At 43.8% G+C, this 144,179-nt stretch overlaps 1 protein-coding gene across 5 annotated transcripts; it reads right to left on the bottom strand.

Annotated features, from left to right (window-relative positions):
* Window positions 1–30,772: 30,772 nt before the first annotated feature.
* On the bottom strand, window positions 30,773–114,044 carry LOC139366404 (protocadherin 19). Of its 5 annotated transcripts, none has more exons than XM_071103852.1 (5): window positions 111,450–114,044; window positions 106,252–106,603; window positions 64,740–64,795; window positions 62,098–62,282; window positions 30,773–32,110 (listed from the first exon to the last, which is right to left on the bottom strand). In XM_071103852.1, the coding sequence occupies exons 1-5, from the start codon at window positions 113,594–113,596 to the stop codon at window positions 31,521–31,523; spliced, it is 3,330 nt and encodes a 1,109-aa protein (XP_070959953.1). In that variant the 5' UTR covers window positions 113,597–114,044; the 3' UTR covers window positions 30,773–31,520. The 5 variants fall into 5 exon arrangements, with proteins under 5 accessions (XP_070959953.1, XP_070959954.1, XP_070959955.1 ...); XM_071103853.1 differs by having other exon boundaries at window positions 62,110–62,282; XM_071103854.1 differs by having other exon boundaries at window positions 106,252–106,585.
* Between the last annotated feature and the right edge of the window lie 30,135 nt (window positions 114,045–144,179).

Genomic DNA, 144,179 nt, shown 5'->3' with positions numbered 1-144,179 from the left:
GCTTGCTGTCCGGTACCTTTCTGACACTACCCTGGATTACTGACCTCTGCCTGCCCTGACCCTGCATACCATTCTGTATCCTATTTACTCTGCCTTGGATTACTGACCTCTGGGTCTTATCCTGAGTCGTCATAACTAAAGGACACCAATAAGAAGAAGAGACCTGCTTGAGGCAAGGAACACGAGCAATGGACATTAGACCGGTGGAAATCTGTTTTTTGGTCTGATGAGCACAAATGTACGATTTTTGGTTCCAACCGCTGTGTCTTTGTGAGACGCAGAGTAGGTGAACGGATGATCTCAGCATGTGTGGTTCCCACCTTGAAGCATGGAGGAGGTGTGATGGTGTGGGGGTGCTTTACAGGTGACACTGTCTGTAAATTATTTAGAATTCAAGGCACACTTAACCAGCATGGCTACCAGAGCATTCTGCAGCGATACGCCATCCCATCTGGTTTGCGCTTAGTGGGACTATAATTTGTTTTTCAACAGGACAGTGACCCAACCCACCTCCAGGCTGTGTAAGGGCTATTTGACCAAAAAGGAGAGTTATGGAGTGCTGTATCAGATGACCTGCCCTCAACAATCACTCGACCTCAACCCAATTGAGATGGTTTGGGATGAGTTGGACCGCAGAGTGAAGCAAAAGCAGCCAACAAATGCTCAGCAGATGTGGGAACTCCTTCAAGACTGTTGGAAAAGCATTCCAGATGAAGCTGGTTGAGAGAATGCCAAGAGTGTGCAAAGCTGTTATCAAGGCAAAGGGTGGTTACTTTGAAGAATCTAAAATATATTTTTATTTGTTTAACACTTTTTTGGTTACTACATGATTCCATATGTGTTATTTCATAGTTTTGATGTCTTCACTATTATTCTACAATGTAGAAAATCGTAAAAAAATAAAGTAAAACCCTTGATTGAGTAGGTGTGTTCAAACCTTTGACTGGTGCTGTAGGTTAACCGTCAGAGCCCGGGTCTTACAAAACCTGTGCAGATGATCTAGATGCTGCTGTAATCCAGCCATGTGTCATGTTCACATTAATCATCACTTCAGCATTCACATCCACAAAAATCTTACAGAATTAGCAATAGAGATAACTTTCACCTGTAGTCCCTTATGAAGCTAGATGTGCATGGACATCCATCTACTTTGTTTAACTCTTCTGAAGGAGGGTCAAAACAATGCCCATGGTTCCAAATTGACCCCTCTACACAACAATGACTCTCTGTGACTGTGAGTAAGCTCATTAATGTCTATCTGGCAGATGTAGCAGCAACATCCCCTCTCCACTCCCCATCCACATCTGCAGCCCCTTTGTCAGCCTTTCAATTGATTGGAAATCCCTAATTACTTGCTTGCTTGAGGGAGAAAACAAAATGGTGTGTGATTGGGATTTGACTAGTGATTGGATCACTCAGATTGGCTTGAATAGGGTGACCGAATGGAAATTGCCAGGTGTGTCGTCGTTTTTAATGGTGTTCTGTTGTGTTTTATGGTACAACTGCACAATGCATGCACATGTAACCAGTCTTAGAGTAACTATGCTATAGCTGGAGTGGTGTGTAGTCAATCATATTTGTTCCATAGAGGTGCAAGCTTGCTTGTTATGAGATGAGACCTTGTATTCACTCATCATCTCCAGTTATGAGACCAGACCTTGTATTCACTCATTATATTTAGTTATGAGAACAGACCTTGTATTCACTCATCATCTCTAGTTGTTAAGAAACCAGAACTTGTATTTACTCATCATCTCTGGTTATGAGACCAGACCTTGTATTCACTGATCATCTCTAGTTATGAGATCAGACCTTGTGTTCACTGATCATCTCTAGTTATGAGATCAGACCTTGCATTCACTCATCATCTCTAGTTGTTATAAAACACCTGCCTTGAAGATTAACAACTGCAAATTACACACGATAATCACTTTGTCATATTTTGCCCTGAATCATAGCACAATGTACCTAGGTTTCATGATAGTAAAGCATTATGTAATATCTCGCGAGCCCTCTCATTTATAGTTAAAACACAACACACTCCTCTGTTCGCACCTTGGTATTGTGACTCAGTCACCTACCTGCACATCTTCAGGGAGGGAATTTAACATAGACCACTGTCATCTTCAGGGAGAGAACTTAGCATAGATCACTGTCATCGTTTCAAGTTCCTTGGCATTAGCCGTGTTTGTTAGCGAGGCAAAAGGAGAACGTCTCTACACCAAAGAGAACTGATTTTCATGAATAAAAAAACAAACATTGCTTTGGACAACACACAAAAGGCATATCCTAGATTAAAAAGCAGAGCTGTCATCACGGTGATGGCAGGATTAAACAGGTCGAAACAGAGGAGTTTTATTCCTCTAGCCATGTGTCATCTTCCCACTGGTTTAACGCTTTCTCTGTGTAAAATATGTATCGTTATAGCTTCCTACGCCTCATACAAATTGATTTTCTTTTTTTGAGATGCCTTTACTTTATCGGAACTGGTTTGGAAATGGGAAAACGGGCGGTTGCAATGTTTAGGGAACCACTGCACTGCACTTATCGATAAGACTTCAAAGTGGCACTAGGGTTGGGGAAGGAAAGTAACCCGCGCTCGCCTTAGGGGTGAACAAGTTAATGGAAGGAGAAAGCTGTAAATGTGTGTATTGTTTATATAAGGGTCTTTCTATAAATAATTGGACTAATGTGTGACTTTGATCAACATTACAAAATCGTTTGAAACAAAATAAGCAACAACAAAAATGATGCAGTTTCACATGTGTACATAGAGGAATTAAAGTGAATACATGCAAATGGCCCATAACTCAACCTATGCAACAACAAATGCCTAGAACTATACATCCTTTAAGCAGGATTCATACAGCCATTGGCAAGTCAAATTCTAGTACTTCTGAGGACTTTTTCAAGCATTAAATTGTCATTTTCAAGGACCGGGTTAGGGAGGGCTTGGTCGGTAGGGGTGTCCTTGTCTCATCGCGCACCAGCGACTCCTGTGGCGGGCTGGGCGCAGTGTACGCTAGCCAAGGTGGCCAGGTGCACGGTGTTTCCTCCGGCGCATTGGTGCGACTGGCTTCCGGGTTGGATGTGCGCTGTGTTAAAGAAGCAGCGGCTTGGTTGGTTGTGTATCGGAGGACGCATGACTTTCAACCTTCGTCTCTCCCGAGCCCGTACGGGAGTTGTAGCGATGAGACAAGATAGTAGCTACTACAACAATTGGATACCACGAAATTGGGGAAAAAAAGGGGTAAAATTAAAAAAAAAAAATTAAAAAAAATAAAAAAAAATAAAAAAAAATATTTAGCTGATTGTTATCAATGACATATCAACAGCTGTTTCAAGTTGTCCAGTGTAAGAAATCCTCAATGGTACCCTAGTTTATAGAAAGACCCACGTAGTTATTTCTAATACAATCACTCTGTTTTTAGATTGATTTTTAAGGCAGCAAAATGTGAAGGCTTTGCAAGGGGTGTGTAGACTTTAACTAGGCACTGTACATACAGCAAAAACATTCACACATTAACAACAGTAAGTACAGAAACAAAGTTTGTCGTAGGCCCAGATCCAGACGTTTTTGGAAGGTAGTAGCGGCTTTCACGCCGACACCCTTGGGTTCGATTTATATTCCAACTGATCACAGAGTAAGACTACTTTTCCTACACACCTCCACGCCTACGTCTCCACCTCCTCGCTCAGAAATAAAGTATGACAGCTGTTATTCAACATAAGTGCTACTCTGCCTTTGTTCGCATGTGTCCAGCTCTCACTAAAGTGCTCATGCATCTGGGCAAAACCATTGTCCACTTATCAACTCTCTCTCTCAACGCTTGGGTGACCTTCGCTGCTTTCCTACACACGAGAACAATACCTTCAGCTCGACCTCACCTAGAGCATGTTGGTTCTAGGCCCTTGGCCCCCTGGTGAAGATTATGATAATTAATAAGGGCTCTAATTTATCAGGTTGACGGGTTGACGGCATGGGGGCTCTTCTCCAGACAGAGGATCCTCAGAGATCCCTGTTTCCAGGTCAGCATTATCAGGACATCTTCAATGGTTATGATATCATCTGTCTAGCATCAATGCCATTTACAGGGGGGTGGAGGGCATTTGGTCTCTGGTTCTTGTCTCATTGGGGCTGCAGCAACGCACCATGAATGCAAAGCATTGTTTGTCCCCTTCATTTCAGCAGGGCGATCAAAGTTCCATTGGGCTCTAATTTATCAGAGTAAATTATGTTTGCACTGTTGCATGCATTATGTACTGTGATAAAGCACACAGCTTAATATAAAGATGGAGCTCCCTCCTAAAATGCATGAATGGAGGACAGTGCTATCTATAACACCATGTTATGGATAGCACTCCATATGGATAGCACTCCATGTCCTCATTACATAAGTCATGTGAGTCACTCTGTTTTGAGAAATAGCCCCAATATAGGTATTCACACCAGAACAGATTATCACAATTAATTGCCTGTCGGGCCAATGTCTTTCACTCTTTTTCGATTATATGTATATAGCTAAGAGTTGATTGACAGTGATAACTGTGACTCTAACCTGAGTGAGTCACAAGATTAAAATCAAATGTCTTGTATCACCGCTGGAATAAAGAGAGTGAAATGAAAGGATATTCCAGGAAGAAAGTTGTGGAAGATATTGCATATTTCATAAAATTCTATTCCCTTGTCTCGGAGCATACCTCAGTTACCATGGGAACTGACATTTAAAGTGATATGCTCCTGTGATTTTAGCTATCCACAGAACATTTTTGGTATTTGGACTGTGGTCCAGCTGAATTACTATAGCTCCGGAACAATTGATCTGATCGTTTTAAGTCCATAGTAAATTCCACTAAAAGGCTTTGCACCATTTTACATTTTAGTAATTTCTCAGACACACTTATCCAGAGCAATTAGGGTTAGGCTTTGCTTTGCTTTGCTCAAGGGCACATCAACAGACTTTTCACCTAGTCGGCTCTGGGATTCGAATCAGCCACCTTTCGGTTACTGGTCCAGCGCACTTAATCACTAGGCTACCTGCCACCCCACCAGAGAGGAAGACAGAGACACATTTGAGTTAGATTCAAAGACAGATTAAAAAAGTGGATCTCATAAAGTAGTCCTTTGTTGAAGGAAATACTTTTGATTGTATCATACTTCAACTCCTACCACAGTTTGACAGACAACCTAACAGATTGGCAACCTTCCTTACAACGCCGGGCAAACTTTGGCCTTCTCTTGTCACTCTTCTTAAACCTCTATTAGGATCAGAGAGGTCAGGTAGCTTACCTCTGCAAGGGTAAAATAAATCACTTGCGGGCAGGGAGTTTAGGTCAACTAATCAGCCCTGCCATAATGCACGTCCATGGAGAGGCCCGGGGAGATTCACTGCCCTGCTAGCGCTGACAATAATGGAGGCTTTAAAAGGCCAGACTCTTTAATTACTAGTCCCGGCTATCAGCGCTTTTATCCTCCAGAGAGAGGAGGGGAGGTCAACGGCGTCTGTTCCCCAGCCACAGAGCCTCGTTTTGGGCTTTGAGAGCTGAGAGAGGTGCCCATGGGTCAGTGTCTGATTGCTGCTGGAGATGGCAGGTTGACGGCATGGGGGCTCTTCTCCAGACAGAGGATCCTCAGAGAGCCCTGTTTCCAGGTCAGCATTATCAGGACATCTCCAATGGTTATGATATCTGTCTAGCATCAATGCCATTTACAGGGGGGTGGAGGGCATTTGGTCTCTGGTTCTTGTCTCATTGGGGCTGCAGCAACGCACCATGAATGCAAAGCATTGTTTGTCCCCTTCATTTCAGCAGGGCGATCAAAGTTCCATTGGGCGCAACACTAAAGGAAGTTGCCGGGTCTACTGGACATGTGATGGTGGAGGGAGATGGAGAGGGGAATGAGTGTTCTCACAATTTAACTGATAGTAATGACCAGCAATGACCAGTGATAGCAATGACCAGTGACCACATCAGTCACTGGCTTCAATAAAAAGTGTATTGATGATGTCGTCTCCACAGTGACTGTAGGTACATACCCCAACCAGAAGCCATGGATTACAGGCAACATTCGCACTGAGCTAAAGGGTAGAGCTGCCGCTTCCAAGGAGTGTGACTCTAACACAGAAGTGTATAAGAAATACTGCTATGCCCTCTGATGAACCATCAAACAGGCAAAGCATCAATACAAGATTAAGATCGAATCGTACTACACCGGCTCCGACGCTCGTCGGATGTGGCAGGGCTTGCAAACTATTACAGACTACAAAGGGAAGCACAGGCGAGAGCTGCCAAGTGACACAAGCCTACCAGGAAAGCTAAATAACTTCTATGCTGGCTTCAAGGCAAGTAACACTGAAACATGCATGATAGCATCAGCTCTTCTGGACAGCAGTGTGATCACGCTCTCCTCAGCCGATGTGAATAAGACCTTTATACAGGTCAACATTCACGGCCGCAGGGCCAGATTGATTACCAGGATGTGTACTCCGAGCATGCGCTGACCAACTGTTAAATGTCTTCACTGACATTTTCAACCTCTCCCTGTCTGAGTCTGTAATACCAACATGTTTCAAGCAGACCACAATAGTCCCTTTGCCCAAGAACACAAAGGCAACCTGCCTAAATGACTACCGACCCGTAGCACTCACGTCTGTAGCCATGAAATGCTTTGAACGGTTGGTAATGGCTCACATCAACACCATTATCCCATAATCCCTAGACACACTCCAATTTGCATACCGCTCAAACAGATCCACAGATGATGCAATCTCAGTTGCACTCCACACTGCCCTTTCCCACCTGGACAAAAATAACACTTATGTGAGAATAATATTCATTGACAACAGCTCAGCGTTCAACACCATAGTACCCTCAAAGCTCATCACTAAGCTAAGGATCCTGGGACTAAACACCTCCCTCTGCAAATGGATCCTGGACTTCCTGATGGGCCGCTCCCAGGTGGTGAGGGTAGGTAGGAACACATCTGCCACGCTGATCCTCAACACTGGAGCTCCCCAGGGGTGCGTGTTCAGTCCCCTCCTGTACTCCATGTTCACCCACGACTGCATGGCCAGGCACGACTCCAACACCATCATTAAGTTTGCAGAAGACACAACAGTGGTAGGCCTGATCACCGACAACGACGAGACAGCCTATAGGGAGGAGGTCAGAGACCTGACAGGGTGGTGCCAGAATAACAACCTATCCCTCAATGTAACCAAGACTAATGAGATGATTGTGGACTACAGAAAAAGGAGGTCCGAGCACTTCCCCATTCTCATCGATGGGGCTGTAGTGGAGCAGGTTGAGAGCTACAAGTTCCAACAAACTAGAATGGTCCAAATACACCAAGACAGTCGTGAAGAGGGCACAACAAAGCCTATTCCCCCTCAGGAAACTAAAAAGATTTGGCATGAGTCCTCAGATCCTCAAAAGGTTTACAGCTGCACCATCTGCATCACTGCCTGGTATGGCAACTGCTCGGCCTCCGACTGCAAGGCACTACAGAGAGTAGTGTGTACTAGAGGTCGACCGATTAATCGGAATGGCCGATTAATTAGGGCCGATTTCAAGTTTTTATAACAATCGGAAATCAGTATTTTTGGGCGCCGATTTCCGTTTTTTTTTTTTAACTAGGCAAGTCAGTTAAGAACACATTCTTATTTTCAATTACGGCCTAGGAACGGTGGGTTAACTGCCTTGTTCAGGGGCAGAACGACAGATTTTCACTTTGTCAGCTCAGGGGATCCAATCTTGCAACCGTACAGTTAACTAGTACAACGCTCTAACCATTGCACTAAACAAGGAGCCTGCCTGTTACGCGAATGCAGTAGAAGCCAAGGTAAATTGCTAGCTAGCATTAAACTTATCTTATAAAAAACAATCAATCATAATCACATAATCACTACTAATCCAGTTTAGCAGGCAATATTAACCAGGTGAAATTGTGTAATTTCTCTTGCGTTCATTGCACGCAGAGTCAGGGTATATGCAACAGTTTGGGCTGCCTGGCTCATTGCGAACTAATTTGCCAGAATTTTACGTAATTATGACATAACATTGAAGGTTGTGCAATGTAACAAGAATATTTAGATTTAGGGATGCCACCCGTTAGATAAAATACCAAACGGTTCCGTATTTCACTGAAATAATAATGATAGTTTCCGGATTTTGACCATATTAATGACCAAAGGCTTGTATTTCTGTGTGTTATTATGTTATAATTAAGTCTGATTTGATAGAGCAGTCTGACTGAGCAGCAGCAGGCCCGTAATCATTCAAACAGCACTTTCGTGCGTTTTGCCAGCAGCTCTTCACAAGCACAGCGCTGTTTATGACATCAAGCCTAATGGCTGGTGTAACCAATGTGAAATGGCTAGCTAGTTAGCTGGGTGTGCGCTAATACCGTTTAAAACGTCACTCGCTTTTAGATTTGGAGTAGTTATTCCCCTTGCGTTGCAAGGGCCGCAGTTTTTGTGGGTCGATGAGTAACGCTGCTTTGAGTGTGGCTGTTGTCGATGTGTTCCTGGTTCGAGCCCAGGTAGGGAGGGGCAAGGAGAGGGATGGAAGCAATACTATAGTGGCAATTTTTTTTAAAATATTTTTTTATTTCACCTTTATTTAACCAGGTAGGCTAGTTGAGAACAAGTTCTCATTTACAACTGCGACCTGGCCAAGATAAAGCATAGCAGTGTGAACAGACAACAACACAGAGTGCCTGTACTACATAGTGCGTATAAGAACATCCAATAGTCAAAAGTATATGAAATACAAATGGTATAGAGAGAAATAGTCCTATAAATACTATATTAACTACAACCTAAAACCTCTTACCTTGGAATATTGAAGTCTCATGTTAAAAGGAACCACCAACTTTCAATGTTCTCATGTTCTGAGCAAGGAACTTAAACTTTAGCTTTTTTACATGGCACATATTTTACATGGCACACATTTTTACATGACACATATTACATTCTTCTCCAACACTTTGTTTTTGCATTATTTAAACCAAATTGAACATGTTTCATTATTTATTTGAGGCTAAATATATTTTATTGATGTATTATATTAAGTTAAAATAAGTGTTCATTCAGTATTGTTGTAATTGTCATTATTACAAATAAATAAATAAAAAATTGGCCGATTAATCGGTATCGGCTTTCTGGTCCTCCAATAATCGGTATCGGTATCGGTGTTGAAAAATCATAATCGTTCGACCTCTAGTGTGTACGGCCCAGTACATCACCGGGGCCAAACTTCCTGCTCTCCAGGATCTCTTCCAGGCAGTGTCAGAGGAAGGGCCTAAAAATTGTCGAAGACTCTAGGTCCAAGAGGCTTCTAAGCAGCTTCTACTCCCAAGTCATAAGCTCCTGAACATCTAATCAAATGGCTACCCAGATTATTTGCATTGCCCTCCCCCTTTTACGCCGCTGCTACTCTCTGTTATTATCTATGCATCGTCACTTTAATAACTATACCTCAATTACCTAGACACCAGTGGCCCCGCACAATGACTCAGTACCGGTACATCCTGTATATAGCCTCACTATTGTTATTTTACTGCTGCTCTTTAATTATTTATTATTTATATCTCTTGCTTTTTTAATGTATTTTCTTAACTGAATTGTTGGTTAAGAGCTTGTAATTAAGCATTTTACTGTTGTATTCGGCACATGTGACAACTAACGTTTGATTTGATTTTGACCTCTTTGCTGCATGACAAGCAAAATGCACACCCCTTTTCTTTGACATTGCTAATCTCCAAAATTATGGGTTCAAATCTTAACGTTTTAGTGTCAGAAAAGCATAGTATCCTCATGAGAAAAAAGTGTCTCAAAGGCTCTGACTGATTCCCAGTCTTATTCTTGAGTGAAATCAGTGTCTCTTGTCAGATAATGTGGTATTCTTGGGGCTCATCACCTCCAAATGACTGTAACCTTATAACACGTTGTGGGAGATGCTTTATCCACTACTCCTGTGTGCTGCTTCCCAGCTCCACAGTCCTCATCCAAGCCCCATCCAGGGACTACTCTGAGCCCCATGCAGATGGGCTGTGTGTGGGCTGCATGCAGGGCGGCAGGGCCCCGGCGCTGGGTCGATCCGATTACTCTCCTGCCGTGAGGATAATGGTTTCTCCTAAAGGTGTGGATCTTCAGACCAAGACCATTATCTGCCTGACACCACCCACCTCTTCCTCCCTGGACCTTTCCAACCTCAATCTAAGGTCCTTAGGTCCTGACCTCCCACCTCTTCCTCCTGACACCCTCCTCCCTTCCTCCTGTACCCCCAACAATCCTCCTGACACACCCCCACACACCTTCCTCCTGACCCCCCACCCCTTCCTCCTGATCCTTCCACCCCTTCCTCAGAGCCAACTTGGATCAGCGCATAGGTTTTATTGATTGCTACACTAAGGGATAGACTAAGTATGCATACCCCTTGATCCATATTTTGTTGTGTTACAGCCTAAATTTGGCCACCCATCTACACACAATACTCCATAATGACAAAGTACTTAAAAAATGTTTGTAATGTATTGAAAATTAAATACAAAAATATCTGATCTACATAAGCATTCACACACCTCGGTCAATACTTTGTGGATTACAGCTGTGTCTTTCTGGGTAAGTCTGTAAGAGCTTTCCACACCTGGATTGTGCAACATTTGCCCATTATTATTTTCAAAATTCTTCAAGCTCTGTCAAATTTGTTGTTGATCATTGCTGGAAATCATTTTCAGGTCTTGCCATAGACTTTCAAGTAGATTTAAGTTAAAGCTATAACTTGGCCACTCAGGAACATTCACTGTCTTCTTGGTAAGCAAACTCCAGTGTAGATTTGGCCTTTTGTTTTAGGTTATTCTCCAGCTGAAAGGTGAATTCCACCCAGGGTCTGGTGGAAAGCCGACTGAACCAGGTTTTCTTCTAGGATTTTGCCTGTGTTTAGCTCCATTCCGTTTCATTTTCAACTTGAAAAACTCCCTAATGATCCATAATGATTACAAGCATACCCATAACATAATGCAGCCACCACGATGTGTGAAAATATGGAGCGCAGTACTCAGTAATGTGTTATATTGGATTTGCCCCAAATACAACACTTTTTATTTAGGACAAAAAGTGAATTGCTTTGCCACACAAGTATTACTTTAGTGCCTTGTTGTGAACAGGATGCATGTTTTGGAATGTTTTTATTCTGTACAGGCGTCCTTCTTTTCACTCTGTCAATGAGATTAGTTTTGTGGATTAACTACAATAATGTTGAGCCATCCTCAGGTTTCTCCTATCACAGCCATTAAACTTAAAGTTACCATTGGCCTCATAGTGAAATCCCTGAGCAGTTTCCTTCCTCTCTGACAACTGAGTTAAGAAGGACACCTGTATCTTTGTAGTGACTGCGTGTATTGATACACCATCCAAAGTGCAATTAATAACTTCACCACACTCAAAGGGATATTCAATGTATGCTTTTTTAAATGTATTATTATATACCAATAGCTGAATATCTTTGTGAGGCATTGGAAAACCTCCATGGTCTTTGTGATGGAATCTGTGTTTGAAATTCACTGCTCAACTGATGGACCTTACATATAATTGTATGTGTGGGGTTACAGAGATGAGGTAGTCATTCAAAAATCATACAGAGATGAGGTAGTCATTCAAAAATCATGTTCAAAACTGTTATTCCACACAGAGTGAGTCCATGGAAGTTATTTTTATCTTGAATTTATTTAGGCTTGCCAAAACAAAGGGGTTGAATACTTATTGATTCAAGACATTTCAGCTTTTAATTTTGTATTAATTTGTAAAACATATAAAAAAAATAATTGTACTTTGACATTATGGACATTTGTGTAGGCCAGTGACAAAACAAATCTAAATGTATTCCATTTTAAATTTAGGCTGTAACACAACAACATTTGGAAAAAGTCAAGCGGTGTGAATACGTTCTGAAGGCACTGTAACATGGCTAGTGTTAGCTAGATAGCTGGCTCTATATTTTTATTTTACCTTTATTTAACTAGGCAAGTCAGTTAAGAAGAAATTATTATTTTCAATGACGGCCTAGGAACAGTGGGTTAACTGCCGTGTTCAGGGGCAGAACAACAGATGTTTACCTTGTCAGCTCAGGGATTTGATCTTGCAACCATTTACGGTTGCAAGCCCAACGCTCTAACCACTAGGCTACCCGCCACCCCAATGCTGGTTGTTAGCGTTGCATAACTGATATGTGTATAATTGTAAGGGACACATGTTTTATGGATCATATTTACATTTAAAGAGTGGGTGAGCTCCATTCCTGACAGGCTAATCAGATTCAATTTCAGCTTCAGAGTTTGATCAGAAGATTCTACTTATCCTAGGCTGTTGCAAAGGTAAAGCTCCTTGCAGGCAGATTAGCAGTCAGTGTATTATATAATAATCAAGACTGGGTGGGCTCTATTCCTTGCAGGCTGATCACGTTCAATAGCCACCTCAGGATGCTGCCTAGTAGCAGTAGTGTAAATTACTTAAGTAAAAATACTTTAAAGTACTACTTTAGTCGTTTTGCGGAGTATCTGTACTTTACTTTACTATTTATATTTTTGACAACTTTAACATTTTCTTCATGCAAAATAAAATAACATACTTTTTACTACACACATTTTCCCTGACACCTGAAAGTACTTGTTACATTTTGAATTCTTAGCAGGACAGGACAATTGTCAAATTCACATCAAGAGAACATCCTTGGTCATCCCTACTGCCTCTAATCTGGTGAACTCACTAATCACAAATGCTTCATTTGTAAACATGTCTGGCTTTCCGTAAATTAAAAAAACAAGTGGTGCCATCTGGTTTGTTTAATATAAGGAATTTTAAATGATACTTAAGTATATTTTTGAAATTACATTTACTTTTGATACATAAGTATTTTTAAAAACAAACACTTTTAGACTTTTACTCAAGTAGTGAATGAATGAATGAATAAATGAAAAAAAAGTTTCCGTCAAATCGTCAATTGGCAACCCATCCCTTATGGGATTAATTGACATGTAACAATATTTCACCTTGGTAATTAAATAATTATTATTCTTCCGGTGTTCTCTGCATTGCGCATCACATAAAGAGTGAAAAAATAAAAAGTAAATCAATACATAATAGTAAATAAGGTTATCCAAACAATAATTACATCCCTAGAGCAGTAAAATAATATACAGTATATACACATACATACAGTGGCTTGCGAAAGTATTCACCTCCTTGGCATTTTTCCTATTTTGTTGCCTTACAACCTGGAATTAAAATAGATTTTTGGGGGGGTTGTATCATTTAATTTACACAACATGAAGATGCTAAATATTTTTTTTTGTGAAACAAACAAGAAATAAGACAGAAAATCAGAAAACTTGAACGTGCCTAACTATTCACCCCCCCAAAGTCAATACTTTGTAGAGCCACCTTTTGCAGAAATTACAGCTGCAAATCTCTTGGGGTATGTCTCTACAAGCTCGGCACATCTAGCCACTGGGATTTTTGCCCATTCTTCAAGGTAAAACGTCTCCATCTCCTTCAAGTTGGATGGGTTCTGCTGGTGTAGAGCAATCTTTAATTAAGTCATACCACAGATTCTCAACTGGATTGAGTTCTGGGCTTTGACTAGGCCATTCCAAGACATCTAAATGTTTCCCCTTAAACCACTCGAGTGTTACTCGGCCTCGACCGCAAGGCACTACAGAGGGTAGTGCGTACAGCCCAGTACATCACTGGGGCTAAGCTGCCTGCCATCCAGGACCTCTACACCAGACGGTGTCGGAGGAAGGCTCTAAAAATTGTCAAAGACCCCAGCCACCCCAGTCATAGTCATAGATTGTTTTGTCCTAGAGTGCCAAGTCTAGGACAAAAAGGCTTCTCAACAGTTTTATCCAGCTTTTAGCCATAAGACTCCTGAACTGGTAATCAAATGGCTACCCAGACTATTTGCATTGTGTGCCCCCCCCAAAATCCCCCAACCCCTCTTTTTATGCTGCTGCTACTCTCTGTTTTTCATATATGCACAGTCACTTTAACTATACATTCACATACATACTACCTCAATTGGGCCGACCAACCAGTGCTCCCGGCACATTGGCTAACCAGGCTATCCGCATTGTGTCCTGCCACCCACCACTCGCCAACCCCTCTTTTACGCTATTGCTACTCTCTGTTCATCTTATATGCATAGTCACTTTAACCATATCTACATTTACATACTACCTCAAACAGCCTGACTTACCGGTGTCTGTATGCAGCCTCGCTACTTTTATAGCCTCGCTACTATATATAGCCTGTCTTTTTACTGTTGTTTTATTTCTTTACTTACCTATTGTTCACCTAATACCTTTTTTGCACTATTGGTTAGAGCCTGTAAGTAAGCATTTCACTGTAAGGTCTACTGTCACGACTTCTTCTGAAGTCGATGCCTCTCCTTGTTCGGGCGGTGTTCAGCGGTCGACGTCGCTGGTCTTCTAGCCATCGTCGATCCATTTTTCATTTTCCATTTGTTTTGTCTCGTTTTCCCACACACCTGGTTCTAATTTCCCTCATTATGTGTTGTGTATATAACCCTCTGTTCCCCCCATCTACACCTGTTGTATTCGGCGCACGTGACAAATAAACTTTGATTTGATCTCTAGGAGACAGAAAGCGTCTCCTTCCTGAGCGGTATGACGGCTGCGTGGTCCCATGGTGTTTATACTTGCGTACTATTGTTTGTACAGATGAACGTGGTACCTTCAGGCATTTGGAAATTGCACCCAAGTATGATCAGACCAATTTTTTTCTGAGGGCTTGGCTGATTTCTTTTGATTTTCCCATGATGTCAAGCAAAGAGACACTGAGTTTGAAGTTAGGCCTTGAAATACATCCACAGGTACACTTCCAATTGACTCAAATTATGTCAATCAGAGGCTTCTAAAGCCATGACATAATGTTCTGGAATTTTCCAAGCTGTTTAAAGGCACAGTCAACTTCCGGCAGCAGGAAGAATTAAGTCCTCCACAATAGTATGGGGCTTGCCTGTCCTAGCCACTCGTTAGCTCACCATATAAGACGCTTCTAGACCCTTCTTATTAATGGTATCTGTTGTTTTTATACGTCTTACTACTCGAAAGTCGTCTTATTTCTCACTCCAAAAACTCCAGTGGCTTATTTTTTAAATTGGCATGTTTTGTTTCTAAATGTCTGCGCAAGATTGAAGGTTTCATTGAGTTGTGAGATAGTACTTTTTGCACATATAACACACTGTGGCTGAGGAAAGGCACTACTCCCAATACGAGTGAACCCCATCATATTTGTGCCTCTTCGATGGTCCAACGTTCCTGTCTGTTGTTCGGTGCTTTCCCGGGTAAGGGGGCAGTAGCTCTTTGGCTGCATCAGATTCACAACTGTCAGTGTCCATGCTAGCTGGACACTGACATTAACAATAAATGTAGAATTACTGATGCTAGCATTGGATGTGCTCGTGGAAGCAGAACAACTTGTGTCATCGACAGGTGCAGGTGTAGTACTACTGGTAGCAGGTGTAGTACTGCTGGTAGTAGCAGTACTACCAGTAGAGCTGGTATGTGTCTCTACGGATGCGGGCCTTACTTTTTTTAACCATTTATCAATTTTCGAGCAAACAGAATGGGCAGCAGCTACGTTTAGCTACATATGAACCGTTAGTGGAATTCCCGCGAGAGACTAATGGTTAATGTGATTGGATGTTAATTATTTGACTAGGTTACCTGTATTTAACATTGTGTTGTTATTTTGTTGAACACTAGATGGTTTAATTTTATTTTTGGCAGTAAAACGAGGCTACTCAGGTGAGAAAATATAAAATATAAATTAAATATAAATGAACTGTTCGAATGATAATTAAATGTTTTTTTAGTTTAAAAATAATGTGAATTATATTTTTATTTGGAGTACCCCCAACGGCATTGCATACCCCAGTTTGGGAATACCTGCCCTAGACTGAATGCATTTGGCAATTAAGTCGAGAAGAAAGCACATTAGGCCTTGGATATTTATGGCCCAGACACCAGACAGACCTCCCTAAAACAATTAATGGTGCCATTGTTGACTGGCCACAGCTTCGGCCTTCAAGCCAGCTTGAATAGCTGATGCATTTCAATGGACTAAATGCCCCCATTGTCCAGAGTTTAAAACAAACATGAGGTCTACATCCATTCTTTCCTTACAAAAGTCTATATACTGTATTCATGATCCCTAATTCTGTAGGAACTCCAAATTATAGTTGTTCTCTTTCCCCTGACTTCTCTGAAGGTGTTCGATGTGTCTGAACTGAGATTTGATGTTGCCTTAGTGGTAACTCAAGCCTTTGCTATTTGATGGTGCTGGACTCTGTAGGCAGACAGTTTGTTAGCTGCCAATATAATCCCCCTGTGAAAGTGTTGTGGGGCTCCCGAACTGGTCCCATGGTCCCAGAGGTTACAGTGAATAGGAATTGTGGGCCACAATGAGGCCTGTCCCTCTGCAGGAGAAGCAGCTGCAGTGCCTTTTGAAAGAATGAGGTTGGTGTAGGAATGGAGATCGATGGCTGTGATTGCAGGAGGAGGGGAAGAGGAAGAACAGGCAACAAACTGTTTTGTATTGGAGGAATGTTCGGCCGTTGATGGTGGTGGACCCCCTCTTCAATGGATGTCTGTGTCAGAAATACATCATTTTAATTGTTCTCTGATTCCCCCTCTCACCATTTCGGAAAATGCTAATTGAAACATTAATAAGACGTTAATAGGACATGTGTTCCGGTAACCTTTTATATAAATCTCTGCGCTGTAGTGGGGGAGATTTCACCCTGACCAATGGGAATCAGAAATAATTAAATATGAGGAGAGTGCCATTTGGGGATGGCTTGAATTATAAATATGGGTAACGATTTGCAAGTACAGCTAATAAACTCGGGGGACTCTGTTGATAGTGAAGGCCACAGTATTCACACAAGGCTGTGAGTATTACAGGATCGGAAGCTTTTGACGCTAGTTTTTATTTTATTTTGAAATGTTTTTATTTTATTTTGAAATGCCTTCTTGAACATGTGAATTTTCATGTACCTTAATTACAAACTTGTATGGGATCTGGAAATATAACTCAAATGTAAAATGATGAGCCTAGTTTAGCCAAGGAGAAAGCACGGAGCTATGCAGGGAGAAGACAGGATCCTTCCTGGCTAGCCATGATTGGCTGAGATAATGGTGTGGTTGGCCATGCCAATAGATGAGTCCTGATTGGTCTGTCATGTAACAGGCGTCTGTCTATAATGGAATGGAGCTTCCCTGGTCAGTATATAGATAATATTTTATACCGCAGACTTTTGGAAAGATACAGACTATTGTAGCTATGGACAACTGCAAAACATTTGCTATGGCTCTCAAAAACATTGCTGCCCTGAATTTTGCTGTTGATATTGACTAAGCTCACTGGGAGAAAGTTTAAGTAGAGCGAGTACTTTCTGGAGGACAATTCTATGCTGACTCACATACGTTTACATGTGTGGGTGTGGTGAGGCTAAGGCTTAAGAGTGTGTGAACGATGATGAATGGGCGTAAACAAAGACCTTGAAGACAGTAGCTGCTAGCTCCAGGTTAAATGAACACAAGGTTTTGCTACTGTATTGCAGTATTTTGCTGGTTTTTAATGGTATAGTTTATGATATAGGCCTCTTTGAAGTGCAGGTTTTGACCTTAAAGAGTAAAGCTGGCTAGCTCCAGGTTAAAGGGACTGTTATGGGAAGAACCCATGGGTCTAAACTATAATAGAATGGCATGAGTCATCCATATGAATGGGGACAGGGCTAGCATGCTACTGCCTGGGAGGAAGGTGAGGAAGCGTTAGCTGGAGGAGTCCAGATCCTCCTAATAGATTAATGGGACTGTTAGCGAGAATTGGTTTTACAGCAACTTTCATGTTGGCTCGACCAGAGGGTAGAGAGGCAATGGCAAATGAATTAACAAATATAGAAAGGACAGCTACTGTGGGGTCTTCTTCTTCTTATGTAGCTCTAGTTCTGGAATGTCTCCTAGTCAATTAGCATTTTGTTATTTGGAGCATAAATCCATTGTAACTCACTCAAGGCAGTAATCTGCACCTATGGGGGCAACCTGGACTCAAGGGCAGATATTATATAGTAATGTAAATCCAGTACACTCCAGTTAATATGATATGTTACATTTCATATGGTATGGATACATTTGTGGATCTCTGTCATCCATTCCGTATGATATGTTGTGAATTACAATTCATATGATATGTGACTAATTGCAATTCGTACAATATGTTATGAATTTGCAAAATGTATGATATGTTGCGAATTCCAATTTGTTGTTGCTAACATTAGCTAGGTGACTAATGTTAGCTAGGCTAGGGGTTAAGAGTTAGGTTAAAGGGTTAATGTTAGTGTTAAGGGAAGGGTTAGCTAACATGCTAAGTAGGTGCAAAGTAGCTCAAAGTAGTAAGTAGTTGCAAAGTTGCTAATTCGCTAAATTAGTAGTCCATGATGTCAATGGTGTATTGGAGGCGAAGTCAGGTGCAGGAGAGCAGAGTATAATGAACAGGCACACTTTTCTTATAGTTCCAAAAACGAGAGCACTACATAAAACAAACGTGCTCAAAAAACAGAACATAAAAGTAAACTAACACCACGTAACATGAAACATTTACTCACAAAACATGATGGGAAACAGAGGGTTAAATACAAGTAGATTGATTGGGGAAATGAAAACCAGGTGTGTATGGAAACAAGACAAGACAAATGGATAATTTAAAAATGGAGCGGTGATGGCTAGAACGCCGGTGACATCAATCGCCGCACGAACAAGGAGAGGAGCCGACTTCGGCGGAAGTCGTGACACATGATGAGAAACACAAATTTTTGTAGATTGATAAAGTTTTTGTGAGTTACTTTTTCCACATCTGGGCAAGACGATTGGTCCAGTGTATGTCAAATTGTTGTTCCAGTTATGTTTCGACGAGATACTGAGGTTGGGTCACGATGGTAGTATGGTAGGCCATATTGGGGTCAACAAGACTTATGACCGGATCTTGCATAACTTCTTCTTGACTGTTCTGAAACAGGATGTTGTGGCTTACTGTAAATCCTCTGCCGTTTGCCAGCAGACGAATAAACTGAACCAAGCTGTACCGGTTGCACCTTTTCAGCCTATTCCTGCTTTTGATTAACCTTGCAGCAGGGTTCTGGTGGACTGTGTTGGTACTTTGCCCAAAGCCAAGAGTGGTAACCAGTTTATCTTAACCATCATGTGTGCTGGCACTTGTTTCCCTGAGGCCATTCCAGGAAAATCACAGCTCCCAGTATTGTTAAGGCCCGAATTGCATGTCAAAGGTCTTCTTACAAGTGCTACAACGGTTGGGTGTAACCCATTTCCCCTCTAGTGCCAACCACCCAGAGTTTCAAGGTGCTCTTGAGAGATTTCATCAGACTTTGAAGTCTATGTTGAGAGCTTACTGCTTTGAGTTGACTAGGATGAAGAGGTCCCTCTTGTGCTGTTTTCTGTGCCGAAGGTTGTTCAGGAATCTCGTTTTAGGTACGAATTAACTTGTGTTTGGGCATCATGTCAGAGGTCCTTTGAGTTTGCTGAGAGAGAGGTTGTTGCAGGGCGGGACCTTAAAAAACAAACAAATCTGTTGGAGCACGTTAACGCTTTTCAATACAGATTGCACCACATCTTTGAGTTTGCCAGTGAGAATCTGGAGAGGGTGCAAACGAAAATGAAAGTTTGGTATAATCGGAAGGCGCAAACCCGGACTTTCAATGTGGGTGACCAAGTCCTGCCCGTTGAGGGGTCAAGCTCGCTTTTCAAGCTCGCTTTTCAGGCCCTTACCCCATGGTGAAAAACAATTGTTATCTGGATTACATCATCGCAGGAGAAAAACCATGTCAACATGTTGAATCCATACTTCACCCGCTACTATCGGCCACGAAGTCAGTGGAAACCGGTAGTGATGTTCTGCCTGTGTCCACTGCTGTCACCATTGACTATAGTCTTCCTCAAGAGTACGAGGAAAGCTCAATACGCCCTGTGCTGGTTGTAATTTTGTAATTTTGTCCCTTTTATTAGGATCCCCATTAGCTAATGCCGTAATGCTAGATAATCTTCCTGGGATCCAACACCAATTAAGAAGACATTACCAACAACCAATTAAGAAGACATTACCAACAACCACAATCAAGACTTCACAAACATACAACAAGTAGACAAGACAGATAATTAAAATACCTGACAGGAAACACATTTAACATTCAGTTAATACTTTCTATTTGATGTCCAGTCATATGGTCTTTCACATTAGAATTGTTTTTCTTTTTTTCTTGAAGGTGTATTTAAGTTTTGCCTGAGAAATATGGATTGGTAAAGAGTTCCATTCAGCTATGGCTCTATATAAAACTGTAGATTTAAGGCGATTTGTCCTTGGCTTTAGTTGTTTTAGCTGCCCTGAATTTGCCTGTCTGGTTTGGTGGTTATGCGTGTTGCCAGTATGTACTAACTGGACTGAAAAATACTGTGTTTTTTTGAAGAATATAACATTCCTAAAGAAAATCAGAAGACTGGATTGTAATTTGTTTTTAACATGAGGCCTTGAGAGATTCTGATGCATTTGGATAATATTCATACGGTTAGAGCAATGAAGAGCTAATCTGGCAGCACTGTTTAGAACAATGAAGAGCTAATCTGGCAGCACTGTTTAGAGCAATTAAGAGCTAATCTGGCAGCACTGTTTAGAGCAATGAAGAGCTAATCTGGCAGCCCTGTTTAGAGCAATGAAGAGCTAATCTATCAGCCCTGATTTGAGCCATTTGGAGCTTTTTTATATCTTTCTTTGCTGCAGGTGACCATAAAACTGGACATTACTCTAAGTGTGATAGAACCAGGGATTGACCATATAACCAGACAGTACTCTAAGTGTGATAGGACCAGGGATTGACCATATAACCAGACAGTACTCTAAGTGTGATAGGACCAGGGATTGACCATATAACCAGACAGTACTCTAAGTGTGATAGAACCAGGGATTGACCATATAACCAGACAGTACTCTAAGTGTGATAGGACCAGGGATTGACCATATAACCAGACAGTACTCTAAGTGTGATAGGACCAGGGATTGACCATATAATCAGACAGTACTCTAAGTGTGATAGGACCAGGGATTGACCATATAACTGGACAGTACTCTAAGTGTGATAGGACCAGGGATTGACCATATAACCAGACAGTACTCTAAGTGTGATAGGACCAGGGATTGACCATATAACCAGACAGTACTCTAAGTGTGATAGGACCAGGGATTGACCATATAACCAGACAGTACTCTAAGTGTGATAGGACCAGGGATTGACTATATAACTGGACAGTACTCTAAGTGTGATAGGACCAGGGATTGACCATATAACTGGACATTACTCTAAGTGTGATAGGACCAGGGATCGACCATATAACCGGACAGTACTCTAAGTGTGATAGGACCAGGGATTGACCATATAACCAGACAGTACTCTAAGTGTGATAGGACCAGGGATTGACCAGATAACCAGACAGTAATCTAAGTGTGATAGGACCAGGGATTGACCATATAACTGGACAGTACTCTAAGTGTGATAGGACCAGGGATTGACCATATACCTGGACAGTACTATAAGTGTGATAGGACCAGGGATTGACCATATAACTGCACAGTACTCTAAGTGTGATAGGACCAGGGATTGACCATGTAACTGGACAGTACTCTAAGTGTGATAGGACCAGGGATTGACCATATAACCAGACAGTACTCTAAGTGTGATAGGACCAGGGATTGACCATACAACCAGACAGTACTCTAAGTGTGATAGGGCCAGGGATTGACCATATAACCAGACAGTACTCTAAGTGTGATAGGACCAGGGATTGACCATATAACCAGACAGTACTCTAAGTGTGATAGGACCAGGGATTGACCATATAACCAGACAGTATTCTAAGTGTGATAGGACCAGGGATTGACCATATAACCAGACAATACTCTAAGTGTGATAGGACCAGGGATTGACCATATAACCAGAGAGTACTTTGTGTGATAGGACCAGGGAGTGACCATATAACCAGACAGTTCTCTGTGTGATAGGACCAGGGATTGACCATATAACCAGACAGTACTCTAAGTGTGATAGGACCAGGGATTAAGTCACCTGATTCAGAGTGTACTAGATGTTACATACTCTGAACATTTTATTGTAACAGCAATTCCCTTACCCATCTTAATAACAATAATTATCTATGTGTTCTGACCATGATGTGCTGGTTGGACAGTTGAGTAACTGATGTCTTTTTGGCACATGTAACGTAGACGCAGGGAGTCAGGTAGTGAGTTTAATGATAACAAACATGGAACGATACAAAACAAGAGAAGTGTCTGGCATGAAAACACAAACAATACTACCTGATGACTGACAAAACAGAGTGCTAGATAAATGGTAAGTAATGAAGTTAGTAATGAAGTTGGGATCTAGAATGTCGGCCACCGGACCAGGAACCACCGGCCTGAGGAGGAAAACATGAAAAGATGGTGAGATCCGGTAGTTAGTGGGGAGTTGTAATCTGTAACCTCGTTGAACGGCCCCACAAACCGGGGACTCAGCTTCATACAGGACAGGCGCAGCGGAAGGTTCCTGGTGGAGAGCCAGGCTCGATCACCAGGGTGGAACACCGGAGCCTCACTGCGGTGGCTATACGCCTGTTATTTTTGGCAGCAGATGACATGCTGGAGTCTCACGTGGGCATCATTCTATAACTCTTCTACGCACCTGAACCACTCGTCCATCGCAGTGGACTGGCTCGGAGTCCACTGATCCAGGGATGGCTTATAACCCAGAACACACTGGAAAGTTGTCAGCCCGGTGGAGGAGTGTCGCAATGAATTCTCTACGTAAACAGCCCAGGGAAGGAATCGGCCCACTCCCCCTGCCGGTCCTGGTAGTGGCTCCTCAGGAACCTCCCCAGCTCCTGGTTCATCCTCCACACCTGAACGTTAGATTCCGCTACCTGGAAGTGAGGCTGACTGTAACCCCCAGATTTTCCATGAATGCCTTCAATATACGTGATGTGAATTGGGGGCCACGATCGGAGATGATATTCTCCGGAAGGCCATAGTGCTACAAGATCTAATAGAACAGTGCCTCAGCGACTTGGATAGCAGTTAGGATGACCAGGGAAAGGGATGAAATGGCATGATTTAGAGAATATTTCCACTATCACAAAAATGGTGGTAAAACCATCAGAAGAGGGGAGATCAGTGACAAAATCAATGGACAGATGAGACCAGGGACGCTGTACTCCAGGTTCCGATGGTCAGTGAGGATGAGAAATGGGTCCTGGGCACCCTCCAGCCATTGTTTCCACTCCTCTAATGCCAACTTGACCACCCGGAGCTCCTAATCGCCAACATCATAGTTCTTCTCTGCAGGAGAGCTTTTTAGAGTAATATGTACATGGATACAATTTCTGTGGATTACCTTGACATAGGGACAGGACAGCCCCCACTCCTACTTCTGAAGCATCCACCTCCACCACGAAGGGCAGCGTAGGATCTGGATGTTTGAGAAACTGGGCGGATGTGAAACATCCCTTCAGTAGGTGGAAGGCTTCGTCAGCTACAAGATTCCAACCCAACATCATTGGACAACCCATGAGGAGAGAAGTGAGAGGAGAGGCGATGGAGCTAAAGTTCTTAATGAACCGGCGGTAGAAGTTGGCAAATCCCTAAAAACATTGAAACCCCTTTATGGTGGTTGGTACTGACCATGACCTGACAGCATCCACATTCTTTTCATCCATCATGAGTCGGGCCAAATTGTTAACCCAAAAAGGAAAAATCCTCCTGATGGAATTGGCACATCTCTGCTTTGACGTGCAAGTGGTTGGCCCAGGGATGTTTTTGGACTACTTGGATGTTAGCGATGTGATCCTCCAAGATAGCTGAGTAAACCAGGATGTCGTCGATATACACGACCACCTGGCGTTCAAGCATGTCCCGGAACACCTCGTTGACGAATGCCTGGAACACCGACAGAGCATTGGCTAATTCAAAAGTAATTTCCAAATACTCGTAGTGACCAAACATCGTGCTGAAGGCTATCTTCCATTTATCCTACTCCCGGATGTGGATCAAATTGTGGGCACTCCACAGGTAAAACTTGATTTAAAAAAAACGGGCCCCACAGAGGTGTTCAATCGTGACTGGCACCAACGGAGACGGTAGTGGTACTCCTTGGTAATTGAATTCAGATTTCTGTAATCAATGCAGGGGCGCAACCCTCCGTTCTTCTTGGCCATGAAGAAGAAGCCTGCCGGAGGAGGACGTGCGAATGAAACCCTGCTGGAAGTGTCTTCACTGATGTTTTCAACCTGTCAATGACTGAGTCTGTAATACAAACATGTTTCAAGCAGACCACCATGGTACCTGTGTCCAAGAACACTAAGCTAACCTGCCAAAATGACTACTGATCCATAGCACTCACATCTGTAGCCATGACGTGCATTGAAAGGCTGGTCATGGCTCACATCAACACCATTATCCCAGAAACCCTAGACCCACTCCAATTTGCATACCGCCCCAACAGAACCACAGATGATGCACTCTCTATTGCACACCACACTGCCCTTTCCCACCTGGATAGAAAGAACACCTATGTGAGAATGCTATTCATTGACAACAGCTAATCGTTCAACACCATAGTGCCATCAAAGCTCATCACTAAGCTAAGGACCCTGAAACTAAACACCTCCTTCTGCAACTGGATCCTGGACTTCCTGACGAGCCGCCCTCAGATGGTGAGGGTAGGTAACAACACATCCGCCACACTGATCCACAACACGGGGGCCCCTCAGGGGTGCGTGCTCAGACCCCTCCTGTACTCCCGGTTCTGACTGCATGGCCAGGCAGGACTCCAACACCATCGTTAAGTTTGCCGATGACACAACAGTGGTAGGCCTGATCACCGACAATGATGAGATCAGAGACCTGGCCGTGTGGTGCCAGGATAACAACCTCTCCCTCAATGTGATCAAGACAAAGGAGATGATTGTGGACTACAGGAAAAGGAGGACCAAGCATGCACCCATTCTTATTGACGGGGCTGTAGTGGAGCAGGTTGAGAGCTTCAAGTTCCTTGGTGTCCACATCGCCAACAATCTATCATGGGTCAAACACACCAAGACAGTCATGAAGAGGGCACGAAAAAGCCTATTCCCCCTCAGGAGACTGAAAATAATTGGCATGGGTCCTCAGATCCTCAAAAGTTCTACAAATGCACCATCGAAAGCAACTGGTTGCATCACTGCCTGATATGGCAACTGCTCGGCCTCCGACTGCAAGGCACTACAGAGGGTAGTGTGTACGACCCAGTACTTCACTGGGGCCAAGCTTCCTTCCATCCAGAACCTCTATACCAGGCGGTGACAGAGGAAGGCCCTAAAAATTGTCAAAGACTCCAGCCACCCTAATCATAGACTGTTCTTTCTGCTACCACACGACAAGCGGCACCGGAGCGTCGAGTCTAGGACAAAAAGGCTTCTCAACAGTTTTTACCCCCAAGCCATAAGACTCCTGAACAGGTAATCAAATGGCTACCCAGACTATTTGCATTTTGTGCCACCTCAACCCCTCTGTTTACGCTGCTGCTACTCTCTTTATCATATATGCATAGTCACTTTAACTATACATTCATGTACATACTACCTCAATTGGGCCGGCCAACCAGTGCTCCCGCACATTGGCTAACCAGGCTATCTGCATTGTGTCCCACCCCCCAAACGCCAACCCCTCTTTTTCACTACTGCTACTCTCTGTTCATCATATATGCATAGTCACTTTATCCATATCTACATGTACATACTACCTCAATCAGCCTGACTAACCAGTGTCTGTATGTAGCCTCGCTACTTTTATAGCCTTGCTACTGTATATAGCCTGTCTTTTTACTGTTGATTTATTTCTTTACCCACCTATTGTTCACATAATACCGTTCTTGCACTATTGGTTAGAGTCTGTAAGTAAGCATTTCACTGTTGTATTCGGCGCACGTGACAAATAAACTTTGATTTGATTTGTCAATTCTGATTCTGACAGTGAGTTGTAAGAAGAGGATGAGCTTAACCCTCAGCCAGCCCAAGGACCACCCAGGACCAGACCTTCAGCAGCTTGCAAAAGGAGAAATATGGATGTCAACATTTTTTTGCCATTGAACGGTCTTCTTGCCCAAGGAATTAGCCCCCCCGCTAAGATGCAACCAGGGCCGACGCGGATGGCGGTTGCTTATGTGCAGGACATAATGTCTTCTTTTGAACTGTTCATCCCAGACACCATCCAGAAAATCATTCTGGACTGCAGTAATTTGGAGGAAAGGCGTGTTTTTGATGAGAGATGGAAGGAGATGGGCCAAACTCATTTAAATGCATACTTTGGGGTTCTTATCCTTGCTGGGTTTTGGACCTAGATTCAATGGGGAATCCGCAGAATCCCTGTGGGATGCAGAAACTGGCAGATAACTTTTCCGAAAAACAATGTCTCTGGAAAACTTCCACATAATTTCCAGGATTATCCACTTCGATAACCGAGACACCAGACCAGCTTTGCGGCAGAGAGATAGGCTAGCTGCAATCAGGTCAGTGCAGAGAGACAAGCTAGCTGCAATCAGGTCAGGTCAGCCTTCCCTGTTTTACAACCCTGGGACCAGCATTATTGTTGATGCGCAGCCATTTAGAGGCAGCTGCCCCTTCAGGCAGTACATACCGTCTATACCTGCAAAATATGGAATCATGATCTGGGCTGCCTGTGATGCTGCTTCATTATATGCTTGGAACTTGCAAGTGTATACACGGAAGCCAGATGGAGGAACCCCTGAGAAGAACCAAGGGATGCGGGTTGTCATGGACGTGACACAGGGACTCTGTAGCCACAACATCACATGCGATAACGCAGGGAGTCAGGAAGCAGGTTCAGTTAGTGAGTTTAATGATAAAGAACATGGAATGATATGGACCGATACAAAACAAGCGCAACGTCTGACATGAAAACACAAACAATACTACCTGACAAAACAGAGTGCTAGATAAATGGTAAGAAATGAAGGTAGTAATGAAGTCCAGGTGTGACTGATGATAGGGCGTAGGTGTGCGTAAAGATGGGTTGCCAAGACTGGTGGTTAGTAGACCAGTGCCATCGAGCACCAGAGCAGGAAAGTGGGAGTAGACATAACAGCACACTTGTCTCGGAAGGAAAAATGCAACACTGTTCTTACAATATCAAGGTTTATTCTCGGATGTGCCAACCCAGACAAACGTACTAAAGCATGACATTGACGATGGGGACCCGGCTCCGATCCTACAACATGCCTATCAGCTGAACCCTGAAAAGAGAGAGTAGCTCCTCAGTGAGGTGGTAACTTTCCTCACAAGAAGAAAGTTACTATGGATTCCCCTGGAAATCCATAGTAACTAGAAATCAGAAATGTCCGTGGTAAGGACAACTTGGTTGCCGATTGTCTTTCAAGTGTGGGCAGTCAATAAGTTTTGTGTTTAGTCAGTGTTTAGCCCTGGCTCACAATTATGACTCTAGGTTTTTGCTGTTATGGAGATTAGTTTTGTTTTGTTTGGGCTCGATCCAAGGGGATGAGCGTTATAGAAGCGTACTTGAGTTTTTCACAACTATAGAAATAAAAGGCCAAAAAACAAAAATATGGTAAAAAATATATGCATATTTACAAAATAAGTGTGTGTTTTGTCTTATATTTAATTGTTTAAAGCCAGTAGACACCATGTTTTTATATGGGAGGTAACCCATTTTTAAGTAGCAAAGCAATTGAATTGATCATGCTGTGTAATGGAAGTTGCTTTCTGTTAGTGGTGAGCAAACCTGTCTTATCAACAATACAGGATATATTTGATGTCTTAAAGCAGAAGGTGTTACAAGTTTTGGTTATTCCATTTGTGTTTCGAGGTTGCAAGTTGGCACGTGAGGCATGCCTTTTGGTGTCACCTTGTTAGTCATTATGTGTTACACCTGTGCTGGTTTGTCATCTCGTTAGTGGAAAGTTGTTTCTCCTGTGCTGGCCCAGGTGATATTTAAGAGTGGCTGGCCCAGTGCTCTGGTTGTTTTGAGAGATGTGGAGGATAAACACCTTTAGTTGTGCCATTTTTGAGTTAAAAAACATTCCTTTGTCAGATTTCCTTGATTTTATTTTGCAGCACCTTTTGGGTTTGATTCGTGTCTTTAAGTTTGGTGTAGGTTTTAATTGTGTTTGCCTCTTCTTGGGGAAATTTAGTGGACACTCATGGTGGGTGTCTTTACATGCCAGTTCTTGATGCTGGTCAAAGTGCTTTTCCGAACCCCTCCTTTCATTTTGGTTGTTTTCAGTGAATCTTTGTTAGTTCCCCTTTCTGTTTGAGAGACACATTTTGGTTTTCTTACTGGGGAACGTAACAAAATGTGCGTTAAAATTATTTTAGAGCTTTAGTGCATCAAGGCAGCTAATCAATATGGTTCATAAAGAGAAAATACTGCCAAAATGACACGTTCCTGTCTGTAAATGTGCATTACTCACTCACCTAATGTAAAAGGAATGGCAACGCAAGGCTTCACAGGCATCAAAATCTGTTTCATGATATCTAAAGAAGAGCTAGGGAATGTTCAATGCCTCTAAAATGGTATGCATCACCCACTCCTGCAAATGAAAAGGTCTCAGACATTAGAAATAGACACTTTGGCTGGAGCAGTCCCTAAAGACTTCCTTGCTTAGCCAGCTTGATGTGTAGTTACCGTCCATCACCTGATACTGGTGGCCCTTCCTCATTTATTTGCTCAAATTAGTCAATCGGGAGATTTAAAAATGATGTCACAGAGCACTTATAATGAGAGAGCAGCATCAGCACCTGCCTGGAATCCTAATTGCGCCTTGTGAGCGAGCCTGAACAGAAACTGTTCATTTCCATTTTATCATGATAGATTTAATAGTCATCACTCTATGCACCGTCATGCCATTTTCAAGGAAGCCTTCCAGACGATATTCAGATCACATTATAGATTTGAATGAATTATAGCAAGACAAAAGATAATTTAAAAATGGATAATTGCAATATGCTGGGTCGTGGTCATGCTCATTAATTTACAATGCACACACTCTCCTCTCTCTTTCTCCTCGTTTCAACGTGCATTTATTTCATTATGAGGTATTTGATGGTCATATCGAGGAGTATGTTATCGAAGATGACTTCCTCTCTCATACACTCAGGAAAACAAGGAAACAAAGTGGAGAACATTTAATAGTTTAATAATAAGCTGCTGTATACATTCAGTGATTATTCCGATGTTCATGTTGCCAAAAGCCATGGGTGAGACAAGCAAAAACATTCAGCTACAAGATCTATTTCATTGTATGTAATTTTGTCCTTTTTTTCATTTACAATTTTCCATGTTGTACATAGTTTAACTGTAAAGCAACTGAAAACCGCATTGCTGATTTGCAAGATGGTTCTTCGAAGAACTTAATTTCCTTTAAACATACGATTCCACCAAATCTGTTTGGTCATGACTGAAAGGTTTGTCTTGCTGTTCTTAAATATATTTTCAGACTCAATTCAAAGGAGATGATACATGATGGCACAGCAGTTGAGCAAAGCTTGTCTGCATACCTTCACCTTTAGTCTCTTACTTGAAGTGTTGACAGGACCTATTCTCTGGTTCACATCACTAAGGCCAGTTCTGAGGTGAGGAACTGACAGGAAACCTTAGTCCAAAAACAGACACACAGAAATAGGTGGAATTATCTCACTAGCTTAAAAAACTAGCTTAACCATCTTCTTCTTACTTAAATATTAAGATTAAGCAATCTTTACGGTTTTGTTTGCTTCTTTTTTGGTTTATTTTGCTATCTCACTCTAAGCTCATTGAACTGACACACTACTATTGGTGCTGAAATTGCAATATTTTTTTTGTATTTTTACATTTTCTATTTGTCCACACAGAAACTTGATGGCACAAGAACTGACCAATAAGAAACTCTTTACAACAAGGTAGACTGCAAGTCAACAGTTGCCAGGGGTAACACAGTAAACAAAAACAAAAAACCAAGTTCATTTTGAAAAATAATCATAATCATTAAAAAAATGCCAAATAAACAAAAGCCAGTTAATTTCAAGTATAATTTACTGATAAAATAACTACACGGAATTAAATATTCTCATTATACATTTTTAAATTATTTATAAAATATATTTTGGCATATGTTTTTTTGTTTTTGTTTGTGTAACAACGCTACTGTAGCTTCAGTTGAACACCAATGTTTATTTTTATTATTTTTTTACTCTTGAAACAAAACATTAAAGGGATTGTCACATAACAACAGGTTATTAAAAATGATAATAGTAAACCCTATACAGAGTTTCACATAGCAAGACGTGAGTGACGATCCCTTCTATCCTAGCCCCATAGTCAAAAGTCAGAAAAAGTACAAGACCAGAGCACAAAGTTCTAATTGTGCTCCACTGGCTACAATCAAGAATGGGCACAGGAGATTTCAAAAGCAATAAAGTATTTTTTTATCTTCCTCATAGCTCAGTCGAAAGTCTGTCCCACTTCCCAGTGTTGGGAGTGCCTGGGCAGATATCAAGAGTTCATTAAGCTCCATCAGTGATAAACCATAAATACTGTGCAGACCTCACAGTCTGGTGACACTGGGATGTCCTCCAGTGGGGGGGGGGGGGGGGGGTGTATACAGAGAATACGGATTCTCTTATCAGACCGAGAAGAAAATGAGACTGGGAATGTGTTGCTTCCCTCCTCCGTCTTCACTACTGACCACTGTTCAAGATGCACATAGAGGCAATGGTTCACAGAAGAAGAATCAAGTGCATGTCTGTCTGTCTCCGTCTGTTGCACTGTGGGGAGCTTTACAAAGGAAACGAGGAGTCAATTTGGCAGCCGAGACAAAACCAAAGAAGGCAATCTCAGTTAGTGACGCGAAAACAGTCAAAAGGCAAAGTTCTGTACTTTTTTTTATCCGTCACCGTAGGTGTCAGGTCCTCCTAAATCTGAACAGGGGAGAGGCAGAATCCGGCCGAAGGGGCAAGTCACACAGTCAACAGCAACCTGCCTGTCCACTGGCTGCAGAAAACGAACGGAAAACCAAACAAGAAAAGTACTGCGACTACAACAAAGCCACATCTACGGCCTTCACTTTTCTGGAGGAACACAACATGAAGCTCAGCATTTTCCAGTAATATTTCACATCTGGGCTTTGTCCTTAGTACTGTATACTACGCTCAAGTTGTGTCTTTTTCTCTCTCTCTCTTTCTTTCTTTCATCGGCTTGACTTTCACCTGCGTACACACAGCTATGGCGGAGTATGTGTGTATATATATATATATGTGTGTGTTTGTTTACACTGTGTGTGTGTGTGTGTGTGTGTGCGTATGTGTGTGTGTGAGTAAGCTCCCCTGAGGCCCGTTAGAGCACAATGTCCTTCAGGCGCTTGCTGCTGGGAGACTCCTTCTCAAGATGGCTGCCGTCATGGAGGAGAGTGTTGATCTCCCGGACGGCCGGCTCGCTGTCCTTCCCCTCGGGCTGCCGCAGCATGCTGTGGTTGGCAATGCGCTCTGCGCCACGGCACCTGAGCGTGTTGTAGCCGGATGGCACCTTGGCCAGCGGGCTCTTCAGGTGCACAGGGGAGGTGATGGGACTGGCTGCTTCGCGCCCATTGCCCGCCTCACGCACGGCGCCGCCGTTGGCCTTGGGGCTGCACACCTGAGACTCCATCATTGTCCGCTTGTTGCCCTTTAGATCACCCCGCTCGGGTTCTTCTGGGCCATCCTTGCCGAAGGTGGCAAAAGTCCTTTTGATGGTGCCGGTGCCACAGTCCTCGTAGTGGGGCACATCTACGGTGGTGGCCTCAATAGACAGGGCGATGACGTTGTTACGTGGGTGGCCATGCTCAGGCGACTTGCCGCGGGTCGGACCAGGCACGCGGGGCATCCAGCAGCGGTCCGAATGGCCCAGGATACGACACTCTTCCTGGCAGTGGAAGCCTTCGCTGGGGTCTGCAGAGAGAGGGAAGAAGGGGGAGGGGGAAATAAAAGGGAATGGTTAGATTTGTCTGTTGAACTGGCCGATTTGCCAGGACTGTAACTCATTGACACTTTGCTTTCATGGATTTCACCATGCATTCTTTCAGGTCCTTTCATTTTATTTAACTTCATGTCAGATACTTTAAAAAAATTAAGCAAACTTTGTTGGAACCCAAACATCCCCAGTTCATATTTTCTGTGGGTAATTTCTCTCTCATGTCTGGTGTTCTTGCCGTTTAAACAAGACTATAAGACTTGCCGTTACTTCCAGACGAGATCTGCAAGTTTGAGGCACTTCTAATGCATCAATTAAAGGACGCATTGTTAAATCAAAGTCCATTTCCAGCTCATGCATAATTGGGTTTTCTGTAGCAACACTTGATGAAAGCCAGGGTTTAAATATTACCACTAAGAGACACCAGCTGCGTTGCCATATCGCTGCCTAGTTCATCTAGCTCAGTCTGTCATCTGCCGCTGAGTTATAAATATCTAATGATGTTTTAATGCTGACAAAAAGTCTGTATTACTACATATCCTTTGTGTTGGAGGGAAGGGCTTTCAGGATGATGTTTGTATCATTAGAACAACAACAACAAGAGCCAAGAACTCTTTGTCAGGAAGTGAAGAGCTGTCGTCCTCTTCTCTGCCTTTGTTATCTAAGTAAGAACTGTATTTAGGATTTTTATCCATAGGCCAGTCGAGTGAGTACTTGATGCTGAGGGCTTTGAATCCATACATATTTGATTATTGGCCATCTGGACTGATAACCTAACAAGGGCACATTCAAGATGCCCTCGTGTTTACGAATACCATCAAAGAGTGTTAGCCTCTCACCAAATCACACCCTCTCACAAAGCAGGCAAATAATGGCTTTATACAGACATATTGAACACAGGTCAAGGGCAAGTGTTGTCATGAGAATCAAAGGATGTCGCATTTGTGAAAAAAGACTGAATATAACATGAATAATATCTACAGTATACCGTAGCTACCATGTTACAGGCCAAATAGACAGTAATTTACCTTAACTATTCATCCTCCCGATTGGTCCTCGCCTCCTAGGGGCAAGGGGCCCTCCTCCCACAAGAGAGGCCCAAGGTGACAGGAAGGGATTGTGGGAAGGAATTGCCATCGACCCTCAGCACACCACACGTTTAGATCTGGCACTCGCAGCTTGACAGATCACCTAATTAAAATCACTAATTATCTGTTTTCTTCCCCTCTTTTATGCACTCTGAGGGGCACCTCTGCTTTGGGTGTGCCAATCTATATTTAAAGATTGCCTTCCAGGGACAAGGCTGCCGAAGCTGTCTCCCTCATAAACTGTGATCTGATGAGACTGACACGACTGAATGACTGGCTGGGTTAGTGGGCCATTTGAACCATGCTACGCGCTGATCTCAATATAGGATTATGGGGGTCGTTCATGACCAGGGACACTAGAGCTCAAGAGGCCAAACGGGTAGCCAGGACCATGGGTGACCAACGTCAATTCCATCATGAATGTTTCATGGGAGAGCTGTGCTAAAGGATTACCTTGAGCTTTGCTGTGTGTGTGTGTAGGTTTGTGTACCTTGACACATATTGACTGTGTCTGCGTACTCTGGCCACATCCTCCCTCACTCCCTTCCCCTCTTCATACGCACATCCATACCCGCTCCCGCCCACACACTTCGATGTGTACAGGGGAAAATTGTGAAATTAAAAAAGAATAGAAAATAAAGCTCTGGATCGACTGGTGGCTCAAGTGGCCAAAGTTTTGTCTGTAATTACCAGGACCTGTGAACACACTCAAGTCCACATCTTGAAAGGGGATTTTCATCACCAATAGTCAATGTTATCACCATGGCAACAAGGGGTTGAGTTTTACCATTATCCATACTGCTCGTGGCAGAGACTGGTTATAGAACACCTGACATCAAGAGACTGGTTATAAAACACCTGGCATCAAGAGACTGGTTATAGAACACCTGGCATCAAGAGACTGGTTATAGAATACCTGGCATCAAGAGACTGGTTATAGAATACCTGGCACCAAGAGACTGATTATAGAACACCTGGCATCAAGAGACTGGTTAGAGAACACCTGGCATCAAGAGACTGGTTAGAGAACACCTGGCATCAAGAGATTGGTTAGAGAACACCTGGCAACAAGAGACCGGTTAGAGAACACCTGGCATATTGCACAATCCCAATCTCCCCTTCAAAACTTCTGCTCTCTTATGAGGCTCTTCCTTCTTTTCCAGGGGACTTGGATTGATAGATTTGAAACTTGTTTTCCCGCAGCCTGACTGAATGGTCTCAGGACACAAAGAAGACATAATCAAACACTACGCTTTATACAGAGCAGTCCATGCAACAGCAGTGAATAAACCCCTTTTCTCACCCTCTTCCTTTAGAGGAATCTCCGGAGAGAGAGAGCGGTTCTGTTGTAACTGACATCGTTCTGAAAGCCTGAGCGCCATCAACAGAACATTCACATCCTGCCTCTGCTTAGAGGCTCACCACACAAGCAGATGTCGTTGTCAAAGGTCCCCTAGAAGACGACAGAACAACGTTGAAAAGAAAGAAAAAGAAAGGAGAGCGACGGGCCATCGGTCAACCCCTGACAAAGCCCAATCTCTTACTGGGAAAAATCGAAAGAAGCTAAATCTAATGCTCACAAACAAAGCAATTAAAAGCTCTTTATAGCTCTGCCGAGGTCTGAAACACCACAAGCCAAGAGGAAGACCAAGAAGGAGGTACCCTCCTGCTGTGAATGCCTATTGAAAGTCATCAGGAAAATAAGCTTGCTAATCAGTTACGGGAAAAATACTTAAAGTACAGAGCGGTTCTATATCAGTAGGAACATTTCCTAACTAGGATTTAATACCTATTAATTACTGAGGGCACTCCGTCGGGAGCCAGAAGCTCGCCTGTGTTTTTCAGTCATTCCAGATTTGAAATAGAAATTGAGTTAAATGGAGAGAATGGGAAAATAACAAAATCCAAGTCCCTCACCACTGCTGACAAATCGGAAATGTTGTGCTTTTAATTCCGAATTGGGAGTTCCAAAAAGTATCAAAGGCTTTGGGGAGCACTTTAAATATGTATGTCCTTATGCACACGTCGACTGGTGTTGGCGATTAATAAATATTGCCACTTCAAATTCAAAAGCCGTAATTTCCTGATAGATATCGTTTTTGTTTTACCTGGAATAACATCAGTTTACATCAGCATGAAGAAGAGAGCCCACCTGTTCCCCCTCACTCCAGCATCCTCGGCTGTATTCAAGCACTAGTAGCCTCGCTCATTCAATCACCTCACTTCCTGTCCCCATCCTCATTCACGGGAAGGAGTTACAACCTTAGGTCTCGACAGATAGGAAATCAGCGAGTGGCTCTATGAGCCTTGCACAGCCATCCCTCAGTTTACCGTTGCTAGTCGGCTTTAACGATCCTCCCTAGTCGCACACCTGGAGGGGCTATTTGTTTGTGGCTAATGTAGCAAAAGTGAGAGAATCATCTGAATCGGTGAACAGCTAAGGATGAAATATCCTAACAGTGAAGACATAAGGGAAGTATTTTTATCACATGGAGAAAAGACTCTACCCCCTAAACTCGTCCTGTTTGGCAGGGTAATGTGGTCTCACTTGAGAAACAAACACTGTTTTTCCTCCAAAAAGTTCAACAAGAGATCCTCCAGGTTCAAAACAGTGATGTAATCCTACAACATGAGGGGGAGGAAAGCAGAGTAATGTCCTAACTAGAAAGCCAGTGGTGACTTGATGCAAACCCAGATTCTGGAGACTACGCACACTCTGTTTCTATTGGAGGGCTTAATTGCGGCCATAGGGCTGTGAGATCTTCTGTATGACACCATTCAGTCAGTTTGGGTTTGCTGAACGATGAGCCCTAAAAGGAATTTAGAGCAGTAAGATTCTATAAAAAGTAGTATTAGAAAAAGGTGGATGAGGATATATGCTTCAAGATAATTGGATATACTAATAGTCTCCCTATGGGTAAGACCACTTTATTTAGCAATGATTAGAGCAATTTATAATGATTACAATAACCCAATAATACCGTGGCAACACTTTATGCTGACCCAAAATAAAGGAAATCATCAGACGATATCATGTCCAAATCATTCATCAGACGCTACTCTGGAAAACTCATAATTTGGGGATATTTTCAACTTTTCATTTATTTCGCCCTCAAAAAGCTTTACTTTCTACTGTCAGTCTGTGGCTGTTGTTTCACCCCCATGCCATCGTTGATATTGCTGTCTGTGTCCAATTGCTGAAACAATGCATTTGAAGATTATCTTTGCGAGAGGACAAAATAATAGTCTCTGAGAGAGCGAAAGAGCAAACCGCCAAGGTTGCCATTTAGTTTTCTCTCTTTCACATCGCTGCATGAGTGGTGCTGGTTGTGGCTGACTGGTATGAAATGAGAATGAAATCAACAGAGCAGTTATCCACCCGCTGACCCCTTTAAGGACAAGGCTGGTGGCGGGCCGCCTCTCCCCCTCCATGTCTGTCTGTCTGTCTGTCTGTCTGTCTGTCTGTCTGTCTGTCTGACAGACATTACTCCTCATGCACCACAAACCAAGCCCCTGCGTTCCTGCACTCGAAGTGCCTGTCCCTATCTGTGACAGTGGAATTGCTGTTTTCTAATTGCTCTCCATATTAATTTTCCATTCTACCAGCCAAACACTAAATTATCAAGATTACATCTAAATTGTTGCCGCAGCCTCTCAATGCTCAACCGCTAATGCAGAAGCTCCCTCAGCAGACAAATTAGAGAGAGGAATTTCAGAAACAGGGAACTAGTGGAATTGAGTGTCTGTGTGGTTGGTTGGTGCTGGAGCTGAATTTGAATTCTCAGGCAACCCTGGACTGTGCTGAAAACCTGGGTTGTGTTCATTAGGCACAAAAACGGAAGAAAATGGTACCCCAATCAGCACAACCCTGATTAACTTGGTCGTGGCTTACCTAGACACAGTGGGTCAGGGCCTTTACAGGTTTGTCTGCTTTAGCTAGCGGTATCGCTATCTGGTCTGCTTTAGCTAGTGCTAGGGCTAACTCTATTTTCCATCCTATCACTGGGCTTGAGCGGGGCCTGCCAGTGAGGCAGCCTCCCCCACTACTACCCACCAGGGAGTCCAAGCGCTGCTGTCAACCCAGCCAGCCAATTCAGTCGGCCGGTGCCATTAATCAGCCGCGAGCCCTGGCTCTTGCAGGAGCGCAAGATGGAGTGTGATGGTCTTGTTTTTACAAACAGTGGAGGGGCACCCTTACCGCGCCGCACAAGCCCATCATTCTCCCAGCACCGTCACAGAAGCCGAGGCCTATCCCTGCACTCATTCCTCTCCCTCCACTGCCTCCTACTCCCAACAGCATCTGGTTCACTCTACTCCGTCCTCCTCCTCCTCCCATCCATGAGTCCATCTCTCCTCCCCATGCTCTGTTTTCCCTCCTTCCTCTCTCCTCCTTCCTCTCCTCGTCTCTTGTCTTCTCTCTTGTCTCACATACAGCACATCGCTTGTAATAAATCTGCCCTTCTTCCCAAAAATCTCTCCTTTTTTGTTATCTGTATCTGACCCCTCCAAACTTCCTCCTCCTTTCATCCTCTTTTCCATCAGTCAGATTATTAATTATGGAGGAAATTAGAGTCGCTGGGAAGCCATGTTAAGACTGTCGTACGGATTGGGAACCATGAGAGCGGCGTTTCATGCAGCCCTAGCTGGTTCCATTTTGGAGCATTAGTACCAGTCAATTTATCAAGGAAGTGATTTGCTACCTAGTCTGCCGAGCGGACGGGTAAGTGTGTCTGACAGGCCAGTCTCTTCCGTGAAGGCCCCGGGTGCGGCTTGTCGGCGACTAACGCAAGCTGACAGGTTAACTTATATCTCCGGTCAACACCAACAACCACCACCACTACGGCCGTTGCCTATTTCTTTTACAAGTAGTGTTTTCATTAATTATTTTGAAAGCCACACGGTAAATCATGCCAAATTCCAGAGGAGCATTTTTCCTCTAACCATCCCCTGCCTCCTCTCCTCTCCATTTTCCCCCTCCCTTTTCATTCTGCTGCTCCATCAACCCCCAGCGCGTGTGCATTCCATCACAGGTTCCCCCTGTTTTAAAGAATGAATCTCCAAACCGGTGTTGACAAACAATGCAGTGGCTTCTAAATTGGTACAAACAGCATCTGTTTAACAGCTGTGTAACTGCGATGGGGAGAAGAGAAGAGAGAGGGAGAAAAAAAGCAAAAGCATTTGCTGTTTTTATAAATCACTTTGTCATCACTGCCTACTGCACTGTTTTGTTCAAAGGCAGAAGCGGCGAGCCAATGGACTGCTTGATATAGTGGTAACGAGCACGAGCTCGTTGTCATGATGACATACGTGCGGTGGGCTGGTGGGATGGTTTTTCCACGCGCCCTGTCTGGCGACTAATTCTAATTTGCTGGGAGGCACATTTCCACACCCTATCATACAGTGTTTTATATATACCCCCGGAGCCAGCGATGGCATTTTTGTACAGGTTTCTGTGACCTCTAGTTGCCATTGATGGTTATATCTCCTACACTCTTAGAAAAAAAGGTTCTAAAATGGTTCTTCAGCTGTCCCCATAGGAGAACCCTTTGAAGAAACCTTTTGGTTCCAGGTAGAATCGTATTGGGTTCCATGTTTTACATGGAACACAAAATAGTTCTACCTGGAACCAAAAAGGGTTCTCCTATGGGGACAGCCGAAGAACCATTTTAGAACCTTTTTTTCTAAGAGTGTAGGAGATATAACCATCAATGGCAACTAGAGGTCACAGAAGCCTGTACAAAAATGCCATCGCTGGCTCCGGTGGCTCAGCCTTTACTGGGAACGTGGAATATGGAGATAGAAGGAGGTAGGGGACACTCAGGGGGGCAGGTTTCAAAGTGATCATGACTGATCTGGTGTGATGTAGGCGACTTGGATCAGTACGTTGTAATAATTCATGCGATGAGGGGGGTTAATACGCTGCGTGAGCAGCCCGGGGCTCTGATTCGACAACAGCCCATCTCGACTGGATCTTAAACAGGCGTACATGCATGGAGAGTTAAGCTAAGATGAGTTGAGCTGGGCTGAACCAGGACAAACTGGGCTAAGAGGGTAGTGGAGGACTCCACACACACATAGCCAGGTCAGGCCAACCTATCAGAGCCTTAACTGTATAGCATCATGGGCGACCAGCTCATTAGATGCAGAAGAAGCCATTGTAGTGGTGCTCCCCCACTAAAGTTGGCCTCCTAATGGCAGACCCTCAGCGTAACCTGGCTCACTGCAGGCCCACAACAACAGTGGCACGCACCCCCAGAACACAAATGTCCTCTCCATAATGGCATCGGCAGCGGCAGGAAGGACATCTTTAAATACACTGTATCAAATGGCGCATTTCTGCTGTGTTTAAGCTTGACCGAGCTAGCAAGCTAATTTGCTTTAGCAAAAACCCTTGAGTCTGAGAGAGGGAGCGAGGAGGGACAAACGCAGACAGTAAATTACATCTGTGGTGGGGAGACAAGGAAGAGCTGGGCTTTTGGGGTTGAGAGATGGAGAGGGAAGAGTAGGGTGAGGCAGGAGGATGTTAACCGATCGGCACTGTAGGCAGGATGAAATGATCTGTGAGAAAAGAACAGGAAAAGCTGAGGTCCTGAGGTTTTCTACTCATCTCCAGGGAGACACTTATTGGACAGCTTTCAAATTAGTCTATTTGTGGAGTTTGTAGAACCAGAGTTGGAATATATTAGAATAGTATTTTCAGGAATACTATTGCAACAAAGGACAACGTCGATGTGTAACGTGCTGCACATGCTACTTAACACTGATGATTTCAGTATTGCAATACACGTTCATGCCCTATCACAATCTAACACATGACCAAATAATTTTGAGGGGAATGGATGTGCGATTGGGCATTGACAGACAACATATTCCAATATACCTCAGGTCAATGCACTTTACACATAGCAACTCCACTCTCACCCTAGTGCTACCATAAAGCAAACCTTACATTTTGTATTTTATTGTGTGGTGTTTTATTTGCTCAGGAAACCCAACACAATAGCTCAGTACTCATCAGACTATGAACCCACCTGGACATCCGGCAGCCTGAGCTCAACAAATCAATGTGTCTTTCTCTAAACAGCTGGGCCCAGCACACCGAGGCATAGAATACACTAACATCTCCAGAATCCTTGGCTTCATCCCAAATGGCACCCTTTTCCATAGAAAATGCACTACTTTTGACCAAGAGCTCTATGGCTCTGCTTATGGGCCCTGGTCAAACATTGTGCACTAAACAGGGAGTAGGGCCCAATTTAGGACTCATCCCATCTCCGTCTCTTCCCAGCGAGACTCGGCACTGCTTGAACAGAGGCCCCTTACATAATTAATGTAATGTGCCATCTCATTCAGTCATGTTCACTCTGTGTCAGCCGGGACTATGTGTTTTATATTCCGTTTTATCTCTCAGCAGAAAGACACATGAGCATTCTCTCTCCCTCTCTCTCTCTCTCTCTCTCTCTCTCTCTCTCTCTCTCTCTCTCTCTCTCTCTCTCTCTCTCTCTCTCTCTCTCTCTCTCTCTCTCTCTCTCTCTCTCTCAAGCACTCCCTTCCTGTATCTCTCTCTCTCTTTCTCCTGTTATTATTTCTTACATTGTCTCCATATCTTTCCATATCCCTTTTTTCCTGCTCACTTGAACAATCTATGGAAGTAGGACAGCGTGGGGGGCTGCCGAGTGTGCTGGGCTGATTTGGCTGTGCATGCAGAAAACACTGCTAAGCAGGAATGGCCCCCTGGGGAGAGGCTAGCGGTCCAGTAGAGAAGCTTGATAAGAGAGCGACCTAGTCAGCCAGCTCTGCCTGGCGCGGGTCAACCTAACTTTCACAGCACCGGTTCAATGGACCAACCCCTAGGAAAGGTAAAGTCCTGGGGAATTTTTATGAGAGGAAAACAGAAGGAATAAGAAACTATTACCATTGTCGCCGCGGCAACTGTAGCAGCAGTCCCTGCAATCCCCCACACCTTAGTATTACATACAGACACATTGAGACTAATGTTGCACAGGGGCTTGTTGTGATTTTCTCCAGCCACAAAAGACCCTTTTTGTTTGGTGTCTGGAGAACTGCTGTTTCTATCCGAGGGTCTCCATTATTCATAGCTGAGAGGGGCCTCGCTGTGATGGCACATAATAGCACTGAGCCCATAGCAACACCACTCAGTATTTTCTAGCATTTCTCTAGTCACTGCCACTACAGCATAGAGGGGTCTCTACCATTTCTCTTGCCACTGCCACTACAGTGTAGAGGGGGGTCTCTACCATTTCTCTAGCCACTGCCACTACAGCAGAGAGGGAGTCTCTACCATTTCTCTAGCCACTGCCACCAGAGTGGAGAGGGAGTCTCTACCATTTCTCTAGCCACTACAGCGGAGAGGGGTCTCTAATATTTCTCTATTCACTACAGTGTAGAGGGGGTCTCTAATATTTCTCTATTCACTACAGTGGAGAGGGGGTCTTACTTGGGTACAGTTACATGGAACCTGACTATGGCGTAAGGGGGGGGGGGGGGGGGTACTTGGGTACAGTTACATGGGACCTGACTATGGCGTACGGGGGGGGGGGGGGGGGGGGGGGTACTTGGGTACAGTTACATGCACACAATAATTTTGTGAATCTTCCTATTAATATTTGTTTGTTAAAAACATTTACATACTTTGCAGGAATAACGACTTCCCTAATAATCCTGTTTACACTCAAATCAATCAAAATAAATGTTCTACCACAGCAACCATGCTATTTTTTGGAAGCCTATTTGATTCTGAGTTCGGACATATAAAGTTGGTATGTGAAAACTATTTCTAAGGTGCATACTTTCCGTTTTTCCAAACTCACTTCGCTTGCGCCTAAGAGGGAGGCTGGCACTACCGGTGCTAGCACATGCACAGATCAAATACCCACGCCTATTAAACTGTTTACATGTCCTAATCATTTGAAAGATTGCTTAGAAAAGTAGATGTTTCATCGGCGTATGCTTCCTTTGATTTTGACCTTGGCCGATTTAAGAAAAACAGAGTAAAGTGTTTACATGACTATTGCATAATCTGCCTACTGCCATAATCAGTTTAAAATCAAATTATTAGTGTGCTTGTAAATAGGGTTGCACCCTTTTGGGGAATATTCAGAGGTGGAAACTTTCTGTGGGAATTAACGGGAATATATGGGAATTAACAGAAGTATTTGCTAATTATTATTAATACCATTTAAATGTAAATGTTTTTTGCATTGGATATATTTACCATATCATATCATTTTGACCGGGTCTCTCTTGGAAAAGAGATGTTATATTAATGGAGAACAACCTGTATAAATAACAGTACAAAAATAAAATAAAATAATATGGAGACAGAAACACTTGACCTTATCATAAATATACAGTGCCTTGCGAAAGTATTCGGCCCCCTTGAACTTTGCGACCTTTTGCCACATTTCAGGCTTCAAACATAAAGATATAAAACTGTATTTTTTTGTGAAGAATCAACAACAAGTGGGACACAATCATGAAGTGGAACGACATTTATTGGATATTTCAAACTTTTTTAACAAATCAAAAACTGAAAAATTGGGCGTGCAAAATTATTCAGCCCCCTTAAGTTAATACTTTGTAGCGCCACCTTTTGCTGCGATTACAGCTGTAAGTCGCTTGGGGTATGTCTCTATCAGTTTTGCACATCGAGAGACTGAAATTTTTCCCCATTCCTCCTTGTAAAACTGCTCGAGCTCAGTGAGGTTGGATGGAGAGCATTTGTGAACAGCAGTTTTCAGTTCTTTCCACAGATTCTCGATTGGATTCAGGTCTGGACTTTGACTTGGCCATTCTAACACCTGGATATGTTTATTTTTGAACCATTCCATTGTAGATTTTGCTTTATGTTTTGGATCATTGTCTTGTTGGAAGACAAATCTCCGTCCCAGTCTCAGGTCTTTTGCAGACTCCATCAGGTTTTCTTCCAGAATGATCCTGTATTTGGCTCCATCCATCTTCCCATCAATTTTAACCATCTTCCTTGTCCCTGCTGAAGAAAAGCAGGCCCAAACCATGATGCTGCCACCACCATGTTTGACAGTGGGGATGGTGTGTTCATGGTGATGAGCTGTGTTGCTTTTACGCCAAACATAAAGTTTTGCATTGTTGCCAAAAAGTTCCATTTTGGTTTCATCTGACCAGAGCACCTTCTTCCACATGTTTGGTGTGTCTCCCAGGTGGCTTGTGGCAAACTTTAAACTACACTTTTTATGGATATCTTTAAGAAATGGCTTTCTTCTTGCCACTCTTCCATAAAGGCCAGATTTGTGCAATATACGACTGATTGTTGTCCTAAGGACAGAGTCTCCCACCTCAGCTGTAGATCTCTGCAGTTCATCCAGAGTGATCATGGGCCTCTTGGCTGCATCTCTGATCAGTCTTCTCCTTGTATGAGCTGAAAGTTTAGAGGGACGGCCAGGTCTTGGTAGATTTGCAGTGGTCTGATACTCCTTCCATTTCAATATTATCGCTTGCACAGTGCTCCTTGGGATGTTTAAAGCTTGGGAAATATTTTTGTATCCAAATCCGGCTTTAAACTTCTTCACAACAGTATCTCGGACCTGCCTGGTGTGTTCCTTGTTCTTCATGATGCTCTCTGCGCTTTTAACGGACCTCTGAGACTATCACAGTGCAGGTGCATTTATACGGAGACTTGATTACACACAGGTGGATTGTATTTATCATCATTAGTCATTTAGGTCAACATTGGATCATTCAGAGATCCTCAATGAACTTCTGGAGAGAGTTTGCTGCACTGAAAGTAAAGGGGCTGAATAATTTTGCACGCCCAATTTTTCAGTTTTTGATTTGTTAAAAAAGTTTGAAATATCCAATAAATGTCGTTCCACTTCATGATTGTGTCCCACTTGTTGTTTATTCTTCACAAAAAAATACAGTTTTATATCTTTATGTCTGAAGCCTGAAATGTGGCAAAAGGTTGCAAAGTTCAAGGGGGCCGAATACTTTCGCAAGGCACTGTACATTATTGCAAATGATTAAATCCTTCCAATAGAAATTTAAAAAAAAATTTAGTTATGAATTTAACTTTAATGAAATGAGTTGATTCTTCACATGGGATGATTTCATTGAACAACAAAAGAAATGGAATATTTAATGATCCCAATGATCCATCGCATCTCCCAAAAACTTTTTCAACATACATCTGTAAAACGATAGTCTAGAAACTAAAGCTTTGGTTGTCTTCCTCTCAGGCTTCCATGTCTTCTCCCTGGACCTCCTCAATGTCCACCTCTTGAACATCAGACTCTGAGGCCTCATCTTCACTGTCACTTTCCAACCTTGTTGAGGATGGCTTTTTGTCAGGCTCAAAAAGCCTCAAATTTGCCCGGAAGGCCACCAATCTTCAACCCTTGTATTAGTCAGCCTGTTGCGTGCTTTGGAAATTTACCGAAAAGTTTCCGACCTTTTGCAACCCTACTTGTAAACATACTCATTGACATTAAATGCCATATCTGTGGCAAGGGAGCAAGAACTCAGCTTGGCACCGTGTCACCCCCTATGCCAGCTGGAATACCCCTTGTAGGGATGGATCACACACATAACAAGGTTTGTAGGTTGGTCGTGGAGGTGGGGACGGGAGGGCCTAGACATGTCCTCAAGGACACCCATGTCAGAAGGAACTCCTCGTGTGGCGGGATATTAAATAAGACATCTACTGTGAGTGCCGAATTATATCAGTGTCCATGGTAACTAGACTTATTAGGTTGTTTTTGATCTCTTTGTGATGCTAATGAGAGCTGACCTGGGAGATGGTGTACGTCCCAAATCGCACTCTAATCCAGACATAGTGCACTACTTTTGACCAGAGCCCTATGGGTCAAAAGTAGTGCACTATATAGGTAATAGGGTGCCATTTGGGACGCAGTAAAGGAAGTACAATATTCCCATTATAGTAATGTGTGTTCTTAATATGGCCTGGTGAAAACTAAGGGGCTTGAGACCCCTAATGTATATATGGCGGCTCGTGTGTCTGGAGCAGTTCATTGTCTGGGGTTTGGCGGTGGCCGGTCGGTCTCTCTCTCTGCTGTTTATGTGTAGCCCTGAGTTTTAATAGAGAATGCATGAGAACAAGCCAGCGCATCATTAAAAAAAGCCATTTTGAAGCTTTCCTGTCTGCCATTAAATTTAACGGCTAACCTCTCCCATTACTTTTTATCCTCCTTTTTAAAGGGGGAAGGGCCGAAAAATGATAATTGGCTCACCAAGGAGAATTAAGTGATTGAATGGAATTCCTTCCTTTATGAGATAGAAAAAAATAACCCACATACAAAGGGAAAGCTATTCGTTTGGCATACCCAGAATGCACTTGGGGTTGTTGTTCTCTTATTTTTCTCTTGGACCTCATGGAGGAATGGAGGTTGCGTAAACTCAGAGTGGCTGGAGAGGAGGCATGTGCACATGATGGTCTGGGCAGTGTGTGTGTGTGTGGTGGAAGTAGAGTCGTCAGCATCAGCAGGCTCCTAGTTTATCAGTAGTGGCCACAGGCCTTCTGGCATGGTTGGAGAGGTGAGGAAGGCTACAGGAGTCCACAGGCTGTTTACTGATCCCCTCCCTCCCTTTAATCTTTCATCAATAGCTGATCATCTGGACCCTGGCTGGTCAACAGGTAGGCTTTGGCTGCAGTCATTCTGTACCAAGGGGAAGTCCCTCCCTCAACCTCAAAATTATACCCTGTTCAAAATGCCTGGATTTCATTTCAATACCGTGATCATCATAGGGGACAACCAAGGGGCCCCCGACACTAATTAGTGATGCCGAGACAGAGAAAAGAGGTTTGGTTTACTTCTTCTCAACCTGTGGAACCTGAAATCCTTGAAAATACTTAATTATGCATGTTTTATAGGTGTTCTGGCACAGCTGGCGGGGAAGTGTATCTGCTCAGATAAAAGGGGGTCTGCATTCCAAATGACTGAACGTTAAAGACTAAATCAATCGGCGCTCAATATACATGAAGCAGAGTGAGAGATATGGAAATGCCAGATGCCCAGGGCAGTAATCTTTTGTCACCACCTTAATTACCACAGAAGAAAGAGGAAGTGGCGTCTTCGCCGTAACAAATTCCATATATGTAATGTCGTCAAAGGGGTTGAAATACGAGGGGAGGAAAATTTAAAAGCAGCATAAAAGGTGACAAAAACACTGAAAGACATCAACAACACAGAGACACATCAACAACACTGAGACACATCAACAACACTGAGACACATCAACAACACTGGGAGAGACACATCAATAACACTGAGAGACACAACAACACTGAGACACATCAACAACACAGAGACACATCAACAACACTGAGACACATCAACAACACTGAGACACATCAACAACACTGGGAGAGACACATCAATAACACTGAGAGACACAACAACACAGAGACACATCAACAACACTGAGACACATCAACAACACTGAGACACATCAACAACACTGAGACACATCAACAACACTGGGAGAGACACATCAATAACACTGAGAGACACAACAACACAGAGACACATCAACAACACAGAGACACATCAACAACACTGGGACACATCAACAACACTGAGACACATCAACAACACTGGGAGAGACACATCAATAACACTGAGAGACACAACAACACTGAGACACATCAACAACACTGGGAGACACACATCAACAACACTGAGAGACACAACAACACTGAGAGACACATCAACAACACAGAGACACGTCAACAACACTGAGACACGTCAACAACACTGAGACACATCAACAACACTGAGACACATCAACAACACTGGGAGACACACATCAACAACACTGGGAGACACACATCAACAACACTGGGAGACACATCAACAACCCTGAGAGACACACAACAACACTGAGAGACATCAACAACACTGGGAGACACATCAACAACCCTGAGAGACACACATCAACAACACCCCTTCACTTTATCCAAATTTTTACAGTATTATTCTAAAATGGATTAAACTTTTTTCCCCCTCATCAATCTACACACAATAACGAGAAAGCAAAAAAAAATATATATATATATATATATATATTTTGCAAATGTATTAAAAATACAATGTAATAAATGTAATATCACATTTACAAGAATATTCAGATCCTTTACTCAGTACTTTGTTGAAGCACCTTTGGCAGCGATTACAGCCTCGAGTCTTCTTTGGTATGACGCTACAAGCTTGGCACACCTGTATTTGGGGAGTTCCTCTCATTCTTTTCTGCAGATCCTCTCAAGCTCTATCAGGTTGGATTGGGAGCGCTGCTGCACAGCTATTTTCAGGTCTGTCCAGACCTTAAATCGGATTCAAGTCCGGGCTCTGGCTGGGCCACTCAAGGACATTCAGACTAGTCCCGAATCTACTCCTGCGTTGTCTTCGCTGTGTGCTTAGGGTCATTGTCCTGTTGGAAGGTGAACCTTCAACCCAGTCTGAGGTCCTGAGCACTCTAGAGCAGGTTTTCATCAAGGATCTCTCTGTACTTTGCTCCGTTCATCTTTCCCTCGATCCTGATTAGTCTCCCAGTCACTGCCACTAAAAAAATCTTGTTTCTCATGGTCTGATAGTCCTTAAGTTGCCTTTAGGCAAACTCCAATCAGCTATCAAGTGCCTATTACTGAGGAGTGGCTTCCGTCTGGCCACTCTACCATAAATGCCTCATTGGTGGAATGCTGCAGAGATGGTTGTCCTTCTGGAAAGTTCTCCCATCTCCACAGAGTAACTCTGGAGCTCTGTCAGAGTGATCATCGGGTTCTTGGTCACCTCCCTGACCAAGGCCTTGCTCCCCCGATTGCTCAGTTTGGCCAGGCGGCCAGCTCTAGGAAGAGTTTTGGTGGTTCCAAACAGCTTCTATTTAAGAATGATGGAGGCTACTGTGTTCTTTGGGACCTTCAATGCTGAAAAAATGTTTTGGTACACTTCCCCAGATCTGTGCCTCGACACAATCCTGTTTTGGAGCTCTACAGACAATTCCTTCAACCTCACGGCTTGTTTTTTGCTCTGACATGCATTGTCAACTGTGGGACCTTATATAGACAGGTGTGTGCCTTTGCAAATCATGTCCAATAAATTGAATTTACCACAGGCGGACTCCAATCAAGTTGTAGAAACATCTCAAGGATGATCAATGGAAACAGGATGCACCTGAGCTCAATTTCAAGTCTCATAGGAAAGGGTTTAAATACTCGTTGTAAATAAGTTATTTCAGTTTTTAATTGTTACATTTTTTTCAAACATTTCTAAAAACCTGTTCTCGCTTTGTCATTATGAAGTATTGTGTGTCGGTTGATGAGGACGTTTCTTTCATTTAATCCATTTTAGAATAAGGCTGTAACGTAACAAAATGTGGAAAAATTCAGAATGCACTTTAAATGAGGAGGAGAGAAGCCTTCTATCTGTCAGGAAGTGTGAGAGAGGGTTAAAAGCAGAACACACATTGTATCAGTGGAGAGATGCGTCTCTCTCTCTCATTCTCTCTCTCTCTCTCTCTCTCTCTTTCTAGCTCTCCTCACCTCCTCTCCCCAGCTGCAGTGATAAATGTCTCTTTGTATTCTGGACAGAAAACTGCAGGGTTACAATGTACTTGTCAGAAGACAGCTGATTTTCTCTCCCTTAAACAGAGTCCAGTATATGCTTTATCTTTCCCTTTGGTGGAGGCATGAGATAAAAGAAACACCTATTGCCAAGAACTGTAATGCCCAGAAAATCTCCCCCCATTCCTTGCGTGTGTGTGTGTGTGTATGTGTGTGTGCATGCATCCATGTGTGCTTGCATCTGGTTTGTGTATGCTTCTCTGTTTTACGATGTGTGTTGTAACGGTTTTGACTTGAGGTTATTATTTATAGGGGTGCCAGGTAGGTTGTGCCTGTGTGTGTATGCGTGTGTATGTGTGTGCAAGCATATTATGTGCTTGCCTGTAGTATGCATGTCTGTGAGAGTGGCATATTCATTCATTGTGGCTGCATGGCTGTTCATATCTTTGTGCCTATACCCTACTGACATTCTGACTGTAGTACTGTAAAGTGTTCCTAAATGGGAGTCTGCAGTGTAGCTAATGGAGTTGATTAGAGCTGGCTCATTGCAAGGTAACTCCTAGAGGGAGCGCATACAGGCTCGTCTGATAGCCAAGGATCCCTGTAATACGAGGCCCAGCTTTGCTTTGGCAGCCCGCACACACACAAGCACATATACACACACACAAAGCCTCTCCCAACGCTATCTGGCCTGCTCGGTTATTGCAACACACACAGCTCCCACTAGTAGAGTTCCACATCGTCATCATCAATATACATACAAAGCATGTGCCCTCAGGAAAAGTCTAAGATTAAGATTACATAGGGTGTCCAATCAAAAACTCATCTTTTGACCAATGGGTAAAATACTATGTAAATTGTGTAGATACTCCGCTATGAAAACCAATGGGTAAAATACTATGTAAATTGTGTAGATACTCCGCTATGAAAACCAATGGGTAAAATACTATGTAAATTGTGTAGATACTCCGCTATGAAAACCAATGGTCACAACCTCATGTCTCTATCATAATCCGTTCAAATGTTATTGGTGTTTTTACCCTTGTAGGAAGGCCAGAATTATGGTGACTAAATCAATGGAGGGCAGAGAAGAAAATGTGTCATAAATCAGGATCGTAGCATTGTGTCAGCTAGGCTGGATGCTGAGTGACACTTAAGGCTAACTGAGAGGCACACTGTTTAACTCAACATGTTTTATTTTCAAAGTCTTTTACATTGTGTTCAGTTTGGGTCATGTTAGTCTTTTTGTGACCTGCGGAGTCAACTTTGCAGATGAACACCAGAGCATGTGAAATCCTAAAGAAAGCTGGACCACTCTGTTAAACAGAGCTCTGTGATTTTTATGGGATGTATTAGGTGGCGAAATCAGACTTTTAAAAAAAATGATGATATATATGTTAGAGAAAGACCCCACCGAACGTTCAAAAAATGAAGAATCCTATTTTTCTTGGTAAACTGTATTTTATAACAAGTAAAATGTCATCAACAAAGTGCGTTTTCATTCACTCTGTACAGACACCATGGATTACATGGTATTTCAATCAAGCCAATATATAATCATACCATTTCCAATGTGTTGTGATTAGTGATCCAGCACATAAACAAAGCTTCCAGTAGTGGTTGAGACCTAGATCTGGAATTTAATGAGCAGAGGTGATCGGATCATCTCCACTGGGCTCGGCCCCTGGTTCCAGCCGATGGTCCCCTGGCCGTTATTTAGTATGTGATTAGGATACAGAGAGGGATGACTGAGAGATGGCTAGGGTCATCCCTAGCCTCCCTACAGATCTCTACCCCCTGAGCCTTGTTACCGGTGCGGGGTGTGTTGGAATGGAGATGGGGCTGTGCCAAACCCAAAGGAGGATTCTGGAGGTACTAGGAGGATAGGAGTAAGGGGTAGAGGGGGAGTGGGGACTACTTAGTGCTTCCACAGACTTCCACAGCCCATAAACACCAAATCAATCAGAACCACAATAGCCTGGCAGACTGGAGACGGCTAGCACGAGGCCAAGGCTTGGCTACTCATATTTCAGTCTGTTTTCTCTCTCCTCCACCCACAGTCCCCTCCTCTCTAGCTTTATCGCTCTACCCTGCTCTCTCTCATTAACCTTTTAAACACACACACACACACACACACACACACACACACACACACACACACACACACACACACACACACACACACGCACACTCATTTGCTCGATCCAGCACACAGATGCAGACACACAGATATACACACACACACATGCATGCACATGGACACAATCTCCAGACACACAACCTCCAGACACAATCTCTCTCTCTACCTTTCTCTTACACACACACACACACACACACACACACACACACACACGTGCATACACAGACACACACACACACACACACACACACGTGCATACACAGACACACACACACACACAAACACACAGATTTGAAATTCAGGTGCTGTAATACTACTCTCTCCACTCCCTGTCAACTCCAGACACATGACATGTCCTTAATCTCTCCCCCTCTGTTCAGTACCTGATCCCTGATCCCCCTGTACTGTTCTGCTGCCCAGCTCAGGCCTCCTCCTCCAACTACTCGCTACGTGTTTGACAAACAATTGTGATTCCACTTGGTTTGTAAGGAGATTATTAACACACCTAGCCTAGCATGCCTAGTAACTACCGCGGGGTCATGAATAAGCAATGGAAAGAAGTATCCAAGATAACTATTTTCTGTCTGTCTGTCTGTCTGTCTGTCTGTCTGTCTGTCTGTCTGTCTGTCTGTCTCTGTCTCTGTCTCTGTCTCTGTCTCTGTCTCTGTCTCTGTCTCTGTCTCTGTCTCTGTCTCTGTCTCTGTCTCTGTCTCTGTCTCTGTCTCTCTCTCAAATGAATACCAGGGATTGTGTAGAACATGAGCTGTCAGTGGAGGAGATGCATCAGGCTCATTGGAGGAGCCCTAGGAAATAATGAAGCGCTCCTCCATTTCTCCCTGATACCTTCAATATGCTCATGACAAGTGCATGTGAGATAAGCAGTCATCCCTCTCGAGCTGATTAAATACTTTGGATGTATTGTGGAAGGCTGGAACGTTAAGGGAATGTTAGGCGAAGGTTCAGGGGACATTTTTAATTTTTTTATTTTTAATTTCACCTTTATTTAACCAGGTAGGCTAGTTGAGAACAAGTTCTCATTTACAATTGTGACCTGGCCAAGATAAAGCAAAGCAGTGAGACACAAACTACAAACTACACATGGAGTAAAACAAACATACAGTCAATAATACAGTATAAACAAATCTATATACGATGTGAGCAAATGAGGTGAGATAAGGGAGGTAAAGGCAAAAAAAGGCCATGGTGGCAAAGTAAATACAATATAGCAAGTAAAACACTGGAATGGTAGATTTGCAGTGGAAGAATGTGCAAAGTAGAAATAAAAATAATGGGGTGCAAAGGAGCAAAATAAATAAATAAATAAATAAAATAAATACAGTAGGGAAAGAGGTAGTTGTTTGGGCTAAATTATAGGTGGGCTATGTACAGGTGCAGTAATCTGTGAGCTGCTCTGACAGTTGGTGCTTAAAGCTAGTGAGATAGTGACATTGATACAACGTTAGAGCGATGTTGTCTTGTGAGTCACAGGATGGAGAGGAGGGAAGGCGGGAGATATATTTTGTGTGTGTGCGTGGTGCAAAGCAAGCAGCAGCCATGTTAGGGGTAGAGAGAGAGGAGAGGAGAGGGCCTCAAGCCTGAGTGGAAGACACGCATTTGACCATCTTCTCATGCTCTCACGGCACACCTCTTAAATCTCACACGTTGAAAAGTACTGTGTTTATTTTTCTAGTTAGTCCACTGTATAGTCAGGGCATTAACTTTTCAACTGTGCTCCAAATCGTTTTGAAATCAGAGGATCTGCGCCTGCAATTTAACATCACGAGCTGAACCTCTATCGTTGTCCTGTCTTGCCACAGCACTGTGAACCGCAGCACACTTACTGGAAGCATATGATTTGTCTAGTTCTGTAAGTATTCAAGGGGACTGGATACATGTTTTAAAGAAACACCCCTCAAGATTCGAGTGGAGTTGAATGGATGGAGAACTTTCTCCACTGAGTGTATAAAACTGTAGAATGAGCAGCATGGTAGTTGCTGTTACTCCCTGTTGCAGAAGGCAGCCTTTTGACAGCATGTTCTAAAGTCAATTCAATCCACACTTGCATGTGTACGTTATTATTCTAGAGCGGGGACAATAAATAAACATTATTTGGTTAGGGTGTAGGGGCAGATTTCTGTAATCTTGTCAACAGGAGATTTCATTACTCATTTACTTTATTTACTCTGATCAGTGGAACAATTATCATTCTTAACAATGGGCAAACATAAATGTAATTACTGTGCTTGTCAACAAGAACACTACTGTTATTCCCCACAATTATTATTCCACTTCTTCCCAATTTGTCCAGTGTAATTACATATTTGAAATCTGATATGTGTCTTTTAAAATGAATTATATGAGACTATGAGGCTATGTATTATTGCAGCCATTAATGGACGGTTTTGAATATGTCATACCACTAAGCAGTGGATATTAAATGCTCCAGGAATCAAATGTAATTTTAGACATTTTAGTATTATGCACATGCTAGGCAGAGATGAGATGGGGGACTCACAACTCAAACACGTCATATTTTGTCGAGTAAAATTATGGCAAGAATCTTCAACTAGAAGGCATAAACCACCTGAATATTGATATTCATTAGATTTTTCTTGAAGTTGTTGGATTTTGATGAATTAGTTGTTATAACAAGAACATTTTCAAACACCCTGCACTTCAGGGGAGGCCAACCCTCTTGGAGAGAAAGCAGGATTTTCTTCCAGCCCTATTTTGTGTCCTTAACTTGAAAGCAGTCTATGGACAAGGAGACTGTAACCTATGATGTGGTTATCCACTGCCATCAACCATCAATATTACAATTGTACTTAAAATGTCATCCTCAAAAAATCTCAAAGTCCCAAAGTTGGCGTATTTTGAGTATTGATTTAATGTTAAAAGCATCCTGAAAACACCTGACCTGTGTTTTTTTGTTTTGTTTTGTTTTACCCTGGTCATTCACCTAAACCATGTCAAAATATGTAGAATTGCAGGAAATTAGCTTTAAAAACGTACAATTTTCCATCTAGGGGTTGTGCCAGGGTGCAATGAAATTCACATAGCAGATCCACTCCAAGCTTTTTTCAAAAGATGGCAGATATACTCATTCGGTTTGTCTAATATGCTGCCTACCAGTCTACTCATTGTCAACATTTCATCTTCAGTCGTTCAAACAGGTTCCATATTTGACTAGACAATTCTACATCATTCTACACAGAAGATGACATGGACTGTTGCCGGGCAGAAACAACTAAAAGTCTATGGAGTTTGATGTTTAATTCGATCAAATGTTAATATTTATTTGAGCAGCTGTCGAATCCTTTGACACACTCATGGGGGTATTTTGCCTACTGAGAGAGAGAGAGAGAGTGACGGAGGAGAGAGAGAGTGATGGAGGAGAGAGAGAGAGAGAGAGAGAGAGAGTGATGAAGGAGAGAGAGAGAGAGAGTGAAGAAGGAGAGAGAGAGAGAGTGATGAAGGAGAGAGAGAGAGAGAGAGTGAAGAAGGAGAGAGAGAGAGAGTGACGGAGGAGAGTGAGAGAGAGAGTGATGGAGGAGAGATAGAGAGAGAGAGAGAGAGAAGAAGGAGAGAGAGAGAGAGAGAGTGAAGAAGGAGAGAGAGAGAGAGTGACGGAGGAGAGTGAGAGAGAGAGTGATGGAGGAGAGATAGAGAGAGAGAGAGAGTGAAGAAGGAGAGAGAGAGAGAGAGAGTGAAGAAGGAGAGAGAGAGAGAGTGACGGAGGAGAGTGAGAGAGAGAGTGATGGAGGAGAGATAGAGAGAGAGAGAGAGTGAAGAAGGAGAGAGAGAGAGAGAGAGAGTGAGTAAAAAAATATTCCTACCTGTCAGAGATCATTTTCTCTCTTCCCTTTCTATTTTCCCTCGTCAAGACTGCTTACTAGACTTTAAACTCCTCTCCCTCCCTCTCTCCCTCTCTCTCTCGGGTTGTCAGCACAAACGGATGAGTGGGGCAAAGTAGAGAGGAATCTGTGCCCCATGGAGGGGCTTCATTCCTGGGGTTCTGTTTAGAGAACACACCGATGGGGCATGGATGGGAATGATGAATGGGAAAGCCCCTCAGGGGTGAACAATATGGAATATGTGAAGAAAGAGAGATACTAGTGTCCTGCGGCCGCTAGTCGACTTGTTCCCCTCTGGTGCTAAAGCCAGGAAAAATAGCTTTTCTAACCCATACTTTGCCCCTTACAGTCATAATCCCAAAACCAAATGATGGCTAACTAAAACCCGCAAAATGGTCAACAGGAAAAATACATAAAAGGCAACAACAACAAAAAACAGAGCATGTAAAAGTCGAGTTTCCACACATTGATAACTTCCATGCTTAACTAGAGCATCATAGAATCTCCAGTCCTTCAAAAAACCCATGGCTCATCCGTGTCTGCAAGGGATTAAGTAAGCGCCTCGATAATCAAAGGGCGGGGGGGGGGGGGGGGGGGCTGTTTGCCTGTTCTCCTGTGAGACACTAATGGTCCTCCAGAGCAAAAGTCAGCATGTGTTACATCTTCCAAAGAAAATCCCCTTGACTTTCACTGTCAAAGCCCTCTCTACTGACTCAGACCATAGTACAGCTACTGCTGGATGCCAGAGACACAACACGTTATGGAGTATCACAAATCAAGACCGGGAGGTTAAATAGACATGCAGGAAATGGACAAACAAGCCGGTAATAGAGTGCAGAAAGGAAGCCTGTAACAGAGGAAGCCTGTAACAGAGGAAGTCTGTGTATGCTGTGAGAGATACCCAGAGCCTCACAGAGAGATCTCTATATTGGGGGATTCCCACACTGGTGACTTATAAGACAAGGGGTAGGGGATTGTGTGTGTGTGTGTGTGTGTGTGTGTGTGTGTGTGTGTGTGTGTGTGTGTGTGTGTGTGTGTGTGTGTGTGTGTGTGTGTGTGTGTGTGTGTGTGTGTGTGTGTGTGTGTGTGTGTGTGTGTGTGCCTGCGTGTGTGCCTGCGTGTGTGCCTGCGTGTGTGTGTGTGTGTGTGTTTGTGTGTGTGTGTGTGTGTGTGTGTGTGTGCGCGTGCGTGAGTGTGTGTGCGTCCCTCTTTGTACAGAGGTAAAGGTACGTCCCACTGTGCAAACGCCACCTTTACATGGCACCTGTGAGAATAGTAAACATTTGCACTGTGAGCCTAGGGAACGCACAGGGGGGGATTTACTGCACTCCCCTTATCCCCTTTCATTACTTCCTGTGTGCGTTTTTCTTCCGAACACAAGAAAACATCACAATAAAAACACAAAAGGCATTTGTGTGCAGAGCCTGTGTTTGTGTCCTTTGGGGCGATTGCAGTGTGTTTTGCTGTAGTATGAGAAAGAGAGGCAAACTGCAGATCTGAGGTATTTCCATCCAAACACATCTAAATGACGGGGTGTTTGACAAACCTGACTATTTGTTTTGCTCACACACATTTCCCTTCGGTAAACAGGGCTACTGCATGGTCAGTGTTTGTTTACTTACTGTCAATTAAGATGGATGTGTCTGAGCGTACCGTGGTTTCACTTCACTCGGAGCCATCGTGGCTCTCACATCTGATTCTCTACATAGTGCACTACTTTTGACCACTGCTTTGGCAATGTTAACATATGTTTGGAGAGAGAGAGAGAGAAAGAGCGCTTTATTGTGATAGGACCGTGTCTGAGGGGTGGAGGAAGATAATGTGGCTGTGTTGATTCTGTCGAGCTTAACCCCAGCCCCGTCATACACTTTAACTGTGTAATTAGACCGCTGAGATGGTAATGGTAGTACAATTCCATTTGGCTATGTCGTTACGTTAGTGCATGTGTAAGGGTCTTTCGGTCAATTCATTTAATAATTATGAACAGGCCCTCATTACTGACGAGCCCTTATGCAGCTTTACTGCCACAGTCTCCCTTTAAAGACAATGAGAAGACAGACATTTCCGCATCCCAAATGGCACCCTATTTCCTACATACTGCACTACTTTTGTCCAGGGCCCATAGGCCCACTATATCGGGGTTAGATTGCCATTTGGGATGCAAGCTTAGAGGAAGAATTAAGCCATTTTGTTCAGTGCTTCTCACTGCTTCTTTTTCAACTGAGGGAGAAAATGGCCTGTAGCAAGACCATATTATAACTAGATCTAGAGAAGAAGAAGAAGAAGAGCCCAATAACAATAGAGACGAGGATCCAATTCCAAACAGATATTTTGTCCTTATCTATTCTGCTATGGTCAAAGCAAGTAGTGGCCGCCTGCCAGGCAGTGTGAAATAGCCTCCGTCATTCTGTTTACCAGTTTACCTACATTCTACATTCCAGGAGTGTGCATCCATCTCACTGAAACAGATACAATCACCAGGAGTGTTAATGAAAAAAGAGCTGGATGCGAAAAAAGCTCTCTCTCTCACTCTCTCTTTCTTTCTCTGCCTCTATCCCTCTCTCTCTCTCTCTCTCTCCTCTCTCTCTCTCTCTCTCTCTCTCTCTCTCTCTCTCTCTTTCTTTCTCTGCCTCTATCCCTCTCTCTCTCTCTCTCTCTCTCTCTCTCTCTCTCTCTGCCTCTATCCCTCTCTCTCTCTCTCTCTCTCTATTTCTCTCTCTCTATCCATTTTACTCTGTCTCTCTTTCTCCACATAATATTCTTCATGTCCATATGTTTTAATTGTCTCCAATAATGAGTTCCCAATACCTGTCAGTATCCAATAATGAGTTCCCTAGACCTGTCAGTATTCAATAATGAGTTCCCTAGACCTGTCAGTATTCAATAATGAGTTCCCTAGACCTGTCAGTATTCAATAATGAGTTCCCTAGACCTGTCAGTATTCAATAATGAGTTCCCTAGACCTGTCAGTATTCAATAATGAGTTCCCTAGACCTGTCAGTATTCAATAATGAGTTCCCTAGACCTGTCAGTATTCAATAATGAGTTCCCTAGACCTGTCAGTATGTATCTTTTGGAGGCGCTGGCATTTTTGCGGAGAGGCTTGTGAAATAATGACGTCCAGCTAACCAATAGGTGTCGAACTCACTAATCATTGTTTATTACTGTTTGACACTGCAGAGGCAACAGTCCAACTGCAGCTAGCCTCCCCATGCAGGTAACATGCAGATACAGTACACACACACACATACACACTTCAACACGTGCAGGCATGCCAACTCATTCACACGCAAGCACGCATGCACACACTCATACAGACTCACACACACTCCCTGCCCTGGCACTGATGAGCCTTGCCCAACCAACCAGCACCATGCTGGACTTCAACACTAGATACTAAGCCAGATCCACTTCAATCCACATGCCTTAAACAGCAGCATCCCCTACAGATGAAAACAGAAGTGGAAGAGACTAAACTGCTCTATTGCCCTCGTATCACAACATCATGCCACCTTTCTCCCCTACCCATAATGTTTTGGGGTGAAAGGCTGCCAAATTATCCCAGTAGAACAGCTGTGCGTGAGGCCAAGTGATCCTGAGCTAACAACTTCCTAATTGGCTCTGCAGCCCATTCCCCACTATTGAGAAGGTTCTCTGTTGGGAAAAGGAAGCGGGAAAAAAAACCTGACTCCCTCATAAATAACTTCCTTACACATTTTTTCATTCACTTATTGGGCTCTCTTTCTGGAGCGAGGCTGAGAGAAGTGAGGAGGGAGCATGAAAAAGGAAAACTGAAAATGTGCACGTGTAGCCAGAGATAGCAATGGTTTGAGAAAATGGAGGGAAAATCAGGTAGACCGGGCGGTTGCTAAGTGCCTACATTTGGACACCATCACACTTCGGCTAGAATTTCATTTCACCGTACATGTCCTATATTAATGATTTACTCCATAGTAGAAGCCAATGACCAAGTATGTAGGCTAACTCTACAAATTCAAAGATAGACTGAAGTGAAGCATCCTGGGTAATATGCGGATATAGTTTTCCCTATTGACCAATGGAGTTGTTTGATTGTTTCAAGTTGCTAAGATGAAAGGCCTTGTCATCGAGACTGGACAAAGCATGGCAAATCTATCCTCCTGTCTCCTCAGAAAATAAAATAATTGTTAACTAGAATAGGAGGCAAGCCAGTCAAATGGCTGCTGTTCATTTAAGCAATAAGGCACGAGGGGGTGTGGTATATGGCCAATATACTACGGCTAAGGGCTGTTCTTAAGTGCGACGCAACGTGGGGTGCTTGGATACAGCCCTTAGCCGTAGTATATTGGCCATATACCACAAACCCCAGAGGTGCCTTATTGCTATTATAAACTGGTTACCAACGTAATTAAAGCAGTAAAAATAAATGTTTCTTCATACCTGTGGTCTACAGTCTGATATACCATGGCAGTCAGCCAATCAGCATTCAGGGCTCGAACCACCCAGTTTAAAATTTCACTTCACACACTGACGCCCCTGCTCTGTGCTCTCCCAAGTCTGAGCACCTGTGTTTCCTTTGAGCTGGGTAAACACCCCCAGGTGCATACAGTACTAGCGCACAGGTCTGTGCCAGTTTCTATCCACCTACTGCTCTCTCGCTCTCTCATTCTCCATCATTTTTTGTTCTCTCTCTCTCTCTCTCTCTATCGCGGTCTATAGCCCTATCTTTCATTCACTCTCAATTAAATAAAATATAATTACATTTCTTCACAGGTCCGTGCCAGTTCTCACTACCTTTCTCTCACACACACACCCTCTCTTTCAATTCAATTTCAATGTAAGGGCTTTATTGGCATGGGGAACATATGTTTACATTGCCGAAGCAAATGAAATAGATAATAAACAAAAGTGAAATAAACAATAAAAAATGAACAGTAAACATTACACTCACAAAAGTTTCAAAAGAGTAAAGACATTTCAAATGTCAGTGGTGTAATGAAGTGCAAATATAGTTTGTATTTACAATGGTGTTTGTTCTTCACTGGTTGTCCTTTTCTTGTGGCAACAGGTGCTGCTGCTGTGATTGCACACCGTGGTGTTTCACCCAATAGATATGGGAGTTTATCAAAATTTGATTTGTTTTCGAATTCTTTGTGGGTCTGTGGAACCTGAGAGAAACGTGTCTCTAATATGGTCATAGATTTGGCAGGAGTTTAGGAAGTGCAGCTCAGATTACACCTCATTTTGTGGGCAGGCTGCACATAGCTTGTCTTCTCTTGAGAGCCAGGTCTGCCTACGGCGGCCTTTCTCAATAGCAAGGCAGGATTCACTAAGTCTGTACATAGTCAAAGCTTTTCTTAAGTTTGGGCCAGTCACAGTGGTCAGGTATTCTGCCACTGTGTACTCACTATTTAGGGCCAAATAGCATTCTAGTCAGCTCTGTTTTTTTGTAAATTCTTTCCAATGTGTCAAGTAATTATCTTTTTGTTTTCTCATGATTTGGTTGTGTCTAATTGTGTTGCTGTCCTGGAGCTATGTGAGGTCTGTTTGTGTTTGTGAACAGAGTCCAAGGACCAACTTGCTTAGGGGTCTCTTCTCCAGGTTAATGTATCTGTAGCTGATGACTTTGTTATGGAAGTTTTGGTTAATCGCTTCCTTTTAGGTAATCTTTAATAGTTGATTCTAAGATTTGTATTTGATCATGTATATGTTTTTGCTGTTTGTTCTATGTTATAGAGCCAAAAAGATTGGAGACGTAGTTAATCCATACATCTCCGTTTTTGTATAGATAACTCTTCCTGTTGTTGTTTGTTTAGAGTTTTCCAATTTCCGAAGAAGTTGTTAGATTCTATGGATTCTTCAATTACATTGAGTTGATTTCGACGTGCTTTTCCTTCGTTTTCCATAGTGTATTTCTGTATTGTTTTAGGAATTCACCATAGTGAAGGCGTAGGCTCAGGTTTTCTGGGTCTCTATGTTTTTGGTTTGATAGGTTTCTCAATTTCTTTCTTAGGTTTTTGCATTTTTCACCAAACCATTTCTCTCTTTTTTTCCCCCCATCCATGTCCCTCTCTCTCACACTCAGTCCCTTTCTCGCTCTCCCTCAACCCCTCCATCTCCCTCTCTCTCACGCTCTGTCCCTTTCTCGCTCTCCCTCTACCCCTCCATCTCCCTCCCTCTCACGCTCAGTCCCTTTCTCGCTCTCCCTCTACCCCTCCATCTCCCTCCCTCTCATGCTCAATCCCTTTCTCGCTCTACCCCTCCATCTCCCTCCCTCTCACACTCATTCCCTCTCACCCCCCCCCCCCCTTTCTCTATGACACTTCTTCACATAAACTCCCCATCTCCACCACTCTAGAACCATGGAACCAGGAACCACTAACTGACTAGCAGTAGTGAAGAACGAACATGACCCCTTCTACTTCCTCTGCCATGGATTCTGATGTGTCGTTAAACTGTGGAAGTCGGCAAAGAAACATCAACATTAATTCCTCCGCTAAATGATCCTGCTGAATAATGTATGAGAGAGGTTACAACGATATGTAGAGCCCCCCCCCCACACCTTCCACCTTTGTCAGCCTAATTGCTCTTGCTATCCGCCATTCAAGCGCCTCAGAAGTCTACTGCCGATGAATAATGCCAGACAGACATGGCTAGGCCTACTATCAGGCAATAATGTTACCGGAGCCTTGTATCAAAGGCTGCCCTGGCTGGGAGGGATCCCTCTACATTAGCACAGGGACTTCAAAGGAAAGTACTGAGGTATTCACACAGATCTGAGGGCCCTTGTCTGAAAGTGGGCATAATGCTCTGCTTGGTGTAAACACACAGATACACACTTAGAAATATAATTAATTCTACATTTCAATTTTACACTTTGGTCATTTAATAGACACTCTTATCCAGAGGGACTTACAGTCAGTGCATTCAACTAAGGTAGATAAACAACCACATATGACAGTCAAAGCCAGTAAAAGGTTTCTGGGAGAATGGCGTTGTGGTTGAAGTGTTCTGGTGGTTGTCAGACAACTTTGAACATGATCACTGCCAGTTGAATTCTTATTCTATGGACACACACACACACACACACACACACACACACACACACACACACACACACACCCCCCACACACACACACACACACACACACACACACACACACACACACACAAAGGTCTCTCAGGCTTAAGTAGGAGTGGGCATAATGTACAGCTTAAAGGTGCTCTGGGTGGCAGTGTAAACCGTAACACACAGTTACCGAGTAACTGATGGGAATTCTTATTCTAACAATAAGGGATGAATGATGAGTAACACACACAGCTTTCCACACACCTTTTCTCCTACCTTGGTCGGGCAGCTGGCAGACGTTGGGGGGCACGGTCATATTGAGCACATCGTTGACAGCCGTGTCTATGTAGTGGCCTCTCTGGACGTCGTGCTCACTGTCCGTCTGGTCGCTCTCCTCGTGCCCGCTGTCCTTCAGACTATTGCCCTCCAGGTCCTTGAATGTCGATGTGCTACAGAGGGAAGGAGGGAGGGAGAGGAGGAGAGAATGTTGATTTCCTGTCACATCAACTTCAATCAGAAGCTCTCTCCTTTCTCCTTCAGCACCTCTCCCCCTCCATCTCTCTCTTTGTAGATCTATTTTTTTGCTCTTTCTTTCTTTGCTTTATTACATTTTTCTCAATCTTTACCCCTTTTCACTCTTTCCTCCTTGACTGCTAAATTAACGTGTCTCTCTGCATCCTTTGCTCTCACACAGCTCTCAAGGCACTGGAAACGTTGACACAAGGAGAGAGATGGTAGGCATCTTCAGGAGGACTCCTCTTAACTCTGGCCTCAGCTGTATAAAGGGCACAACTTCACAGCCTTCCACATTTTATTAGTGTAGGGAACAGAACCTTGCTACTCCTGCAGTAGTCAGAGGGTGGGGATTGTGATGTTGGTGGTGGAGGCACAGATAAACTCTGTTGGGGCTTTTTGGGATTAAGAGGCCATTTTTTTACTGGGCTGATAGCGGAGCAGAGAGTCTGCAGGCTGTTTCTAAAAGGGACAGCTTGGGTGCCGATGCACTGACTTCAAGGGCATCGCTAGTGTGAACCGTTGTGACTTTAAAGACCCACTCTGGGTATTGACGGAGGTTTTTATCATTTAAATTGATGAGATTATTACATACCCATTGATTCATTAAGAATATCACTTGTAAATGAGAGAAGAGAAGAAAAGAGAAGGAAAGAGAATGAAAGAGAATGAAAGAGAAGGCCCATCCCTCAGCTTTATAGCAAACCAAGTGTCATAGCTGCCGTTGTGTTGTTTTTCAAAAAAAGGAGTGGGCCTTTAAAATGGGATGCAATCAATCACTCTCTACTGTTCAATCAAAGGGGTATAGAAAATGCTATGCGCACATACAGTATGTGCACAGATTGCATCTGTCTTGTTTGGGGCTTACAGCCAATAGAGGCAGGGGAGAAAGGCCATCAGCAGCTGTATAGTACATGCATGAATTCCATTCATTTGATTGCCAGCCCATTGGAACAAATTGTGCTAGGCAAACAAGACTGGTATTGAGGGAGGGGGTGAATGTATACTTGTACATGTAGCAGAGTGAGAGAGAAAAGAGAAGAGAAGGAAAGAGAAGGAAATAAAAGAGAAGTAAATAGAAGAGAAGAAAAGAGAAGGAAACGAAAGAGAAGAGAAGGAAAGAGAAGAGAAGGAAAGAGAAGAGAAGTAAATAGAAGAGAAGTAAATAGAGGAGAAGGAAAGATAAGTAAATAGAAGAGAAGGAAAGAGAAGAGAAGGAAAGAGAAGATAAGTAAATAGAGGAGAAGGAAAGATAAGTAAATAGAAGAGAAGGAAAGAGAAGAGAAGGAAAGAGAAAAGTAAATAGAAGAGAAGTAAATAGAGGAGAAGGAAAGATAAGTAAATAGAAGAGAAGTAAATAGAGGAGAAGGAAAGGGAAGAGAAGGCAATAGAATGAAAGAGAAGGAAAGAGAAGAGAAGATAATTAAATAAAAGAGAAGGAAAGAGAAGATAATGAAATAGAAGAGAAGGGAAGAGAAGAGAGAAGAAAAGACAAGAGAAGAGAAAAGAGAAAATAAATAGTAGCAGCAGCAGTTCCCTTCTTTCCTGTGAGAAGCCTGCCTGGGAAAAGGAGAGAGAGAGGGAGTGCAGTGGTGGTAATGATGGCTCTACATCTCTCTGATGTTATCAGTGTTATGGCATCTGTCCCAGACCACAGGCCCACATGCTCCTAGGGGGGATAACTTTGTAGTGTGCTGCAGAGGCGCCTCTCAGGCGCTTTGTTTACATAAACACAGGGAATCTCAAATGGGGATGGGCTCAAACAAAGGGAAGTTGGAATGTTCCATAGCTGTAGGTAATGGAACATTACTAACTCCCCTAACATCCTGCTTCAGGTGGACTCAGGAATGCACTATTACTAATACCTCACAAAGACAACACTCAGCTCAATGTTCTCAAAATGGCAGACAAATTAACTTCATTATTGGTACTTTCGTAACAGCATTGAGCTGATGTATTTTTATACACTGAGATCTAACTGTGCTGCAAACCTCTTGCAGTATTGAAATCACTTTCCTGGCAAAAATGTTATTTGATTTCTTTAATCTTATTTATCGTGATGTGTAAGTTGTTTTAAGATCCGCGATTTAGCAGTAGTTTTTCAGAATTGCTTAATGTGCAAGATGGATAATTGTTTTTTAATGGGAATGGGTAGAATTATTCATGATGTGAAGATAGAGAGTCATAAAGGTGACCTAACAGAACAGGGAGGGAACATTTTAGAGTTTAATTCCAAATTATATTCTTGATTCTGTCAATTTGTATCGAATACACAGAACAAACACTGATTTTAACAACATGCGCACTCATGCATTTGCAGCCAATACCATCAGACAATTATGGATCACAATGATTGATAGCGAAAATCATAAAATTGTCTAATCGAGAAGTACCTTTTGATAAGGTGTGCTCGGCTGTTTACGTAGCTGGAGTCGATATAGTTCTCCGTCTATAACAGAAGATTGGGGGAGGAGGGGGAAGAGGAGAAAGAGGGGGAAGAGGGGGGGAGGGAGAAAAAACACAGAAGAGATGCATTTAATTACGTAGGGAACCAAATAATGTTACACCGGTAATTGCCTTTCAATATACATTTTATTTTACACAAAGGGCTGGTGAGCGAGCCTCTGCTTTCAAAGGCAGAAACCATTCTCTTTCAAAGCACACCCAGGGAGACAGGGAGAGAGAAAGGCAGACTAGGAGCTGAGAGAGCTGAGGAAAGTGCTGCAGTGAGCAGGGCCTCTCCTCCCTCCCACCCTGCTTCCATCCTCTCCCTCCCTCCGTCAGACCACAGTCTTCAAAATGGGATCATTAGGGAGGACAGTGCATCACGCAGAGAGATAGAGCGAGAGAGAGGAGGAAGAGAAGTTTCCCTTTTTTCTCCTCTCTAGATCTCTCTCTTTCTCCTCAACCACTTTTGAGCAGATTGGAATCTATAAATATTAAATAAATAAAAGTGTGGAAAGAAGAAATTAAGAGCGTACCAGGGGGAATCTTAACTTTCGGCAATAGCAGATAAAAATCCAGCACGGAAGAATCTGCATATGATGGATCTCTGACCCACATAGTTCCAAGGCATCATGCGTTTAACTTTTTAACTTCACACATATTTATAGAAAGAGGTTGAGGGAGAGGGGAGCTCTGACAGCGGAGAGAGAGGACGTTGAGGCATCCCCTTGTGTCTGGTGAGAATCTACTCAGTAAAAGGAATCCAGCATTCAACATAAAAAATAAAATCCCCCAACATTTATAGAAGACTGTTGTAGTGAGTTAGAGAGGAGAGTACTGACAGGGGAGAAAGGGGACATTGAACAGGTAGTCTTTTGTGCTTGGCCAACATCCACTCACATCCAGATAACATGTCAAGGGGGTATCAAAGGCACTCTCAAAGGACATCGCCAGGGGGCCCATAAAAAACTCCATGACCTGACCCTTTCAACAGACTTTGATAATATGCAATTGTTTTCCTGTGGGAAGAGGGAGAAATTCCTCTCATGGACTCATTACATCCCAGATAAAGGGATAGAGAGACCGAGTCAATGGCTCCCATCCGGTGAGGAAGTGTTACTTCTCAAACATCCTGAAAAAAAGAGTCACCCCTAGATGAACGAGGTTAATGCAGGCGGTGGAGCGAACTCACTGATTATCAATTGAGGGACATTTCTTGCCGGCTCGGCCCTGCTGTTCACGGGAGCAGGGAGCCGTGTGCAACGGTGAGGCAGTGAGGCAGCAACGCAGGGTGACCAAACAGATTTGGATTAAAAATGGCACTTGAGTTTTGTTTTCACCTTGTTAGACGGTGAAACCTAATCCCCACCCTCTCCAGTTGAACCTGTGTAGGTTGAGGCAGAAACCACAATGCAGAAGAGAGAGAGAGGCTTTTGATGGTCTTTATTGAGACATCCTGACTTAAAAACACCCCATAAAACCTGACTTAAAAACACCCCATAAAACATGCCCCCACCCTTCAGTAGAAAGCAAGGGAGGGGGGGGGGTAATGTTGCCTGTGGGAAATAGCACCCTGTGACCCAAAATGTTTTATTTATTTTTTATTTAACTAGGCAAATTCTTATTTACAATGACGGCCTAGGAACAGTGGGTTAACTGCCGTGTTCAGGGGCAGAACAACAGATGTCATCTCGGGGATTCGATCTAGCAACCTTTCGGTTACTGGCCCAACACTCTAACCACTAGGCCACCTGCCGCCCTAAAATAGCACCCTGTGCTGTGACCCCAGTTGTAGTCTGTGAAACAATGGAACAGCTTGTTAATGCTAGGTAAATGCAAGTGTCTGTGTTTGTTTTACTCTTTAGTAACCCTGGAATTATCTCCCTGAGCTTCAAATACAAATACAATACAAGCATTATCAGAAATATCATAAAGGTATCAGCGCTAGCATTGTTCTTAGAGGAACTCCCATGCTTTAACAAAGTACTGTATTTTAGTTCACAGAAGTGTAAAGTAAGTAAGTAGCCTTGTCTTGTGTGAGCCAGAACAGCTCATAGGCCAGGAGCCTATCTCCTGTTTCTGCTGCATGAGTCAGCTTGATGTACAAGTAAACCCCCTGAACAGGACACTAGTCTATCACAAGGCCTTACCCCCAATCTATCTCCTTGATGCTGAATGCCAAACAGAGACACATCAGGTCCCATTTTTATTGTGTTTGGTATGACTCATTCAGGGATTGAACTCGCAACCTTACAATCTCAGGGCAGAAGCCGCTAATTGCAGACCGCAAATTAGGGGGATTTTCTGATATAGGCATTTCTTGATATCACGTTACATCCATTGATGCTCACCATTTGTCCGTGGACTTTTCTTTCGCGTAGGGCACAGTTGTAGACAACTGTAGCATTGTAGCTAAGCCTAACCCTTTGCCTAACCTTAACCTCATTCTCCTAACATGCCACGCTAATTTGTAATCCTAACCTGCTATGTAACCAGATCATCTGTGTCTCATAACACCTGAACCAGCCGATGGCAGGTATCAATGAGTGTTTCCTGATATCAGGCAACACCCTCATAAAGTAACACCCCAAATTGTGGTCTGCAATTACACCAGTTGGTGTAATTAAGTTGGTTGCATCTTAATTGGGGAGAACAGGCTCATAGTAATGACTGGAGTGTAAACGCGGGCTACAATTTAGGGTGTTTCTTTATGTGGGTGTTGGGTTCCAGGTAAAACCCTTTCCACAGAGGGTTCTACATGGAACCCAAAAGGGTTGTACCTGGAAACAAAAAGGGTTCCACCTGGAACCAAATAGGGTTATCCTACAGGGACAGCTGAAGAACACTTTTGGAACCATTTTTTCTAAGAATGTACAACAGGTCTATTTAATTAATTAGTTAGTTCATTAGTTAGTTCATTATTTAATTAGAAAAGAAGTGGAAGGCACTCAACCAATGTTGAGTAAAAGTGCAACCATAACATTTGATAGGGCACAATGCTCACTCACCAAAATGTTTTTATTTATTTAAACAACTATTAAAAGCTTAGGTCATTTTAAAATGATCTGAAAACTAAGCATCTCAATAAATAACACAAAGATATGTCAAATCAGGTACTGACAAATTCCAGCCTGACGTTATGCTTTGAAATAATTTCCCAGGTGTTTTTTGTCACACTCCCTTCTAACGAGTCCTTGTGTATCAGAGATGGAAACAGAAGGCACGTACGTGTTTCTGGGAGTCGTAGCTTTCAGGAATGGGGTCATAATATTTAGCTTAAACCATTCAATTTCTAGAGCCACTTTCATAAGAAGACAAAATTATCAACATGCCACATAGGCGCAAGAAACCTTGAGGAACCACACTATAGACAACCAAAATAGTGCTCCTCATTTTGGAACTGAAATTTGGATTTTGGCAGGGATTTTTTTGCAGACTTTAATTCATTTTCATAATTCAACCACCAGTCTAAATTAGTAAACGGGTCGGTTCTGGCCCGCAGGCCGCCAGTTGAATAGCCCTGGTGTACTACAATGGTTAATTGTACACCAATGTAAGTCACAGTTGTTATTGTGGGTTAAATGTCTTGTTTATTCCACCGCCTCTGTCTAGTAGACTAGGCCTGCCATAATACCTTCAATCACAGGCCAAATAAGGCCATTGTTTGTCGTCTCACCTCCACGCTGGCTAATTACCTCTGCAGCGAGATAATATTGTAATTAGCGAAGACGGCAGGGCAGGCGGCCTCCTGATTGAGATTTGAGAGATGACGATGCATCTGGACGCACTGAAGGTTAGCGGTTAGCTGCGGCGGGCCGCTTTTTCCCCTCCGTCTAATTAAACTTTAACTCATTGTTATCAAGGAGATAATTAGTAAAAAGCCATTTTAATTAACATTTTATTAGCTGCCCTTAATTCAGAGCGCACCATGGCGTGTTTGCTCGACAAGCAGTGGATAGAGAACAAAACTCCTTTGTTCCTGTCCGGCTTGACTCCATTAATATCAAACGTAATTGGGTGTCTGCAATTATTTTTGCTAGTCTTACCGGGGTTGGACGTGTATGCACTGTATGTAGATATATAAATATATATCATATCATGGTTTTTTTTTGGTGTAGCGCGCCACCTGTGCTCCACTTCGGTCCCAGTGAGCACTCATTAAAATGTCTTGATCTCCATCTAGCCCGGGCATTCAGTGAGAAGCTAATGAACATGTATTGTGGGAGTAACAAGGGGAAAACTTTATTAAAGAGATACACATTTCCTGATGAATCTTACCCTGGATCGAGCCCTGTAATTGGTTTGGAATAGCAAGCACGGCATTGAATGTAGTCCAGAGAGGGGTGGTGGAGCGTAGTCCCGAGAGGGGTGGTGGAGGGTAGTCCCGAGAGGGGTGGTGGAGGGTAGTCCCGAGAGGGGTGGTGGAGGGTAGTCCCGAGAGGAGTGGTGGAGCGTAGTCCCGAGAGGGGTGGTGGAGGGTAGTCCCCGAGAGGAGTGGTGGAGGGTAGTCCCGAGAGGGGTGGTGGAGGGTAGTCCCGAGAGGGGTGGTGGAGGGTAGTCCCGAGAGGGGTGGTGGAAGGTAGTCCCGAGAGGGGTGGTGGAGGGTAGTCCCGAGAGGGTTGGTGGAGGGTAGTCCCCGAGAGGAGTGGTGGAGGGTAGTCCCGAGAGGGGTGGTGGAGGGTAGTCCCGAGAGGAGTGGTGGAGCGTAGTCCCGAGAGGAGTGGTGGAGCGTAGTCCCGAGAGGAGTGGTGGAGGGTAGTCCCGAGAGGGGTGGTGGAGGGTAGTCCAGAGAAGTGGTGGAGCGTAGTCCCGAGAGGAGTGGTGGAGCGTAGTCCCGAGAAGAGTGGTGGAGCGTAGTCCAGAGAGGAGTGGTGGAGCGTAGTCCAGAGAGGAGTGGTGGAGGGTAGTCCCGAGAGGGGTGGTGGAGGGTAGTCCCGAGAGGGGTGGTGGAGGGTAGTCCCGAGAGGGGTGGTGGAGCGTAGTCCCGAGAGGGGTGGTGGAGGGTAGTCCCGAGAGGAGTGGTGGAGTGTAGTCCCGAGAGGGGTGGTGGAGGGTAGTCCCGAGAGGAGTGGTGGAGTGTAGTCCCGAGAGGGGTGGTGCAGGGTAGTCCCGGGAGGGGTGGTGTAGTGTAGTCCCGAGAGGAGTGGTGGAGGGTAGTCCCGAGAGGGGTGGTGGAGGGTAATCCAGAGGAGTGGTGGAGGGTAGTCCCGAGAGGGGTGGTGGAGGGTAGTCCAGAGGAGTGGTGGAGCGTAGTCCCGAGAGGGGTGGTGGAGGGTAGTCCCGAGAGGAGTGGTGGAGCGTAGTCCCGAGAGGGGTGGTGGAGGGTAGTCCCGAGAGGAGTGGTGGAGCGTAGTCCCGAGAGGGGTGGTGGAGGGTAGTCCCGAGAGGAGTGGTGGAGTGTAGTCCCGAGAGGGGTGTTGCAGGGTAGTCCCGGGAGGGGTGGTGGAGTGTAGTCCCGAGAGGAGTGGTGGAGGGTAGTCCCGAGAGGGGTGGTGGAGGGTAGTCCAGAGGAGTGGTGGAGGGTAGTCCCGAGAGGGGTGGTGGAGGGTAGTCCAGAGGAGTGGTGGAGCGTAGTCCCGAGAGGGGTGGTGGAGGGTAGTCCCGAGAGGAGTGGTGGAGTGTAGTCCCGAGAGGGGTGGTGGAGGGTAGTCCCGAGAGGAGTGGTGGAGTGTAGTCCCGAGAGGGGTGGTGGAGGGTAGTCCCAAGAGGAGTGATGGAGTGTAGTCCCGAGAGGAGTGGTGGAAGGTAGTCCCGAGAAGAGTGGTGGTGTAGTCCCGAGAGGAGTGGTGGAAGGTAGTCCCGAGAGAAGTGGAGGGTAGTCCCGAGAGGAGTGGTGGAGCGTAGTCCCGAGAGGGGTGGTGGAGGGTAGTCCCGAGAGGGGTGGTGGAGTGTAGTCCCGAGAGGGGTGGTGCAGGGTAGTCCCGGGAGGGGTGGTGGAGTGTAGTCCCGAGAGGAGTGGTGGAGGGTAGTCCCGAGAGGGGTGGTGGAGGGTAGTCCAGAGGAGTGGTGGAGGGTAGTCCCGAGAGGGGTGGTGGAGGGTAGTCCAGAGGAGTGGTGGAGCGTAGTCCCGAGAGGGGTGGTGGAGGGTAGTCCCGAGAGGAGTGGTGGAGTGTAGTCCCGAGAGGGGTGGTGGAGGGTAGTCCCGAGAGGAGTGGTGGAGTGTAGTCCCGAGAGGGGTGGTGGAGGGTAGTCCCAAGAGGAGTGATGGAGTGTAGTCCCGAGAGTAGTGGTGGAAGGTAGTCCCGAGAAGAGTGGTGGTGTAGTCCCGAGAGGAGTGGTGGAAGGTAGTCCCGAGAGGAGTGGTGGTGTAGTCCCGAGAGGAGTGGTGGAAGGTAGTCCCGAGAGGTGTGGTGGTGTAGTCCCGAGAGGGGTGGTGGAGGGTAGTCCCTAGAGTAGAGGTGGAGGATTGTCTTGAGAGGAGTGGTGGAAGGTAGTCCCTAGAGGAGCGGCGGAGGGTAGTCCTGAGAGGAGTGGTGGAGGGAGGGATGAAACTTAGGCTCTATGGTGGTTTAGTTATCTACACACTGGGCTACGTCATAAAGACTGCATTTCCCAAAATGCACTGCTTAGTGTTCACCACAAGTCATGTCATCGTAACCCCTTAAAAGAGTGGTATTCCATTTTTTTATTGTTATTATTATTTGTACGGGACAATATACAAATGTTTGTGAGAAAGATCATTTAAAAAAATACAATTTTATTGAGTAAATATATTTATTGGTTTCTTTTCATTTTGATTAAATGTTATTTATGTTATTTGTTGACGTAAATATAGACATGTCCTGATTTTAAGGTTGTCATTAGATTTGGGATGAAAATGTAAATAATAATGTGGTCCCCAGAAATTCTGGTGGAATAAATGCGGTCCCCAGAAATGAGTTATTCTAGGTCTTCTGCCCTCAAAATGATTTGATCTGTCATTCAACTGTACACTAGAACAGCTTACATGGACCCGTGCTCCCCCAAGGGACTCTATTCATCAGAAAAATCAGTGGCAATAAAGTGAGTGCATCCCCACTGGCATAGATGTCAGTTCAACATCTATTTTCTATTTACATTTGGTTGAGTTGTCAACTAATATGAATTCAACATGAAATCAATAAAAGATTTATTGAGGTTGAAAGTTAGGTGACAAAATTATGAAATTCCTTTTCTTTGATTCCTTTTTGCAAATGCAATCAGTTTCCAACTTTGATTCAATATCACCGCATGGAATTTTGTTGAAATGACATGGAAAAAATGTTGATTCAGTGGGTTTCCTCTATTATCACATAGGCAAACACAAAACAGAAAGGTGCACAACCTTGCCTAGTGCATTGATAAGGAGGCACTCTGGAGAGGGTCGTTCTGAGGGTGAAAACGGACAGATACATTAGCAGGGTGGCTTCCTGTAAAGAAATGTACCGTCCACCCCCGTCCGTCCACCAATACCCACTGTAGATGACCGCCTTTCAAAATCCAGAGGAGAACATGTCAATATTTCTCGCTCTGAGGTTGAGTTTCAGACCGATGGAGGATGAGGAGAGGCCCGCTTAACTACCGCGAGGCCACCGCAAATGGTACTTAGTCAGGTTGGATAATGTGTTGTTGTGATCTGAGTGGCCCCAGTTTGACGACCGGAGTTACTCTATCCCGTAATTATTGTCCTGTTTCGTCTGGAGAAGAGGAGGACAGGAGGTTTACAGCGTTTTGGGGAGTTAAACAAAAGGGGGCCATTTTTCTGTTGCCGTGTGACTGATAGGTGGTGTCATAGTGAAAGGGGAGATGGAGGGAGGGAATGAGGGAGGAGGGAGATAGGTGACACTTTACCCCCAAGGAGTCTTCTCTATCTCCTAGCCCTCTAGCTCCAGCCCTAAAGGCCTCCACATTTCCCCTCTCTTCCTCCCTCAATTCCTCCCGTGAAGGGGGCACTAGTGGGATCCTCCTCTGTGGCGCTCTTACTCCCGCAGCAGAGAGAGGAAAAGCAATCTCCCCGCTTAGTGGCTGCCGTGAGATTTGATTTGTCTTCCTTCCCAGTGTAACAATTGGTTCCGTAGTACGAATGCAAGTGTATTCATTGTATATGGGGGTGAGAGAGAGAGAGAGAGAGAGAGAGAGAGAGAGAGAGAGAGAGAGAGAGAGAGAGAAAGAGAGAGAGAGAGAGAGAAAAGGACGGGTTGGGAGCAGACTAACACCAGGCCAGTTCAGCAGGTGTCAGGAAAATAGAAAAAAAAAGATAACAGATGATAGAAATCTTGCCATACCACCTCCTCAGCAATTTCTGTTTAATTTTTTTTTTATCACTGCCGAGTCCCGATACATCAACCAATGCAATTAGCATTTACACAAGGGAGGGATGCAAAAAAAAAGTGGACTAATTGAAGCACCACAGTTTCGCCGCAAATTATTAATTATTGTGCCGTGTCCTTGTTTTTGGCGCTGTAGATAAAATGGCCATTAGTTTGCCATTTAATTCCTTTCAGAAGAGCGAAACCCTTAACTCAAATGACTAAAACCTTGCTGGGACTTGGTTGCAATGGGGAGTTGAGTGAGTGGTGATAAATAAAAAGGTGCCAGTGAGGTCTGGAAAGAGGAGCGCTCCATGTCTGTCATGGATGCAGGCCTCTAATCCTGTCAAGTTGTTGTGCAGACACACTCGGCCGAGGCTGTATCACTTTAGTGAGTCACACAGCCTCTGGCTGCACCATTCCTTCTACACTACATCTATAAATAAGAAAATAGTCCACAACATCATCAACGTAGAAAAAACATGAACTTCCTCAATTAAAACGGATTGATGGCGTTCCATCAGGCTTATTTTCACGCCTGATTTGGTCCTTCACACTCTCGGTCTGCAGTCTCAGTGTTGACTCATCTTATAGCAGGGCTTACTCATAGGGTCCCTTGAGTCCCGGGAAGGACATTTTGTTTATATCCTCTTCCGCAGGAAGGGGACAGCTAGTAGGGATCAGTGAGAGAGAGAGGGGTGTGTGTGTGTGTGTGTGTGTGTGTGTGTGTGTGTGTGTGTGTGTGTGTGTGTGTGTGTGTGTGTGTGTGTGTGTGTGTGTGTGTGTGTGTGTGTGTGTGGTTATGGTTGTGCAGCCTCTCATCCTACACCCTGCTCTTGCACATTCTGATCGTGAAAAGAAATACTCACCCTTAAGCCTCTCACACTCTCTCTGTCACGCAAGTCTCTCTCTCTCTTCCCCTCTCCAAAAAACGCTGCTCTGACAAACTCTGATTTGCATGCCTGTTTTGCCACCCCCGCCACCACTGCTACTGCTGACGCCACAACAGACCTGCTACTGTAGAACCCCTAACCAGCTCAGATTTGCTCTGTGTGGCACTACCCATGACAACACACCAGACCACCATAGCACCTGGTAGGAGTGGGAGTTATGCAGTGTTTACCAACGAGAGAGGGTGGAAACGCTCATCTAGATTGTATGGGTTGCTAATATCCCGCCTTTACCACACACACACACACACACGAACACACACTTATAGAATTTCCTATTGATGCTGTACCATTTTCTAGGCTATAGCTTTCCCTCTTCCGTCAGAGAAGCCCAGCCCCCTCAGTGAGGCTCAACAGGGGGGAAAGAGCGCCTGAGGCACCACACCCATGGAACCAGTGGATGAGACTACACATTCTCTTTCTGAAGTCTGCCATATGATGAATACAAGGGTTAGAGTTTAATGTCAACCAGCAAACTGAAATTACGGCCGATCTATGGTGACAAGATCTATGCTGACAAATAACCTGCCACGTCCTCCACATCATTTCACTTCATCACCTGTCAATTCAGCCCCCAAAATCAAATTGCTCCAACTGGGAATCAATCTTATTATGAAAGTGAGCGAGGAGGGAATGTAGTAATGGCTTTCTGAAAGCTGAGCTAAGAAATGCAGTTTCCCAGTTCTTTGTGTCAGCAGGCACTGTGGTAGTGCTACTATGTTCACACAGAGAGACTGTGTCCCAAACTGTACTATATTCCCTATATAGTGCACTACTTTTGACCATGGCCCATAGGGCTCTAGTCATAAGTAATTCACTATGTAGGGAATAGGGTGCCATTTGGGGCACAACCACAGAAAAGCATTGGCAGACCAAGAGTGAATCAAACACAGGACTGACCTTGACCAAGTGTTGTGGTGTCGTCGGCATTGTTTTGACCCAACTATACAACCGGTCTACCAAGGGAGGAAACACAATGAAACAGATATGTCAACACAATACTCCTACTTCCTGGTTCAAGTCTTTCTTTATTTCAGATCTTTCTCTCTGCCTTCCTGTGTGAAACAGAATTTAGTTTGAAAACAATCGCCAACTGTTCATTCTAATAAATTGAGGAAAAGAAAAGATGAAGGGGTGTGGATACATCTGTGGTGAGAGAGAGAGAGAGAGAGAGAGAGAGAGAGAGAGAGAGAGAGAGAGAGAGAGAGAGAGAGAGAGAGAGAGAGAGAGAGAGAGAGAGAGAGAGAGAGAGACAGAGAGAGAGAGACAGAGACAGAGACAGAGACAGAGACAGAGAGAGAGAGAGAGAGAGAGAGAGAGAGAGAGAGAGACAGAGACAGACAGAGACAGAGACAGACAGAGACAGAGAGAGACAGAGAGAGACAGAGACAGAGAGAGACAGAGAGAGACAGAGACAGAGAGAGACAGACAGAGACAGAGACAGAGGAGAGAAAGACAGTGAGAGACAGAGAGAGAGAGAGAGGCTTGCCCTTTGATCCTGTAATAGTGTAAAGCCTCAATAGCCAGCCCAGGCTATAACATCCCAGTCAGGCCTGTATAAGCTTGGTCTCCTTCGGCTCCATTTGTGTGCAAGTGAGTGGAGACGTGATTAATTATACATACATTAATAGCAAAAGTATGAATAATTCATGAGGTCGTCAAACGTCAAAGCTACTTTCCCTCCCTTTCAGCGTGATGAAAAGATTTTTAATAATAGACCCCCGTCCAGAAGTCTGTTGCTGCATTCCAGAGGACGGGGCTGAGAGGGTTTGTTTCAGCCTGATCTTGTTGTTGTCTTACTAGAGAGAAGCACTGTTCTAGCCCACCGCACCCAGTCAGAGAGAGTTGGAGAGGAGTGGAATAGCACCTGTGTTGTGCTTTGTCCGTGTATCTGCCTTTGTGGTAAAATGCAAATGAGACGAAGACAATGTATCCACTGAGTAGCAGGTTACCAGTGTAACATCATGTTCAGTAGAGTCATGCCATTGACATAGAGAGAAGGGAGGCTGGGGAACCGTGGTTACATTTGAGACTTGTGTGTGTCAAGTGTGTTAAGAAAATAAGTGTGTGTGCATGTTTGTGTGTGCTGTTGGGTGTGTGTGTGTGTGTGTATGTTTGTGTGTCAGCGTGTGCCTTTTTTAAAGCTATCTATTATGCCCGTCTGTCTTGAGCGAAATCCTGAAGGAATGGGTCGAGATTAAGATTTGGGGTTTTACATACTAAAAAGGGGAAAGAGAAAAAACTTGGCTATCACGTACCAGCTTTTTCAAAGGGATGAATCAGCTTGCTTTTCTCTTAAGCCTGGGGAACCTAATCAAACTCAAATAGAGGGAACTTCCCCTGAGGCAGTCCCAGGGGATTTCCCTTCATTTGGAAGTCAGGACAGAAAAAATAAGGAAAAATCGAAATAAAATCACACTCTCATCCCAAAACCTGTCATCTGAGACAGGTGGACAGATAAATCGGAATTCCCTGAACAGGCCCTGGAATTCCAGAAATACCTGGAATTAGAAGAATGGTGGAAGTTGGAACGTTTAATCGGAATGTGTAATCCACGCAGATTTACCAAATGTCCTGTTCTTCCGGCGATAGGTATGAAACTGGTGTTGCTACCAGCCATTTTAGCTTTCCAAGTGAATTAACCTAGCGAGGATTTCGAAGGACTTCTTCTCAATTGTGGCCTCTATCTGTTCACCAATGTAACAGGGGAGAGGGGAGACTAATTTAATGTACTCATAATTCCCACCGCTTTTAGTGAATGTTCCTTCCCTTTCACTAAATCCAAATCTCAAATAGGAGCAACTCTGCAGCATCTCGCCCACATTCTTAGCTAATAATCCTACATACTTAAGAGTGGCACTGGTAGTAGGCTGAACTTTAATGAGTAGGCTGTGCTCCTTTACACTTTAATACAAATATACAGTATAGTAGGATATATTGTAGGATACAGTATCACTGAGTACAGTATATAAATATGATTCACAGTACAGCTGTGTGCCGCAGGATAGCGAACGACCCAAACCTTGAATTATTGTACGTAATTAAATTATTGAATAAACATTTTCCTATGACATAACATTTGACATCTCCGGGTCCTAGCTGGTGTACAGAGAGCTATCAATCCAGGACAGTGCACCACAGTGACCACATGACACAAGGGGCTATGTTTTCTCCAAAAATATCTGATGTACCTCAAGAGGCCATGTTTTCCACCAAAATATCTAGCAGGCAGACAGCTGCCGTGTTGGGTTGTCATTTCATATTCCATAATAAAGGTCTCTCACTCTCACTCTCTCTGGTCCCCGTCTTCATCAGAATGACAAGGCATCTTTCCAGACATTTTTGTTGGATGAAGATTTGCGGCAGCTCATTACAGACTGGGATGCTCGGCGAGCGGATGCACTCTGAGATGGATTGAGTGGGTCGTGTTATTGACATGCTTTAATCTGACACTGAATAAGGAATGAGTCACACAAACACACTAGTCACGCATACACAAGTACACATACACACGCACATACACACACACACACACACACACACACACACACACACACACACACACACACACACACACACACACACACACACACACACACACACACACACACACACACACACACACACACACACACACACACACACACACTGCCTCCAGACAAGGCAGAGAGAGCCACTCTGGCAAATAGGGGAGGCAGCGGCCGACTGGGATACAGGTGGAACTTCATCAGTGCTCATTAATCCTGCTTGCCCTGAATACTCACTCAAACAAGTCATGTTTACACACTGGGCTTGGGATGGCCATTGTGACGAGACGGGTGGTGAGGGGTGGACACTAGCCAGGGCGTGTGTGCAGGGGTTAAGAGGATCATACATACATACATACACACACACACACACACACACACACACACACAGACGTGTAAACCTATACAGTGGGGCAAAAAAGTATTTAGTCAGCCACCAATTGTGCAAGTTCTCCCACTTAAAAAGATGAGAGAGGCCTGTAATTGCCATCATAGGTCCACTTCAACTATGACAGACACAATGAGGGGAAAAAATCCAGAAAATCACATTGTAGGATTTTTAATGAATTTATTTGCAAATTATGGTGGAAAATAAGTATTTGGTCACCTACAAACAAGCAAGATTTCTGGCTCTCACAGACCTGTAACTTCTTCTTTAAGAGGCTCCTCTGTCCTCCACTCGTTACCTGTATTAATGGCACCTGTTTGAACTTGTTATCAGTATAAAAGACACCTGTCGACAACCTCAAACAGTCACACTCCAAACTCCACTATGGCCAAGACCAAAGAGCTGTCAAAGGACACCAGAAACAAAATTGTAGACCTGCACCAGGCTGGGAAGACTGAATCTGCAATAGGTAAGCAGCTTGGTTTGAAGAAATCAACTGTGGGAGCAATTATTAGGAAATGGAAGACATACAAGACCACTGATAATCTCCCTCGATCTGGGGCTCCAATCAAGATCTCACCCCGTGGGGTCAAAATGATCACAAGAACGGTGAGCAAAAATCCCAGAACACGGGGGGACCTAGTGAATAACCTGCAGAGAGCTGGGACCAAAGTAACAAAGCCTACCATCAGCAAGGGCATTGAAGATGAAACGTGCCTGGGTCTTTCAGCATGACAATGATCCCAAACACACTGCCCTGGCAACGAAGGAGTGGCTTCGTAAGAAGCATTTCAAGGTCCTGGAGTGGCCTAGCCAGTCTCCAGATCTCAACCCCATAGAAAATCTTTGGAGGGAGTTGAAAGTCCGTGTTGTCCAGCAACAGCCCCAAAACATCACTGCTCTAGAGGAGATCTGCATGGAGGAATGGGCCAAAATACCAGCAACAGTGTGTGAAAACCTTGTGAAGACTTACAGAAAACGTTTGACCTCTGTCATTGCCAACAAAGGGTATTTAACAAAGTATTGAGATAAACTTTTGTTATTGACCAAATACTTATTTTCCACCATAATTTGCAAATAAATTCATTAAAAATCCTCCAATGTGATTTTCTGGATTTTTTTTCTCATTTTGTCTGTCATGGTTGAAGTGTACCTATGATGAAAATTACAGGCCTCTCTCATCTTTTTAAGTGGGAGAACTTGCACAATTGGTGGCTGACTAAATACTTTTTTGCCCCACTGTACACACACACATTCTCATTCACTGACTCCCATCCCAATCCAACAAACACACACACACGCACGCACGCACGCACGCACACACACACACACACACACACACACACACACACTACCTGTATACACTGGTTGTGCAGCACCACTACTGATGCACTTTCCTGTCTCACAAATGAGAGCCTCTATCTAGCTATCTCCTCATATCTCCTGCTTATGAAGCCCCTAAATAAGATCTAGTGCAACCAATTACCTACATAATTAGTTAAATAAAGGTCTCATGATCTGTCACATGATCTCATACACCTGTTCTGAAAGGCCCCAGAGTCTGCAACACCACTAGCAAGGGGCATCACCAAGCCAGCGGCACCATGAAGACCAAGGAGCTCTCCAAACAGGTCAGGGACAAAGTTGTGGAGAAGTACAGATCAGGGTTGGGTTATAAAAAAATATCAGAAACTTTGAACATCCCACAGAGCACCATTAAAACCAGTATTTAAAAAATGGAAAGAATATGGCACCACAACAAACCTGCCAAGAGAGAGCCGCCCACCAAAACACATGGACCAGGCAAGGAGGGCATTAATCAGAGAGGCAACAAAGAGACCAAAGATAACCCTGAAGGAGCTGCAAAGCTGGAAAACAGAGATTGGAGTATCTGTCCATAGGACCACTTTAAGCCATACACTCCACAGAGCGGGGCTTTACGGAAGAGTGTCCAGAAAAAAAGCCATTGCTTAAAGAAAAAAATAAGCAAACTTGTTTGGTGTTTGCCAAAAGGCATGTGGGAGACTCCCCAAACATACTGCAGAAGGTACTCTGGTCAGATGAGACTAAAATTGAGCTTTTAGGCCATCAAGGAAAATGCTATGTCTGGCGCAAACCCAACACTTCTCATCACCCCGAGAACACCATCCCCACAGAGAAGCATGGTGGTGGCAGCATCATGCGGTGGGGATGTTTTTAATCGGCAGGGACTGGGAAACTGGTCAGAATTGAAGGAATGATGGATGGTGCTAAATACAGGAAAATTATTGAGGGAAACTTGTTTCAGTGTTCCAGAGATTTGAGACTGGGACAGAGGTTCACCTTCCAGCAGGACAATGACCCTAAGCATACTGCTAAAGGAACATTCAAGTGGTTTAAGGGGAAATATTTATATATCTTGGAATGGCCTAGTCAAAGCCCAGACCTCAATCCAATTTAGAATCTGTGGTATGACTTAAAGATTGCTGGAACCCATCCAACTTGAAGGAGCTGTAGCAGTTTTTCATAGAAAAATTGCCAAAAATCCCAGTGGCTAGATTATAGAGACATACCTTAAGAGACTTGCAGCTGTAATTGCTGCAAAAGGTGTCTCTACAAATGATTGACTTTGTGGGGGTGAATAGTTATGCACGCTCAAGTTTTAATTTTTTGTCTTATTTCTTGTTTGTTTCACAATATTTTTTTTTTTTTGCATCTTCAAAGTGGTAGGCATGTTGTGTAAATCAAATGATACAACCCCCCCCCCCCCCCCCCCCCCCAAAAAAAATCTATTTTAATTCCAATTTGTAAGGCAACAAAATAGGAAAAATTCCAAGGCGGGTGAATACCTTCACAAGCCACTCTAGATTTAGGTGACTGGTGGATATGATAGGTTTAGGTGACTGGTGGATATGATGGGGTTAGTTGAATGGTGGATATGATAGGATTAGTTGAATGGTGGATATGATAGGATTAGTTGAATGGTGGATATGATAGATTTTCGGTGACTCGTGGATATGATAGGTTTATGTGACTGGTGGATATGATAGGGTTAGTTGAATGGTGGATATGATAGGTTTAGGTAAATGGGGGATATGATAGGGTTAAGTGACTGGGGGATATGATAGGTTTGGGTGAATGGAGGATATGATAGGTTTAGGTGAATGGGGGATATGATAGGGTTAGGTGAATGGTGGATTTGATAGGGTTAGGTGAATGGGGGATATGATAGGTTTAGGTTAATGGGGGATATGATAGGTTTAGGTGAATGGTGGATATGACAAGGATATGTGAATGGTGGATATGACAGGGTTAGGTGAATGGGGGATATGATAGGGTTAGGTGAATGGTGGATATGATAGGGTTAGGTGAATGGTGGATATGATAGGGCGGCTCTTGCTACCTACTGAATCATAGAGAGGGGGGCCTTTAATAGACAGATGTGCATTTACTATCTGTGGCTTCTAACCACAACAGGGCTGTTCCAATCACGGCTCCCATCCAGTAATGGAAGGCCCTAGTTAGCTCTGAGCCCCCCTGGTGTCGGAGGTTACATGTGAGGTACATCTGACCCTCGTTTTTCAGAATGGCCTTTCTAGGCAGCTGTCAGCTAGGGGTGGGATTGACGGGAGTCGCAATACCTCCTCTAGCACGTCACTCACACATCTGTACAGCCAAGTAACAGCTTGGTAAGCAGGGGCCATGACAGGCTGCCACCAGGGGCCATGACAGGCTGCCACCAGGGGCCATGACAGGCAGCCACCAGGGGCCATGACAGGCTGCCACCAAGGCATCATAGTCATAACAACAGCATTCTATCTCTCACATCTCTACAGGGAATGTCATTCACACTGCCATGTTGTTCTAGTTCAACCACCTTATTTCAATAAGCAAATGTATTTCTTCAGGCTGCTACTAAATGTAGTGATAGGATAGAGCTTTATAAAATGTATTTCCCCAGGCTGATTCTAAATGTAGTGATAGGATAGAGCTTTATAAAATGTATTTCCCCAGGCTGATTCTAAATGTAGTGATAGGATAGAGCTTTATAAAATGTATTTCCCCAGGCTGATTCTAAATGTAGTGATAGGATAGAGCTTTATAAAATGTATTTCCCCAGGCTGATTCTAAATGTAGTGGTGATAGGATAGAGCTTTATAAAATGTATTTCCCCAGGCTGATTCTAAATGTAGTGATAGGATAGAGCTTTATAAAATGTATTTCCCCAGGCTGATTCTAAATGTAGTGATAGTATAGAGCTTTATAAAATGTATTTACCCAGGCTGATTCTCAATGTAGTGATAGGATAGAGCTTTACCTGGCAACGGGGCTGGGGGAATATACATACAGAAGCATGCATACACTTGGAGAGAAACACACATACACAACCAACCAACCACCCACCCACCCACACTCACATCCCCACATCCCCACTCTCAGTGGGGAGGGGGGGTCGAGTAGGGGCCTGCTGTCATCTTCAGTCAGGGAGCGAACAGGGAATGGCTGAGCAGCTTGAGAGCGAGGCTAGGGCCGATAGGAGGCCAGATGCAGTGCGCTTGACCCGCTCGCTCACGGGGGGATTCCAACCCGCTGATAAACACAGGGATTAGCCTAGCCTACACAAACTTGATTTAATTTAATTTGTATTAGGCCCTGTCTTTGGGAGCAAACAGGTTTATAAAGAGAGAGAGGGAAGCCAGGGTCACAGAAAACAACAACAACAGAAGGCCTGTCTCTCCGGCGCTCCCAGACCCCCCGTCTCCATACTGTGCTCCCAGATCCCCCGTCTCCATACTGTGCTCCCAGACCCCCCGTCTCCATACTGTGCTCCCAGACCCCCCGTCTCAATACTGTGTTCCCAGCCCCCCTGTCTCAATACTGTGTTCCCAGAACCCCTGTTTCAATACTGTGCTCCCAGACCCCCCCCGTCTCCATACTGTGCTCCCAGACCCCCCGTCTCAATACTGTGTTCCCAGTCCCCCTGTCTCAATACTGTGCTCCCAGACCCCCTGTCTCCATACTACAGTCCCGGACACCATGTCTCCATACTACAGTCCGGGACACCCTGTCTCCATACTACATTCCGGGACACCCTGTCTCCATACTACAGTCCGGGACACCCTGTTTCCATACTATAGTCCGGGACACCCTGTCTCCATACTATAGTCCGGGACACCCTGTCTCCATATTACAGTCCCGGACACCCTGTCTCCATACTACAGTCCCGGACACCCTGTCTCCATACTACAGTCCGGGACACCCTGTCTCCATACTACAGTCCGGGACACCCTGTCTCCATACTACAGTCCGGGACACCCTGTCTCCATACTACAGTCCCGGACACCCTGTCTCCATACTACAGTCCGGGACACCATATCTTCATACTACAGTCCGGGACACCCTGTCTCCATACTACAGTCCGGGACACCCTGTCTCCATACTACAGTCCGGGACACCCTGTCTCCATACTACAGTCTGGGACACCCTGTCTCCATATTACAGTCCCGGACACCCTGTCTCCATACTACAGTCCCGGACACCCTGTCTCCATACTGCAGTCTGGGACACCCTGTCTCCATACTACAGTATCGGACACCCTGTCTCCATACTACAGTCCGGGACACCCTGTCTCCATACTACAGTATCGGACACCCTGTCTCCATACTACAGTCCGGGACACCCTGTCTCCATACTGCAGTCTGGGACACCCTGTCTCCATACTACAGTATCGGACACCCTGTCTCCATACTACAGTCCGGGACACCCTGTCTCCATACTACAGTCCGGGACACCCTGTCTCCATACTACAGTCTGGGACACCCTGTCTCCATACTGCAGTCTGGGACACCCCGTCTCCATACTACAGTCCGGGACACCCTGTCTCAATACTACAGTATCGTACACCCTGTATCCATACTGCAGTCCGGGACACCCTGTCTCCAAACTACAGTCCGGGACACCCTATCTTCATACTACAGTCCGGGACACCCTGTCTCCATATTGCAGTCCGGGACACCCTGTCTCCATACTACAGTCCGGGACACCCTGTATCCATACTGCAGTCCTGGAGCTGCGTGGATCTGCTACATACTGCAGGGAGGCAGGAGTCACCAGGCCAAAATGTTCTAGCACACCTGGTAGCATCTTGTTTACGGCTTGACTTTGTCAGCTGCCTGTGCTTTACCTCCTCGACATAATGAAGTCAGTAGCCTACCTTAAATAAGACACCTCTCCATACCTTGACCTCTCCAAAGCTTGACCTCTCCACACCTTGACCTCTCCAAAGCTTGACCTCTCCACACCTTGACCTCTCCACACCTTGACCTCTCCACACCTTGACCTCTCCACACCTTGATCACTCCAAAGCTTGACCTCACCAAAGCTTGACCTCTCCACACCTTGACCTCTCCACACCTTGACCTCTCCACACCCTGACCTCTCCACACCTTGATCACTCCAAAGCTTGACCTCTCCAAAGCTTGACCTCTCCACACCTTGACCTCTCCAAAGCTTGACCTCTCCACACCTTGACCTCTCCAAAGCTTGACCTCTCCACACCTTGACCTCTCCACACCTTGACCTCTCCACACCTTGATCACTCCAAAGCTTGACCTCTCCAAAGCTTGACCTCTCCACACCTTGACCTCTCCACACCTTGACCCCTCCACACCTTGACCTCTCCACACCTTGACCTCTCCACACCTTGACCCCTCCACACCTTGACCCCTCCACACCTGGACTTCCTTGAAATGATGAGCTGAAATCCTTCTTTTTTCCCGCCGTAAACAACTTGTCGTAATTGTTGTTGGCTTATCAGCAGGGGTGTGTGCGTAGGTGTGTGTGTGAGAGAATGATTGTGTGTGTATGTATGTGTGGGTATATAGTATGATATGCTGCACACACACACACTGTCAGTAGTTATCTGCTGAGAACATATCTTGGGGGTTGATGTTTATCCATTCTGATGCAAGATTGGGTGAAGTTAGTCTTTGTCTCAACACAGCAGCCATGGCATGATAATGACATTCATCTTCTTCTTATTCATGGCTTCCTGATTAACAGGCTATTTAATTCCTTGCAGGCTGATGTAGTTTGATATCCTATAAGGGATAGAGGAATCCTTTTATTTACCCCATAGATATCTAAGGTGCTTTTACTTGTAATCTTGGGAATTAATTCAATGAAAATGAGTAGAAATCTGCACACAATTGAAGAACTTTACATTCCACTTTATATTCGACTGGCGAAGTCGACGGACGACAACATACACTGAAACGCAGAAAGAGAGAGAGAGAAAGGAAACTGCAGTGCTGAGCTGTGGGCCTAGGAAAATAAAAAGTGAAAACTGAGCGGCCGGAGAATAATAACAGCGTGGGCTATTCCAGTGAATAAGTACACCTCCTAGCACCTGAACATTTACAATAGCACGCTGTGAAAAATATGGCAGTGCTGTGTAGCCATCAAGTCTGTTATAGCCCAAAGGCCGTGGTCATCTAAAACCTCCTTTATATCTTCTGGCTCAGGTGACAGGCTTCATGAGGCTCCCTGAGCAAACTAATGTACCATGCACTGGGGAAAGTTGTTTTATTACAGAGCAGATCTAAACAACATTAAAAAAAAAGAAAGAGAGGAAAACCTGGGGAGATCTAAAGATGATTTGGAGGCCTAGGCTAGTCCTTCTAACAGAACAAGAAAACACTGTCACTGAGTTCCTTCGTTGGAGATTATCAAACAGCACTCAGAAAAGCCATGCTTTTTTCTTTCTATTTATTTCTTCCTTAGAAAGTAGAATAATTGGGCCCCGCTTAGATTCATTGCAAGAGTAGCACGCCAGCCAAAAGAGTGCTCCGACTGCCCCCGTTCAGTTTATGTGGGAAGCTTTGAGAAATATCGCTTCCTGTACTAACTCGCTCGCCGTGAGATGCAACAGATCTGACATCAGTGGCACTCCTCTGACCCTACTGTGCATTGATGGGCAATTTCTCGAATCTTTGAAAAATCCTCTTCCATACCATCCCATTGTTAAAACATCTATGGCGTGGTGGTGAATTAGTACAGGAAAAAAAAAGAAGATATGACTCTGTAATAAGGTATTTAGGAACGAGCATTACACAACGTTTTAACATCTCTCTCTCTCTCTGTCTCTCACTGTCTCTCTCTCTGCCTCTCTCTCTGCCTCTCTCTCTGCCTTTCTCTCTGCCTCTCTCTCTCTCTCTCTCTCTCTCTCTCTCTCTCTCTCTCTCTCTCTCTCTCTCTCTCTCTCTCTCCTTCTGTCTCTCTCTCTGTCTCTCACTGTCTTTCTCTCCTCTGTATCTCTCTCTCAATCTCTCTCGTTCTTTGGCAGTACATTTCCTCCTCATTTGGATGTAGTATTGTAATGCGTGTACCCGGGCTAATTCGGGACCTATTTCTAATAGCTAGGAGCATCATCCTTATTGTTGCTCTAACTACCCATGTTAATGATTGTAACACTAATTACTACCGTATAACTGTATCACCCAAATTAACCTATTTCAGGGTTTAGATCACCCACATTGACAGCAGTCTGAAATTAAGTCCCAAAAGGCATCCTATTCCCTTTATTGTGCACTAGTTTTGACCAGAGCCCATAGGGCTATGTAGGGAATAGGGTGCCATTTGGAACATAGCCCATATGGGGCTGGTGAGGAATAGCAGAATTGTCCCTTCAATCCAATCTAATTAGCAGTGTGGTTTACAGGGACTCTGTGATGGCAATAATTAATGCTACTGTATAGTGAGAATGCACACTGCATGGGGAATGGGGAAGAGAGGGTGGTACAGAGAATGAAGGGAGAGAAGAGTGGGGAGAAAGTGGGTGAGGAGAGGAGTGGGTATTGCAGATCTATATTATATGACCTAGCTTCCGTTTTACCTGTCAAAATTGGTAATTTGTTAACCAACCCCCCCCAAAAAATCGATATTGAAAACCTATTATGACAGCAAATACTGTAGGGTTCCATCTAACAAAGTGAAAATGGATCTATGATTGAATTCTGAGGGTCATTACCAGGGAGCGGACTAGCTGTGAATTCACATCAACTGAAATTGATTCTCTCTACCTCCTGCCTTTGGGGTGCAACCACGGCTCTAGGACCACGCTGTGCTCTACGTTCAGTAGTTAAAGTCTGATGTTGTTTGCTTGTGTTTACCTTTTCTTATCGCCATTAATTAATACTGGGAAGAGAAACAAAGAGTCAAAGAGACAAAGAGAGAGAGAAAGAGAGAGAGAGAGAGAGAGAGAGAGAGAGAGAGGCGGCTTGAGTCAGGTGCAGCCAGGTACTAGTAAACCGAGTCAGAAGGTGTCACCTCGTAAACGAGTATCCAGAAGTAATTAGATAAACTTTAAGCGAATGTGCTAACTTTGGAATACCGCTTTGATCTGGTTTGACATTCAAGTATTTATGCATTCACATTTGGGCTTAAATCCTTATTTTCCTTTTCATAAAAGCCCGGGCAATCGTGTCAAATTGAGTTGCTAAGTGCGTGAGTTGTAAGTGATTATAAAGGCGTGAACCGTACAGCTTAAATAGAACAGCTGGACATGCCATTCTGCTGCTACATTTAGTCAGATTTTACTTACTGCCTTAATTCAGTGGTGTGTGTGTGTGTGTGTGTGTGTGTGTGTGTGTGTGTGTGTGTGTGTGTGTGTGTGTGTGTGTGTGTGTGTGTGTGTGTGTGTGTGTGCGTGTGTGTGTGTGTGTGTGCCTGCGTGTGTGCCTGCGTGTGTGTGCCTGCGTGTGTGTGTGAGCGTGCGTGTGTGTGTGTCTGCGTGTGTGTGTGTGCCTGCGTGTGTGTGCCTGCGTGTGTGTGTGTGTGCCTGCGTGTGTGTGCCTGTGTGTGTGTGCCTGCGTGTGTGTGCCTGTGTGTGTGCCTGCGTGTGTGTGCCTGTGTGTGTGTGCCTGCGTGTGTGTGCCTGCGTGTGTGTGCCTGTGTGTGTGTGCCTGCGCGTGTGTGCCTGCGCGTGTGTGCCTGCGTGTGTGTGTGTGTGCCTGTGTGTGTGTGCCTGTGTGTGTGTGCCTGCGTGTGTGTGCCTGCGTGTGTGTGCCTGCGTGTGTGTGCCTGCGTGTGTGTGCCTGTGTGTGTGTGCCTGCGCGTGTGTGCCTGCGTGTGTGCTTGTGTGTGTGCCTGTGTGTGTGTGCTTACGTGCTTATCCATATGCCTTTATAACTTCAGAGGATTAAAAACTCTAAATTGTTGTTATCCCGATTATCATCTTAATGTCAGATGCCCTAATCACGACGACACAAATAGCACACACATAAAACTAGCCCCATTCTATGACGTTGTCATCTTCCCACCATATTTGAAAAAGTTGCTATTAGAAGGGCGTGTCCCAAATGGCAAAATATTCCCTGCACTACTTTTGACCAGAGCCCTATGGGCCCTAAATAGGGAATACATTGTAATTTGGGAGGCAGCTGAAGTGTTGAGGGAGGCGGTGATAAGCAGCCCCTTATCCGTTTAAAGACGCCACCTGGTAATCCCGCTGAGGGGAAGCTGCAGCTTTAAGAGACTTAGTCTGGATTAAGCCTAGTCCTTCCAAATTAAACCAAAAGTAAGCTTTCTAGCCGTTGCTCATGAAAGCTGCTGCTTTGCCTTGTTTGGCGTTGGGCCACCAACCACCAACCAACCAGAACAAGGAGATCAGAAAAGGGTTAGGGCTATTATTAGAATATTAAGAATAATAGAATTATGTTGCTCTGTTGTCTGTTGCTGGCCCCGGGCACCCAGGTACTAGCAGGATCGGCGAAGCCTTGTCCCACCCCATCACTACCCCCCCTCCTCCCTCCCCCCTCTCCCCAGCTGGCCTTTCAACAACCCATTGTCTCTTTTTCTCCTATTCTTTGCCACCCAGCTTAGCCTCTCAGCCAGCCAGACAAGCCTCTCATTCAGCCAACCAGCCGTGGCGAGGCTTCTGCTGCCCTGACTATCCCCCAGTTGACTTTTGCTGCTTCCCAGGCAAAACAAGGCCAAATCTGGGGAGCTTAGTGGATGGAGGGGGAAATAATCATTACTAAGGAGCACAAACCGATGAAAAGTCAGAGTGCCACTCCCCATTTCTAATTCTAACTTCCTCCCAGTACTGTATTTGGCCTGGCTTAGCTGTGGTACACACAAAGGAAAAGTAGACACACACACAAGCATGCACACACAGGAGAGGCTATTGTTTATCGTAGAAGAAGAAGAAGCAGAAGAAGAATGAGGATAAAGAAGAAGAAGAAGAAAAAGAACAAGAACAAGGCATCTGAACACCACTGAAACTAGAATCTGAGTTTTTCCGGTAATGTGATTTCTATACTCGAGGGAACATTGCTACAGGTGTAGGATCTTAATGTGTCCTCTTTTGTCACATCAAAATAATCCTGCAGTAACAGGATGGTTAGGCTATTAACTGGCAAAAAAAAGTAGGCTATATGAAAAGTGCAATACTGTCAATATAACCATGTGTTAGTGAGGGTTTTCAGTGAATTTACAAAGCCCATCTGCATAAATCACGAAGCCCATCTGCATTTCCTGCGGTGCAGGAAAATTCTCAGCAAGAAAAGAGTGATCAAATTAAGATCTTACACCTGTACATCGACCAGGGCTGTGCAGTAGGAAAACAGCAGAAAGTAATGATTTGTTACTTATCCCTGCCCCGCAATGTGCAAAACCATTACTCACAGAACTTGTAAAAAGCCTAGAGTGCACAATGTCTTGACTCATGTCATGACACACCCAAAATGAAATGCTTAGAGTGTGACGTGGCTCAGATTAAGATGGTTGTGATTGAAAACCAGATGCACCTCATTTTCCCGCAATTACATTGTTGCTGTGTGTGTGTGTGTGTGTGTGTGTGTGTGTGTGTGTGTGTGTGTGTGTGTGTGTGTGTGTGTGTGTGTGTGTGTGTGTGTGTGTGTGTGTGGATAATGATCCCTCAGCACTGGTGGGTGTGATCAGATCACCCAAGCACAACTCCATGGTGACCCTTCTACTATACTCCCCCAGAGGGAACATTAAATCCCAATCGTTATTACAGCAAGCAAAATAAGTCACAATCTCCACTCCTTCCCCCGTAAGGCAGGTCTGGGAACAGCTGCCAAAGCAGAGGGGAGTAAGGGAGCTTAGGGCTCCTGCTGTAAGCACCGTACTCAGAACAGCCCAGAATGGCTCAGCACGTCAGAGCCCAGAAGCTTTCATTCATTAACTCGGCCACTTGTGCAGCGGGATGTCAAACGTTGGATGTGAGCAAAAACTCAAAGCTTTACTTCCTATTGTGTTTCCATAGACACTGGCTGCTGGACCTGCAAACATTGTTTTCTGACTGGTTAACGGCACTATAGTTAGTTGTTTTCTGACTGGATAATGGTGTTATAGTTATAGTTGTTTTCTGACTGGTTAATGGTGCTGTAGTTATAGTTGTTCTCTGACTGGTTAATGGTGGTATATTTATGAATTCACAATCATAGCTATTATCACCATTACTTGTTTACTGCTTCCATGCTCAACCAAGAGTATATAGACCTATTTAATATATATATTAGAGGTAGACTTTTCTTTCCTCCGCCTCCCAGGAAACGAGATATGAGCATAAACAAGAAACAAGATGCCTATCCCCGTCTCTCCTCTCTCTCTCAGAAGCCTAATCCAAGCAAAACAAATCAGAGAGAAACAGGCCCACCTGAATCGCTTTCAGGGAAAACCAGAAAATAAAAATGCAAAACAGCCTTTGGAAAAAAAAAATACAATCTGAAACACCGAAGCTCTAAAGCGCAAATCCGTACACATATAACTTCAGCATTTCTCCTTCTAAACGTTGTAGTCATCTGCTCTGTGTTTGGCTTTTTAATGTAGTATTATATAGTATAATGTAGTATCCCAGACCCTCCCAGTCAATGGACTACTGCTATTCTCGCTAGTTTCTTTAGGGCCAGCAGAATAGAGGAATCCCTAATGGGGCCTTCCAGACAGAAAACGCTAGAGGCATTGTGACACATTAGGGGTCCCACCATCTCTTTAGACAGGGGACAAAGGGAGGGAAGGGGAGGAGAGAGAAAGGGGGAACAAAGGAGAGGGATGAGGGTAGTGGTAGGGCAAGGGGAAGATGAGAGAAAAAAGATGGAGACAGAGGCATTGGTGACATATGGTGGAGAGAAAAGGAAGAGAGAAAAGAGAGGGATGAGGGTAGAAGGGGAAAGGGGAGAAGAGAAAAGAGAGGGTAGGGGCAGGGGCAGGGGCAAGGGAAGAAATAGAGAAAGAGAGATGAGAACTAAAGACAGAGAGAGAAAGAGGCAATGGTGACTTTAAATGCTTGGGGTAAAGAGATGCATGGGGGTGTTAGCTCTGAAAGGCCTGTGAGTCCTATGGCCGGTCATAGCCCATTAGGCCTGCGCGGGGAGAGAGTGCTACAGCTCATTACATGCTCTGACTCCTGTTTTGGGGATGAACAATGCACAATTACTCCACCCTGCTGTTTCCACAGCCTACCACTGTCTGCCTCTGAGGCTACTGTTGCTGTGTCTATAGCCTGCCAACAGGCTTCTATGTAAATTAAACTACCCCTATAGCTACTAGCTATGCTAATGCTACATTTATGATAATACTAAGTCTATGAAAAACAAATGTAAATCTGTTTCTATGAAATGGAGGTATGGTATACCATTAAGATAGATATGATAATAATACACCAAGGTAATGTGCTGTTTGTTTTTTTATCATGTGGTTTTTAATGCAATTGTGTTTTTCTGGGTCAGCTCGCTCTAATAGATATCAAAGTCAGACATTAAAGTAAGACAACATGTGATGAGGAAATGAAGTGCCTAATTCACTTATCTTCAATTGACTTAGGGTCATTCAGGGTCAAAACCCAAAACAGGAATGTGCTGAAATAGACATGGACATGGACAGCCAAACGCCATCTATCTTTTATTAGATTCAGATTCAATGGCATTAATAGGCGACCAGTCATGCCTAAGGTGCATGACTATAATATAGTGACGCATATCTTCTATTTTCCTAGCACTGCCGAGGATAACAAGACAATGGGCCCATTTCACCCACCAGCAAATTGGTTCATCTCCCTTTTCCCCCCTCATTCTTTCTCTCCTGTACCATCCAACAATTACACATGCAGAAGTTGACATTTAATCGGATGGTGGAGAAATGCTAACTAACTAACATCCTCCCTATCTCCTCTTTGTTTTAAGGAGGCAAAGCAGGACACTTGGAAATGTCATTCTCTCCTAGTTGTCTGAGTTGGATGCCTGGAAAAATAGTATTTTCCTTCACAATGAGCATTGTTGTGTTCTCACCACGGCCCTCCCCCATCGCTCAATCACTCTAACTACCACACAGTATCACCACTTCAAGCTGAGGTCGTGAGAAACCTTGTCAGCCAGAGCGGTGGGAAGTCTGGTGGTGTAACTAGCAATTCAGCTGAGAGTGTGGGAGCCCAAAAGAAGAGCTAGCTATTCATACATTTTAATTAATACCTTTCCATTTGCATTTTGGACTGAATACATTTTGTGCACTCGAATAATAGTGGTCATTATAAAGTCATAATTAATTACATTTTCCACTATGGGAATGGTTAGGTTTTGTTGCTCCTCACACGTTGGAAGATAATTTACATAGATTTCCCCAAAGAGAACTCAAAGCCTGTAAGTCCCTTGTCAGTCTTATCGCTAACAGGGACAAACATATTGGAGGGGTGTCTACTTCCCCAAATCCGAAGGACCTAAATACCAAGGCTGCATTCCCAACAAAAAACCCATTCCTCAATGTTCCTCAGCCTGCACTATGAGTGACAGACTTAGCTATCCAGCACTTTTGCTGGCACAAAAACTCTCTAGGCCACTGTATAAAGGTCAATAGCCTTTCCTCCTTAACCCACGGCAATAACAAGTTGTCTAGCTTGTGTTGAGGAATCTAGGCCGACCTTTCCCACCCCATTAATTGAACTGCCGGAGTTTAAAAAAAGCTAGGAGACAAATCTGTATAATGAGAGATGAGACTAGGAGAGACAAAAATATTTTTTTCCTTCGATAACAAATGCTCTTCCCTGAGACCAGTCGTCTTTTATTGGGTATGCTTTTGCAACCAACCGCCACCTTCATTTGAATCGTTTTCCACCGAAGACGGCAGGAAATCTAACACATGAAATGTGTATGATATGAAAAAAATGTGTTATGTTTCTTGCAACCCTCAGTGCTGGTTTCCAAAAGCTTCTCTTAAAAATGAGATGGGAAGTAAAGCCAGCAGTACACTGGATTTCTCTTACACCGACAGAGCGCCGTGGGAGATGCTTAAAACCCAAAATATATTCTACACTTAAAATCTTACCCAAGATTAAGATGAGATTAAGATACATCCATGCTGATAGGAACAGAAATGTGTCTACAGTATTTAAGACATTATGAATTTGAGCGAAGCGGTCATTTTTTCTAACCATGTACCTCTAACTGCCAACATCACCAACACTGGATGCAGTAGGCCTACTTATCCTGACAAAACACGCTCAGAGATATAGTTAAACAGCATAGAATAGTATATTTAAAAAATGCTGGAGGTATAGGCCTATCTACTAGAGTCCAGAGATTGCAGCGAATCGCAAACCGAATATAGCATATTTGTGTCACAGGCTTTAATTTGAAAAATAAAAACAGTGGCTGCAGGAATCTCATTTAAATGGGTAATTACGTCTGAGACTCGGCGTCGCTAGCAGGGCTTAACAAGGTGCGCAATGATGTCCCCCCTTCCCCGGCAATAAACATCATCCCTCTCTTTCCCTTTCCCCTCTCTCTCTGTCCTTTTCACTCACTCCATTTATTTTAGGTGGTTTCGTTCTCGCCTTCTTCCCTCATGTACTGTATGCCCCTACTACCTTCAGTCCAGGCCCAAACTCATACCTTCAGTCCAGGCCCAAACTCATACCTTCAGTCCAGGCCCAAAGTCATATACTTCAGTCCAGGCCCAAAGTCATAGCTTCAGTCCAGGCCCAAACTCATACCTTCAGTCCAGGCCCAAAGTCATATACTTCAGTCCAGGCCCAAAGTCATAGCTTCAGTCCAGGCCCAAACACATAGCTTCAGTCCAGGCCCAAACTCATACCTTCAGTCCAGGCCCAAATTCATTTCCTTCAGTCCAGGCCCAAAGTCATATCCTTCAGTCCAGGCCCAAAGTCATATCCTTCAGTCCAGGCCCAAACTCATACCTTCAGTCCAGGCCCAAACTCATACCTTCAGTTCAGGCCCAAAGTTATAGCTTCAGTCCAGGCCCAAACTCATACCTTCAGTCCAGGCTCAAACTCATACCTTCAGTCCAGGCCCAAACTCATACCTTCAGTCCAGGCCCAAAGTTATAGCTTCAGTCCAGGCCCAAACTCATACCTTCAGTCCAAGCCCAAAGTCATAGCTTCAGACCAGGCCCAAACTCATACCTTCAGTCCAGGCCCAAACTCATACCTTCAGTCCAGGACCAAAGACATACCTTCAGTCCAGGCCCAATGTCATAGCTTCAGGCCAGACCCAAAGCCATTATCTCCTTATTGCCTTTCTGGGATCTATGGAAGAGCTCGGCTTCCAGACTCACATCAAACATCTCCAATCCAAAGTTAAATCTAGAATTGGCTTCCTATTTCGCAACAAAGCATCCTTCAATCATGCTGCCAAACATACCCTCGTAAAACTGACCATCTTACCGATCCTCGACTTTGGCGATGTCATTTACAAAATAGCCTCCAACACCCTACTCAACAAATTGGATGCGGTCTATCACAGTGCCATCCGTTTTGTCACCAAAGCCCCATATACTACCCACCACTGCGACCTGTACGCTCTCGTTGGCTGGCTCTCGCTTCATAGTCGTCGCCAAACCCACTGGCTCCAGGTCATCTACAAGACCCTGCTAGGTAAAGTCCCGCCTTATCTCTGCTCGCTGGTCACCATAGCTGCACCCACCCATAGCACGCGTTCCAGCAGGTATATCTCACTTGTCACCCCCAAAGCCAATTCCTCCTTTGGTCGCCTCTCCTTACAGTTCTCTGCTGCCAATGACTGAAACGAACTACACAAATCTCTGAAACTGGAAACACTTATCTCCCTCACTAGCTTTAAGCTAGTTTAAGCTAACTCTGTGTTGTTATATGTATCGAACTGCTTTGCTTTATCTTGGCCAGGTCGCAGTTGTAAATGAGAACTTGTTCTCAACTTGCCTACCTGGTTAAATAAAGGTGAAATAAATTTAAATGATTTTGTTTTAGACAGGGGTTTGGGTACAAGAACAACTATTAATGTATTAACATCACATGGCAAGGACACTTGTGTAGCACGCCTGTTGTTAAATTACTGTGCTTTAACCCACTAAGGGTATTCATGTGCTTTCCTTTCAACATTCTTTTAAATTAAAATGAATTTGTTTTAGACAGTGGTTTGGGTACAACAACATAGTATTAATTTATTAACATCACATGGCAAGGACACTTGTGTAGCACGCCTGTTGTTAAATTACTGGGCTTTAACCCACTAAGGGTATTCATTTGCTTTCCTTTCAACATTCTAATTTTAAAGCTAGACTCGGTTTTCAAAGCACAGTTAGTGCTTACCTTTTCATACCGTCTACCATATAATATTTAATGTTTGGACCGCCATTGCTTCTAGGCGAAATGTGCACATGCCAAAAAAATAAGCATTCTGGTGAATGACTACAGTATTTCCACATGTTCAGGTCCAATCCACCATTTGGAGCTGCAGACCTGGACTGGATGTTTCATTTAGCACACAGAATTCCTTCTGAACCAACATTAAGAAAGACATGTTCTTTCTCTCCTGCTGTACAGTTTCATATGGGTTATATTCTGAACAAATGATTTCTCTCCTGCTGTACAGTTTCATATGGGTTATATTCTGAACAAATGATGGGGCTTTCAGTATAATAACGTTATCTGTACTTTACAATAGAATTACATTTCCTCTCTCTCTCCTTTCCTCCTTCCTTTCCTCATTATTCCAGGCGTTGCTCCCTGTCCAGTGTCCCTGGCCCCGATGCACAGAGTGCTGCTCAGCCATCACACATGGTAGTAGGCAGGCTATAGTGACATGCGTATGTCAGGCTCTGTCACTCATGTATGTTTTAACACCTCAGCTGTTGCCTGTATGCACCGATCCTGACAAGAGGGCAGCGGCCTGGGGCTTGATTAGGCTGCCATTGGCTCTTATTGTGACATATTTACTGTACCTCCCCAACATAGGAAGCAATGAATAGTGTTTAAGGGCCAATGCTATATATACACTGAACTGGCATTGGCTTGTCAGTCACGATAACCTTTCCACACTATAGTGTTGACCTGAAGCGTACTGTGCTGTCTTGGATATTGTCTTTTCACATTGTCCTTTGCAGCAAGGTGCCAGGAACTATGATAGGATGCATAACCAGGCCAGCCCAGTACAGCTCAGCTTGGCTAGACCATAGTGTGAAAAGGGTCTATATCTATGAGCAAAAGCATCTCATAGGATAATGTTACTCGTGCATTGAGGCTCCAGTGCAACCCATTTCAGAGTTCATCACAGCATAATTTCAGTCAACGGAAATGAAATGGCCCGACATGACCATTGGCTGACACATAGAAATGACTGCATGAATGTTGAAATATTTGCTTGGTTCTTTGACTAACTAACTGACTGTCAGACTGACTGATGCTTTATTTGTCTTGGCATAAAATTACACTCAAAGAGTAAGACATTCCCAAATCCTCAGCTCACTCACAAATCTAACCTTTCTTGCTATAATTCCCACGCTCATCTGCCAGTTACTCAATCAGGGGCTTCAGATAAGATGCTTCACTCTCTTGCATTCCTCTGAAGAGGAGACATTAAACCACGCAAAGCTTTGCCTAAACTCCTTCAACAGATAAAACACACACACACACACACACACAAACACACTAACATTGCAACATTTCAAGTTCAAGTAGTCAAGGATCCGTCAGTTTCCAATCTGTAAAATCTTTGTTTCATTTTTCCACTACCTGATTAGTCTGTTTTCTCCTTCCTGCGCTTTGAGAAGTGTTTAAATGCCTCAGCAGAGCTTTCTCCTGGAACCTGACTGAATCTTCTCCTCAGCACAAAGCCCCTTGCCGAGACAGCATGCTGTGACCTTTACTTTATTGTGTACGGGATGCAGAGATGATTAATTGGATTAGGTTGATGAAATTTAGAGAAATACAAAAGCCCTAGTCGGGTGCCTCGATGGGAATCTTCGAAAATATCAAATTCTTTAATTCGCAACATATTAGCCCGTCATACTGCATGTGTTGTCACATGTATTGGTTGGTGGCTTAAAGAGGAAGGCGACCAGATTAGAAGTGACAGATATTTTTCTCAGAAAAGGGGAAGTGAGATGGAGGGAGGGGTTAGATAGTCAGATTACAATGGAAGATCAGATACTAAATGTGGAGCGGCTTGAGTTTGTGTTGTGCCACTCAAACCAGACCCAACACTCTAGTAAGAGGCAAGGCAATGTGCTTTAATTCCTCTATTGTTCTCTTCGGGAATGTAATTATATTTTATTCGGCAAAGATGCAGTCTTTGTCTATGTCCCAAATGGGTTCCCTACCCTATTCCCTTTATAGTGCACTACTTCTGTCTAGAACCCATAGGCCTCTGGTCAAAAGTAGTGTACTCCAGATATAGGATCCTAATTTGATCAGTTTCTCACAGCAGGAAAATAATCCTGCAGCAACAGGAAAAGTGAATTATTGTGTGCATTATAATTACTGGACATTTTTGTAGGGGTTGATACATTTTTGGTTAAAAACCTTTAAAAAATGTAAAAATTATAAACTAAAAGTTAGTATTTGCTGGTGTGCAGCAAATTTCCTGCAACAACAGGGTGATCAAATTAAGATCCCACATATGTATATAGGGAATAGGGTGCCCTTTAGGATACAGCCTATATGATTAAGGGAGACAGGATGACAGCGCATTAGAAGATAGGAAGAGGGGGGATAGAAGATGGAAGGTGATTGGCAGGCACAGCAGATGTGTACTGTGTGTTGACAGCATGACATCTACTTTGTATTCTCAATATGACACGTTTGAATGTGTTCTGTGCATATTGTCCTGATGTGAAAGAGATTGGGTGGGGGGCGGGATGATGTGTAAGCATGCGGAATATGGAACCCAGTACCACTCCCCATCGCCTCTCTTGAAACAATATTAAAATGTAGACTATTTCTAGCTATCTCACAAAACAGTTAGCGATTAGCATATTGCTGTAGCTAGCTACCTTGGTTTTGTTTACAGCATGGAGTTCCTTGACTGTGAGAGGAACAAATTCAAGACACAGACAGAGAAATGCCTCTTGTTGTCCCCAACAAAAAAAGCCGGAAATTGAACTGTACTGCATATGCCATACTGTATGCATACAATAGCTACTTCTGTGGTCCTCTAACAAGTAACAGAATGGAAGCATCTGGAAGCGGATTTACCTCAATTAGCACTCAATTAGCATCAATTTGTTCATTGTAGCACTGAACTAATTGGACAAGATGGCGCCGACAGAGATGGTTGCCTCGCTTCGAGTCCGTTTTTATGTATTATTTCTTACATTGTTACCCCAGGAAATCTTAAGTCTTATTACATACAGCCAGGAAGAACTATTAGATATAAGAACGACGTCAACTTACCAAAATTACGACCAGGAATATGGCTTTCCCGAAGCGGATCCTCTGTTTGGACCACCACCCAGGACAATGGATCTAATCCCAGAAGCCAACCCAAAACAATGGCGCCGCAGAAGGGGCAGACGGAGCGGCCTCCTGGTCAGGCTCCGTAGACGTGCACATCGCCCACCGCTCCCGAGTATACTAGTCGGCCATATTACCGGCCATATTACCTACCAAGTGAATTCTTATCAGTTATTGTTAAAGCTATGTGCATTCCCCCTAAAGCAGACACCAAGACGGCCCTCAAGGAACTTTACTGGACTCTATGTAAACTGGAAACCATATATCCTGAGGCTGCATTTATTGTAGCTGGGGATGTTAACAAAGCAAATTTGAGAACAAGGCTACCTAAATTCTATCAGCATATTGATTGCATTACGCGTGGGGTAATACACTTGATCACTGCTACTCTAACTTCCGCGATGGATACAAAGCCCTCCCCCTCCCTCCCTTTGGCAAATCTGACCACAATGCCATCTTGCTCCTACCGTCTTATAGGCAGAAACTCAAAAAGGATGCACCAGTGACTAGAGCCATTCAACGCTGGTTTTAACAATCAAAATCCACATTTCAAGATTGTTTTGATCACGAGGAGTGGGATGTGTTCTGGTTAGCCTCAGAGAACAACATCGATCTATACACTGACTCGGTGAGTGAGTTTATAAGGAAGTGCATTGAAGATGTTGTACCAACTGTGACTATTAAACCTACCCTAACCAGAAACCGTGGATGGATGGCGGCCTTAGCGCAAAACCTGAAGCACAAACCACCGCATTTAACCATGAAAAGACGTCTGGGAATATGGCTGAATATAAACAGTGTAGTTATTCCCCCCGCAAAGCAATCAAACAAGCGAAATGCCGGTACAGGGTCAAAGTGGAGTCGCAACTCAACGGCTCAGACACGAGACGTATATGGCAGAGTCTACAGGAAATCACGGACTATAAAAAGAAAACCAGCCACGTTACGGACACCAACGTCACACTTCCAGACAAACTAAACACCTACTTTGCCCGCTTTGAGGATAATACAGTGCCACCGTCGCGGCCCGATAACAAGGTCTGCGCCCCCCCCCCTTCTCCGTGGGTGATGTGAGTAAAACATTTAAACATGTTAACCCTCGCTAGGCTGCTTGCACAGAAGGCAACGCTAACTGAACTAAATGACTATCACCCCGTAGCACTCACTTCTGTCTTCATGAAGTGCTTTGAGAGGCTAGTCAAGGATCATATTACCTCCACCTTAACGGCCACCATAGACACACTTTAGTTTGCATACCACCCCAACAGGTCTACAGACAATGCAATCGCCATCACACTGCACACTGCCCTATCCCATCTGGACAAAAGGAATAGCTATGTAAGAATGCTGTTCATTTACTACAGCTCAGCATTCAACACCATAGTACCCTCCAAGCTCATCATCAAGCTGGAGGCCCTGGGTCTCAACCCCGCCCTATACAATTGGGTCCTGGACTTTCTGACGGGCCACCCCCCAGGGGGTGAAGGTAGGAAACAACATCTCCACTTCGCTGACCCTCAACACTGAGGCCCACAAGGTTGCATGCTCAGCCCCCTCCTGTACTCCCTGTTCACCCACGACTGCGTAGCAATGCACACATCCAACTTAATTATCAAGTTTGCAGACTACACAACAATAGTGGACTTGATTACCAACAACGACTAGACAGCCTACAGGTAGGAGGTGAGGGCACTCGGAGTGTGGTGTCAGGAAAATGACCTCTCACTCAACGTCAACAAAACAAAGGAGATGATCGTGGACTTCAGGAAACAGCAGAGGGAGCACCCCCTATTCACATCGAAGGGACAGCAGTGGAAAAGGTGGAAAGTTTTAAGTTCCTCAGAGTACACATCACAGACAAACTGAAATGGTCCACACACACAGACAGTGTGGTGAACAACCACCTGAGCCACTGCCTGTTCACACCGCTACTGTATCATCCAGAAGGCGAGGTCAGTGCAGGTGCAGCAAAGCTGCGACCGAGAGATCGAAAAACAGCTTCTATCTCAAGGCCATCAGACTGCTAAACAGCCATCACTAATTCAGAGAGGCTGCTGCCTACATTGAGACCCAATCACTGGTTACTTTAATAAATGGATCACTAGTCACTTTAAACAATGCCACTTTAATAATGTTTACATATCATATGTAAATACTGTATTTTATACCATCTACTGCACCTTGCCTATGCCGCTCGGGCCATCACTCATCCATGTATTTATATGTACATATTCTCATTCACCCCTTTAGATTTGTGTGTATTAGGTAGTTGTTGGAATTGTTTGATCGCTACACTCGCATTAACATCTGCTAACCATGTGTATGTGACCTATAACATTTGATTTGATTTGACTAAATTTGATAAAAAACGATAGAACTCGAGAATAATGGTCTTCTTACAGTTTCTCCACAGAAAGTCTAACACTAGAGTTAAAAGACTGCCTCCCTTTTTTCCATTTCATTGAACACCATAATGAAACCCAATAACAATTTTATAAAATTCAATCTCTTTCCCGCATAAGGATAAGCATAAACTGAATCAATACCCAAGATAAGTTATTTTCTTTCTGCTAAATTCATTTTATGGAAACACAGTTGGAGGAAAAATCAAGTCACAGGAATACACATTACCAATTCAAAAACACATTATAGCCAAAGGCCATTGCTTACTGTCTAATTGTCTCTCTCCACCAACTGATCTGGTATAATTAAGACATGGCAGAAGGCTCTATTCTCCAGTGACTTCTAGTCTTTTCATCTGCAACCACAACCACAGGCAGGTCAACCAAACATCTCTCAGCTGCTGCTGCTGCTTCTCAACATTGGACAGGGGTTCCACTGGGATGTCTATTGGAGCTGCATGTGTCTCGGGAGAGGGAATACTGTACACACAATGCAATTGCAGGTAGAAAGTCGTTGGGGAAGGGTTGCCACTGTTTTCTTGGCCAACTACTGTATACTATGCACCAGTCTGCTGCTATGTGTAGTCTACCTGTGTCTCCTTGCTGGAACAGCTGATGGTAGTTTATTTTATGCTCCTCTTTTCACTGGTATTTATCTGGTGTTTTATTGGAAATTCTGTGGTAACAATGGGTGTAATTCATTCCTGTTGGTGATTACCTGGTACCAATGGTGCCCAGTGGTTCTTTTTTAGTGAATCCCTGAAAACAAACAAGTGATACTGTACATAGGTGCTTCCTGCCTAACTACCTGCCTAACTACTATGTTCTTTCTCAGTAAATACCTGGTCAGTGAAGTACTACTAAAAAGCTCTCTCTATCTGAAGTAGAATACTACAACCACTGTAGCAGACCTGATACATGTACTGAGTGTTGATGAGACCCATCTACACCAACAAGCCAAATCCAATAACAATAATTAAAATCAAAATCCTCATTATTATACATGAAGTCTTTTACTCTGATCTTTTCTATTCTTCTTCTTTCTTCTCCTCTTATTCAAATCCTAATAGTATAATTCCATGAGTCTCGGCCTAGGCTTCATACAGTAGGTTGGAAATGAAACCAGTAAAACAGTGGTTGACTCAAAAATGATTATGACGGCGCCCTGGCGCCAAGGTGATGACAAATGTTTTTGGGGACGAAGCAAAAGCCTCACTAATCACAACAGTGCTCTAGTGTCCTAGCTAGACCTCGGGGAAATGTGGACTTGTGGAGTCAAGTGGGTTTCAAGCCCGGGCTTGCTCACCGTGACAGAGCTACAGATGTATTATCTTCATTTTGTTACTGAGAATATTCCTGCACCGCAGATGAGCTTCATGATTTACATCCATTCAGTCAAAACCTGCACTAACACACGTTGATATTAACAGTATTGCACTTTATTGCAGCCTCATTTTGGCCAGCTAATAGCCTATCTGCTGATCAAGCAACATTATGAACTAAACATTCAAATCCTCGTGCTGCAGGATAATTTTTCTGCTATAATACTAATCAAATTAAGATCCTACAGCTGTATTTTCGTTAATTTTACAGATGCACTGTTTGTTTACACTCTACATAAATGGCTATGTAATTGCACTTGACAACAGTTTTTGTAATTTAACAGCAATGTGTGGTTACGGAGTTACTGTCTTTTCTAAATGTCAGAGTGGAGAAGAAATATTTGGAGATAGCTGCAGCCTGCTTGAGGGGGAGAATTCACACACGTACATGAAGATACTCTCTCTCTCTCTCTCTCTCTCTCTCTCTCTCTCTCTCTCTCTCTCTCTCTCTCTCTCTCTCTCTCTCTCTCTCTCCCTCTCTTCCATCGACTAGCTATCAGCACCTCCTCTCTCCATCAGTCCACAGGAAATATGCATGGGGCCGCAGTCAAAGAGATGTTTGTCAACGTCATGTGGAACGTGGAGCTGCGACGATGCTTGCATGTTAAGCAGCCCCTCTGCCTTAATCAAGCCAATCCCAGGCGCTAGGAAAATGAGAAAATGCGGTAGGGCCCAGACACCTGGCATTAAGACACTCTCCCTCCTTCCCTCCATCCCTCTCCCTCCTTTCCTTCATCCAGCCACCCCCTAACTCAGCCCTATCAGACACCTCCAAGCTTTGCATATGAGATCATCAGATTCGATATACGGCCCTATTTGTCTCCCCCTCTCCCTCTACCTCTCTCCTCTTTTCATGAACCGAAACAAAGAAAGGCCTCCCTAATCCCGCGGCTAAGGTGCTTTTTTATTGGATGCTTAAGCCGCCAAGACAGGCTACTACGCCTGGGTTTAACAACTGCTCAGGAATTCCTTTGTGCCGGCTGGACTATCCTTGTGTTTTGCTCATGGAGAGGGTTGTGACCTGAATGCTACCTGTGGGTACATAAAGGCCTGGACACAGCATAGCGGCATGCACTCGTTCCCCTCTACTAACGCTTGACTTTACAGTTCCACGGGATGGATCTACACCCTTTCTTAGTTTCTTTCTTTCTTTGTCTCTCTCTCTCCCCCTGTCCCCTCTCCCTCTCTCTCCCTCTCCCCATCCCCCTCTCTCCCCATCTATCCCAGACAGTCTGCAGGAAATCATTGTGGCTGTAAACGGGGCCCTTTTGACCCTCGCGAGACCCAATAAGTGCCCAGATCCTAACTGGATCCGCCAATCAATGGATCAATAATCATTCTTATGTTTCTGGTTTTGTTTTTAGACTTTTCTTCTTCTTGCTGAATGTCAAACTGGATTTGGAGTCATCAAATATGTGATGGGTGGGTTGGGGTTGCTTTACTTGGGGCTGAACAAGATTGTGAGAACCACCTACCCAGCTGAGGGCCATAGCAGTAGGTCAAGCTAGAGAGGTTGTCCAGGAATCCAGTAGACTAGGTCATAGAGGCAAAAATCTATAGTCTTAAGATCAGCTGGTTAGTGGACACTTTTGTCAGCTTGAATAGCACACTCGAGCGAGAATTTTGCTTTCTTCTGAATCTCTACGGCAATACAATCAACCCCTATGCATGGTGGGGTGACTATAGCTATATAATAGCAAGCTGCGCGGAGTGCAAAGCTGCAACCTTGGCCTTCACTGCATGACGATTGGGCAGTTTCACATCGAGCAATGATTATTCATTGTGGTGGTGGAGCTGATAACCTGGATCAATGCGTCTGGCACTCTGTAAAAAAAATCAAGTGATGTGTTTGCTCCAATTGGTTCATATGTTCATTCAACTACTGTCATGTGTGCTCCCTCGCTGGCCTCTAGGTCACCAGGCTGCTCGTTATGGCGCACACCTGTCACCATCGTTACGCGCACCTGCGCGTTATCAGACTCATCTGGACTCCATCACCTCCTTGATTACCTGCCCTATTTATGTCACTCCCTTTGGTTCCTTCCCCAGGTGTCATTGTTTCTGTTTCCTGTCTGTGCATTGGTCGTTATTATTTGGACATCTTACCTAAAAAAAAGGCTGTGGAACGAGTTACACACACAGTATTTTTAACATACAATGTTTTCAACTTGTTAAGCAAAGACAGCATAATACATTTACTGAATTTTTTCTGAACGTTTTCTCAAGTTGGGACTAAGTTCGGTAACACTTGGATCGAAAAGTTAAGTAAACAAAAAGGCTGTGGAACCAGTTACTTAATAATAATTAGTTGAAACAAATAAACCTCTGAAAGGCCTTGATCTATTTCTCAAATGTATCTGTCTGACCAGACTCCGTATAGAATATCTGTTATGTTTCTGGAACATATGAGCTTATGACTGGCCCTGAAGGTGTGGCTCAATCTGTTGACAGAACATCCACGGTAAATGTGACCATTCATTCACTTTAGACTTCTTCACAGATCTAAAAAGATCGAAATGAACCTGGGGCTTTCCCACCCCGAACCGATACATAAATGATCTTTGTTAAATATAGATAAATCCTGTTTCGAACAGACCTGAGGACAATTACACCCGTTCCGTACAGATCTGGTCAGATCCAGACCCGGTCCGATCCGAGTGATAGAAGCAGCAGAAAGGTCATTTTTTAAGCTACTTTATTAAATGTAGTAGAGAGAGGTGCCGCCGTAGCAGGCGGGGGAGGGGCCATACTGTGAGAGAGTGACACAGGGAACAGGGAGGAGGGAGGGAGATACAAGAGACAGCAACCAACCAAGCCAACTCGCTCTGTAGTAGACTAATAGCTGCCATAGCTAGGTTATTTATCATGCAATATGATTACGTCGTGCCTGTCTTGACTGCATCAAACCGTGAGAACCTAGTTAAGTTAACGTTAGCTAGCTAGGCTAATTCAGGCTGCAGTGGATGTGCTTCTCATCCTACAGTTACAAATAACAACAACTCCACCCAGAATATTAAGCAGCAGCCTAACTGTTGTCTCTTGTTCGTTGTAGCCTATCCTTGTCCTTTAACTTTTAATTCCGCCATTTTAATTTAATCTTCCACTGATTAGATATCTCCTGACTTTTGCCACACATGGAGGCTCTATGACTGTAGACTATTGCTGCTTTGATGACTTATGATTGGCCAACAATAGCAACAATCTACACACGCCATGTTCCACTCTCTTGAAAAGCAAGAGCAGCAGCACACATTTTAAAATATCTCTACCTCTCTACTGCAGCAGTCGCATTCTAATTTGTACCGGCCCTTCCGGACAAGGCAGGGTATTCGAGTACAGGTGGATCCGTGAAGACCTCTAATTGACATTCACCAGGTGAATCCACAGTGACTATACTCCCTACAAAGACTATATTATAACCCACAGCGACTATACACCCTACGAATACTATTTTATAACCAACAGTGACTACACTCCCTACAAAGACTATATTATAACCCACAGTAACTGTACTCTCTACAAGACTATATTATAACCCACAGTGACTATACATCCTTCAAAGACTATTTTGTAACACACAACAACAATACACCCATTGGATGCTGAAGCACTACGCAGTCATGACAATGAGTAGTGAGTCTGAGAGTCGACTGGGCCCATCTTAACCATCACTCTCCTATGTTCCCGTCTTAACCATCGATCTCCCCTGTCCTGTACACCCACCCCCTGTCCCCCTCTCCCCCAGGGCATTGGCACAGATTGGCACAACAGCAACACGCTGCAGGGACAGATCAGATCAGAGCGAACTAAGCGTGGTCTCACCTCTGGCAGCGGCATGCCGTTGATGATGAGGTCAGGCTGCTGGGGACCCTGCCCGCTGGCGAAGGGATGCTGCTGATAGCCACCGTGGTTGGGCGCGGCATTGCGCGAGTTCTGGTTCTCCACGTTGAGGAAGGTGCTCTCGGAGCGCCTGCAGCCCAGCGGCAGGCTCTGCTGGTGGTAGTCGAAGTAGTTGAGCGAGGAGGTGAGAGACGAGCAACTCACCACGTTCATCTTGTCCGTCTCCTCCACGTCGCGCGGCACGAGGCGGATGTCGTTCTTGCTCAGCTTCTTCTTGCTCGACTTCTTCTGGCTGCCATACGAGTACTCCGCCACCCTGCGCAAGTAGAAGAAACTGAACAGACTCAATAAAGCAGTGCTCTGTCGTACCCGCCCACAGGCACACGTCGTTCGGCCAGAGGCCCCCCGCTCAGCCATGCCAGAGTGCTGACCGAAGTGTGCCGTGGTGGTGGCAAGCACATTGGTAAGCATCCGGGGTAGCGAGACAGAGGAGCCACGCTCAAGTGACCCCCCCCCCCCCCCTCCACCCAAGCCTGACCGCCTTCCCCGGGCCACCAATGGAGCCGTCATCCCTCATTTGTTTTATTTGCATGCTCGGCACAGTTGACATGTCACAAACAACAAGCACACACAATGCAAACATGCCAAACCACAAAAGCACACAAGGCAACAACAAAAGACGATACTGAAGATCACCAACCAGAATATGCCATCATATTAAAGCCTCACTGCTAATTCACTTTTTTCTTTCATTATCAAGCGAGGCCCACTGGCAATATGGAGTGCAGGAGCACTGTAAATTCAAATTCATTTAGAGCCTAGTCTCTGTGGCTGTTCCCTGACTTGAGCAGAGCATTTTGATTCTAATCAGCCCAAATGAGAAAGCCGGAGATTCTTTATGGAAAGGCTGCTGCTGATGCTCGGGTCCATTCTCCATCCAGGCTTGCAAATTCTTATGAGGGGAAGCTGTGTTTTAAGCAGCTTGTGCTCTGAACCCTTGAATCCCTCCTGACCCGGGCCTTGCCTCTGAGTTTTAACGTGTCAAACATTTGCATGGACTCTCACTCTCCAAAGGTATATTTTTAGCACTGGTTGGAAATAGTATTTACTCTTGTTTCTAGCCTGCATCTAATAACACTTGAGGCCCTGGCTGCATATGCTGAAATGCCCTAGGAAGATTCCCCATCCTTAGTATTAACTGGATGGGTTTTCCTTTTCATGTATGATGAAGTCTGGGTCTGTCTGCTCTTCCATGCCTTCATTCTAGCAAAGAAAATGGTAATAGCAGCCTTCGAATGTTTCTTTTTCAGGATATCTCAAAACTGTTATTTTTTTTCTCTCTCTCTCTCTCTCTTTCTCTCTCAATCTTTGGAGTCTGAGTAGGGGAGAGAAGAGACTGAGGGTAAAAAAAAAGAGTGCATTGTTCTGTCATTGTTCTCTTTAGTGCTTCTGGGCCCAAAATCAGAAAATGGACAGGAGAATCAAAGAGAATGAGCAATAAATTACAGATAAGCACTGCTCAGGTTTGAGGTGGTAGCTAACTACTCAGGAGCACTGCAAATCAATACTGATTACAGTACCCAGCAGGAAAATGATTTTTATGCCACAAGACAGGATTTTTAAAGAGGAAGGTTAGGTGGTGTGGGTCAGATATTATTTGATTTACCTTAGTTGTTTGTTTGAATGGTTGGTTGGTTTCTTGTGGGGTTTTTTTTATTAGAGAAATAGTGCACTGTGGGTCACATCCAAATCTGAAAGCATGTTGAGAAATGTACTAGGCTATATTTGTCAATATGACAATGACAGCCATCAAATCATATAAAATGCCCTAAAACCCCTATAAATTGTCTTAATAACATAACTTATGTTGAGAGTCTTTTGCATAGTTCTCTAAGAGCATTGGCTTTTCAGAAAACAGATGTTTTTATTCTTATGTCGTTAAATTAGTCTGTGGGCTGTTGTGTTGACAACAATGTCACTTTGAAACTATACTGAACAAAAATATAAATGCAACATGTAAAGTGTTGGTCCCAAATGTTGAGCACAAATTTGTTTACATCCCTGTTAGTGAGGATTTCTCCTTTGCCAAGATAATCCATCCACCTGACAGATGTGGTATAAAAAGAAGCTGATTAAACAGCATGATCATTACACAGGTGCACCTTGTGCTGGGGACAATTAAAGGCCACTCTAAAATGTGCAGTTTTATCACACAACACAATGCCAGAAATGTCTCAAGTTTTGAGGGAGTGCACAATTGGCATGCTGACTGCAGGAATGTCCACTAGAGCTATTGCCAGAGAAATTAATGTTCATTTCTCTACCATAAGCAGCCTCTCAACGTTGTTTTAGAGAATTTGGCAGTACGTCCAACCGGCCACACAACCGCAGATCACGTGTAACCACTGCAGCCCAGGACCTCCACATCGGGCTTCTTCCCCTGCGGGATTGTCTGAGACCAGCCACCCAGACAGCTGATGAAACTGAGGAGTATTTATGTCTGTAATAAAGCCCTTTTGTTGGGAAAAACTCATTCAGAAAAAACGAATTCTCCCCAGTGGGTGGCCTTTGCCCAATGCGCCCATGCCCAGTCATGTGAAATCCAAAGATCCTGGCCTAATGATTTTATTTAAATTGACTGATTTCCTTATAAAAAATGTAACTCAGTAAAATCGTTGCAATTGTTGCACGTTGCGTTTATAATTTTGTTCAGTAGAAGTTATGTATCTTAACAAGTTAGGCCTTAGAGGTGCTATACTACATACTTAGAATACTGAATGTAAAGATGCTCTCCTACTAGGTGAACCCCTCATCAAATCTACATCTCTAAAGAATATGGATTGGAGAAACCTGATGTGGATATCTCACCAACCATCACATGATATTGCAAATACATGACTGCTTTAGATTTCAAATCAATAGGTGATCAATATTAACCATTATCCATGAGTATGTGAAAAGTTTCATTTCAGAACGCAATATTTTCAGAAATATTGGTACATAAATGTTTATTCTTTAAAGAACTTATGAAAGAGATTATTTAAAGAGATTCTTTAAAGAAATAGATTGGTGTGTTTGTTCACTATCTAATCATGGCATGGGGTTGTTGAATGAGAAACATATATTTGTTTGAAATCTATCACTTTAAACAAATAGTCATGTTTTTTTGCAAAACACTATATATCTGCCTCACTCTCTGGGAAATAAGTGGTACTGCTAAGTTTTACACAGTCAAATAGAACAAATGGCCTTTTTTTTATAAAGAACTGTACAAATTATACATTTGTGACAATATATGTAAATAATATATTTTGTAACAAAATAATCAATTCAGTAATATGAGATCTGTATGTAAAACATTTACAAGTAACATTTGTTTTACATTTAGCAGATGCTCTTATCCAGAGTGACGTACAGTTAGTGCATTCATCTTAATATAGCTACAGTAGTTGAGACTAATATACAGGATGCAAACGTTCTATTCCAGCTAAACAATGGATATATAGCGTTTTGCACAAGTGTATTTTTTTTTACATTTTAATACAGATCTAAAAATCTATGAATTACAAATCTGAGAGTAGTAATATTTTAAACACATATGAAGGTACCCATAAGCAATCATTTCTGATGAAAAAACACACGTGAAAAATTGGTGGGTATAGTGTTTTGGAAATAAACTGTTCTGTGTGCCTGTGAAGGTCCACACTTTAAAAAGGAGATCTGTCTGGACACCTTATGTAGTTCTTTAAGTGCATAAAGGAGAAGAAACTCAATGTTAAAAAAAAAAAAGTAACTGCCGCACAATGGCATTCTTAGGCTACATGTGTGTTTATTGGATCTCAACCCAACATTTTGGTCAATAGAGCTTCATCCACTGGGACTTACTGAGAGATGTATATTTGCTCTACTTTATGGAGGAATCATACAGGGTCAGCCAATTGCCACATGTATGAAATGGCCTGACATAGCAGCACATCAACAAGAATGATGTTGAGTGTAAAATATGAAATATGATAATAGCTTCAGGTTAAATTGACAAATTCACAGTACCAGTCAAAAGTTTTGGACACACCTACTCATTCCAGGGTTTTTCTTTATTTTGACTATTTTATACATCATAGAATATTAGTGAAGACATAAAAACTATAAAATAAACATATGGAATCACAGAGTGAAGGAAAAGCAGTCAACAAGTGTTCAGCGTATGTGGGAAGTCCTTCAAGACTGTTGGAAAAGCATTCCAGGTGAAGCTGGTTGAGAGAATGCCAAGAGTGTGCACAGCTGTCATCAAGGCAAATAGTTTTGACGTCTTCACTATTATTTCTTCAATGTAAAAAAATAGTAAAAAATAAAGAAAAACACTTGAATGAGGAGGTGTGTCCAAACTTTTGACTGGTAATGTATATATTTTATATATTTTAAGTGGTAATACACAAGGCAAAGTGAGAGCTGATGCTATACAGATTGATGAAAAAAAACATTTTTATTATGATGGATCAAGATAATAATGTGCTTCCCTTCTGAGGCATAGTCATACACGGAGTAGAGGCCTAGATGGTTCAAAGCTGCATTACTTAGTAGTTTTAGTACAATAGTAGATCCCACTTGATTTGCATTACTTTTTTTTTTATTCTGTATTATTATTAACACTATTATTACCAATATCATCATTACTATGTCATCATTCTTGCAGAATCGTAGGCCATCCTGTCTTCTTTAGAACATCCATTTAAACCTTTGGGAATAGAATGCACTAGAAATTCAATAGCTGTAAAATTCAGCTAATTGTTCTCGCCTAGTCAAGATTATTAGTCCTAGTTAATTGTGCGTGTTGAAAAAAGGAAGTAAGGCAACAGCGCCTGGTCTAGGAGTCCATTGGCCATTTTTTCTTATCAGTTATGGGCACCTGCATTCCTTAGTGCCGCCTAACATCTGGGGCCCTAAACATGCACTAGAAATACAGCTACGTGCACTCACGACTAGCCTGAACAACACACACACGGAGGCACCAACGCAAGGGCGCGCATATCGCCAGCAGAAACACACGCGCGCACCCCTGAATGGGCAATAAAATGTGTAAATGTAGGCCCATGAGAATAAGAAAATAGGTACTTGGCTATAACCATGACTGACTGAAACACCAAAGTAATGAGATGCGTATGAAGAGCTGTTTTCAGTACCTGCAGTTGTACGTTCGGATCTCCTTGTTATCCCTTTTGCACTTGACTGCCACAAAAATCATAGTGACAAACAGGATAGCTGCAATAGAGCCCAGGGCAATGATGAAAATCAATGACAGGTTTACTGGTCCAATAGATTCCTGGGCGTTCAGGTCCGGTGAGAGGTAGACAACAATGTATGCAGAGGCCGACAAGGACGGTTTCCCGTGATCGCGTGCCACCACTGTGATCTCGTAGGTCGACTTGACCTGCTCCCCGAACATCTTAGTGGACCGCACCTCTCCATTCACCTGGTCTATCTCAAAGAAAGGCCTGTCTCCCTCCGAAATGGTATAGGTGAGCCTTCCATTCTCCCCCTCGTCGTAGTCGTCGGCCTTGACTTGGGTCACCAGGTAACCCACCCCTGCATTCCTTGGAATGGATACTTCCGCGGTGCCATTTACCAGGGGTGGAGTAGTCATAACAGGTGTATTGTCATTCACATCCAAAACGACAATGCGCACCGTCGCGTTACTGGATAAGGACGGATTCCCTTGGTCCCTGGCCAAAACTTTGAAGTCAAAAGTCCTAGTGTACTCATGGTCGAATGATCTCATGGAGTAAATACGTCCTGAAGGATTTATACTGACATATGTGTTTACGTCCATGTGTTTAATCTCACTGGGAACGATGGTGTATGAAACGGTGCCATTCATGCCCAAATCGGGATCTACAGCAGACACTGCCAGCAAACATGAGCCGGGCAGGTTATTTTCTAGGACCATCTCTTGGTAATGGGGTTTTAGGAAGTGGGGAGGGTTATCATTTTCATCTGTGACTTTCACTACAAACGACTTGGTGGCACGTAAAGGAGGGGTGCCACTGTCCTCTGCTTGGATAGTTAGATTGTACGTGTCCCTCTGTTCTCTGTCTAGCCTGCCATCGACAAGGATGGTTGAGAAGCTCTCGTATTCCTGGAGCCTGAAAGGGACGTTGCCTTGTAGTCTACACTGCACCTTGCCATTCGCGCCAGCGTCCTTATCTGAGACCCTTACTAATGCAATAACGTATCCACGTGGCGCGTTCTCACTAACTTCAATCAGCTCTGTGTTCACCGACAATAAACTAATGACAGGTGGGTTATCATTTGCATCCATCACATTGACCGTGACTTTACAATGAGCCGGAATAGAATTTGGACCTAAATCTTTGGCTTGGACATCAATCTCGTAAATATGGGTTGCTTCATAATCCAACGGGCCATTTACAGTGATAATACCGGTTCTAGGGTCGATTTTAAATACATCTCTAGTTTTCTCGGTGACGTAACTGTTAAACGAGTATACAACCTCACCATTAGTTCCCTCGTCAGGATCCGTTGCATTCAAGTCAATTACAAGTGTATTAATAGGAGAATTCTCCATCACATTCACTGTATACACAGGCTGGTCAAAAACGGGATTATTATCATTCGAATCCATTACTTTAATATTGAGCTGAACTGCGCCAATCTTTGGGGGGTCTCCGCCGTCTTCTGCACTGATTTCGTATGAGTAGTGAGACTGGGTCTCCCTATCTAACGATTTTTGCACTACGAGTTCGGCAATCTTGGACCCGTCCCCCCTAGTCTTAATCTCCAACCCGAAGAGCTCATTCGGGGTGATCGAATATGATTGCACACCGAAAATCCCAGAGTCCGGATCGCTTGCCCCCTCTAGGGGAAACCTGGTACCAGGGGAGGCATTCTCTGAGATTTCAATGTCAATGTGGTTTGTGGGGAACCTGGGCGCATTATCGTTCAAATCCACAATTTCAACTTTAATCACACAGATCTCCATGGAGTTTGACATCACCTCCAGAGAGACAGTGCACTTTGACGTCTGTCGGCAAGCCACATCTCGGTCTATTTTCTGATGTGTGAGGAGAAGTCCAGCAGGGCTGAGTTCCACCCATCGCGGCTCTGAATTTGAGATGACCCGCAAGTACGGCGCACGCGGTGCAATGGCAAATCCTTGAGTTTGTGCGTCCTTTGTCACGTTTCCAATGATATACCCAGCCTTCTGCTCCTCGTTTATCGAGTATTTCAAATTGATAACAGAATCAGCCCCAGTCCAGCATAAAAGGACTATCCAAAGAATTTGCATAAAATCCATTTCCTTGGCGTACATTGTACCTGTTGATTTTTCCTTAGATTTAATTGGGACCTCGTATGATCACGCACACCTATGCATGTCAGAGATAACCTTGCAAAATTTTCCAGTTAGCGAATCTCATCGAAAAGTTATCCTTGGAATAGGTTTCGATAACAGAAAAGGCTCCTATCTGGTATACATGTAACTTGATTATATGGTCTTAAGTCCATCTACCTCATTGTACTCTTCTGAGAGAAACCACATTCTCCAATCTGCTGCAACGCGTGAGATCTTGAGGATAGATATTAGAAAACATTATGAATGGTCTCAGAACACTGATGGTCTCAGAACAACATATAAATCTGCGCTGTTTGTATCAAGCTACAACTATAGGAACGTCTGACATGATAAACCGACCATTTCGATACAGGCTGGAAAACAATGTAAATAATGAATTAAAAAATCAAAAGGGAGGAAAATTCTAATGAACAGGTTTACCCCCAAAAATAATGTTCACTGAAAATTAAATTATTGGCTAAAAATGATCCAGTTCAATTCTTCCCAGCATCATGATTGCGATTCAACAACCATAAGGAAAATTTTAGACACACTGAATTTTACGCATACGTCCACAAATGCATATGAATGATTTGTTCAAGTTGTAATGACTTTTCCTTTGTAATGACTTTTCCTCTTCAATTGGCAATTATATCACACCACATATCCGATGGAAACGTAAAAAAGGAATCCGCATTGAGAAAATCCGTGAATAGCCAAAGTCCAGTCATCGAATGTAGACCAATGATGCTGTTGACAGAACGAATCTTATGGGCCTAATGCTATCAGTGAAGACCACGGTTACCTTTTAATTTCCAGGCGAGCCGATAAGAGGTTTCACTCTCTCTCTCTGTCAAAGTCTTTTATCTTTATTTTGCTAATTCGTTTCCTCCAATCTCACACATGAATACATCGAACACGTCCCGCGGAGATATGGTCAATATCAAATCCAGTGTAAAAATATAGAGGCAAAAAATGATGTTATACCGTCACGATAAAAAGCAGTTCGTTTCAAGCATGCAGCAGAGCCAATTGCATGAAAAATATCCAGCACCACTCGTTGTCAGTAGGCTACTAGTTCACCACAATACGCGCTCGGCTCCGCTCGCATCAATGCTGCACACTGCCGAATGCACAGCTCAGCGCTGAGCGCTAATTCTCCGGACCAGGACCAGCAATCCCCTCAACCAATCAGAGGTTACACAGGAGGGTTGGATTTGCTGGTTGGTGGGGAAATATACAGCAATGAAAACTCGGCCAGCTACCTGCACACTAGTTCAGCTGTGGAATGGGTTAAGTAGTGTAAATACATGTATTTATTTATTACTCGATGTGTATCATGTAGTTAATGTAGTAGGACTAATTAAAGACCCTACGTCTATATAGCATAATGGTTAGAACTCTTGGTATGTTTACTCGTCATTCCAATGCAATCCGAGTTTTTGCATGCTTTCTTTCTAAGTTTGATATACAGGGTTTGCCCTAAAGGCGACTGTGATCTGAGGACAGAGAGTCCAATCCTTCAATGAATCGAAATAATACTTGATCCACACATGATTGCTGATGACATCCCGATGATTTGATGTAGTCTTTTTTTTTACATAATGGAAGTAGCCTATATCTTATTGTAGCCTATTTTGTTAAGGTGAGCCAAATTCGACTATGAAACGCTGAATATTTTTGCTGCTTCAGAATGCTGTACTGTAGATGCGTGAAATGTAACACCAAGCATTCTTGAGAAACAGGTAGGTATAGTCTGGCATGTAAAACAAGGACACGTGCGTTACCAATACAACGACGACAAGTGTTATGTTGCATATTATTTGTGTAACATCGTGTCTTATTTCTGGACAATGAAACAAATGTGATTGTAGTCGCAGGCTGCAAAATATCCCTATCTCTCTCTCTCTCTCTCTCTCTCTCTCTCTCACACACACACACACACACACACATACACTCAGTCACGTGCACACACACACACACACACACACACATACACACACACACACACGCAAACTTACACGCGCGCACACACGCAAACACGCACACACACACACACACACACATACACGCACACACACGCGTTGCATTTCTTAGATGTGAAGAAAACGATATGGTTACTAAAATGTGTAACAACAAAAACATATGATTGCGTTGATGCAGAAACATGTTCTAATTAAAATCATTTCAGAGAATTCTTAGAATATGTCACTGCAGTCCTTAGGTCTGTTGAAAGGAACACTATTTTGTGTCATGCTAGCTGATCCCTGATAAGGCCAGTACGGTAAATTACTTGTAGACTAGGCTACTTCGATCTGCTTTTGGGTGGAACAGCAATATAACTTCACACGTCAATCAGTGGAAATGAAGCCTACCTGAGAACTCATATCAACTTACATTCGGAAGTTCACGACGCTGAGTGGCAATATTTAATTGTTGTATTAATGGTACAGAAAGCACACTGATTTTTACTAACATTTGTGTCATGTGTATATTGGCCAGGTCCTATTCCTAAAATGACTATTTTGAGGATGCGATTGACTGCATATTTTTTCCATGGTCAAAAAGGTTGGCTATTTGCTTGAATAGGTAGTCTAATAATGTTTGTTTTTTTGCAACGACTAGGCCTAGTATGTGTTGTAAGACCTATTTATCATTTAGAACAGACCTCCTTATCCCTCGTGGGTTTCGCTGCCTTCTCATTCCCCAGCTCACTCCTCCCCATCTGGCAAACTTGGCTGCAGACAACCCAGACCATATCGAGGGTTACCCGGTTTAAAAGTCACAAGGGTGACACCTAGCGTCCTTTTGCTGCTTGGCTCGGTTATTGACACTGACCCAACAACATTTGTCACAAACATTCTGCCTTTTGTTAAATTGCATAACCTATACCTTTCTCATTGTGGCAGACCATCTTGCTCTGTGATATGCAGTTATTTTGCTTTTCAACGTTTTATTACGTTTGGATGTAGTTTGCTTGATTACCTGCATTACAGGTGATTATTGTTTTCTCATTATCAACATACAGTATTTGTCCACAAGTTATGCTTTCACATAAATGTTTTGTATTCCACCTATCTTACCTGAGATGTAATGAAAAGTAATAATAGCCATACATCAAACTATTATACCAAATAGCCATATTTCTGTAATACAACACCAGGGGCGCAACTTTGGTTTTAGAAATGGGGGGGACATAATATTAATATTATATATATATTTTTATCCTATCGGATAACACTCCAAACAGTCTACCCGACCGCTCGGAGGCGTCCGCATGGTCCTAAAGCACACCGTAGTCTAATTTTTAACACAATTTCAGAATGTTCGGGGGACATGTCCCCTCTGTCCCCAGTGAAAATTGCACCCCTGTACACCAAAGCCTCAAACAGCCCTCTACTTTCAGAGTGGGGGGTACTGTTATATTCAAATTACTGGCTGTACACCCCAACATGGAAAAGGCCAAAACACTGATTGCTTGTGAAATATGCATCAGAGTATCTCACAGTCTTACACCACATGAAATAAGAGGCTCTAGTAAGACAATAATCCCTATAGAACTGTAACAGTATGTAGATATAGAATGGGCTTGGATGGATGGATGCATTATTTAAATATTTCTGAGTTATTTTACGTCTAACTGTCAACTGCAGGCTACACTACTCTGTCATTCTGCTTCTTTGAAAAGCAAAACAAGCAACATTTCTCTCTGTGTAGCCTGTAATAGGGTACATTGCTGGTGCTTTTACAAGACATTACACTGGGTGGATTCTGAGGCTAGATACAGTATCCTCGTAATAAATTCTTAATGGACAGGGAATTAAAACAACCATAGGTGGCTGTGGGACTTTTTACTCAAGGCTTTTTAGACGCCATATTTGAATCCCGTTGCAGAGTAAAGGCCTGTACATTTTATTCTGTATTATATTCCATTTGAAACTGTGCAAAGGTTGAAACAAAGTTGCTGTTTCATAGGAAAGGGGAATTAAGGTGAACAAATCAATAGTGCCAGTAGCCTAGCCACTAGCTATGTCTCTGTCTCCATGGAAGTAGCGATAGAGTAGACTACTGGACAAATTACACTCATTGGTTTGTCCTTTTGATTTTAATGATTTGAGTGCTTTGTGTTGAGTGGTTGTAAAGATAATTGTTTACATTTCTAAGCATGGTGTTGTTTTATCTGTATCATTTGGTCGAAGCCAGATATTGATCTCAGACACTAATATACTGTATCTCCTCTGTCATCTAAGAGGAGACGATGGTGATTGGCTAGGCTACTTCTCCCTTCATTATGATTGTGACTTTTTATTGTTTCAGTCTAATTACCCAGAATGCACTGCCAATTGAACTCTCATTAACAAAGTGGCCATGACAATGTGTTTCTCCGTAGACATTGGACCACATGTGGAGCACAGTCAGCACACCCCTACTGTGCATGGGGAAAGGTGTTACTTGTTTGCAATTAAAGGAACTTTAAGCATTACCCAGATGGTGTTGGGTTCTGTTTACCTGTGAGTTGTGACCCACAACTAAATGTCATTCATTTCTACTATTAACATTGGGTGAGGGACACAGAGAGAAGTGAGACAAGGGTGGTATTAATGTTCGGTGAGGGCAGTGGTGTAAAGTACTTTAAGTAAAAGTACTTTAAAGTACTTTAAGTAAAAGTACTTTAAAGTACTACTTAAGTCGTTTTTGGGGTGTCTGTACTTTACTTTACTATTTATATTTTTGACTATTTTTACTTTTACTTCACTACATTCCTAAAGAAAATGATGTACTTTTTGCTCCATACATTTTTCTTGACACCCAAAAGTACTCATTACATTTTTAATGCTTAGCGGGACAGGAAAATGGTCAAATTCATGCACTAATCAAGAGAACATCCCTGGTAATCCCTATTGCCTCTGATCTGGCAGACTCACATAACATACATTATTTGTTTGTAAATTATGTCTAAGTGTTGGACTGTGCCCCTGGCTATCTGTAAATTAACAATATTTGCTTAATATAAGGAATTTGAAAGATTTATACTTTTACTTTTAATTTTTGTATTTAAGTATCAAAAGAAAATGTAATTGCTAAAACCAAATACTTTTAGACTTTTACTCAAGTAATATTTTATTGGGTGACTTTCACTTTTACTTGAGTCATTTTCAATTAAGGTATCTTTACTTTTACTCAAGTATGACAATTGGGTACTTTTTCCACCACTGGGTGAGGGACACCAAGCAAGGATGAACTCCCTGTGCCCTTCACCATCAACAAGCTTCCATCCAGACAATGGCTTATTGTCAAGCTCACAATAAAGAAAACATCATCAAATTTACAAAAGACAACATTCCAGTTCTATTCGCATATGGATAAAAAAAATACATATTGTTGTCTAACTGGAGTCTATGGCAAAAGAACCTCCCTGTTATGTTGACATACAGTATATGGAGTCCAAGTGGAATCCACCTAGCCGTGCTTTAAGGACTGTGGCTAACTAACAACATGCTTGGTTATATTGGCATAAGAAAAACTTATACCAGTGCTTCTAGGACTGTGCCCTCGGATAGAGAGAGTTGAAGAGATTTTAATGGACGTATCATCACCATGTCCAACATCATTGAGGGACAGGGCTCATAGACAGATTAAGCCTGTCACTTCCTGTTCCTTCAGCCTCTGGCCAGGGTGGTGAGGGGGAATCAATTTCTTGCAATGCCATGTGGATGAATACCAATAATAAGGTTGTCCTCCACCACAGCCAAAACAAGCACCGCCATCTTGCCCATTCCGAATCAATGCACCACTGTCTGTCTCTGTCTTCCGCTAGCTACCTGTAGCTATGTGTCTGAGTGTGGGCCAAGTTTCAGTGGGCAGTGAGGCATGGACAAGCGTGTTGGACTGCGATGGGTGAGGATAGTGCCAATACAGCGATAGAGGGACTCGGCTACTACTTTCGAGCTGAGCATCAGGGACAGAAAGTCAGACTACAGAAGTAGAGTCTTAGAAAATAAAGTTCTAAAAGGGTTCTTCGGCTATCCCCAAAGGAATAGCCCTTTTTGGTTCAAGGTAGAACATCGACAGGGCTGTAGTGGAGGGAGTCTTTGACAATTTTTAGGGACTTCCTCTGACACCGCCTGGTATAGAGTTCCTGGATGGCAGGCAGCTCGGTCCCAGTGATGTACTGGGCCGTACGCACTACCTTCTGTAGCGCCATAACAAGCGGTGAAGAAGCCAGTCAAGATGCTCTCAATGGTGCAGCTATATAACCTTTTGAGGATCTGAGGGCCAATGCCAAATCGTTTTAGCCTCCTGAGGGGGGAGAGGGGTTGTTGTGCCTTCTTCAGGATTGTGTTGGTGTGTGTGGACCATGTTAATTCCTTAGTGATGTGGACACCGAGGAAATTGAAGCTCTCGACCCGCTAATCAAGTCATAGATTGTTCTCACTGCTACCGCACGGCAAGCGGTACCGATTCACGAAGTCTAGAACCAACAGGACCCTGAACAGCTTCTACACCCAAGCCATATGTCTGCTAAATAGTTAACCAAATAGTACCAGGACCTTCTGCATCGACTCTTTTTACACTTACTCTTTTCACTCATCACATATGCTGCTTGTAATGTTTATTACCTATCCTGTTAACTAGTCACTTTATTCCTACCTATATGTATAATTCTACATCAATTTCCTCATACCTCTGCACATCAACTCTGTACTGGTACCCCATGTATATAGCCAAGTTATCATTACTCATTTTGTATTTATTCCTTGTGTTACTATTTTTCTCTCTAAATTGTTGGGAAATAAGCATTTCACTGTTAGTCTAACACTAGTTTTTTCCCAACGTGTGACCAGTAACACTTGATTTGAACCCTTTTGGGTTCCATGTAGAACCCTCTGTAGAAAGGGTTCTACATGGAACCCAAAAGGGTTCTACCTAGAACCAAAAATGGTTATTCAAAGGGTTCTCCTATGGGGACAGCCGAAGAACCCTTTTAGGTTAGCACTTTTTTTTCTAAGAGTGTGTGTGCCATGCAGACATGCCTTGCCGGAGGAAAAATATAGAAAGGGACAAAATCAATCATTCTCTGTGTACTTTGAACTGTGGCGGTTAAAGTCTTCCAGGCTAGAAAAGTCTTAAATATGCTCAAAAGCAGACTTGGAGTGTGAAACTCCCCTTCACCCTAACTAGCCTAGCTTTTGCTACCGTCTGCACGTCATCATGCTCCTCCGCAATGCTTTACTTCACACAGGGTTAGATAGAGTGGCGGTCTGTGCTGTTTAACAGGTTTAGGCTAATATATGATACTAACATTTTCCCTATACCCATCATGAGTTTGCTACAACCTAGCCTATGAATGAAAGTTTACAACGTAGGTGCACAGGTCGAGAGAAATTTGATCAATCAAGTTGACAGACATTGACACATTCAATACCGCCTTGCACAATCTTGCCTACATCTAGCTGATCTTGGATGTAATCATTAATCCAACAGTTGAAAATGAGAGTTTCCATTGGACAAATTCAGTTATGTTTATCCCTGTTTCGTTCCGTTTGCTTCCTTTTGAGAAACGTTTTTAACAGAATTGGTGGTATGAATTCACCCCTGATCACTTGTAAACACAGTTCACTTTCATAGCAGCCACATACAAACAGAATGATCCCTTTGATCATTGGATAATTCCTTCTCGCATCTACACGCATCTTCCTTCTTGTTAAATTCACTTGTGGATTTCAGTGCACAACACATCAGCTGTTTGTGACCAGGCAAAAAAAACTTTCCATGCCAAACCTTCATATCATAACCGCTAACTGCTACACAGCCTACAAAACCAAAAGCTTACCTTGACTTGGAAGAGTTCCAGTGTTGGATAGACATAGTCAGCTAGGTAACATAGCATCCCTCTCTGTTTGAGCTGGGTGTTTGAGTAGGCTAAACTAGCTACCTGCATTCGCTAGTTAAGTAAGTGAAAGTGAAAAAAAAATACTAAACAGTGCTAGTTCTCACTCTCTCTATTGTTTCTTAATTTTTTTAAGTTAATTTGTTCTAAACTGTTCAACTATTGTCTTTCTCTCTCTTTGAGTCAACTACTCACCACATATTATGCACTGCAGTGCTAGCTAGCTGTAGCGTATGCGTTCAGTAATAGATTAATTCTCTGATCCTTTGTTTGGGTTGACATTCAGTTCATTCTGCAAGAGCTCTGATAGGGTGGAGGATGTCCACTGGAAGTTGTCATAATTACTGTGTAAGTCTATGGAAGGGGGTGAGAACCACGAGCCTCCCAGGTTTTGTATTGACGTCAATGTACACAGAGGAGGATGGAAACTAGCTGTACTTCCGGCTACACCATGGTGCTACCCTACAGAGTGCTGTTGAGGCTACTGTAGACCATCATTGCAAAACAGCGTGTTTTAATAAATTATTTGGTGATGTGAATATATTTAGTATAGTTTAATTTAAAAATGATATATTTTTTTGTTGAAATTCACTGAGGAGGATGGTCCTCCCCTTCCTCCTCTGAGGACCCTCCACTGTTAATGGCGTTGCTTGGTCAATCCAACGTCTGCATTGGCGTGCAGCATTTACCGTGATATGGCCTCTGCAGAAGTCAGGGCATCCATACTTCTTGCGCTTCTTGGAGCAGTGCAGAGCTGTTGTGAAGGAAGTTGTCAAGGAAGTCAGTTTGTGTTTATACAGAACCCCCCGCCCCCACCTACCATCAACCAATCATGTCATTGCGGAGCTACGGTATACGGAGCCCTCCTCATTGTAACAACATTTGAGAGGTGCACAGCGATGCGTTATGGAGCTCAATTTGGGCTCTGTGTGCCTCCGGAGGCACCGCAATTCCGTCACCCCATCCATACCACGCCTCCGACCACATTTTCAGATCAAGCATAACAGTGCAGAGAGCAACAAACAAATGTCAGCAATGGTGGTACACTATAAATGTACAAAGACACTGTAACAGCCTTTGTCATCTCTGATTAGCCACCCCCCCCCCTCCCCCAACTTCACCTGATAGCAATTTCAAAGCATCTCAGCGCAGTCCAGTCTCTGCGTTTTCTGACAGAGAGCCATCTCATCTCCCCACTTCAGTCTACCGAGGCGGCAGAACCCATCTCTGACAGAGAGCCATCTCATCTCCCCACTTCAGACTACCGAGGCAGCAGAACCCATCTCTGACTTTCTCTCACTCTACGCACAACAGCCAATGCTCCTTGCTCCCTTTGATGGTCATTTCTGTTCCATGAAAAGGAATGGAGCTACAATGGATTAAAACCTCATTCATATGCATCACTCCATATTGCAAGATCAAGAAAAACCTTGCAGTCTGTCTGTCAAAGGTAGAGCACGTTTGTAAGTATGATAGTGATGAGAGCTCACGGTGTGTTCCGATCTGTTAATACCACCCTTCTCTCACTTCTCTCTGTGTCCCTCACCCAACATTAATACCACTTCTCTCTGTGTGGCGCTCTGATTAGGAATGAAGTGGATGCATTTGTGTTTGATGGCATGTGATTATTACATTCAGAGTAGTGTTTGTGGGGAAGCCGTTTCTGGTCTGTGCACCATATTTCCTAGGATCCAGTTGTGTGTTACCAGAGGCCAGATATGAGGCTTTTCCCCATGGCTGGTGTTGATACATACTGTGGCCCTCTCTGCCCGTCATGAGCACGATAACCAGCAGCCAGTTGGCACGGCAACCAGCAGCCAGCACATTTGCATTTTGGTTTCCACTCAGATTGATTTGGATGTTTCTCTTGTCAAACATGTCATGGATTTCTGGAACCGTGCTCTCGCAGGTTTAATGATCCAAATGTTATCCCCTCTATCTCCTATATTTTTGGCACGGGATAAGAATTACGTGCAGATGGTATTGTATTGGAATGGTTGTGTGGCTCTAAATGGGGAATGAGATGCAAGTGAATAAAGGAATATTGTTTGAAGTGTGCAGGAGGGTTGGTAGGGTTCCTGGTCATCAAACGCTGCCAAACACTGATTTAATATGCGGTTTGTGGATATTTAAGCAATTCATAATTAGTCACCCAATAACCCATTTGCTTCTGAAATGAATCATGTTTAAGAGAAATATGCTATATTTGTGCATGATTAATCTGAATATTTATGCCATTAGATGGCAATTAACATGCACTATGTAGTCCTCCCTCTGGGAATGGCCTAATATTCTCCTACAACTGCTAAACTTAGAAGATGTCAGACTAATTAACAGCTATTATATCTAACCCCCCTCCCCAAATTGTTGAATTAGCTCTTTCTTCCTGTCAATGTGCAATTATCTGGCCTTGAAAGTTTACCAAATGAATATATTGGATGTCATAACTTATTCATCTGACACAAAAAAACAGGTTATTATGAAGTTTGTGTTCTTTGCATATTGATACATTTTCCACACTAATACTGAGAACGAGCACTCAAATAAAATAACAATGTATCGACGTATCGCTTTTTCCTCTACGCGGTTCAGCTAGGCCTGAGAAGGGCCCTAGTTGAGGTACAGGCAATAATGCCATGAATCAGGACCCAAGTCTGAATGAGTTTGCCCTATTGATGTCTGCTAGACCTGACCCCTGTTTGAACCCTGACATTTTACATTCCTCCCACCGGTTCACTAGCATTTAGCACAATAGACCCAATCACACACACAATGCAGTTCCAGAGATTTTCATTTTGATCTGGTTACCACAATGTGCAAAATCAGTAGCCTTTGTTGTGAAGCCCCGGGGCACCTGACAAGAAAGCCACACAAACACAACGTCCTGTATGCACAGGACCTGGTTCTATAGTCCTATAGGGTGCGTTGTTAACCTGGTGTACGCTCAATTAGCTTTGTACTTAGTGTGTTTATTCAGTGTCACCCTCCCTGATTAATTGGGGAACATGGACGATGGTAACACCTAAAACTGAATCAGGCCTTGGTGGGGCATGTCTCCCTGTCTGATAGCATCTCCACGACCCACCACAGGAGCGCTTATCTCCGCTTCCCCTCTGGGGTGTTTACAGCTGTTTTCTAGTCAAGACAAATTAGCGCTCTGCTACCGATTGTGTTCCCCTTAGATGTTGTGGGTGCAGAAAGGCGGATGTTGGTAGCATAGAGATACATTTCATTCTATTTAAATCTATGGCTGGTTGATACTGTATAGTCTCTCTATGTAACTGTACTGATGCATGTCGAACTCTGAGCTGAGGCTTAAGTTAAAGGCCATAGACAGCGACAGAAGGATAAAGAGGTCATTGACATCAGCCTACTACAGTAAAAGAGCACAAAGTAAACTGACTACTGTCTCCATCCGGCAGCATGTGTAAGTGTGTTTGTGAGTTGATATGTATTTACGGAGGCGGGGACCTAAGTCGGAGAAACATATTGCCATGTTTATTTTCCTCCCCAAATCTGTCTATCTAATATCTAGTTTATGAGCAGCTGCTCTGGCTGATTTAGATCCCCAGTAATATTCTAAATCCCTCCCTAGTCTCAGTTGGCTATTGAGTGGCTTATCAGGAGGACAAGAGGTTATAGTGACAGGGGATAACCCTCTCTCTCTCTCTCTCTCTCTCTCTCTCTCTCTCTCTCTCTCACTCTCTCAATGACACTGGGGATTGTTAGTGTTTAATTGAGAGTGGAAACCAGGGAAAACCTGGATACACCTAATCTTATTTTGTTGATATATTCTTGCCTCATAATACCTCTGATGAATGATGACATGTCATTAGAATGTGACACTTTCCCCTTTCCACTGTCCACAGCACTGTGGTAATCACCCGTGGAAGGGGGGGGGGGGGTGTTACCCATATGTTGCCACTGTTGATAAACGCAGTAGCACAGAGGCCCTCGTGTTTATTGCTTTCCGTAATGTGCCACCGGGCTTGACGGTAATGGGGACTTTGCCCTATGATTGTGCCAGCTTTAAATGTTACACTTCATCACCTTCGCCGTCGGACTCCAGCAGGGCTGGGATGTACACTGCTGGCAGGCTCCATAAGGCAGGTGTAATCAGAACCCCTGTTTATTTATATAGCCCCTTATCAACCAACCACTCATCTTTGCTTCTCTGCTAAGAGCCTATTGGTCCATAAGCAATGTAAACCTCCCACAATGTGGAAATCATGGATGGTTTAATGTCAACCTCCCACAATGTGGCAATCATGGATGGTTCACTGAGTATTGGTTATGGGAGAGGTGTGTGTGGGTGATGGGGTTGTGTATGTGCATGCGTGTGTATAAGCATGCATGTGTGTGTCCAAGTGTGTGTGTGTGTGTGTGGGGGGGGGGGGGGGGTGAGCCTCACTGCACATGTCATGTTATTTTATCCCCATAAAACCTGACAAACAACCCCAGAGACTAATCTGGCTTAGCATTCAGTGGCTGTGGTGGGACTTGTTTGCGCTGCTATGATTGGTCCAGGTCTACTAACTTGGACTGGTAACAGCAGAGTCACAGCATTAGCCCCAGTGGAGTCACGCTGCCTGGGGACGGTAATGCTGCTTCTATCTGGCCAAAGATATCAATAAAGGCAGAAGCACTGCAGTCTTTTGGGATGGCTGGACAGTTCAATTTTCTCTTCCCTGAAGGAGGGTTATTAATTGTCACTATGTCGTATGTGGTCTGCCTGCATAGATGCCGTCTGCGTTTCCCCTCACATTCTGAATTCCGAGCATGTAACCCAGAATGCAATTAATCTTCCGCCATTGGATCAAGAGACACACATCTGCTAGCCTGGCGCCCGGCGCTGGAATTAAGGCGAGTGAGTAGAGAAGAAAGAAATGAGTATGGAAATTAGCCCCCTTTAATGCCGCTGGCGATTAAAGGTGGTTTAGGGAACAAGCCGAGAAGGTGTCAGTTTCCCTTTGCAGATATCTGAGGTGTAGAAAATGGGAGGATGCGAGGCGATTGCTTTCCTTGGGAGACTCATTTCCTCTCCTTTCCAGTGTTGAGGGGATTAAGGAAATAGCATATGAAAGGCAGAGCATTCTGTTTAGTGTACCCTAATTGCACATGCAGTATACTAAAAATGTTTGGGGTGGCCAGATTATACTGTATTTTACATCAGTTATTTTTTTAGATAACTAGGGGTTCAGCATAGCCTGCAGGTAGGTGCGCCGGGGCCCCAAATGAGTTAATCGGCCATGTTCCGATGCATTGCATCTCATCCGCTCAACCGTGCTTTCTATAGACAGCCGATCCGTCTATTCATGGCCCTCCAGACTAATTTCAGTACGAGGGGAGGTGGGGGTTGGGGGGGCGGAAATGTAATTGGCCACCCTTGGCGCTCCCCATTCTCATTGGATCAGAGCGATGTCAATCTGGGGAAAAATAGATGTGTTTGTTCTGGTTATCCCGTTGGCTGTCATATTTTTTGGGCTGCTCCATTGACTTTAACGAGATGATAACGCCCAGGCACCCCTGGCAGGCTAAAACAAACACACCAAAACCGTCGTTGTCATTAGGAGAAAAACTTTCCGAATGACAGAGTGGATGCTGAAATAATACAGTTGGGAGACAGACTCGGGAGTCGGCATCAACATTTGAGCCTTACAGAAGAAGAGCCATGTATCTCCATTTCTAATTATTTTAACAGCTGATGTAGTTGCATTTGTGTAAACAATCTAAATGATTTGGAGTTAGAATGTTACATCACCTGAAAGTACACAAACTTTACTATCTACTTCTATGTCTCTAAACAACTCTTGATGTTAGTCAGCAGATAATGACATTTGAAAACTAATCTGAAAAATTACAAAGCACATACGGTTAATATGGTTAATCATCTGTAGGGTTAATTTAATAACGGCACAAGTGTAATAATAATAATAATTTGGTGGGTGCCAATTTTTGTCCTATTTCACACATGTAAAAGTGTGTGTTATACACGTGTGAATTGGAAATGTGTTTGTTTTGCATATCCCCTCTGAGACACCCTCGGAGAGTGGGGTCATTGCCAGGGTCTACCATTCTCGATGACAACCCTGAAGCAATTAGCGCTTTTCTCAAGGGCACATCTACAGATTTTTTTCATTGTCAGCTCGGGGTATCGAACTAGCAACCTTTCAGTTACTGGCCCAATACTCTATCCACTTGGATTCCTGCCATCAGTGTCATTCCATGTCCATGGAATGTCCACACTCAATTACTACACTTAAAATAAAAATGTGGACTGGGCTTAAGGTAGGTGAACTCCAACTATAAAAACTCAGTCTTTATCTTTCGTGTCTTCTTAATACTATACCACTCCATATACCCCTCCAGATACCCCTCCATATACCCCTCCAGATACCCCTCCATATACCCCTCCAGAGGCATAATAAGTAATGTCAAACTGTGTGGAAATGCGTTTTAAATTGTAATAAAAAAATATCCGTGGGAGGACCTCAGAAATTTGCTTGACCTAATTGCTGTTTGCTTCAGTTTCCATAGGGATGTACATGGTATAACAGATAGACTGACTGTATCTGGTGTGTTAAAGAGACAAACATCCCTTTCTCTGCATGCATGGTTCAACAATAGGTCAGAATGTCACAAAGTCAACCCTGCTCTCCTAGATTGTTGTATCACTGTATCCCTAGCTTTCTCGCCCAGTCGCATGTTCGTTTGTTCATTCACGGTGTGATGCTCTGCATTCTTGAGGCATTTGTTAAACTGCTAAACTCACTAATACCCACCTCCCTGGTTTTGGGCCCTGTGGTAATTGCTGCCTCCATTCCTCATGGCTTCATTATCTAGCCTTGCCAGGTAGTGGGCAGCAGGGCTGCATATTGTGCCAGGAGGAAAGCTATCCCTGGGGCTATGAGAATTCCTTGCCCCCATGTGTCAGCTAATGTTTGCTAAGCCCTAAGGGACCGGAGACGCCGGGGAAAGAGCACAGTATTTCACAATCCATCGCCCTGTGCTTGGAGGCAGGGAAGAATAATTCTGCTTGTGTCAACAGTTGTTTCATTCATGGGTAATTTCCCCTCACCGCTATCCATAGAACCTAATATAGGCTGGATTCACACAGGGATTTCACCAGCATTCTCGACTCTCCCATTAGTGTCTCTTAACCATGCATTTGCAATTCCAGTCATTTATATCAGGTTGTTTATACAGCTACAGTCAGCGTTTCTTTAAGCAAAAGGCAGCAATCTTTGACTCACAGTTTTTGTTTTGCAGTAATTTGGCTTTGGCACAGTACCAACATATCTAGGTTAGGCTGGCTGTCTGCTGGGAGGTAAGCAAGTGCACGTAGCTAGAAGACCTCGGCTGTAGATCCTGCAAATACTCATTTGCTTTTCTCCTCTCCTTGGCCATAGCACTGATATCTTCCATTCACATAAGACTGGGCTCAGGAGCAAGGCCCATGTTAAGCTGGATTTAAAGGGGGACTTTCTTTATCGGAAGGGCTGGCTGGATTCACTATGCTGTGATGATTTGAAAGGACAGTGTATTCCTGATGTGTAAGCCCAGCGGGTGCATTCATTCATTGGTGTCAGGTCTATTTGTATTCTTCTCACAGAGGACATGGAAATGTACAGTAACATTTTTTATTCGGAAACAGGTGCAGAGATGTTGTACAGTAGCCCACATGATGTCATGTGTGATATATTGTTGAAGGAGCAGAAAGGAGTGCACTTGACTATTGTAATCCTGGCTTAATGTACATGATGCAGTACACAGTAGAGAAACAGAGGTACTTTCCCTTTTACCATGTTCTTTGAGAATCGCCATGGGGACGAAGGCATTGATTAGACACCCTATGTCATTTTATTTCTCATTAACTATTGTAAAAAAAAAGATGTGCTTCCAATAAATTTGGAGGGGATGTTCAGGGGAAAGGCAAAATGTGTAAATTGAATGTAGGCCCCAGCGAGGGCATCGTGAATTGTGCGTGGGAATGGGTGTGGGTTATAAGCAACATATTGCAACTGTGCGTGTGTGTGTGTGTGTGTGTGTGCGTGCGTGCGTGTGTGCGTGCGTGCGTGCGTATGATTTTTTGTACTTAGGCCTACTGTACATTCTGGTATGATAGTGTGTGTGAATGACTGCGAGCATATGTCTGTCTGTCTGTCTGTCTGTATATGGCCTGTGTAATGCAGACGTTCTGAATGCAGGCATCCCCCGTGTAAAATATAGTAAACACATAGCACACCATGTATTCAGTGGGACGGTTTAGCCTAGCATGGTGAAATAAGCGAGGCAAGCCAAGAGGGATTGACTTTACCATGAACCACCTCCACCGCAGAGCACATTGGAGAACCACATAATCTATGTACACAATTGGAGAACGATTCATTTCTAACTGCTACCTCACTGGTGGGAAGGAAATGATTTCTGTCAACAGTGTTGTAAACAAGGAGAGCGTGGAAGCAGAATCTACCCGCAAATCACAAGATATAGATTGGTTTTTCTATTTTAGATATTAAAACCTCCACAGGATTGGTGGGTCCCCCACGGGACGGTTGAGCTAACGTAGGCTAATGCGATTAGCATGATTTTGTAAGTTACAAGAACATTTCTCAGGACATAGACATGTCTATTATTGGCAGAGAGCTTAAATTCTTGTTAATCTAACTGCACTGTCCAATTTGCAGTAACTATTACAGTGAAATAATACTATGCTATTGTTAGAGGATAGTGCACAGGTACGAACTTGAAAAATTATTAATAAACCAATTAGGCACATTTGTGCAGTCTTGATACAAAAGTTTGAACATAAATGCAATGGTTCATTGGATCAGTCTAAAACCTTACACAAACACTGCTGCCATCTAGTGGCCAAATATCTAAATTGCGCCTTGGCTGGAATAATACATTATGACCTTTCCCTTGCATTTCAAAGATGATGGTACAAAAAAATGCAAAAAAACGCATGGCTTTTTCTTTGTATTATCTTTTACCAAATCTAATGTGTTATATTCACCCACATTCATTTCACATTTCCACAAACATCAGTGTTTCCTTTCAAATGGTATCAAGAATATGCATATCCTTGCTTCAGCTCCTGAGCTACAGGCAGTTAGATTTGGGTATGTCATTTTAGGTGAAAATTGAAAAAAAGGGCCACATCCTTAAGAGGTTTTTAACTGTAATAACAGTGGAGAGGGAGGGAGTAACACATTTCAGGTGGGTTTTGTGTTTCAATATTCCTAAGAAATGTTCAACTGCAGAGGACTTGCGAAAGTTGATGCTTGTAACCATCTCCGCCGAATCAACCCAACTACTCAGTCAGTCCCTCAGTGTTAGATAAGAATGTAATATGATATACTCAAATCTGGGCCATTAATCAGATATTTCACCTCGGCAGATAGGAAAGATATAAAAACGTATTAGGATTCTGCACTAAGAGGATTAGTGGATGGAGATGGATGTGTGCTGGTGTTTTTAATCCACTCACTCTTAACCATTTTCAAGCTGCCCATTCTTCCACCATGCAAAATAATGATTATCTGTCTTTCTCCTTTGATGCCGACTTGTGGTACCAGATTCAGGCCAGCTCCCCCCCCACCCCCCCACCCCCTCCTTCCCTGCCTCCCTCTCTTCTCTCGCAGGGAAGAAAAGCCGATAATGGAGCTATCAAGCTCGGTGTTTGATTAAGGGCCACTGTCTGGTGACAACACAGCTGCAGCACTGGTTAGGGGGCTCCGGCACCGCTGCTTTAGTCTGGCTCACACACTGGCATTAGGATTTAAGGGACTCAGTGTGTATGTGTGTGTGTGTGTGTGTGTGTGTGTGTGTGTGTGTGTGTGTGTGTGTGTGTGTGTGTGTGTGTGTGTGTGTGTGTGTGTGTGTGTGTGTGTGTGTGTGTGCATGTCTGTGTACAGTACCAGTGAAAAGTTTGGACACACCTACTCACACCTACTCATTAAAGGGTTTTTCTTTATTTGTTACTATTTTCTACATTGTAGAATAATAGTGAATAATTCAAAATAATGACATAACACGTATGGAATCATGTAGTAACCAAAAAAGTGTTAAACAAATCAAAATATATTTTATATTTGATAATCTTCAAAGTAGCCACCATTTGCCTTGATGACAGCTTTGCACACTCTTGGCATTCTCTCAACCAGCTTCACCTGGAATGCTTTTCCAACAGTCTTGAAGGAGTTACCACATAATCTGAGCACTTGTTGGCTCGAATGATCTCTGCATGTGTGGTTCCCACCATGAAGTATGGAGGAGGAGGTGTGATGGTGTGGAAGTGCTTTGCTGGTGACACTGTCAGTGATTATTTAAAAATTCAAGACACACTTAACCAGCATGGCTACCACAGAATTCTGCAGTGATACACCATCCCATCTGGTTTGCGCTTAGTGGGACTATCATATATTTTTCAACAGGACAATGACCCAACACACCTCCAGGCTGTGTAAGGACTATTTGACCAAGAAGGACAAATTGGTCTAACTTCTGTATACCATTAATACCTTGTCACAACACAACTGATTGACTCAAGCACTTTAAGAAGGAAAGAAATTCCACAAATTAACTTTTTACAAGGCACACCTGTTAATTGAAATGCATTCCAGGTGACTACCTCTTGAAGCTGGTTGAAAGAATGCAGAAAGACTGTTTTTCACATTTTTGGTTACTTCCTGATTCCATATGTGTTATTTATGGGCTCCCGAGTGGCGCAGCGGTCTAAGGCACTGCATCTCAGTGCAAGAGGTGTCACTATTGTCCCTAATTCAAGGCTGTATCACATCCAGCTGTGATTGGGAGTCCCTTAGGGTGGCACACAATTGGCCCAGCGTTGTCCGGGTTTGGCTGGCATTGTAAATAAGAATTTGTTCTTAACTGACTTGCCTAGTTAAATAAAGGTTAAATATTTCATCGTTTTGATGTCTTCACAATTATTCTACAATGTAGAAAATAGTAAAAATAAAGAAAAACCCTTGAATGGGTAGGTGTGTCTGTACAGTGCATTGCGAAAGTATTCGGCCCCCTTGAACTTTGCGACCTTTTGCCACATTTCAGGCTTCAATCAATCAGTCGTATATTGCACAAATCTGGCCTTTATGGAAGAGTGGCAAGAAGAAAGCCATTTCTTAAAGATATCCATAAAAAGTGTATTTTAAAGTTTGCCACAAGCCACCTGGGAGACACACCAAACATGTGGAAGAAGGTGCTCTGGTCAGATGAAACCAAAATTGAACTTTTTGGCAACAATTCAAAACGTTATGTTTGGCGTAAAAGCAACACAGCTCATCACCCTGAACACACCATCCCCACTGTCAAACATGGTGGTGGCAGCATCATGGTTTGGGCCTGCTTTTCTTCAGCAGGGACAGGGAAGATGGTTAAAATTGATGGGAAGATGGATGGAGCCAAATACAGGACCATTCTGGAAGAAAACCTGATGGAGTCTGCAAAAGACCTGAGACTGGGACGGAGATTTGTCTTCCAACAAGACAATGATCCAAAACATAAAGCAAAATCTACAATGGAATGGTTCAAAAATAAACATATCCAGGTGTTAGAATGGCCAAGTCAAAGTCCAGACCTGAATCCAATCGAGAATCTGTGGAAAGAACTGAAAACTGCTGTTCACAAATTCTCTCCATCCAACCTCACTGAGCTCAAGCTGTTTTGCAAGGAGGAATGGGAAAAGAATTCAGTCTCTCGATGTGCAAAACTGATAGAGACATACCCCAAGCGACTTACAGCTGTAATCGCAGCAAAAGGTGACGCTACAAAGTATTAACTTAAGGGGGCTGAATAATTTTGCACGCCCAATTTTTCAGTTTTTGATTTGTTAAAAAAGTTTGAAATATCCAATAAATGTCGTTCCACTTCATGATTGTGTCCCACTTGTTGATTCTTCACAAAAAATACAGTTTTATATCTTTATGTTTGAAGCCTGAAATGTGGCAAAAGGTCGCAAAGTTCAAGGGGGCCGAATACTTTCGCAATGCACTGTATGTGTGAGTGTGTGTGTGCTGTAGGCTATGTCTTTCCTCCAATGTCTGTCCTATGTCTGTCATATGTCTACCCTATGTCTGTCCTATGTGTTCCGGCGACTGTAGAAGGCTGTGACACTGTAGTAGCAGCGAGGTAATGCTACCATCTGGCGTTGGGGTCATCACTCGTTGATCTGACCTCTGTGACTTTATAGTGAACACACGGGAGGTTCAGGCGACCCAACAGAAGGTCACCGCCAGCCGTCAGTAAGGAGCCACGCATGTGGCGGTTGTCACGGCAATAACAGGTGTCAATCTTCATTACCTGCGATCCGACGCCTCTCCAGATTCCAAATGATTGACCAATTAAGAAGAAAAATGAAGGCGAGGGCGCTCTTTGAATTTGACATCCTAATTAATTACGTACTCTCCTGTTTCATGTCACCTTGGAGCTAACTCTCTTCTGTGTTTTGTATCACATAATTAGTCCAGAAAGCCTCCATAGAAAAGATAAGAAACTTGATCTTGCACACAGTTTGGCTCCAAGTTAATAGCTAGTGTAAAGAGTAAGTCCCCATTCAATCAATTTAAGTTCACTCAGAATATTGACTTTACTCTGTGTTGTAAGGACAGTGTGTTTCACATAATTATCAATGTGCGCTAGAGGATTCGTACAATCAATTACAGGTTGATTGGGAATGATTCACTGTGAGCGCGAAAACGGAGAGAAAATATGAAAATATGATTTCAACTCCACTGGGAAATTGTGCCAATATGAGTGGTTGTTTTGCTGAAACAGATACAAACAAGAGTGTGTGTGTGTGTGTGTGTGTGTGTGTGTGTGTGTGTGTGTGTGTGTGTGTGTGTGTGTGTGTGAGCGTACGGGTCCATGCATCTGTGAATGCAGACACACACACATTCCATTTATTATCTTTAATCCGTAAGTGAGTGTATGACTGTGACTGATTTGTTATGAATCAAATATCCATAGAATGACTATCCAGATGACTTGATTACATCCTTCATGAACATTTCTCTAAGCTGACAATGAAAGAAGAATCCTTAGATTTTCTACGTACAGAAATGAGTGGAAGACACCAAGCGTCTACGACTGTTTGAGTTTTGAATAATTGTCAGTAAAACTCTCTGTTCAGTGAATTGAGCTTAAGCTACGTTAATTCTCAGGCTTCCATCCCTCACTCCACTGTATTCAACTGCTTAGCAAATTGTCAGACAAACCTACAAAGAGAATTATGGGCCCTGAGGCCTAGGTACTGGGGGAACTGCACCACTGGCAGTTTTTCTCCGGCGGAGCTGCGGGGTCTAGACGACGCTCTATTTAAGTGTGATGACAGCCCGAGGGGAATATGCACCCTATTTCCTTTTATAGTGCACTACTTTTGACCAGGGCCCATATGAATCTGGTCAAAAGTGGTGCACTATACAGGGAGTAGGGAGCTATTTGGGACACATCCATAGTCTACATGTATTAGAAAGCCAGAAGCTCAAACAACAACTGAGGGCTCCAACAGCAAAATACATAATACACCTGACAGTGCAACGGTCAAAAAACATGACACAACTGTTTGCCTTCAGTGACATGATGTGCTATCCTTAGACCTTTCCTTGGCATTAAGGCACTGTAAAGTAGTCATTGCTGATGTACTATTTTGTATCTATTGATGTTCTGTTCATAACACTCTATTGCGCAGCACATTGGGCCAGTTGAAGGTAGGGCCTAGTTTGTGATGATGTGTTCCCATTTCTATGACCTTTTCATATCCTATATACAGGTAACTGCCCCATTTCTGTTACCTTTTCATATCCTATATACAAACCCTGAGACAGGGTTTTCCACCACCATCAACAAAACACCAGATGATGGAATTTCTCAAGTAAGAATGGTGTTGCATCCCTCCAGTAGACTTCCAGATACTTGTACAATCTATACCAAGGTGCATTGAAGCTGTTCTGGCTTGTGGTGGCCCAATGCCTTATTAAGACTATTTATGTTGGTGTTTCATTTATTTTGGCAGTTACCTGTAGATTATCAATGAAAGTATTTGTTCTTGAACAAATAATCCTACCCAGTTATACACAAATGATGAACTTTAATCAAATAAACTCATCGCCCAGCATATGTTCTTCTTGACGCCTTACGCCTGAGTATCAAAACACGTGCAGACGAATGTGTACGTGCAGTGCCACAGACTCTGAAGATTAGCAGGTCGGCATTTCTGTAACTGCTTGCAAATATGTTTACATGTATTCAGCTCCGGGGGATCACAACGGTGATGGATAGACCTCGACGGTGGCGACGTCGCTGCAGAGAGGCGTTCAGGAAAAGCCTATTTGCTTTGAAGTGGATATTAATACACAGAGAGAAATTCCTGCAGGGATCAAACCGAGACGCTGGAGAGAGATACTGGGAAACGGGAGTAGCAGTGCTGCTGCATCTTGGGAGTCTAATTTTTTTGGTGTTGGGTTAAGATGATGGTTTGATACATGCGCTGTTTCCATGTCATTTAAACTAAGCACTATATATGATCCAGAGAGTCTGGTCACACATTTGAATTTGCTCGCTGGCATTGGCGTTCATATACATAACATGATAAACATCCCTCTCTTACTCTCACCCCACAGTATCCTCCCTCCCTGTTACAATATGTGTGCTGCACAGTAGGTTACTGTAGATCAACTGGTCTATGCCATATGGTAATGGTATCAGTGTTGGGTAGGGTAGTTTAGTAGCCCAATGGAGGACAAAGTCAATCCAGACACACATACTTTACATGTGAGTTGCAGCTGGCTAAATAAGTGAACATTATACTTCCCCTTATTTCAATACAGAGCAAGAAAGAGAGAGAGAGAGTTTGTGTGTGTGTGTGTGTGTGTGTGTGTGTGTGTGTGTGTGTGTGTGTGTGTGTGTGTGTGTGTGTGTGTGTGTGTGTGTACATGGACGTGTGTAATAGAGGGAGAGAGATAAACAACTGAAAGAGGGTTACTCTTTGCATAGGAGATGAAACCGTTGGAAAAGATTCAAGGTGCAGTGGGGACTGGGTACTGTAGCATACCTGACAATTGAGCTGACATTATTCTAACATTCTAATCTACTTTGGTATGTCATTGGAGACCACACACACACACACAAGGTGCGAGAGGCGTCCTGAGGGAAGGGGAACACGGGGCTATTTCAATGGAAATGTATATATCTCCTTTATTATTGGTTGTCTGGTTCAGTGGAATTTGTGATCTGTAGTTTTTCCTCCATTTTCCCCACACAGTACAGCTGTTGCATCAATATCCAGATTCATTACAAAGTGGCAGTTATTAACAGAGCAACTAGCTCTGTAACAGAAGTGGGGAGATTTCAGCGAACACTCCTCACAATGTTCTATTAGAATAATGAGGTTAGACTGATTACTGGCTCTGGACCCGGTTTCCCAAAAGCATCTTATTGCGAAGTTCATTGTTAGAACCTTCGTAGGAGCACCATTGTTGTTAACGTTGCACCTGAAAGCACTGGTAATCTAACACCTGCTTCAGAACACCACTAAAACGGTGCGTCGTTAGGCTCCCAAGTCTAAGGCACTGCATCTCAGTGCAAGAGGCGTTGCTACTGTCCCTGGTTTGATGCCCGGCTGTATCACATCCGGCCGTTAAGTGTGAGTCCATTAGGGCGGCGCACAATTGGCCCAGCATCGTCCGGGTTAGGCTGGGGTAGGCCGTCATTGTAAATAAGAATTTGTTCTTAACTAACTTGCCTAGTTATGTAAATGTAGGTGCTTTTTGATGTAATTTTTGGTCTGATCCGTTGTCCGTATTGTGAAATATTTCTAATGTTAGATCCCATCACATGCTCCAACAACACTTAGTGACCGTTCTCTCTGCTTGGTGTTTTGGGAAATGGATGTTACATCTTCTGCCGTTGTAGCAAAGATGCATCGTTAAAACACTCGTAAGCCTAAGAAGTTCCATTGCTATCAGGAAACTGGGCCCTGTACATTTCTCACCAGAGTGAAAAGAAATGTTGCGCTCTTGTATTCGATGCCAATGGAGTAAATTAAATCACAGACAATTTCTGTGGAACGGAAATGTCAGTAAGCTATTTAGAAACAGGTAACATGTTATGATAAAAACAAGTCCATATTGTCACACCCTGACCATGTTTTGCTTTGTATGTTTCTATGTTTTGGTTGGTCAGGGTGTGAGCTGAGTGGGCATTCTATGTTACATGTCTAGTTTGTCTAGTTCTATGTTTGGCCTGACATGGTTCTCAATCAGAGGCAGGTGTTCGTCATTGTCTCTGATTGGGAACCATATTTAGGTAGCCTGTTTGGTGTTGGGTTTTGTGGGTGATTGTCCTTGTTCCTGTCTCTGTGTTACTTTGCACCAGTATTAGGCTGTTTTGGTTTTCGTGTTACGTTTATTGCTTTTTGTATTTGATTCGTGTTTACCTTGTTTCATTAACTTCTTGATTCTACTTGAGACGCATATGTCTCAAGTAGGCACCTGGAAATGCAAATGCGCTACGCTAAATGCTAAATGTACTCGTTTAAACTCAAACCTTGATCAAAATTCACAAGCAGGGTATTGAATTAAAGCTACACTCGTTGTGAACCTAGCCAACAAGTCAGATTTTTAAAATGCTTTTCGGCGAAAGCATGAGAAGGTATTATCTGATAGCATGCACCACCTGAAAATGCCTGAATGCGACGTAAACAAAGACTCTGCTTATCCGACGCAGCACAAAACGCAGAAATAAAATATAAAACATTCATTACCTTTGACGAGCTTCTTTCTTGGCACTCCTATATGCCCCATAAACATCACTATTGGGTCTTTTTTTCGTTTAAATCGGTCCATATATACCCAAAATAGCTTTCTATGGAAGCTGTGTCATTCAGAAAAAAACATCGTTTTTTAACGCTGCATCATTTTTTAAAATTAAAAAAGTAGACGATAAACTTTCACAAAACACTTCGAAATCCTTTTGTAATCCAACTTTAGGTATTAGTAAACGTTTATAATCTATCAAAATGATTACAGGGCGATGTATATTCAATAGCTCCTCGTGTGCAAATCAATGGCTGCCCATGTCCACATTAACAACATCCTGGTGGAGACTGGAAGAAACGGAAGCCAGATAGATGGATTTTCCAACAAAAAATTCAATTGAAAATGACGACAATGGCGACATCGTGTGGAATTTGTATGAATTGCATGCAGGTCAATATTACATTTTGTCCTCTTTTAACAACCCATGGAAGTGACTTATGGAAATTATTTTTAGCTTTCAGAGAGCAGTTTTTCTTGCGTTTTTCAATGAAACACACGATCTGTTATAGTCACAGCCGTGATTTAACCAGTTTTAGAAACTTCAGAGTGTTTTCTATCCACACATACTAATCATATGCATATACTATATTCCTGGCATGAGTAGCAGGACGCTGAAAAGTTGCGCGATTTTTAACAGAATGTTCGAAAAAGGAGGGGGTAGAAGTAAGAGGTTTTAAACATGGATCGCAATAGCCACGCCGCATTTTGGTCTGACTCTCTTTCACGTACAGAAAACCGTTACAGAATCACCCACCACAACAGGACCAAGCGGCGTGGTAACGAGCAACAGAGGCAGCAGCAGCAGCAGCAGTGGGAGAGGCTGCACTATTTGGAGGAATTGGAAGGAAGAGGACCCTGGGCTCAGCCAGGAGAATATCGCCGCCCCAAAGAAGCACTGGAGGCGGCGAAAGCGAACAGGCGCTGGTATGAGGAGGCAGCACGGCGTCGTGGATGGAAGCCCGAGAGTCAGCCCCAAAAATGTATTGGGGGGGGGCTCACAGGAAGTATGGCGAAGCCAGGTAGGAGACCTGCGTCAACTTCCTGTGGTTACCGGGGGGCTAGAGAGACCGGGCAGGCACCGTGTTATGCTGTGGAGCGCACGGTGTCCCCAGTGCGGGTGCACAGCCCGGTGCGGTACATTCCAGCTCCGCGTATCGGCCGGGCTAGAGTGGGCATCGAGCCAAGTGCCATGAAGCCGGCTCTACGCATCTGGTCTCCAGTGCGTCTCCTTGGGCCGGCTTACATGGCACCAGCCTTGCGCACGGTGTCCCCGGTTCGCCTGCCTAGCCCAGTGCGGGCTATTCCACCTCGCCGCACTGGCAGGGCGACCGGGACCATTCAACCGGGAAAGGTTGGGCAGGCTCGGTGCTCAAGAGCTCCAGTGCGCCTGCACGGCCCGGTCTATCCGTCACCACCTCCACGCACCAGCCCTCCGGTGGTAGCCCCCCGCACCAGGCTGTCTCTCCGGCCCATCCTTACAGGGGCTCCCTCCTCTCCAGCGCTGCCGGAGTCTCCCGCCTCTCCAGCGCTGCCGGAGCCACCCGTCTGCCCAGCGCCGCCTGAGCCGCCCGTCTGCCCAGCGCCGCCTGAGCCGCCCGTCTGCCCAGCGCCGCCTGAGCCGCCCGTCTGCCCAGCGCCGCCTGAGCCGCCCGTCTGCCCAGCGCCGCCAGTGCCGCCCGTCTGCCCAGCGCCGCCAGTGCCGCCAGTCTGCAAGGAGCCGCCAGTCTGCAAGGGGCCGCCAGTGCCGCCAGTCAGCCAGGGGCCGCCAGTGCCGCCAGTCAGCCAGGGGCCGCCAGTGCCGCCAGTCAGCCAGGGGCCGCCAGAGCCCCTCAGCCCAGAGCTTCCGCCCCTCTGTCCCGAGCTTCCGCCCCTCTGTCCCGAGCTGCCGCCCCTCTGTCCCGAGCTGCCGCCCCTCTGTCCCGAGCAGCCGCCCCTCTGTCCCGAGCAGCCGCCAATCTGTCCCGAGCTGCCGCCCCTCTGTCCCGAGCTGCCGCCCCTCTGTCCCGAGCTGCCGCCCCTCTGTCCCGAGCTGCCGCCCCTCTGTCCCGAGCTGCCGCCCCTCTGTCCATTGAGAAGGGTCGCCGTGGTTAAGAGGCCACGGAAGCAGACAATAAAGCGGACTAAGACTATGGTGAAGTGGGGGCCACGTCCAGCACCAGAGCCACCACCGCGGACAGATGCCCACCCAGACCTTCCCCAATAGGTTCAGGTTTTGCGGCCGGAGTCCGCACCTTGGGGGGGGGGGGGGGGGTACTGTCACACCCTGACCATGTTTTGCTTTGTATGTTTCTATGTTTTGGTTGGTCAGGGTGTGAGCTGAGTGGGCATTCTATGTTACATGTCTAGTTTGTCTAGTTCTATGTTTGGCCTGACATGGTTCTCAATCAGAGGCAGGTATTCGTCATTGTCTCTGATTGGGAACCATATTTAGGTAGCCTGTTTGGTGTTGGGTTTTGTGGGTGATTGTCCTTGTTCCTGTCTCTGTGTTACTTTGCACCAGTATTAGGCTGTTTTGGTTTTCGTGTTACGTTTATTGCTTTTTGTATTTGATTCGTGTTTACCTTGTTTTATTAAACATGGATCGCAATAGCCACGCCGCATTTTGGTCTGACTCTCTTTCAACCGAAGAAAACCGTTACACATATTGATTTTTTTTTATACATAGTCTCAAAAGGCATCATCATGTTTTGCCCATACAAGCCTCATAGTCCCAAAAGGCATCTTGCTTAATTTAGATTTTCTAAGCCTGTCACTGGGATCACAGCAACCACTTTACTGAGTAGCACAGAGGTGAGGCTGATAATGATTCCATGGTCACAAGGTGGTTGTGGCTCTGGCGTGGTAGGTGGGGTTTAACTGGTAACTGCCCCTGTCTGAGTAAGAGTGAGATGGGCCGCCCTCCTTCCTCATCAGTGTCAGAGCTGCTGTTTATGCCTATAGATACAGCAGCGAGCCGCCACCCAGCCCTGCTACGCCTGCAGAATCTCCCTCGGTTTGATCAGCTTTCGGAGTCGGCTTAATCTTGTCAGCTACTGACAATGAGGCCTGATCTCCTCTGTTCTTCTCCGGCAACTGGAATCGGCCTACAGCTCAGTCTATTCAAACAGCTCCAGATTCCTCTCCGGAATCCATAATCATTTCTATTAAGAATATTTCTGAATGTATTGAACATTCTCGAGTAACGGCACTGATCTGCATTCATCCCAAACATAAGCCGGCCCAAGTGAGTACAAAACGGCCCTACTAAACCCCCCCCCCCCCCCCCCACACACACAATTTTCCTCGATTTTAGCCGCCCAAGATATGCATAGAGGATAAAATAAGAGACACCGAGAGAGAGAGAAGTCATTTCTCCTTTGAAAGAGACTGGAGACAAACGTCTTACTGGAGCTTTCAGGGAACGTGAGAGCTGAGAAGGAGACAGAAGCAGACAGGATCCTAGCATTACTACAAGGCCACTTAAATCCTCCACAGAGGGCACTAATGGAGTGATGTGTAATTGAGTATTCCTTTTGCTATGCTGGCAGGGTAAATCAAAAAAATGCTCTATATCCCATATAGGGGACTGAGAGTGGGTGTTCGGCCTCTCAAAGTGTCTAGTTCAACCAGATAGAAAACAAACTGTAAATGATTTTCAAGTAATTCATTCTCTGTTTCATGTGATCAGCATTATTTGAATTAACCTTGATGCCAAGGGCAGATTATTTGAGCTATTTTGTGACATGTTTGTTCTATAATGGCATCAACAGCATGACAATGGGAATGATTATATTGACGGGTTGGTTGTTCAGCAACAAAACCGACCAACTATGCGCAACTATGGGGAACACAGACGGGCTGGCATAGATTGTTGAAATGGAAACTATATTTAGTCTCCAAATGTTTATTGAAAACATAAATTGATTTGCACAATAAGCACTTGTTGTCTCTCAAATACATTGTTACAGTTGTTGGTTAGCTAACTAGCACATTTTTGCCATATTAACATAGACATGACATCAGTCAAAACACCTTAAATCAAGACATCCCACTGGGCATAGACTGGTTGAATCACCGTTGTTTCCACTTCATTTCAATGAAATGACGTTGAACCAACATGGAATAGATGTTGAATTAATGCCTGTGCCCAGTGGGATGATATCAACAACAAGATACAATGAGCTGAAATGAGCCACCTACGATTCCCCACATGGTAGCTTCTTATCACTGTAGCTATCTGACTGTTCAGAATCATAACAATGCACAGCTTCCGGCCACATCAATGCGTGCACATAATTTTCATTATCTTGTCAGCCAACCTGTCATTAGGAGATAATTTTTGGTAAGAAACCATTTCTGTAGAATCATTCAATGAGCTTGTAAACGATCAATTATTTTGGGACTATTCCATTGGTTCCATTTTACCAAGCAAACTAAATCACATGCAGCTCAAGTATTTTAAAGTATTTGACCCAAGTCTGACTGCTCAGCTATAGTCTGTGACTGAACCCCTATCAAATTGGCCCCTTTCTCGCAGATCCTGAATTTGGCAAGGTTTTATACTCTGTATGAATGAGTCGTATGGCATGGTCATGTCTTTCAATATGCTGGTGTGATTGTCAACTCACCTTTTAAAATTGTCATTCTATTCTATAGCAAATATCTTAGGTGTCAAATGGCAATTTGCACCATTTGTGTTACAGTAGAGTTTAGGGTGTCATGGCTTGACATTTCCACTGTAAAAATGGTTTCTATTCAGTGTATGAGTCTATCTGACCTGAGTGAGAGCATCCTCCACTTCTAGTGTGTTTTCTGAGATGGTCCTGATGATGCTTGATCTGTAGGTGAAGTGTTGTAGTACAGTCTCCAAGTTCCATTCTCCATCATATACCTAGTCTGGCTATGACAGAAAACTGGCTACGATAGGTGTCTACCTCTCTGAATCATAAAATTCAGCACTCAAACCTTTATAATTATTTGGTTAAAGTGTACTGTAACTCCTATTAAATATTATAGAGGAGAATTGTTTTATGTGTATATAACGCTCAATGCTCATATTTCACATGACACTGTGCATTAGCTATGCATTAGCTAACATTTGCTTTGCGTTACACACTGGAGAATTTACAGCATGAATTTACGATTTCTTTCAAATGATTTTAGTGGAGTGGTGAAACTTCATTTGGAGGTGCAAGTATCACAGCTTTACCTGAGTCATGAATGGACTTTTGCCAACTGTGCGTAAATCAAGCAAGGATTTCCGAAACAACGGAAACAATTTTGATTATCTACTGTGGGGTAGAAATGGGTGTTGTCTGTGTTGTCTGAAAGAGCTATCAAGAGCTATTGGTACTGAAATAGCTATCAAGAGCTATCGGCACCGAAATAGCTATCAAGTTAGGCGATATGAAGCATAATAGTGATCGGGAGGGACCCATCGCAACTTTGAAATATAATCCATGAAAGCAGTTGGTAAAAAAGTGTGGTGAAGGAAGACATAAGATGGGGTGTTCATAATACAACAAAGAATGAGTCCTGAATCTACCATTCTGTCAATTCTGTTTGATAAGTTCTGCTCAGCTACACTGATAGGAAGCAGCCGCTACACAACCATTTTTTTGTACCATACCTGGTAAACTGTGTAGAAGGGATGGAGAGGAGGTGAAAGGGGGAGGGAATGGGTACTGGACACGGGAGCTAACTTGAGCCCAGGGGTGTGTCAACAGAAGACCGTTATCTATCCCCTAGTCCCTGCTTTTGTTCTGAGGCAGGCTGTTGAGAGAGGCAATGAGTAGTGGTTGAACACAGGGCCAGAGGCCCAGGACTGCACGGAGTGTGCGCGGTGAAGAAATTGGCT

Source organism: Oncorhynchus clarkii, chromosome 14 (assembly GCF_045791955.1).
Source record: "Oncorhynchus clarkii lewisi isolate Uvic-CL-2024 chromosome 14, UVic_Ocla_1.0, whole genome shotgun sequence".
In the NCBI taxonomy this organism is placed as follows: domain Eukaryota; kingdom Metazoa; phylum Chordata; class Actinopteri; order Salmoniformes; family Salmonidae; genus Oncorhynchus; species Oncorhynchus clarkii.
Note: the sequence above shows the minus strand (reverse complement) of the source record. Positions and strands in the feature narration are given on the sequence as shown.

Bases quoted from the DNA above. Each gene is read 5' to 3' on its own strand.
- LOC139366404 (XM_071103852.1), bottom strand. From the start codon at position 113,596: ATGTACGCCAAGGAAATGGATTTTATGCAAATTCTTTGGATAGTCCTT. The intron at 106,604-111,449 runs GTACTGAAAACA...GAGTCTGTTCAG, and splicing joins ATCCGAACGTACAACTGCAG to TTTCTTCTACTTGCGCAGGG. The intron at 32,111-62,097 runs GTGTGTGGAAAG...CTCTCTCTGCAG, and splicing joins CGACCAAGGTAGGAGAAAAG to ACCCCAGCGAAGGCTTCCAC.